This window comes from Oncorhynchus gorbuscha, linkage group LG09, assembly GCF_021184085.1.
Source record: "Oncorhynchus gorbuscha isolate QuinsamMale2020 ecotype Even-year linkage group LG09, OgorEven_v1.0, whole genome shotgun sequence".
NCBI classification, from domain to species: domain Eukaryota; kingdom Metazoa; phylum Chordata; class Actinopteri; order Salmoniformes; family Salmonidae; genus Oncorhynchus; species Oncorhynchus gorbuscha.
This window is the reverse complement of record NC_060181.1, coordinates 35,685,544-35,810,259: the sequence shown is the minus strand read 5'-3', so window position 1 is coordinate 35,810,259 and position 124,716 is coordinate 35,685,544. Positions and strand designations below refer to the sequence as shown.

At 43.0% G+C, this 124,716-nt stretch overlaps 2 protein-coding genes and 1 gene segment (V, D, J or C); 1 reads left to right on the top strand and 2 right to left on the bottom strand.

The window, feature by feature from the left end:
- Window positions 1–18,858: 18,858 nt before the first annotated feature.
- Window positions 18,859–25,143, bottom strand: LOC124043461 (protein S100-A13-like). Its single transcript, XM_046362074.1, has 3 exons — window positions 24,985–25,143; window positions 22,606–22,737; window positions 18,859–19,730 (listed from the first exon to the last, which is right to left on the bottom strand). Exons 1-3 carry the CDS (start codon window positions 24,994–24,996, stop codon window positions 19,563–19,565), a joined length of 312 nt encoding a protein of 103 aa, XP_046218030.1. The 5' UTR covers window positions 24,997–25,143; the 3' UTR covers window positions 18,859–19,562.
- A 17,923-nt stretch (window positions 25,144–43,066) lies between these two features.
- LOC124043460 lies at window positions 43,067–65,060 on the bottom strand. The segment is given in 10 exon segments: window positions 43,067–45,217; window positions 45,970–46,013; window positions 46,405–46,445; window positions 46,530–46,560; window positions 47,245–47,343; window positions 47,471–47,791; window positions 49,953–50,276; window positions 50,884–51,021; window positions 63,652–63,711; window positions 64,872–65,060. Coding segments are annotated over 8 exon segments (1,029 nt in total).
- Window positions 62,683–124,513, top strand: LOC124043459 (semaphorin-4A-like). Of its 6 annotated transcripts, XM_046362073.1 has the most exons (16): window positions 63,720–64,030; window positions 84,505–84,751; window positions 99,073–99,219; window positions 107,019–107,179; window positions 107,504–107,563; window positions 112,517–112,615; window positions 113,951–114,056; window positions 115,628–115,750; window positions 116,107–116,234; window positions 116,357–116,538; window positions 117,759–117,903; window positions 118,716–118,905; window positions 119,043–119,158; window positions 120,557–120,720; window positions 121,760–121,842; window positions 122,517–124,513. In XM_046362073.1, exons 4-16 carry the CDS (start codon window positions 107,168–107,170, stop codon window positions 123,344–123,346), a joined length of 2,238 nt encoding a protein of 745 aa, XP_046218029.1. In that variant the 5' UTR covers window positions 63,720–64,030; window positions 84,505–84,751; window positions 99,073–99,219; window positions 107,019–107,167; the 3' UTR covers window positions 123,347–124,513. The 6 variants fall into 6 exon arrangements, with proteins under 6 accessions (XP_046218025.1, XP_046218026.1, XP_046218024.1 ...); XM_046362069.1 differs by lacking the exons at window positions 63,720–64,030; window positions 99,073–99,219 and adding an exon at window positions 62,683–62,961; XM_046362070.1 differs by lacking the exon at window positions 99,073–99,219 and having other exon boundaries at window positions 63,719–63,999.
- Window positions 124,514–124,716: the final 203 nt, after the last annotated feature.

The following is a 124,716-nucleotide window of genomic DNA, read 5'->3' as shown; positions in this document are numbered from 1 at the left end:
CCGGAGATGCCCAACTCGGAGAGGGTGGAGAGGAGGATCTGATGGTTCACAGTATCGAAGGCAGCCGATAGATCTAGAAGGATGAGAGCAGAGGAGAGAGAGTTAGCTTTAGCAGTGCGGAGCGCCTCCGTGATACAGAGGAGAGCAGTCTCAGTTGAATGACTAGTCTTGAAACCTGACTGATTTGGATCAAGAAGGTCATTCAGAGAGAGATAGCGGGAGAGCTGGCCAAGGACGGCACGTTCAAGAGTTTTGGAGAGAAAAGAAAGAAGGGATACTGGTCTGTAATTGTTGACATCGGAGGGATCGAGTGTAGGTTTTTTCAGAAGGGGTGCAACTCTCGCTCTCTTGAAGACGGAAGGGACGTAGCCAGCGGTCAGTGATGAGTTGATGAGCGAGGTGAGGTAAGGGAGAAGGTCTCCGGAAATGGTGTGGAGAAGAGGGGAGGGGATAGGGTCAAGCGGGCAGGTTGTTGGGCGGCCGGCCGTCACAAGACGCGAGATTTCATCTGGAGAGAGAGGGGAGAAAGAGGTCAGAGCACAGGGTAGGGCAGTGTGAGCAGAACCAGCGGTGTCGTTTGATTTAGCAAACGAGGATCGGATGTCGTCGACCTTCTTTTCAAAATGGTTGACGAAGTCGTCTGCAGAGAGGGAGGAGGGGGGTGGAGGGGGAGGAGGATTCAGGAGGGAGGAGAAGGTGGCAAAGAGCTTCCTAGGGTTAGAGGCAGATGCTTGGAATTTAGCGTGGTAGAAAGTGGCTTTAGCAGCAGAGACAGAGGAGGAAAATGTAGAGAGGAGGGAGTGAAAGGATGCCAGGTCCGCAGGGAGGCGGTTTTCCTCCATTTCCGCTCGGCTGCCCGGAGGCCTGTTCTGTGAGCTCGCAATGAGTCATCGAGCCACGGAGCGGGAGGAGGACCGAGCCGGCCTGGAGGATAGGGGACATAGAGAGTCAAAGGATGCAGAGAGGGTGGAGAGGAGGGTTGAGGAGGCAGAATCAGGAGATAGGTTGGAGAAGGTTTGAGCGGAGGGAAGAGATGATAGGATGGAAGAGGAGAGAGTAGCGGAGGAGAGAGAGCGAAGGTTGGGACGGCGCGATACCATCCGAGTAGGGGCAGTGTGGGAGGTGTTGGATGAGAGCGAGAGGGAAAAGGATACAAGGTAGTGGTCGGAGACTTGGAGGGGAGTTGCAATGAGGTTAGTGGAAGAACAGCATCTAGTAAAGATGAGGTTGAGCGTATTGCCTGCCTTGTGAGTAGGGGGGGAAGGTGAGAGGGTGAGGTCAAAAGAGGAGAGGAGTGGAAAGAAGGAGGCAGAGAGGAATGAGTCAAAGGTAGACGTGGGGAGGTTAAAGTCGCCCAGAACTGTGAGAGGTGAGCCGTCCTCAGGAAAGGAGCTTATCAAGGCATCAAGCTCATTGATGAACTCTCCGAGGGAACCTGGAGGGCAATAAATGATAAGGATGTTAAGCTTGAAAGGGCTGGTAACTGTGACAGCATGGAATTCAAAGGAGGCGATAGACAGATGGGTAAGGGGAGAAAGAGAGAATGACCACTTGGGAGAGATGAGGATCCCGGTGCCACCACCCCGCTGACCAGAAGCTCTCGGGGTGTGCGAGAACACGTGGGCGGACGAAGAGAGAGCAGAAGGAGTAGCAGTTTTGTCTGTGGTGATCCATGTTTCCGTTAGTGCCAAGAAGTCGAGGGACTGGAGGGAGGCATAGGCTGAGATGAACTCTGCCTTGTTGACCGCAGATCGGCAGTTCCAGAGGCTACCGGAGACCTGGAACTCCACGTGGGTTGTGCGCGCTGGGACCACCAGATTAGGGTGGCCGCGGCCACGCGGTGTGGAGCGTTTGTATGGTCTGTGCAGAGAGGAGAGAACAGGGATAAACAGACACATAGTTGACAGGCTACAGAAGAGGCTACGCTAATGCAAAGGAGATTGGAATGACAAGTGGACTACACGTCTCGAATGTTCAGAAAGTTAAGCTACGTAACAAGAATCTTATTGACTAAAATGATTAAAATGATACAGTACTGCTGAAGTAGGCTAGCTGGCAGTGGGTGCGTGGTTGACACTACACTAATCAAGTCGTTCCGTTGAGTGTAATAGTTTCTACAGTGCTGCTGTTCGGGGGCTAGCTGGCTAGCTAGTAGTGTTGTTTACGTTACGTTGCGTTAAAAGAACGACAATAGCTGGCTAGCTAACCTAGAAAATCGCTCTAGACTACACAATTATCTTTGATACAAAGACGGCTATGTAGCTAGCTAAGTAGCTAGCTACGATCAAACAAATCAAACCGTTGTACTGTAATGAAATGAAATTGTGATACAACCTGTGAATGTGACCGGGTTGTTGAGTTCTATTCAGAAGACGTTGGCTAGCGTTGGCTAGCTGTTGGCTAGCTAGCAGAGTCTCCTACGTTAAGGACGACAAATAGCTGGCTAGCTAACCTCGGTAAATTAAGATAATCACTCTAAGACTACACACTCTAAACCTAAACAACACAATTATCTTGGAACGAAGATACGAAGACAGCAAAGACAGCTGTGTAGCTAGCTAACACTACACTAATCAAGTCGTTCAGTTGAGTGTAATAGTTTTCCCAGTGCAGCTAATCAGTGGACGTTAGCTAGCTGGCTAGTGAAGACTACGTTAGGACGGCGAAATACGATAGTTACGCAATTATCTTTGATACAAAGATGGCTATGTAGCTAGCTGAGAAGAAATTGCTAGGATTAGACAAATCAAACCGTTGTGCTATAATGAAATATAATGAAATGTAAAAAGTTATACTACCTGCGGGAGCGAAGCGCCGATGCGACCACTCGCTCCAAACCGGAACCCTTTCCCAACAGTGTAGACTTTACAGTGAAATGCTTACTTACAAGCCCTTCCCCAACAGTGTAGACTTTACAGTGAAATGCTTACTTACAAGCCCTTTCCCAAAAGTGTAGACTTTACAGTGAAATGCTGACTTACAAGCCCTTTCCCAACAGTGTAGACTTTACAGTGAAATGCTTTACTTACAAGCCCTTTCCCAACAGTGTAGACTTTACAGTGAAATGCTGAATACAACAAGTGTAGACTTTACAGTGAAATGCTTTACTAACAAGCCCTTTCCCAACAGTGTAGACTTTACAGTGACATGCTGAATACAAGCCCTTTCCCAACAGTGTAGACTTTACAGTGACATGCTGAATACAAGCCCTTTCCCAACAGTGTAGACTTTACAGTGACATGCTGAATACAAGCCCTTTCCCAACAGTGTAGACTTTACAGTGAAATGCTTATTTACAAGCCCTTTCCCAACAGTGTAGACTTTACAGTGAAATGCTTACTTACAAGCCCTTTCCCAACAGTGTAGACTTTACAGTGAAATGCTTACTTACAAGCCCTTAACCAACAGTGTAGACTTTACAGTGAAATGCTTACTTACAAGCCCTTTCCCAACAGTGTAGACTTTACAGTGAAATGCTTACTTACAAGCCCTTTCCCAACAGTGTAGACTTTACAGTGAAATGCTTACTTACAAGCCCTTTCCCAACAGTGTAGACTTTACAGTGAAATGCTGACTTACAAGCCCTTTCCCAACAGTGTAGACTTTACAGTGAAATGCTGACTTACAAGCCCTTTCCCAACAGTGTAGACTTTACAGTGAAATGCTTACTTACAAGCCCTTTCCCAACAGTGTAGACTTTACAGTGAAATGCTTACTTACAAGCCCTTTCCCAACAGTGTAGACTTTACAGTGAAATGCTTACTTACAAGCCCTTTCCCAACAGTGTAGACTTTACAGTGAAATGCTTATTTACAAGCCCTTAACCAACAGTGTAGACTTTACAGTGAAATGCTTATTTACAAGCCCTTAACCAACAGTGTAGACTTTACAGTGAAATGCTTATTTACAAGCCCTTAACCAACAGTGTAGACTTTACAGTGAAATGCTTACTTACAAGCCCTTTCCCAACAGTGTAGACTTTACAGTGAAATGCTTACTTACAAGCCCTTTCCCAACAGTGTAGACTTTACAGTGAAATGCTGACTTACAAGCCCTTAACCAACAGTGTAGACTTTACAGTGAAATGCTTACTTACAAGCCCTTTCCCAACAGTGTAGACTTTACAGTGAAATGCTTACTTACAAGCCCTTTCCCAACAGTGTAGACTTTACAGTGAAATGCTTACTTACAAGCCCTTTCCCAACAGTGTAGACTTTACAGTGAAATGCTGACTTACAAGCCCTTTCCCAACAGTGTAGACTTTACAGTGAAATGCTTACTTTACAAGCCCTTTCCCAACAGTGTAGACTTTACAGTGAAATGCTTACTTACAAGCCCTTTCCCAACAGTGTAGACTTTACAGTGAAATGCTTACTTACAAGCCCTTTCCCAACAGTGTAGACTTTACAGTGAAATGCTTACTTACAAGCCCTTTCCCAACAGTGTAGACTTTACAGTGAAATGCTTACTTACAAGCCCTTTCCCAACAGTGTAGACTTTACAGTGAAATGCTTACTTACAAGCCCTTTCCCAACAGTGTAGACTTTACAGTGAAATGCTTACTTACAAGCCCTTTCCCAACAAAGCATTTAAAAAATAAGAAAATTAGCATAAAGATCAAAAGAAAATAGTTAAACAGTAAAATAACAATAACAAGGCTATATACAAGAATTTCTGGTTAAGGTTAGGGGAAGGGTTATTTCTGGTTTGGTTAAGTAATTGATTGAAGTACTTTGTACATGTAGGTTAAAAGTAGAATGTCCAGGTAGCCATTTTATTAAATGTTCAGCAGTCTTATGGCTTTGGGGTAGAAGCTGTTCAGAAGACTTTTGGTCCCAGACTTGGCGCTCCGGTACCGCATGCCGTGCTGTAGCAGAGAGAACAGTCTATGACTTGGTGACTAGAGTCTTTGACAATTTTTTGGGCCTTCCTCTGACACCGCCTGGTATATAGGTCCTGGATGTCAGGAAGCTTGGTCCCAGTGATGATCTGGGCCGTACGCACTACCCTCTGTAGCGCCATAAGGTCAGATGCCGAAGGTAATGGATAAGGGTGTAATGGTTCAACAAACCCATGGTTCGGTACCTATTGAGGTTTTGGGGTCACGGTTCGGTTTCACTACAGCGGGAAAATGAAATGCCAACAGTTACTGTAGTTCATTTTTGTGTATTTAAGAAAATACAAAGTGTTGGTATTTCTGATTCCATATAGGATCATGAATCATATAATGCCTGATGAGAGCTCAATCAGGAATTCCAAGACTTTGTATTTTCTCAGACATTGTGTCGGCCTATGCTTTAATGTTTTCTTACAGAGAAAAATATGCTCACTTGTGTAACTCTCATAAAGGTGAGGTGTCTATAGCACTCTACTTTTTCTGGCTTTTCCCTCTTCCTCCGGTGGTAGGAATACTAGGCTGATGTATCCGTTAATGTGTCAACATGTTTGAGGCATCAGGTAGCTGCGTAGGTTGTTCTGGTTGAGCAGTGCCAACATACTGTTCACCGCCATTGTAATCTACTGCAAAGTCAAACATTTCCCAAATTTGAGATTTAAATGATGGAGAATCCTTCTGGTTAATCCACCCCACCACTCACCATTGTACAGAACTTGTTCCCGACAGCGCCTCACAAAAGGACAGCTTGAAATGTGGCAATTAAGATTATAATTTTGATTGCAACGTGGGCATAGTAGAGGTGTTGACGGTTTCAACAGACGCGAAATTCCGAGATCCGACCCAGGACTCGAGCAGGTCCGACGTCCTAAATTCAGACTTTGGCTCGGACTCGGGTCGGGTCTGATATAACTGTAACGGGTCTCGGGTATGTGCAATTAAAATGTATTTACCGACTGGACCAATTGCAACTCGATAAAACGTATATAGCTTATGTCCAGCTGAAACTGGTTCTGGCTGCTCGCCTGCTGCTGAGGAGAGAGAGAGTGAGAGAGAGAGAGAGAGCGAGCGAGAGAGAGATAGTGAGAGAGAGAGCGAGAGAGTAAAAAGAGTATTGGCCTAGGCTACTTTTGATTGCGAAGACGTTTTTCCTTGAAATAAAATGAAAGTTAGAGGAGAAAGAGTATAGTGAAAAGAAGCCGACAAGGGGATTTTTTTTATATTGCTACTGCAGGCCTATGAAGGCATTGTGCACCGGCACTCCAAACGAATCTGATAGTTGAACTTGAGGTGAGGAAGAATGTTTTAGGCCTACCAGAGTTACTCCTTTAATCAAAAGATACAATGCTTAACTTTATATATAAATATTCTGATCGAAAATTCATGAATAAGTCTTCTGTAAGCCTATATCTGTATATTTCCACTAGATGTTGGAACATTGCTACGGGGACTTGCTTCCATTCAGCCACAAGAGCTGAATGGGGGCAAACTACCTGCCCTCCAGGACACCTACACCACCCGTTGTTACAGGAAGGCCATAAAGATCATCAAGGACATCAACCACCCAAACCACTGCCTGTTCACCCCGCTATCATCCAGAAGGCGAGGTCAGTACAGGTGCATCAAAGCTGGGACCGAGAGACTGAAAAACAGCTTCTATCTCAAGGCCATCAGACTGTTAAACAGCCACCACTAACACTGAGTGGCTGCTGCCAACACACTGCCATTGACACTGACCCAACTCCAGCCATTTTAATAATGGGAATTGATGGGAAATGATGTAAATATATCACTAGCCACTTTAAACAATGCTACCTTATATAATGTTACTTACCCTACATTATTCATCTCATATGCATATGTATATACTGTACTCTACATCATCGACTGCATCCTTATGTAACACATGTATCACTAGCCACTTTAACTATGCCACTTTGTTTACTTTGTCTACACACTCATCTCATATGTATATACTGTACTCGATACCATCTACTGTATGCTGCTCTGTACCATCACTCATTCATATATCCTTATGTACATGTTCCTTATCCTCTTACACTGTGTATAAGACAGTAGTTTTGGAATTGTTAGTTAGATTACTTGTTGGTTATCACTGCATTGTCGGAACTAGAAGCACAAGCATTTCGCTACACTCGCATTAACATCTGCTAACCATGTGTATGTGACAAATAAAATTTGATTTGATTTGATTTGATTTGAAGAGCATTAGTGAGGTCGGGCACTGATGTTGGTCGACTAGGCCTATATGCATTTAGCACTCAAATCTCAGCTGAACCGTGAGGTAAACAATTATTGTTTTAGTAAAGTAAAAACCAATGAAACAGTAGATTATACAATTTTGAATATGCTACACATCAAAACAACTAAAGGTAGATTTTATATAATTTGTTATAGACAGTTTTTAAGGACACGTAACTGTGGATCATTTGGCCAATATTGCTTGTTTATTGATGGCACTGGCAGTGCCGTCAGTGAATCTGAACGGGTCTCTCGGATCCCGACCAGCACGGGTCTGTTTGGGTCTGTTTTCCACGGTCCTTTTCGGAACTGGTCTGAAGGTGATTGGGTCCATTCGGAACGGGTCTCAGTGAAATATGTATCTATTTATGCATAATTGGGACAGCTGGGAAAGCCATGGATCCATTTAGAAACGAGTGTCAGTGTCACGACTCCTACCGAAGGTGGCTCCCCTTCCTGTTCGGGTGGCGCTCGGCGATCGCCGTCACCGGCCTACTAGCTGCCACTGATCCTTTTTTCCCCCTTGTCTGTTTATTAGTTACACCTGTGTTTAGTTAGGTTTATTGGTGGTGCTTTATTATCCAGCCGGCCCGCCTACTGGGTGTGCGGGATTATTCTTTGTGTACATTTGTGCACGACTGTAGGTCACGGTTGTCCGTGTATGTGGTTATTTTCTGGACTGTTTAGTTCCCCGTGTTTTGGAGCATTTGTTTGGTTTGGTGTCGGTTTCACCTGTGTGGTGAATTAAAAGTATCGCTACCCTGAACTCCCTGTTTCCTGCGCCGGACTTCTTCCTCCACTACACCCCGGGCATTACAGTCAGGGAGTGTACGGGAGGCGAAGTCAGGGGCAGGAGAGCAGAGTATAGTTAACAGGCGCACTTTTATTCTTGTTCCAAAAACAAGAGCACTACATAAATCAAACACGCTCAAAACACAGAACTTTACAAAAGTAAAGTGCATAATAAAACACCACATAACATGAAACAATTACACACAAAGACATGATGGGAAACAGAGGGCTAAATACATGTAGATTGATTGGGGAATGAAAACCAGGTGTGTATGGAACAAAACAAAACAAAATGGATATATGAAAAATGGAGCGGCGATGGCTAGAAAGCCGGTGACGTCGATCGCCAAACGCCACCCAAACAAGGAGAGGAGCTGACTTCGACGGAAGTCGTGACAGTACCCCTCCTTGACGCGCGGTTCAAGCGGCGCGCCAACACCGGCCTCGGGGACAACCCGGAGACGGTGAACTCCCGCAGCAGTTCAGGATCCAAAACATCCGCAACCGGAACCCAGCACCTTTCCTCCGGACCGTACCCCTCCCACTCCACGAGGTACTGAAGGCCCCCCACCCGACACCTCGAATCCAGGATAGAACGAATAATGTATGCCGGGGCCCCCTCGATGTTCAAAGGAGGTGGAGGGACCTCCCGCACCTCAGATTCCTGGAGTGGACCAGCCACCACTGTCCTGAGGAGAGAAACATGGAACGAGGGGTTAATACGATAATCAGATGGAAGCTGTAATCTATAACATACCTCGTTCACCCTCCTCAGGACTTTGAAGGGCCCCACAAACCGTGGACCCAGCTTCTGGCAAGGCAAGCGGAGGGGCAGTTACGGGTTGAGACCTAGACCCAGTCACCGTGGTCTCACTGCGGTGACGGTCAAATCCCCCCAAAAAATCGAAATCAAATAACATTTTATTTGTCACATACACATGGTTAGCAGATGTTAATGCGAGTGTAGCGAAATGGTCCGCGCTGGTTTTCTGGCAACGCGCAGCTCGCTGGAGGTGTACACGGGCCCACACCCTGGTTGACTCCCTCTACCTGTCTGTTACTCTCTGGGTGAAAACCTGAGGTAAGGCTGATCGAGAACCCCAGACGTTCCATGAACGCCTTCCAAACTTTCAACGTGACCTGGGGACCCCGATCAGACACTATATCCTCAGGCAACCCGTAGTGCCGGAAGACGTGAGTAAACAGGCCTTTTCCGCAGTCTGTAGTGCAGTAGGAAGACCGGGCAGGGAGGAGATGACAGGACTTAGAAAAAAGATCCACAACGACCTTAATCGTAGTGTTTCCCTGTGAAAGAGGAAGATCTGTTAGCAAATCCACTGACAGATGTGACCAAGGTCGTTGTGGAATGGGTAAGGGATATAACTTACCTCTGGGCAGGTGTCTCTGAGCCTTACACTGGGCACACACCGAGCAGGAGGAAACATAAACCCTCACGTTCTTTGCCAAGGTGGGCCACCAGTACTTCCCAGTCAGACAGCGCACCGTCCGACCGATCCCCGGATGACCAGAGGAGGGAGACGTGTGGTCCCAATAGATCAACTGGTCACAGACAGCAGACTGAACGTACATACGCCCAATGGTACACTGGAGGGCAGCTCTGTATGCAATGCCTGCTGAATGTCCTCATCCAGCTCCCACACGACCGGTGCTACCAGGCAAGAAGCCGGGAGTATGGAAGTCTGATCCATAAACACAAAATGGGTAAAGAACATGGCCCACCTTGCCTGATGAGGATTCAGTCTCCTCGCTGCCCGGATGTACTCCAGGTTGCCGTGGTCAGTCCAGATGAGGAAAGGGTGTTTAGCCCCCTCAAGCCAATGTCTCCACACCTTCAACGCTTTAACCACAGCCAACAACTCCCGGTCCCCCACATCATAGTTACGCTCCGCCGGGCTGAGCTTCTTCGAGAAGAAAGCAGAGTGGCGGAGTTTCGGTGGCGTACCCGAGCGCTGTGAGAGCACGGCTCCTAGCCTCGGACGTGTCCACCTCCACTATGAATGCCAAAGAGGGATCCGGATGGGCCAGCAGTGTGTCCTGTGCGGCCGGCAGTGTGTCCTGTGCGGCCACAGATGGTGCACGTGATGGCTCCTCCTCCAGTCTACCTCCAGTCTACCAACGCGCAGCCACTCTCAACTCCATGGGCACCAGAGCGGGGGGAGCTGGAGGATGGCACTGACAGAGCCCCCTCTGGATGTCCGCGGGTGACCAGCAGGTTATCCAACCGGATGGACAAATCCAACAGTTGGTCGAAAGAGATGGTGGCATTCCTGCAGGCCAGCTCTCGTCGGACGTCCTCTCGCAGGCTGCACCAATATTGGTTGATGAGGGCCCTGTCGCTCAAGCCTGCTCCAGCGGCCAGGGTCTGGAATTCTAGGGCAAATTCCTGGCTGCTCCTTGTCCCCTGCCTCAAATGGGAGAGCCGTTCTCCCGCCACTCTCCCTTCAGGCGGATGGTCAAAAACGGCCCGGAAGTGACGGGTGAACTTCTCAAAGTGGTCCAACACCGCGTCATCTTCTCCCAATATGGTTGTTTTCCCACTCCAGAGCTCTCCCTGAGAGGCATGAGACGAGGGCTGACACTCTCTCCCTTTCCGAGGGAGCTGGGTGCACAGTGGCCAGGTAAAGGTCCAGTTGTAATAAGAATCCCTGCTACTGTGTGGCCGTCCCATCATACTCCCTGGGAAGGGAGAGATGTATCCCAGTAGGACTGGCTCCAGATGGGACGAGTAGAGGCAACCCCGGTTGCGCTGGTCGAGGCACTGGAGAGACTGCCTGTCTCTCCCAGTGGTCCATATTCTGGACAACACTATCCATCATGGTACCAAGATGATGTATCATAGCCGAATGTTTCTGGACGTACTCCATGACTCCTTTAACCGGGGTACCTGCTCCTGCTGAGTCCATAGTGGGTGTGTAATTCAGTCAGGGAGTGTACGGGAAGCGAAGTCAGGTGAAGGAGAGCACTGACAAAGACAAAACAAATGGATATATGAAAAATGGAGCGGCGATGGCTAGAATGCCGGTGATGTTGATCACCGAACGCCGCCCAAACAAGGAGAGGAGCCGACTTCGGCAGAAGTTGTGACAACGAGTCCAAACTTTTGGACCTGTAAAGACCTCTATCACATAGGCTCTAGTGGGATTAATGAAATAGCCTGAAACGTTTTTTTTTTAAGCTTAGATTTATTCAAGAAACATACATTACATTACATTACATTTAAGTCATTTAGCAGACACTCTTACATACAACGCAGTGTAGGCCTAGAGTTTTAATATTTTTTATGTCTTCATTTGGCGTTTACAGTGTGGACTAAACAGAGGTCCCCATATGGAATGGTTTAGTATGAATAAGTGTACCATTACACTCCTAGTAATGGGCTAAAGGCTATACCCTCTCAAGCAATGATGTGAATTGGCCATAAAAAAAAAAGAATGACATGCCAATTGGCTATAAAAAGTGACAGAAGATGCAAACTTTGAAAGCTCACGCCCTTCACCCCATTTTAGCTAATGTCCTGAAATTCGGTACATACTGTAGGTCCTTTGCCTCACAAGAAACCTATTTGCCTCAAGGACCCATAAGTTCCACCATTATGTTTTTTTTTATTTTGAAATTTGTGAAAAACACTTTCATGGGTAGTGCAGTTAACTGTGCTTTCCTGTTTTTTGTATGATATTTCAACACACTGAGGTCGAAACAACACTCAAAAAGGATGATAATGCCCTTTTTGTATAAGACCTATTTGGGAAAAAAACATGCCACTTAATGTCACCTGCAAATCTGATTATAATAGACCAATTAATGTTAATTGTTTATTTACATATTCCCTCCTAGTTTTGGTGCTGGTCCCGCCCAAAAGCAAGTGTGAGTGTGCAATATGGCTGCCTTTGCACTGTATAGCCGAACAATTGCTTAGTCTAATTTGGCTTAGATTTATTTTTCATAATCTTTTTTATTATTTAAATTTTTAATTTGTTAATTTTACCCCTTTTTCTCCCCAATTTCGTGGTATCCAATTGTTTAGTAGCTACTATCTTGTCTCGTCGCTACAACTCCCATACGGGCTCGGGAGAGACGAAGGTTGAGAGTCATGCATCCTCTGATACACAATCCAACCAAGTCGCACTGCTTCTTAAAACAGTGCCATCCAACCCGGAAGCCAGCTGCACCAATGTGTCGGAGGAAACACCGTGCACCTGGCAACCTTGGTTAGCACGCACTGCGCCTGGCCCGCCACAGGATTCGCTGGTGCGCGATGAGACAGGGATTTCCCTACCAGCCAAACCCTCCCTAACCCGGACGACACTAGGCCAATTGTGCGTCGCCCCAAGGACCTCCCGGTCGTGGCCGGTTACGACAGAGCCTGGGCGCTAACCCAGGGTCTCTGGTGGCACAGCTGGCGCTGCAGTACAGTGACCTTAACCACTGCGCCACCCGGGAGGCCTATTTTTCACTTTGCAACGGACTACATTGTAAATCAGGCAAGCTATACAGTGTATTTGGAAAGTATTCAGACCCCTTCACTTTTTCCCAAATGTTTTTACGTTACAGCCTTATTCTTTAAATGGACCAAATAAAAAACTTTCTGAATGCACTGTACATGCGGATTTCTCAACGTTGTACCGAATGTACCGAATAAAAATCTAAAGTTCAATGTGTTTCTATCACATTTTCAACTCTACCAATAGTTTTGTCACAAAAACTTTTGCGTTAAATTGCTAATGCATGTATTTTATGTAAGCGTACCTAACATAGTAAACGCAAATCCGGGTCACTGAAATTAGTATGATTTGTTACGTTTGATATGGTTACATAAGACAGATGGATACTTAAGGCAAAAAAGAAAGTAGAGTGGATGGGTGGGCGTATAACGTCTAGCAACCCAAAGGATGCGGGTTCGAATCTCATCACGGACAACTTTAGATAATTACCAACTTTTCAACTACTGACTACTTTTTAGCTTCCTTTAGCTTCCTCTACTTAGCATGTTAGCTAACCGAACATTAACCCTAACCTTAAACCCTTTTTGCCAACCCTTCCCCTAACTCCAACCTTAACTCTTTTAGCTAACCATTCCCCTAAACCTTTAACCCTTTAACCTACCTCCTAAACTTAACTCTAACCCCTAACCCTAACCCTGGCTTAAGTAACGTTAGCCAGCTAGCTAACATTAGCCACCTTGCTAGAATTATTTATCAAATTTGTAACATATTGTATATATATTTTTTCATTTGTAACAATGTACGTTTTGCAAATGATACAAATTGTAATTCATAACATAACATACCAAATGGGTGATGGACATCCACAATTTAATACATACCATATGAAACTTAACATATCATACTAAACGGAGTGTCTAGATTTAAGTACAGAATAATATGAAATGCTCTGAGACTAGGTTCATACCAGGTTCATACCCCTTGACTTATTCCACATTTTGTTGTGTTACTGTCATGCCCTGGCCTTAGTTAACTTTGTTTTCTTTATTATTTTGGTTAGGTCAGGATGTGACATGGGGGATTTATGTGTTTTGTCTGGTCTAGGGGTTTTGTATGTTTATGGGGCTATTTCCTTTCTAGGTAGTTTGTATGTCTATGGTTGCCTAGATTGGTTCTCAATTAGAGACAGCTGTCTATCGTTGTCTCTGATTGGGAACCATATTTAGGCAGCCATATTCTGTGGGTACTTTGTGGGTGGTTGTCTTCTGTCTTTGTGTCAATGCACCAGATAGGACTGTTTCGTTTTTTTTTCACATTTGTTCTTTTGTATTTTGTAGTGTTCACATTTATTGTCCTTATTAAACATGTCTGTCGAGCTGCTTTGCTTTATCTTGGCCAGGTCGCAATTGTAAATGAGAACTTGTTCTCAACTGGCCTAAAGGTGAAATAAATCAAATAAAATGTTGAACACTAACCACGCTGCATTTTGGTCCTCCTCTCCTTCAACGGAAGAAGACCGTTACAGTTACAGACTGAATTCCAAAAGGATTAAATATAATTTCACACACATTTACACACAATACCCCATAATGACAAAGTGAAAACATTTTCAGAATTTCAATTTCTCAGAAGCCCTGAGTCAATACATGCTGGAACCACATTTGGCAGCAATTACAGCTGTGATTCTCTAAGAGCTTTGCACACCTGGATTTGTACAATATTTGTAAATTATTCTTTAAAAAAATATTCAAGCTCTGTCAAGTTGGTTGTTCATTGCAATACAGCCATTTTCAAGTCTTGCCATAGAAACTGTAACAAGGCCACTCAGGAACATTCAATGTCATCTCAGTGTATATTTAGTCTTTGGTTTTTGGTTATTGTCCTGCTGAAAGGTGAATTTGTCTTCCAGCGTCTGTTGGAAAGCAGACTGAACCAGGTTTTCAGTATTTAGCATGTGCTTAGATCTATTCTATTTCTTTTTATCCTAAAAAAAATCCCAAGTCCTTCACTGTCAAACACTCCCTAAAATAGAATATTCCCCGTGATATGCAACTTTCCAGGGAAGTCAGGAAACAATACACGCAGTCAGCAAAGGCTAGCTTTTTCAAACAGAAATCTGCATCCTGTAGCTCTAACTCCAAAAAGTTTTGGGACACTGTAAAATCCATGGAGAACAAGAACACCTCCTCCCAGCTGCCCATTGCACTGAGGCTAGGTAACACTGTCACCACTGATAAATCCACGATTATCGAGAATTTCAATAAGCCTTTCTCTACGGCTGGCCATGCTTTCCTTATCCACCGCCATTGTTGCAACCCCTATTACCAGTCTGTTCAACCTCTCTTTCGTATCGTCCGAGATCCCAAAAAATTGGAATGCTGCCACGGTTATCCCCCTCTTCAAAGGGGGTGACACTCTAGACCCAAACTGTTATAGACCTATATCTATCCTGCCCTGCTTTCTAAAGTTTTCGAAAGCCACGTTAATAAACAGATCACGGACCATTTCCCATTGATAAAAGATTGTACTGTTCATCGACCTGGCCAAGGATTTCGACTCTGTTAATCACCGTAATCTTATCGGCAGTCTAATGACTGCCTCACCTGGTTCACCAACTACTTCTCAGACAGAGTACAGTGTGTCAAATCGGAGGGCCTGTTGTCCGGACCTGGCAGTCTCTATGGGGGTACCACAGGGTTCAATTCTCGGGCCGACTCTTTTCTCTGTATATATCAACGATGTTGCTCTTGCTGCTGGAGATTCCCTGATCCACCTCTACGCAGATGACACCAAATTGTATACATCTAGCCCTTCTTTGGACACTGTGTTAACAAACCTCCAAACAAGCTTCAATGCCATACAACACTCCTTCCATGGACTCCAAATGCTCTTAAATGCTTTTCAACCGTTCGCTGCCCGCACCCGCCCGCCCAACATAGCCTCCTTCACTCACGCCGCCAAACATACCCGAGTAAAACTGACTATCCTACCTCAACTTTGGCGATGTCATTTACAAAATAGCCTCCAACACTCTACTCAGCAAACTGGATGCAGTCTATCACAGTGCCATCCGTTTTGTCACCAAAGCCCCATATACCACCCACCACTGCGACCTGTATGCTCTAGTCGGCTGTCCCTCGCTACATATTCATCGCCAGACCCACTGGCTCCAGGTCATCTTTAAGTCTATGCTAGGTAATGCTCCGCCTTATCTCAGCTCACTAGTCTCGATAACAACACCCACCCGTAGCACGCGCTTCAGCAGGTATATCTCACTGGTCATCCCCAAAGCCAACACCTATTTTGGCCGCCTTTCCCAGTTCTCTGCTGCCAATGACTGGAACGAATTGCAAAAATCGCTGAAGCTGGAATTTTATAATTCCCTCACTAACTTTAAACACCAGCTATCTGAGTAGCTAACCGATCGCTGCTGTTGTACATAACCCATCTGTATATAGCCCATCCAATCTAACTACCTCATCCCCATATTGTTTTTATTTACTTTTCTGCTCTTTTGCTCACCAGTATTTCTACTTGCACATCATCATCTGCACATCTATCACTCCAGTGTTAATTAGCTAAATTATTATTATGCCTATTTATTGCCTTACCTCCTCACGCCATTGGCACACACTGTATATAGACATTCTTTTTTTTCTATTGTGTTATTGACTGTACTCTTATTTATTCCATGTGTAACTCTGGGTTGTTGTTTGTGTCGCACTACTTTGCTTTGTCTTGGCCAGGTCGCAGTTGTAAAGGAGAACTTGTTCTCAACTGGCCTAAAGGTGAAATAAATCAAATAAAATGTTGAACACTAACCACGCTGCATTTTGGTCCTCCTCTCCTTCAACGGAAGAAGACCGTTACAGTTACAGACTGAATTCCAAAAGGATTAAATAGAATTTCACACACATTTACACACAATACCCCATAATGACAAAGTGAAAACATTTTCAGAATTTCAATTTCTCAGAAGCCCTGAGTCAATACATGCTTGTTCTCAACTGGCCTACCTGGTTAAATAAAGGTGAAATATATATATTTTTTTTTATTTAAAAAATAACATGATGGAGCAACCACTGCTCTTGGCTTGTGCCAAGTGGTGGCTCCAAACAACATTTTAAACCAGTATTGGTTTAGTCACTCATTTAATTTTGCTGCACACTATTTGAATTTTGTACAGAACACACATTATCAAAGCAAAAATAATGAATACATCCCATATTTAATGTATCTCATCTAGTTGAAGTGCTGCAATGTGAAAGTAACTCTTTGTGCAAGTCCTCGTTGGTCATTGCCTGCCTCATCTGCTTGATCCTGATCTTCCATTGGAGATCGTTTCATTTCAAGCATCACTGCTCAACTGATAATTGTATGAGAGATTAGATAGTCATTCAAAAAACCATGCAACTTATTATGTGACTTGTTAAGCAAATGTTTACTGCTGAACTTATTTATGCTTGCAATGACAAAGGGATTGAATAATTATTGAACCAGTACATTTCAGCCTGACATTTTTTATTAATAAAAAAACAATAATCTCAGAACATAATTCCACTTTGATATTATGGGTTATTGCATGTAGGCCAGTGACACAAAATCGAAATGTAATTCATTTAAAATTCAGGCTGTAACACAACACAATGTGGAAAAAGTCAAGGGGTGTGAATACTTTTACTTTCTGAAGGCAGTGTTTATGGACTGAATGGATTCCGCTAGTGCAGTGGTATTCAAACATTTTCAGCCGGGACCACATTGAGAATTTCTCACCACCCCACCTCAAATCCAATGACACAACCTTAAAATCGATACATTTACATTTTTACATCAACAAATAATCTTCAATTCATCACATTTTCATCTCTTATCAAAATGAAAAGGAACGAATGAATACATTCAAATTATCTTCCTCAAAAACTTTTGCATATTGTCCCATACAATAATCTGTACTACCAACATTAAAAAAATAAAAAAATAAAAACTTGAAGTGTACAAACATGATGAACACCTGCTCTTTTCATGGCATAGACTGACCAGGTGAAAGCTTTGATCACTTATTGAAGTCACCTGTTAAATCCACTTCAATCAGTGTAGGAGACAAGTCACAGAAGGATTTGTAAGCCTTGAGACAATTGAGATGTTCCATTCAGAGGGTGAATGAGCAATGAGCCTTTGAACGGGGTATGGTAGTAAATGCCAGACATGCCGGTTTGTTGTCAAGAACTGCAACGCTGTTGTTTTTTTCACGCTCAACAGTTTCCCATGTGTATCAAGAATGGTCCACCACCCAAGGAACATCCAGTCAACTTGGCACAACAACTCTAGGAAGCATTGGAGTCAACATGGGCCAGCATCCCAGTGGAACGCTTTCGACACCTTGTAGAGGCCATGCCCTGACAAATTGAGGCTGTTCTGGGGGCAAAGGGGGTAGGTGCAACTTAATATTAAGGTGTTCTTAATGTTTTGTACACTCTCATAAAGAGTATAATCTCATAAAACATTTTTTTTAAAGTCTTAGTGTCGTTATCCTCACAAGGGTGATGGAGTACTGAAAATAGGGGTGTCAAAATAAATGTATATTACCAATTTAACAAAATCTCTTTCTTTGAGCAAGTGTATTAGTATAAAATAATAATAATAATAATATATATAAAAAATTGAGAATGCAATATAGCTCAGTATTTTTAATATTTTATGCAGTCTCTTTTGGTCTTTACTTTTTTGGCGGGGTGGGGGGTGGGAGTGGACCATCCTTGGGTGGTGGACCATCCCTTTTGTCCTGATTCAACAGACACTTACCTCTGGGTGAGTCATGTAAAGTTTCTCCTCATTTCCTCTTGCTTGCTCTAGTTGTCGCTCACTCAATCTCACACGTGTGCAGTTGCAGAGAAGAGGAAGAGATTAGCCAATTACACTCATTTCTAATAACAGCATGTCTTACCTTTTTTCTGTATGCCGGACAGTGCCTGATTTGACCTTGTCTGATTTTCAATGCAGTATTACACTTGGCTCTAACAACGTTTGAATGCTGAAGGTGCCGCTCAGATGTATGAATATTAGATTCTGACTTGTAGATCATGTATTATCAGACTTGGAGATAGATCATTTACATGTTTCAATTCAGTCACAAAATATTACAGGTATTTCCGGAAGGCGGAGAGATAAACATCATAGAACTGGCGCTGTGCAACGTTTGGGTGTATATTTAGTGGTTTTGCACATCTTTCGTGACTTCTGAACACACTGACATTTTTTATTTGAGAATTTGTGAATGTGTTTGCTATTGTTATGGAGGACAGTATTACTGTATTTGCATTCTGTATTCTGAGTTCTGTTCTTATGCATCATGGGACGAAGGTGAAGGCCTTGAGGGGAGCTGCCAGAAGCAAACGTTGAACCAAAATAACTGCTTGGCTGGGAAAAAACACATTATAATAAATGATATGATTTTAGGAGTTAAGTCCTTTATTGTTATTGTAATTCATTCCTTTCTGTCATGTTTCTTTTTATTGTATTTTTACTAATAGTATGTCAATAGGTTTCAGTTACCACAGGACCAGTTGTTCACCAAAAAGTTCCACAGGACCATATAGATCCCATAAAAAAACCTTATGGTACAGCTAGGATCACGATTACCACATAAACCTGAATTCCTGTGGTATACAGCTACCACACAATTTACCATTACAACAACAATTACCATACCATGTGGTTACACCAAATAACCACAAACAAAAAACATTGAATTACTACATAAAAACAAAACAAAATTACCATACAAAACCACAGGATTTGTACCCCACCTATATGCAGTAAAAATGTTCCAAAATACCACACAATGTCTGGATACCACAGGTCAGGTACCACAGGAATAGCCCAGAGTTCCACCCCAATGGGCAAAATCAACATTGTTTCCACGTCATGTCAACCCCAAAAACAAATGTGATGATGTTAAATCAAGGAGATGAGCACTGCTGGCACTACCTAGCATGGGGAATAAAATGCCTGTAGTGGGAGGGGTGAGTACTATGTGAGTGTCCAGGGTTGGATGGGAGCAGTGCGGTGAGAAGGGGTACTGACACTGGGTGGGATACTATGAGGCTGTCTGGATCTCCCCTGGCTCACACCACCGTCAGAAGGCATGGACCTTACAGGAGCACACAGCTGCTCTTGGACACTTTCTTACTAATGAGGTCATGCTGCGTGGTGGCCAGCGACTGGATCAAGCCCCAGAAGTGCTTGAAGGTGATTCCCTCACCGTCCGACACACCCATCTGTTTCATCATCTTGCCCAGACCCTGCTCTGAGCCTCCAGTCTGGGGGAGGGAGGGAGCACAAAAACAACTCTTTATAATATAGGCATGGTATTTAACACTTAATAAGCACTTATGGACCACATGTATAGACATGTGTAAGCAGGAAGTTAGCAATTAGTCTTTTACACTTTTGAGAGTATAACATTGTTGCCTTCATTACTCGGTAGGCTATATTCACAACAGTACTACTGATATCCTCAGCGTAGTAATTATGTTTGACTTCATAATCCAATATTGTTCACTCTTCAACTGTACTGTATGCAGCTGTATCAACCTGGACTCAGGGGTAGACGTAACATAGTAAATGTAAATCTGTATCCCTCCATTTAGTATGTGCATATGGCGGAGGCGTCGGTGAACGCTCAAATGGAGGGGCAAGGGGAATGGAGTGATTTGGTACTCAGCCAAAGTGTGAACTTTGTCAACTGTGTCATATGTTTCAGGCTTTGTTACCTTCTAGTGGTTATAGATCGATCCATGGCTCTTTTTCTAGGAATCACCACCATATTTTACAATAGGTATGGGGTTATTTTCTGCAGTGGTGTAAAGTACTTAAGTAAAAACACTTTAAAGTAATACTTAAGTATTTTTTTTGGGGGTATCTGTACTGTACTTCACTACATTCCTAAAGATAATAATGTACTTTTTACTCCATACATTTTTCCTGACACCCAAAGTACACATTACATTTCGACAGGTAAATGGTCCAATTCACACACTTGTCACGAGAACATTCCTAGTCATCCCTACTGACCCTTATCTAAACACTAACACCTACTGACCGACTAAACACAAATGCTTTGTTTGTAAATGAATGTCTGTGTTGGAGTGTGCCCCTGGCTATCCGTAAATAAAATAAAAACAAGAAAATGGTGCCATCTGGTTTGCTTAATATAGGTAGTTTGAAATGATGTATACTTTTACTTTTACTCTTGTATACTGAAGTATATTTTTGCAATTACATTTACTTTTGATACTAAAGTAATGTGTAAAACCAAATACTTTTAGACTTTTACTCAAGTATTATTTTACTGGGCGACTTTCACTTTTACTTGAGTCATTTTCTATTAAGGTATCTTAAACTTTACTCAAGTATGACAATTGAGTACTTTTTCCAACACTGATTTTCTGCTTTTACATCCTGTCGGCGCCAAACCCACCACTGCTGTGCGTGGCCAAAGAGCTCTATTATGATGTCATCTGAACATGGCACTGGTTCAAATCCAAGTGCCAATACTGTTTAGCAAACTCCAGTCGTTTACATTTGTTGGATGACATGAAAATAGAGGCCACTTAGGCCACTCGACCTGAATGCACTGTATGTCCTAGCTGTTGTGGCTAACTATTGTGTAGCAGAAATACTCTACTTGATTGTCAAGTGGTGGATGAAGTTGCCTTGGTGCAAGGAGTCATATTACAATTAGGCCTACAGTTGTTCTGTTCTGTTCATAAGGAAAACTGTTATTTACTTCTCTGTCAGAACATTTAATCCCCCTCCAGATGAGTGAACAACCTTAAACCTTCATCACTTGTTTATATATTGGAACGGACCTTTTCCTGTTTTTCAGAAGCATAGCTATCTTTGTCAACCACTGGCAGATTCAGACTAGTCCTGGAAAACTGCCTTGGGCCTCAGACAACTAAGCAGCGAGTTCCAAAATGAAGATACTTTAGACTTTTTAATGTTTCAAATAAAGCATGTGTCAGATTCAGTTCCTAGCGAGACGTTTAACTTTAAAGGGCCAGTGACCTTGTTTTATATACACTGAGAACACCTGTCTAATATTGAGTTGCACCCCCCCCCTCTTTTGCTCTCAGAACCGCCTCAATTCGTCGGGGCATCTATAAGGTGTCGAAAGTGTTCCACTGTGATGCTGGCCTATGTTGACTCCAGTGCTTCCCAAAGTTGTGTGAAGTTGGCTGGATTCCTTTGGGTAGAGGACCATTCTTGATATATATGGGAAACTGTTGAGTGTGAAAAACCCAGCAGCATTGCAGTTCTTGACACAATGAGGATGCCCATGGCACACATACACAATACATGTCTCAATTTTCTCACGACTTAAAAATCCTTCTTTAGCCTGTCTCCTCACCTTCATCTGCACTGATTGAAGTGGATTTAACAAGTTACACCAATAAGGGATCATAGGTTTCACCTGGATTCGACTGATGAGTCTATGTCATGGAAAGAGCAAGTGTTCATGTTTTGTACACTCAGTGTATATTTACACACTATGAGGTTGGAATAATACTGTGAAATTGGGAAGAGCTGTTTATAAAGACTGGCTGAAATTTCTGCCTGTTTTGGTGGGATGGAGTTTTGGCCTGTCTGGTGTTATCACCAGGCGGTATAAGGTAATAGACGAATAACAAAGAGTTTTAAACCTCTCTGCCAATAGAATCTAGTTTTCAGGTTATATATCCCTCTCATTAGGCTTGTCCAATTAGGCCCCTCACTCAGACCACTCCCAGACAGTCCTAATTCATTTATTTGTGTGTCTTTTTGCCCATTTTAATTAAAAAAATATGACTGCATTGGGCCTTTAAACCATGGACATCCAGATAGTTTACAATCCAGCGTAGGTGCTCATGATATGTGCTAACATGTTTAAAACCCAATTGGTTACTGAGTGCCAAGTAGATTACAGCCATGTTTATTTTGCATCCAGCCTGGCAACCAACGCCTACAGGCCTTTCATGAGTGTTTGTTTGGGAGTCATAGGATGAGGCGTGTACTGTATGTGTGTGGTTGAGTGGGGGGGGGGGGGGGGGTAGTAAGAGTCAGAGTCAGAGTCACGCCCTACTGGTAGAATCAATGGCAGGTGTGGCCGGGGGAGGGCGAGGGCAATGTAGCCGACAGTTGCTGCTTATGTACCTTGACTAAGTTGGGCAGCTGGGAGGAGAGGAGGTCTTTGAACTCTTTGGTTTGGAGCGTGGGACCTTTATTGGCCGCAGCGGCATGGAACTTTGTGACCAAAGTGTTGATGGCCTTTTCCAGGTCGGAGTGCTGCGCCAGAGGAGGAGAAATAAACGTGTTAGGGTGGGGGGATCAAATAATATAACAATAACAAAAGCATTAATTATCTGACAGTACTTTGAAGTTCATTATGTGACGTTTATTATTATAATAGATCATTAAGAAAGAAAGTTAATATATTCATCAGACAGACTCCCCAGGTGAGTGCCGAAGTGTACCGACCTCCACTCAATTTAGTCCCAAATACCAAAACAATCAGACACACTCACATCCGCCCTCAAGTGCATATCCAGCATGCCTCCATGCGTCGGACGTTTACGCAAAAACGACACTCCGATGTTTAACCCTGTCCTTGAGTGACTGTTCGAACAACACTGCAGCCTTCTTCTCCGCACAAATCATGCACTAACCAACTCTGTGTCGTTTTTGTCAATGTTGAATAGTTAGTATTGTGCTATAAAACTAATAAGCCACAAAACAACTAACAGTATGCTCATGGGTGACATAGGATGACAGAGTTTTAAAGAAAAAATTGTGAGAAATAATATGCCGAGTGAAAAGTACAGTTATACAGTTAGTTATACTTCTAGGTTACAAATGACCTGTTTGAAAAGTAGACCTTGTGTTTGGCAGTGGAATATGAAACTGTGTCACACAGACTTGTTATGTTGATCATTGTGAAGGACATCATTCCATACTCTCTTTAAACCAAGAACCAAACACCCAATCTATTGTAACTGTTGGGTTTTTTGTTCATACTACTTTTTATTTATATCCTAAATCACTAACATTAAATAACTGTTCAGGGACTTTGCTATGTCACTCACCCCTATTCAAATAGATATTTGAATATGCTATTGAAATGTGAGCATCTGTGGGTGGGTCGGGAGGAGAAGCTTCAGTAACGAGAGACTTTTGGAAGGCAAATTGAGACAACTTGTCTACATGTAGAAGGTACTTGAAATACCTGCAGGTTGGGGTAGCTACAGTATGACAGCTCAACCCCTGACTGTTTATTTTCAGGGTGTGCCAGGAGTGGAGTGGCCATCTGGAATTTCAGGCAGATGCCAGATGGGCTGTTACATTTTTTACCCATTGGGCCTGTCTAACTTATAATGGGGGCCTCGAGGAAAAAACTGGGGCGTTGTGTCAGTCCGTCCATCTGTCAGTCTGTTCGTCTAGCTGTCATCCCTCACTAATCTCCAAAGAAGGTCTCTGTGGCATAAGCCATGGGGACGGAATAAGAAACCAAACAGGGGATTGCCTCCCCGTGCTTTCCATTTCCACAAATGGTCTGTCTATAGACACAATTGAGAATTGCTCCTTGCTCCCTCAACAGCATATGGCCTAGATTCATTTGTTATTGTCCACATTCTTTGCTGCTGTCCAGCATGCACACTGATCAGTGCATTGGAATGATTCGTGGTAAACTCACGTTAAGCTGGCAAGAGTGCATGCAAAGTTGGCTATATGCAAACACCTATAGGACTTAATACGATCTCATGGACTGTGACATGATGTAAATTGGATGTCATAATATGTCAATGGAATTTTGGTTAAACTACATCTTGTGCCACTTCCAGGGGTAATCAGAACGATGCGTAGAAGTTGGGGGAAGTTATCACTAAAAGAATGCAACAACTCCATTCCTTGCTTCTAGGATGTGAAGCCACCATCTCTTCAACTGCAACGTTTTGACAAGTGCTAACGAATGAAGATGAATCAATGACATTTTATTTGAATGTCAAATCACCAGTTGGCAACCCATCCCTAATGGGATTAATTGACACATAAACAAACATTACAATAATTTACTGTGAAACGGTAATTCTTCTTCCGGTGTTCTCTACATTGCACATCGCATCAAGAGTGAAAAAAATGTATGGTAAAAATCAATACATAGTAGTAAATAAGGTTATCCAAACAATAATTATATCCCTAGAGCAGTAAAAGGACATACATACATACATACATACATACATACATACATACATACATACATACATACATACATACATACATACATACATACATACATACATACATACATACATACATACATACATACATACATACATACATACATACATACATACATACATACATACATACATACATACATACATACATACATACATACATACATACATACATACATACATACATACATACATACATACATACATACATACATACATACATACTGTACACACATAGATAAATAAATACAGAAAAAGACACCAAAGGCCTGATTGTAAAATGGTATATTAGGCCTACCTGTTCAGCCATTTGGATCGTTTTGTGCTGTCCTCTTTCAAAGTCAAGTTTTCTCTCTGCGATGTTCAGCAATTGCTACTTTTCTCGCTCAGCGTTCAATTGCTTCTGTCACATATTGGCAAGATTCCTAAATGGTCCCACTCAAGAAAAGAAAAAAAAATGCAACTTGATTCCACCTTCCGTGTCAGTCAGAGAAAGCTATGGGAAAGTACAGTGCACTCAGTGTAACCCGATGCATTGGGACTGTAAACTTCACGAGGCAGACATGCAGTCATATAGGCCTACCACCCTTATTTTATTGCAAAGTTCTCTTTAATTTAGAGGTTTTGCAGAGAGTAGCCTACACAGTTGTGCATTTAAAACATATAGGCTATTCAAGAGGAGCGTGGGAGTGCTTCCCTCAACATCTGGAAACATTTAGCAAAAGTTGAAACAGTCTGCAGGTTTACACTGGAATTCTTCATCTTTATTGTTGCATTTTTTGAACCCCTCGTATAAGCCTACCTATTTCATGCAGTGTCTGTAAAGCTTTGAATATCCTCCCAAAATAATATTTTTCTCAATAGGCCTATTGTAAGAAACTTTTATGAACCATGCATACATGGACGGTCCTTATGGGTAGGCTTTTTGTCCGAGGTTGTTTATAATTGAAGTTGTTTGTCATTGTCCATTCCAATTGCCATTTGGCCTGCATTCATTTTGACAAAGTTATCAGAGGTTGATAAGGACGTGCTGGCGAACTAAAAAGTGATGTGTGCGCAATGAACAGGCACGACAATATTCTTGTAAGTATTAACAGAGTGGTGGGGAGACATGGGACTTGATAAAACTGTTTCTGTCCATAAATTGTCATAGGCCTATTGGGGTGTTTACATGAAAACCAGTCAACCAGATCCTTTATTATGCTACCACAAAGAAATGGGCTGTTGCAGCCTGGTCTCATTGACTATACGTAACATAGTTAAAGCAAATCCGGGACACACAAATTACCATGATATGTTACGTTTGGTATCGTTACATAAGACACAAGGTTACTTAACGCAAAAACAAAATTGTAAGTCGTAACATATCATCCAGGAATTAATATATACCATGCGAAACATAACATACTGTATCATCCTAAATTATTTGTCTTGGATTTACATACAGAATAATATGAAATGTTATGAGACCAGATTGGCTGTTTTGACAGGCCTAAGTCTAGCCTAGATACGGGATCTGCACAGTCGGGTCCAAACCCATTGCTTCGCACTACCACCCACCTCTGTTAAACATACAGTATATCACAAAAGTGAGTACACCCCTCACATTTTTGTAAATATTTGAGTATATCTTTTCATGTGACAACACTGAAGAAATGACACTTTGCTACAATGTAAAGTAGTGAGTGTACAGCTTGTATAACAGTGTAAATTTGCTGTCCCCTCAAAATAACTCAACACACAGCCATTAATGTCTAAAGCGCTGGCTACAAAGTGAGTACACTCCTGGGTGAAAATGTCCAAATTGGGCCCAATTAGCCATTTCCCCTCCCCGGTGTCATGTGACTCGTTAGTGTTACAAGGTCACAGGTGTGAATGGGAGCAGTTGTGTTAAATTTGGTGTCATCGCTCTCACACTCAACATAGCACCTCATGGCAAAGAACTCTCTGAGGATCTGAAAAAAAAGAATTGTTGCTCTACATAAAGATGGCCTGGGCTATAAGAATATTGCCAAGACCCTGAAACTGAGCTGCAGCACGGTGGCCAAGACCATACAGAGGTTTAACTGGACAGGTTCCACTCAAAACAGGCCTCGTCATGGTCGACCAAAGAAGTTGAGTGCACGTGCTCAGCGTCATATCCAGAGGTTGTCTTTGGGAAATAGACATATGCATGCTGCCAGCATTGCTGCAGAGGTTGAAGGGGTGGGGGGTCAGCCTGTCAGTGCTCAGACCATACGCCGTACACTGCATCAAATTGGTCTGCATAGCTGTCGTCCCAGAAGGAAGCCTCTTCTAAAGATGATGCACAAGAAAGCCCACAAACAGTTTGCTGAAGACAAGCAGACTAAGGACATGGATTACTGGAACCATGTTCTGTGGTCTGATGAGACCAAGATAAATGTATTTGGTTCAGATGGTGTCAAGCGTGTGTGGCGGCAACCAGGTGAGGAGTACAAAGACACGTGTGTCTTGCCTACAGTCAAGCATGGTGGTGGGAGTGTCATGGTCTTGGGCTGCATGAGTGCTGCCGGCACTGGGGAGCTACAGTTCATTGAGGGAACCATGAATGCCAACATGTACTGTGAAAAACTGAAGCAGAGCATGATCCTCTCCATTCGGAGACTGGGCCGCAGGGCAGTATTCCAACATGATAACGACCCCAAGCACACCTCCAAGACGACCACTGCCTTGCTAAAGAAGCTGAGGGTAAAGGTGATGGACTGGCCAAGCATGTCTCCAGACCTAAACCCTATTGAGCATCTGTGGAGCATCCTCAAACGGCAGGTGGAGGAGTGCAAGGTCTCTAACATCCACCAGTTCTGTGATGTCGTCACAGAGGAGTGGGAGAGGACTCCAGTGGCAACCTGTCATGCTCTAGTGAACTCCATGCCCAAGAGGGTTAAGGCAGTGCTGGAAAATGATGGTGGCCACACAAAATATTGACACTTTGGGCCCAATTTGGACATTTTCACCCAGGAGTGTACTCACTTTTGTAGCCAGCGCTTTAGACATTAATGGCTGTGTGTTGAGTTATTTTGAGGGGACAGCAAATTTATACTGTTATACAAGCTGTACACTCACTACTTTACATTGTAGCAAAGTTTAATTTCTTCAGTGTTGTCACATGAAAAGATATACTCAAATATTTACAAAAATGTGAGGGGTGTACTCACTTTTGTGATATACTGTATGCTTGTAAAAAAACAAATTCATGTCATAATCGAAGACCACAGTAAAACGCTTAATGTGTCACTAGAATGCGCAGCTGTTTGGTTTCACATGCGGGCTCAGTAGCGACTGGTTTCCCAGGGGAGAAGGGTGTGTCCTGCCTTCAGAGCTTTCGATGTCCTGCTCTCTCGCCACTCCTCCTAGCTGTCTTCCAGAAAAACAGACACCACGCCCAAATTTGTAAAGCCACAGGATCAAGTGTGTTTGACAGGGCTGGCAAGCCCTAACTGAGGTATCTGTCAATGTCTCTGGTACGATGTCTCATTGCTGAGACGTTTAGGCCTATGTTGAAATGGCACTGTTCAGGAGACTAAGGGGTGGCCTCCACGCTACAATGTACCTACTATTTTAAATAATAGACAAATTAGGCATTAATGATCAAATTATCTTTCATGATTTTAAGATGAAAAACTCTCCATGAATGAACGAGAGTACAGCATGAGTAAATAACTTATAGAAGCTTCTTCATAAAAGACAAACAAACACAATTACTCATATCCATATATGTTTTTGTAACAATGGCGCCGGAGAAGAAGGCTGACGTTTTACGTGTCCCCAACCTATTGTCTTTGTTTATTTGCGTTGTTTGCGTGTACTTATTTTACACATAATGTTGCCGCTACCATCTCTTATAACCGAAAAGAACTTCTGGACATCAGGACTGCGATTACTCACCACGGACTGGCAGAACATTTTATTTTTCCTTTAATGAGTCTGTTGAGCATGACGCAAATGAGATACTGCTTTCTCGGGAACAGGCCCAGATCCCCGTGATTTGTGTGGGGATGAGGTGGAGAAAAAGGGACCAGATGTTGCCTTCTAAGACTTTGTAGGCGATCGAATAAACCCCCACTTCCCTCCATTCTGCTAGCAAATGTGAAATCTTTGGAGAATAAAATCGATGACCTACACAGAATATTAAACTACCAACGGGACATTCAAACTGTAACATCTTATGCTTCAGGGAGTTGTGGCTGAACAACGACACTATCAACATGCAGCTGGCTGGTTATACGCTGTACCGGCAGGATAGAACAGCGGCATCTGGTAAGACAAGGGGCGGTGGACTATGTATTTTTTAAATAACAGCTGGTGCATGATATCTAAGGAAGTTTCGAGCTATTGCTTGCCTGAGGTAGAGTATCACATGATATGCTGTAGACCACAGTATCTACCAAGAGAGTTTTCATCTGTACTTTTCATTGCTGTTTACGTACCACCACAAACTGAGGCTGGCACTAATAAGACAGCATTGAATGAGCTGTATTCCGCCATAAGCAAACAAGAAAATGCTCACCCAGAGACGGCACTCCTTGGAGCCAGGGACGACGTTCCTAGTAGCCAGGGACTTTAATGCAGGGAAACTTAAATCCAAATGTTTTACCAAATGTCTATCAACATGTTAAATGTGCAACCAGAGGGGAAAAAAACTCTGGACCACCTTTACTCAACACGCAAATAATGCTCTCCCTCGCCCTCCATTTGGCAAATCTGACCATAATTCAACTTCCTGATTCCTGCTTACAAGCAAAAATTAAAGTAGGAAGCACCAGTGACTAGATCAATAAAAAAGTGGTCAGATGAAGCAGATGCTAAGCTAGAGGATTGTTTTGCTGGCACAGACTGGAATAAGTTCCAGGATTCCTCCGATGGCATTGAGGAGTACACCACATCAGTCATTGGCTTCATCAATAAGTGCATTGATGATGTCATTCCCACAGTGATGGTACGTACATACCCCAACCAGAAGCCATGGATTACAGGCAACATCCACACTGAGCTAAAGGCTAGAGCTGCCGCTTTCAAGGAGCGGGACTCTAACCCGGAAGCTTATAAGAAATCTCCCTATGCCCCCCGATGAACCATCAAACAGGCAAAGCATCAATACAGGACTAAGATCGAATCATACTACACCGGCTCTGACGCTTGTCGGATGTGGCAGGGCTTGCAAACCATTACAGACTACAAGGGGAAGCACAGCAGTGACACGAGCCTACCAGATGAGCTAAACTACTTCTATGCTCGCTTTGAGGCAAGTAACACTGAAATATGCATGAGAGAACCAGCTGTTCCGGAAGACTGTGTGATCACGCTCTCCGCAGGAGATGTGAGTAAGACCTTTAAACAGGTCAACATTCCCAAAGCTGCAGGGCCATACGGATTACCAGGACGGGTACTGCAAGCATGCGCTGACCAACTGGCAAGTGTCATCACTGACATTTTCAACCTCTCCCTGTCTGAATCTGTAATACCACCAGGTTTTAAGCAGACCACCATAGTGCCTGTGCCCGAGAATACTAAGGTACCCTGCCTAAATTACTACCGACCCGTAGCACTCCTGTCTGTAGCCATGAAGTGCTTTGAAAGGCTGGTCAAATCTGACATCAACGTATTATCCCAGAAACCCTAGACCCACTCCAATTTGCATACCGACTCAACAGATCAACAGATGATGCAATCTCTATTGCACTCCACACTGCCATTTCCCACCTTGACAAAAGGAACACCTATGTGAGAATGCTATTCATTGACTACAGCTCAGCGTTCAACACCATAGTGCCCTCAAATCTCATCAAAAAGATAAGGACCCTGGGACTAAACACCTCCCTCTTCAACTGGATCCTGGACTTCCTGATGGGCCACCGCCAGGTGTCATGGGTCCTCAGATCTACAAAAGGTTCTACAGCTGCGCCATTCACAACATAGGGTAGTGTGAACGGCCCAGCCAAGCTTCCTGCCATCCAGGAAGGCCCTAAAAATTGTCAAAGACTCCAGCCACCCTAGTCATAGACTGTTCTCTTGGCTACTGCACAGCAAGTGGTACCGGAGCGCCAAGTCTAGGTCCAAGAGGCTTCTAAACAGCTTCTGCCCCCCTCCCCCTCTTCACCTCTTTTACACCGCTGCTACCCTCTGTTGTTAGCATCTATGCATAGTCATTTGAATTCCTCTACCTACATGTACATATTACATCAACTAACCGGTGCCCTTGCAGATTGACTCTGTACCGGTACCCCCCGTATATAGTCTTGCTATTGTTATTTTAATTACTTGTTACTTTTATTTTTTATTCTTATCCGTATTTTAAAAAACTGCATTGGGCTCATAAGTAAGCATTTCACTCTCTGTTATAACGGCGCATGTGACTAATACAATACAACAATTTTTATCTTTGATTTGATTTGATTTTGGGAAGGAAACACTGGCACAGGCAATTCAGTGCATTCTTACAGTCTTCCACATAATTCACTTTCAGACAGTCCTGCCATTTGCATTGTAATAGTGTCATTATGTGATGTCTCATTCCAATGTCTCTGCATGCATTGGTCTGTCTGTCTGTCTGTCTGTCTGTCTGTCTGTCTGTCTGTCTGTCTGTCTGTCTGTCTGTCTGTCTGTCTGTCTGTCTGTCTGTCTGTCTGTCTGTCTGTCTGTCTGTCTGTCTGTCTGTCTGTCTGTCTGTCTGTCTGTCTGTCTGTCTGTCTGTCCGTCCGTCCGTCCGTCCGTCCGTCCGTCCGTCCGTCCGTCCGTCCGTCCGTCCGTCCGTCCGTCCGTCCGTCCGTCCGTCCGTCCGTCCGTCCGTCCGTCTTCCAGGAGGACATCATATCACTTATATTTTAAATCAGAATTATGTTTCACTATGAAAGAGAGAGAGATACTGTTAGATTTTTTTCAAGTGAACCCAAAAAACAACCAGCTAAACAACTTTTCCTCTCCCTTCAGTCACCTCATTATTACAGAATGCCAGAACCTGTTAAAACTTGCAGCACAGTGAATTCACTATGTTCCGGTCTTGTTTGCATACTTGGCCATAGATATCGCTGCAACTTATGTGTGGCTCAACACCCTGTCATGAGGTGAGGCGCTGATACAGCTGATGAGAACCTGGCAGGATCACGTTTCCCAGGAATGTCAAATCGATGAGTACAGTGCAAGGGTGCCTCTCAATAGTCTATAGGGTCTTCCTCTCATTGTCTCCTCTCTTTCATCTGCACTGGTCTGAAAACACAGGATAAGTGAAAGCAATATGGTGGATGCCGACCGGAAGTATAATTTGACCTATCCAGTTCTTTTCTCATCAGTTCAAATAAAGGAAAGGAGGCGTGGAGAGAAGGGTGCTTTAAATGATTGAGATTCACTCAGATTTCCTGCTAGCCTCATCCTCTAGACCGGGAATTTCCAAACTGAGGTACGCGTACCCCAAAGGTACGCACAAATCTGTTTTTTTCTTCACATTTTCAAACAGTCCATTTATATTTTCCCACGGGGCTATACATTTGCGTGATGTTTCAGTGTTCAGCGAAATAACAACACAATGTCAAATACAGGTAGCCTAGTCAAAAAATGATCATCCAATCACATTAACCTTTACTCTCTCGTGGGAAATCCACTAACGGTCCGTATGTAGCCAAACATAGCTGCTGCTCATTCCGTTTGCTCGAAAAAATTATAAATGGTTAACAAAAGTAAGGCCCGTGTGTGTCCATAGAGACACATACCAGCTCTACTAGTAGTACTGCTACTACCAGCAGTACTACACCTGCACCTGTCGACGACACAAGTTGTTCTGCTTCCACGAGCACATCCAATGCTAGCATCAGTAATTCTACATTTGTTGTTAGCCCAGATAGCATGGACACTGACAGTTGTGAATCTGATGCAGCCGAAGAGCTACTGCCCCCTTACCCGGAAAGCACCGAACAACAGCCAGGGACGTTGGGCCATCGAAGAAGTGCAAATATGATGAGAACTACATTGATTTGGGGTTCACTTATAATGGGAGTAGTGCCTTTCCTCAGCCACAGTGTGTTATATGGGAGTAGTGCCTTTCCTCAGCCACAGTGTGTTATATGTGCAAAAAGTACTATCTCACAACTCGATGAAGCCTTCACTCTTGCACAGACATTTAGAAACAAAACATGGCCATTTATAAAATAATCCACAGGAGTTTTATGAGCGAGAATTAAGATGACTTTGGAGTAGTAAGACATGCATTCGATTTGATTTAATAATAAGGGGCTAGAAGCGTCTTATATGGTGAGCTACCGAGTGGTTAGGACAGGCAAGCCCCATACTATTGTGGAGGACTTAATTCTTCCTGCTGCCGCAGATATGGCTGGGACAATGCTGGGGGAAAGGCCAAAAAAACCTATACAGCCAATGACTTCATCAAACACTGTTTCACGATGCATCAGTGACATGGCAGGAGATGTTTTGAAACAATTACTGCTTCGCATACAAGCCAGTGAATTCTATGCGTTACAGCTGGATGAGTCGACAGATGTGGTGGGTCTGGCACAGCTCCTGGTATATGTCCGTTACGTTTATGGGGGGTCAATTAAGGAAGACATCCTCTTCTGCAAACGACTGGAAACCAGGACAACAGGAGAGAATATTTTTAAAGTACTGGACAGCTTTGTGACATCAAATGGACTTTGGTGGTCAAGATGTGTTTGCATCTGTACTGATGACGCAAAAGCCATGACAGGGAGACATAGTGGAGTGGTAACGAGCATACAAGCAGTTGCTCTCGAAGCCACTTGGGTACACTGTAACATCCACTGAGAGGCTCTTTCTGCCAAGGGAATGCCTGAAAGCTTGAAAGACGTTTTGGACACTTCAGTGAAAATGGTTAACTTTGTTAAAGCAATTGAATTGAATCAGAAGCCACTCCCAGATTTCTGGATTAGGCTGCACTCAGAGTATCCTGCCTTGGCAAATCACGCTGTTAAGACACTGATGCCCTCTGCAACCACGTACCTATGTGCGAGTGGATTCTCAGCCCTCACAGGCATGAAAACTGAATACAGGCACATACTGTGTGTGGGAAATGATTTAAGACTGAGAATCTCTCCAATACAACCCAACATTGCAGAGTTATGTGCATCCTTTCAAGCATACACTTGTCATTAACATGTGGTGAGTTATTCACAATCTTCGATGAACAAATGAGGTTTAATATGTGAGATGCCGAAATAAAGAGCAAAATGATTGATTATTATTATTTGTGCTCTTTGTCACTTCCCACTAGCCGGGTTGTGACAAAAACTGACACTCATTCTTATATTTAGTAAATGTATGGTATAGTGTGTGTGTGGCAGGCTTACAATGATGGCAAAACACAACATTTGAGGGTGAACTGACCCTGGTGCTGGAGGGAGTACCAGCTGGAAGTTGAATGTTTGAAGGAATATGGCACTATTAAAAAGTTTGGGAACAACTGCTGTAGACCTCTACCCTTGAAGAAACATCACGCACCCTACAGGGCATAGTAGGTAGTACAACTTAAATGTGAAACCAGCAGCATTATCACCGTAATTGTCACGATCGTCGTAAGGAACGGACCAAAATGCAGCGTGGTATGTGTTCATGATGAAGTTTTTAATTAAAGAAAGCACTGAACACTGAATACAAAACTCATAACGACCGTGACGCTATAATGAGAACTGTGCTGACACAAGCAACTAACATAGACTATCGCCCACAAACAAACAGTGAAACCCAGGCTACCTAAGTATGATTCTCAATCAGAGACAACTAATGACACCTGCCTCTGATTGAGAACCATACTAGGCCGAAACATAGAAATCACAAAATCATAGAAAAACAAACATAGACTGCCCACCCCAACTCACACCCTGACCATACTAAATAACGACAAAACAAAGGAAATAAAGGTCAGAACGTGACAGTAATCTAAATGTGATCAACTGCAATCCCCAGGGGCTGCAATCCTGCCGTTTTTCATTTTCCCCTTGCAATTCATTGATTCATGTCATTCATTGCCCAGAGACGGATTCAAAGAAATTAACAAAATCTGTCAGACACTTACAATTGCATTTTCAACGCAGTAAATATTATTAACAAATTGGTGAATTACTGTAGATCTGCAAAAGAGTCATTATTTAGTTGAATATACTAACATTCCACATTGACCACACATCAAGAACTAGCTCTTCTGCTATACATGTAACGATCAGCTACATTTCCAAGAACAGAGCTGTCAATTATTAGTAGTTGTAACTGCTGCTCTGTACCATCACTCATTCATATATCCTTATGTACATATTCTTTATCCCCTTACACTGTGTATAAGACAGTAGTTTTGGAATTGTTAGTTAGATTCTCAACTAACATCAAGGCGGTGGCCCGTTCCTGTAGGTTCATGCTCTACAACATCCGCAGAGTACGACCCTGCCTCACACAGGAAGCGGCGCAGGTCCTAATCCAGGCACTTGTCATCTCCCGTCTGGATTACTGCAACTCGCTGTTGGCTGGGCTCCCTGCCTGTGCCATTAAACCCCTACAACTCATCCAGAACGCCGCAGCCCGTCTGGTGTTCAACCTTCCCAAGTTCTCTCACGTCACCCCACTCCTCCGCTCTCTCCACTGGCTTCCAGTTGAAGCTCGCATCCGCTACAAGACCATGGTGCTTGCCTACGGAGCTGTGAGGGGAACGGCACCTCAGTACCTCCAGGCTCTGATCAGGCCCTACACCCAAACAAGGGCACTGCGTTCATCCACCTCTGGCCTGCTCGCCTCCCTACCACTGAGGAAGTACAGTTCCCGCTCAGCCCAGTCAAAACTGTTCGCTGCTCTGGCCCCCCAATGGTGGACAAACTCCCTCACGATGCCAGGACAGCGGAGTCAATCACCACCTTCCGGAGACACCTGAAACCCCACCTATTTAAGGAATACCTAGGATAGGATAAAGTAATCCTTCTCACCCCCCCCCCCCTTTAAGATTTAGATGCACTATTGTAAAGTGACTGTTCCACTGGATGTCATAAGGTGAATGCACCAATTTGTAAGTCGCTCTGGATAAGAGCGTCTGCTAAATGACTTAAATGTAAATGTAAATGTAGATTACTTGTTGGTTATTACTGCATTGTCGGAACTAGAAGCACAAGCATTTCGCTACACTCGCATTAACATCTGCTAACCATGTGTATGTGACAAATAAAATTTGATTTGATTTGTAATTAAGTGATGCAATGGTTCTGTTGAGGTATTTATTTATGTTGTAATAGTCAAACAGACGAGTGGACAGGAAACGCAGGCCTTTGCAGAGGGCTGAGCAGTGTTTTTGAAATGAGGTTGTGTGGTTAGAAGTGGAGAGGGACTGAGTCTGTTCTCACAAACACTATGAGGCCCTCAATAGACAAGTGACAAAGTAATGAGGTATACACTACCAAACACCAGGCAAGTCAACATTGAACCGCCTTTAAGAAAGAGTACCAGTAGTCATTCTTGATGGCATAGAGGCAATCATCAGTCCTGTTCAGACCAGGAACTGCTGAAGAGTTAATTCATCATAATATGACATGTGAAAAGTACAGTAACATTTTACTGTATATGTCATCCACAAACAGGAGGGCAACCATTACCTACTGAACATGCAGACAAATGTAAATCACTGAAATACCCGTTTACCCCAGTACCATAGTTTAATTAGGCAAGTGTTGAGGATTATCTACCATGACTAATGCAAACACTTTGGACTCTCTGTCAAAATATTCCCAACGATTGGACTAGTCTTGCCCTAAAAGGGTTCTAAAATAAAGAATAGGAAGAATGCTAAAATATTTCAAAATAAATCTTGTGATCCTGTATGTTCTATGTACATTTTTAGCCTTGGTGTAAAGTTCACTCTCTTGTCTTGTCAATAACTCTTGAGGATCTAAAATGTTAAAAAAACATTTCCGGGACACCTAGACCATAGATTAGCTGTAGATGCACTGTTGAAAAGCTTTTATTCCGTTTATTCTCTGACGTGTCAAGAAGCGTGCTTGTCTTTTGCTAATCATCCAACTCTTGATGAGTTGAATCGGATGTGATAATTGTACTGGTGTAAGGGATTCCCTCCTCTTCTTCCAAAGAGGAGAGGCGAAAAGGATCAGAGGACCAATATGCGGCGTGGTAAGTGTCCATGGTTCTTTTAATAATAAATAGTACACATGAACAACTGAATACAAAAACAATAAACGTGGAATGAACGAAACCCAAAACAGTACCGTGTGGTGAAAAACACAGACACGGAAACAAACACCCACAAACACACAGTGAAACCCAGGCTACCTACGTATGATTCTCAATCAGAGACAACTAATGACACCTGCCTCTGATTGAGAACCATACTAGGCCGAAACATAGAAATCCCCAAATCATAGAAAAACAAACATAGACTGCCCACCCCAACTCACACCCTGACCATACTAAATAATGACAAAACAAAGGAAACAAAGGTCAGAACGTGGCAGCTGGGACAGAACCAAAATGTGCACAGAGAGCAATGTTAGAGAGCAATGGACTTAGAAGCACTGCAGCACTACAAATAAAAGCAAACATGCATAGTGGTTGTTTATGGCAGTTGGATATACATACGTTAATTGTTCAGCCCAATAGGATATACAGTACAATACACGAAAATAATGCAATTTCCTGTAGTTGGCATAACTCCAAAATGATTCAAATGCTCAACATTCAACATCATACACCCCTAAAGGACACAGCAAGGCATTACAATTCAAAAAAGGAACGTAAAAGTACAGTATACACATTAATCAAAACATGTTTATTAATGGATATTTTGGTAATCATCACATATTTTTGATTGTGTTTGTAAAACCATATGGCCGTATACTGAGGAGCTCACAGTGTTAGCACAGAGTCTCTCTCCACCTCTAACCACACGACGACTCATCAAAAACAAGGCTGTGTTCTCTGCATGGGCCTGTGTTTCCTGTCCACTTGTCTGTTTAAAGCAGGGTGAACATGGACTATAAAAACACAAGGAAACCCCTCGGTAGAATCACTGCAACTCACATTTCAGCTACAACTAGCTACTATTAAACGACAGCTCGTGTCTTGTTTTAGTTGCTCACAATGTATTACAGAAAAGCGGGTCGAAGTAAGACTGGTAAATATGAGAAAATATTGACAACAAAAAAATGAACGTACAAGAATTGTACAAAACATCAAGAACCCCCCCGCCCTCTTTAGCCCTCAGTACAACCTCAATTCGTCGGGGCATTGACTCTACAAGGTATTGAAAGCGTTCCACGGGGATGCTGGCCCATGTTGACTCCAATGCTTCTCACAGTTGTGTCAAGTTGGCTGGGCGTTCTTTTGGTGTTGGACCATTATTTATACACGCGGGAAACTGTTGAGCGTGAAAAACCCAGCGGCGTTGCAGTTCTTGACACAGCGAGGATGCCCAGGCACCTACTACCATACCCTGTTCAAAGGCACTTCAATCTTTTGTCTTGCTCATCCACCCACTGAATGGCACGCACACACACAATCCATGTCTCAATTGTCTCAAGGCTTGAAAATCCTTCTTTAATCTGTCTCCTCCCCTTCATTTACACTGATTTAAAGTGGATTTAACAAGTGACATCAATAATTTATCATAGCTTTCACCTGGACTCATCTGATCAGCGCATGTCATGGAAAGATGTCCTTAATGTTTTGTACACTCAGATTATGCCAATGAAGATACATTACATGCAACCAGTTTCCAAATGAGGAGTAAATAAAACATAAAGGCTAATTTAAGTGGAGTAAAAACATTTTCTTATGGAAAAGTAGAAAGATAAGTAAACATTTACAATGTGTTACTCCTACTGTCATTACTGAAAAGAATGTGAGATCTGTAGCTGAGTATGTGAGACTCAGTAGCAGAGTAGTCCTAAATGTGGTTTGCGTTCTATTTATAATTGTGCCAGAGCAGTGGACAGGAAGTGACACCTATCAAGTCAGGAGGTACAGCAGCTACTTTGTGTCCTCTTTGCACTGGTTTAAAGTACTTAGGTAAAAACACTTTAAAGTACTACTTAAGTAGTTTTTGGGGGTATCTGTACTTTACTATTAATATTTTTGACATTACCTTCCTAAAGAAGATTATGTACTTTTTACTCCATACATTTTCCCTGGCACCCAAAAGTACAAGTTACAATTTGAACGCTTAGCAGTACATGAAAAAGGTCCAATTCACACACTCAAGAGAACCTCCCTGGTCATCCTTACTGCCTCGGATCTGGTGGACTCACTAAACATAAATGCTTCTTTTGTAAATTATTTCTGAGTGTTGGAGTGTGCCCCTTGCTGTCCAAAAAAAGTTATAAAAAGGAAATTGTGCAGCCTAGTTTGCTGAATATAATGAATTTGATGTATAGTATTTACTTTTACTTTTACTTTTACTCAAGTATGACAATTGAGGACTTTTTCCACCTCTGCGTCTTTGTCGTGTGGTTTGAAGAGGCGGCACCAACTGCGGTGGGCTTTCAAGGTAATGCTCATAGGTTGACTTCTGAAGAATCCGTGCACTCATGACAAAAAACTCCCCATGGCAACTGTTGTGACCTTCTGTGTCTTTCTGAATAATTTGTCAATAACAGTGTTTTATAAACCTTTTATTAAATATGACATACTGTCATACTGATCATCATACATCATCATCACCATTTGTGTAAATTATATTCCAATTCAATAAAACAAATGTAACTTTGCCTGCTGCGCTGACTCTCATTGAAACATAACGGAGACCACTATCTCGTGTAACTACTTCCTCTCTCTAAAAGATGGTCATTTGTCTGAGGTTGCTAAACAGAATGGTAGCATCAATTGTCTGCCGTCTATTTTTCCTCTCTGACATGGCCTCACAACCTTAACCAGGTCAAAGACAAGACCACCATATTGCACATTTAGGTTGGAAAGCATTTCAGTCTGTGTCCAAGTTTGATTCAACCCTTGCTGATATGCCAAATGAATAAAGCTACTTTTGAATTAGCTTAAAGAAGAGTGGCTTGCATAAAATGTAATGATGTGCCTTGTAGAGATAAACTGATGTGAACAGACCATATATAACTTATAATTACTTGGACTGAAAAATGGACTGACATGCCTCAAAATATAACATTCTCCTGAATCTGCTATGGACTGCATCGAGAGAAAACTATCACTTTAACCTCATATCAATCTATGCAAAGCATTTGGTTAATTACCATGTTTCTATATTCTGTTGCAGGGCCCATCATGTTGGAGGACTCAACAGTGACCCAGTTTCGACCTTTTGTTGAATTGACGTGGTCGGCGGCAACATCACCATGAACTGCGTTCTGGAGGGGTTGACATCTTACTGTTATACCGTTGCCTGCATGAGATTGCCCACACAACCCGGCGTGCTGCGAGTCCCCAAGAACACCATTATCAACATCAGGTCTCAGTATGACATCTCATAGAAGATGTGCCCTGTGTTCATCTACACCGCAGCTGTCACCGTCTCTGGGATTTACTACTGTGCTGTCATATACAGGCCCCGTCATTCGGGAATTACTCAGACCCTTTGACTTTTTCCCCATTTTGTTACAGCCTTATTCTAAAATTCATTAAACTGTTTTTTCCCCGTTATCAATCTACACACAATACCCCATAATGACAAAGCAAAAACAGTTGTTTTTTCTATATTTCACAAATTTGCAAAATAATATCCCCCCCAGAAATATCACATTTACATAAGTATTCAGACCCTTTACTCAGTACTTTGTTGAAGCACCTTTGGCAGTGATTACAGCGTCAAGTGTTCTTGGGTATGACGCTACAATCTTGGCACACCTGTATCTGGGGAGTTCCTCCCATTCTTCTCTGCAGATCCTCTCGAGCTCTGTCAGGTTGAATAGGGAGCTTCGTTGCACAGCTATTTTCAGGTCTCTCTTAGAGATGTTCGACCGGGTTCAAGTCCGGGCTCTGGCTAAGCCACTCAAGGAATTTCAGAGACTTGTCCCGAAGCCACTCCTCGGTCTTCTTGGCTATGTGCTTAGGGTCGTTGTCCTGCTGGAAGGTACAGTTTCGCACCAGTCTACGGTCCTGAGCGCTCTGGAGAAGGTTTTCATCAAGGATCTCTCTGTACTTTGATCAGTTCATCTTTCCCTCGATCCTGACTAGTCTCCCAGTCCCTGCCGCTGAAAAACATCCCCACAGCATGATGCTGCCACCACCATGCTTCACCGTAGGGATGGTGCCAGGTTTCCTCCAGACGTGACACTTGGCAGTCAGGCCAAAAAGTTCCCATCTACGTTTCATCAGATCAGAAAGTTTCTCATGGCCAGAGACCTTTTAGTGCCTTTTGGCAAACTCCACGCGGGCTGTCATGTGCCTTTTACTGACAGGTGTGTGCCATTCCAAATCATGTCCAATCAATTGAATTTACCACAGGTTGACTCAAATCAGATTGTAGAAACATCTCAAGGATGATCAATAGAAAACAGGATGCACCTGAGCTCAATTTCGAGTCTCATAGCAAAGGGTCTGAATACTTATGTAACGGTATGACTTTTTTGTCATTAAGGGGTATTGTGTGTAGATTGATGAGAATTTGTACTTTATCCATTTTAGAATAAGGCTGTAATGTAACAAAATGTCTAAAAAGGGAAGGGGTCCCAATACTTTCTGAATGCACTGTATAGCCAAGTTTTACTTTGACTTCTATTCAGTAATAGTCACAGGCATGTATTTGTAAAACAATAAATAATAATAATTAGAAATCAGTTTCCAAATCATCTAATAGCATTTTAATTTCCTTCACCAAAACCCTGCAACAAAAATGGGAACTCCTCTTCCCTTAATATCATAGTTTGTACTACTGTAATAAAATTGACAGTATGTTAATGTAGTAAGTAGTCGTGTTAATTTGACAATAAATTCAGTGAATATGAAGATATTGAAAAACGTTTTGTATTAAACTGTACCGTTCCATTTGATGAGATGTTATTGTGTCCTGTCAGACTTCTCCACAGTGTTACACTATAGTCAGTCTCTACAGGGTGCTGGGAATTGTCTCCTCTCTTCTTCTCATTACACTGACTGCATGGGCACAACTATCAGTCGAGAGCAACAATTCAGGTAAGATGTATTTCTGTATGATATTGTATACACTGAACAAAAATCTAAACGCAACATGTAAAGTGTTGGTCCCATGTTTCATGAGTTGAAATAAAAGATCTCAGAAATGTTCCAAATGCACAAAAAGCTTAATTTCTCTCAAATGTTTTGCACACATTTGTTTACATCCCTCATAGTGAGCATTTCTCCTTTGCCACGATAATTCATCCACCTGACAGGTGTGGGATATCAATAAGCTGATTAAACAGCATGATCATTACACAGGTGCACTTTGTGCTGGCCACTCTAAAATGTGCAGTTTTGTCACACAACACAATGCCACAGATGTCTCAAGTTTTGAGGGAGAGTGCATTTTGTCATGCTGACTGCCAGAGAATTGAATGTTAATTTGTATACCATAAGCCACCTCCAACGTCATTTTAAAGAATTTGGCAGTACTTTCAAATGGCCTGACAACTGCAGACCAAGTGAAACCACGCCAGCCCAGGACCTCCACATCTGAAACCAGCCACCCAGACAGCTGATGAAACTGTGGGTTTGCACAACTGAAGAATTTCTGCACAAACTGAGAGAAACCGTCTCAGGGAAGCTCATCTGCATGATTGTCGTCCTCACCAGGGTCACCAGGGTCTTGACCTGACTGCTCACCTTCAATGGCCACTTGCATGATGGAGAAGTATGCTCTTCAAAGATGAATCCCGGTTTCAACTGTACCGAGCAGATGGCGTCGTGTGGGTGAGCGGTTTGTTGATGACAACACTTTGAACAGAATGACCCATGGTGGCAGTGAGGTTATGGTATGGGCATGCATAAGCCAATATCCAGCAACTTCGCACAACCATTGAAGAGGAGTGGGACGACATTCTACAGATCAACTCTATGTGGAGGAAATGTGTCACGCTGCATGAAGCAAATGGTGGTCACACCGGATACTGACTGGTTTTCTGATCCACAACGGATCTGTAAGCAACAGATACATATCTGTATTTCCAGTCATGTAAAAACCATAGGTTAGGGCCGAATGAATTTATTTCAATTGAATGATTTCTTGACACATATGAAGTGTAACTCAGTAAAATCTTTGAAATTGTTGCATGTTGCGTTTCTATTTCTGTTCAATATAGTCACGTATGTTGCCTGAATCATAGTCAAAAGTTTTAAAAAAGAAAGAAAAATGTCAAACAAAAAAAGCAGACTAACTGAAAGTGTCTGTGTTCATTCGTTCTTTATTCAGGCTAACTGAAAGTGTCTGTGTTCATTCGTTCTTTATTCAGGCTAACTTGAGAAAAGTAACAGAAAATCCCCAAACTAAAGAAAGGAGGAGGGCTTTCATTGTGAAAACTGCAGTAAACCAACATTCAGAATAAAAGTGCTTTGAGAGATTCGGAGTGCTTCATACCTACTAGGAAGATGTTAAATGCAAAATGCATAAAACATGTGTTAGAGGAGCCTAGTGCTTCCATAAAGTGCTATCTATCCTTCAAGTACTGTCATGATGAAATGCTCTTCTTTCTCATCCTGTGTCACTGTCTCCAAACATCCAGTAGATGTGAGTGTTTACTTCAAATCTACCTGTCCTGTCACTCAGTCTGTAGTTTTTCTCCTTCCTATTCTAACATCAGGTAGGCTGGAGTTAACTATACAAACACATTAGGTAGGAAACTTCGTTAACCAAGTTATCTGTATCAACATTAAAAGTAGAACGGGCCTATATTGCCTCATGTTGTATCATACTGTAGAAGTGTATAATTGTGGGGGGTTTTCAGTTCACCTAAAGTCATAACTTTTTACTTACCAAAAACGACTACTGTCCTTTGTATTAAGAGTACGTTAACATTTCATTGTAACACTTTTATTATGTCTTGCCATTACTTACTTGATTTCATCATGACTGAATCCAGCTACACTTAATTGAAAACTACTAAATCTTATATTAAATCATGTGTGAATTGGATGGAATGCAGATCCTTGTCACTCATCGGCCAGACTGCTTTATTTCCCATTCAGAACTAAGTGGGAGCATAACTATTTTCAAATCCTTTAAAATACTGTTGTTGTAGAAAATGAACTGTTACAATAATAACAGCACATTCCATCTATTGCCTGAGTTTCATTCATTTCGTGAAGGCTGCTGAGGTTAGGTGATCGGATGGGAGCTGATAATCTTTTTACTTTCATGGTATGCTATCTAGTATATTGCACTATTGGGTGAAAAAGTCTGAATATAGAATCTGCTAGTGGTTTGTTATAAGCAAAGCGGTGTCTGTCCAAAAGCATATCATGCTCAGAAAAACCACTCCTCGCAGAGAAAGAGAGCGGGAGAGATATGCAGCTAAAGCTTAAACTACGGTGGTCAGCTTCTGTTCCGAAGGCTACAGTCCTACACATGTTACCTGTGACACTTTCTCATGTTACACAATCTGCAGTCTGTGCAGGAGCCTTCTCATTTTGGTCAGAGAAATTAAGACGTACACTTTGTCAAAGTGCGCTTGAGATTGAGAATTTTAACATTTTTTTGTTGTTGCATTCAAGCAAAGATTTTAAACATATGTTTTAGATATCTGTTCAAAAACAGAGGCATTTTTGGCCCTAAGGGTTCCAGGGAAATGGTAAATTAGAAAATAGGTGATAAAATGAAATTGAAAAAAAAAGACATTCATTTACAAGCCATATTGATTGATTGATTTGATTTTGGATAATACAATTCTTACAGTTGTAAAAATATAAAGAATCCCAGAGGATGACACACAATAGTGTAAGAACACTTATTTCCAATGTGGTCTTCTGTGTAGGACAAAAACAGGACACAACACAAGAAGATCCATGGAAATACATGGGCCAGTGGAGGCTGCTGAGGGGAGAACGGCTGATAATAATGTGTGGAACAAAGCAAATGGATTGGCATCAATCCATGTGTTTGATGGATTTCATACTATTCCACTCCAGCCATCCTCCCCAATTAAGGTGCCACCAACCTCCTGTGACATGGGCCTATGATAAGTCCCTAACTAGCCTACACCATAATAAATACACAATCCATACAAAATTCAAGAATATTCAGTAATTTTCCTATTTAGACCTGTGCACTTTTTCTGACGGAAGGGATCTAACCTGACCTCTGAAAGCCTTTCTGGACTGGGACATCTTAATGACTAATTGGAGACTACTCCACAGTTGAATTCCAATATAAAAGAAAGTACTTTGCAATTGCGGACACCGGCTCTTACTTTATACACAAATACATAAATAATCATCTGAAATGTTTTCAGTGGCAGTTCATAAGCATCTACATCATGACAAAATACAAGGAATTTCTATGCAATTTCTTTGTCAAAATCTGATTGGAGAACTGTATTTGTGCGTCTCCCAAAATTGATATGGTCCAAAGTCGCATACTGGACCTCCTGTGGAACGATCAACACCAGGGAGTTAATTCTCAAAGGTTCAGAAATAGGTACAGTATAGTTGTTTCTTTATATTCAAGTATACAAAACTGCTTTAAAACTTTATGTGGACTGAATTGGGGCAGCAATGATGCAAATGTAAACCAGGCTCTCATATGTCAGGATTCATACCATAGAAGTGATATTACGTCAGTCAATCAATACATTCACAATTGAGATAACTGAGTAATCTAAAACAATCACTCTAGGGGTGAAAGTAGGTTTAGCCACAATTCATTTGAGTTTGTTTACAAATATAATCCATGTACAAATGTCAATGTGTATTTACACAACCAGGTATATCACCTATAAGTACTGTATTTTCACTATACTTAACAAGTAATACACCAGTACGAGACATTTCAGAGCAGTATGTTCGGATCATAACATTCGTGTTTTTTCAACATGAATACACTATGGGGCCTTTCCTGAAAAAAATATTAAAATATGAACTAAAAACCATGTTCAATGGAAAATGTCAATATAACATGTTTATTTTTAGTCAAGGGCTATTGGCTTGATCTATTCCCAGTAAACCGTCCCCAAGAGTTAAATTGGGCCGAAATGGAGATAAAAAAAATGAGGTCCACCACCTTTACTATGTGAGAAAATCTGATAGCATGGCATTGGATTATAAAATCATGCAACATTAAAAAACAAACATTTAGCACGACCAAAAATCATAGTTTAACCCAAATACAATAGCTACTTACCGAGAACGATGATCTAACTGGCCTTCTTGCTTCTCCCCGTCTCCCTGCAAACGTCAGAACTCAGAACATAAACACCAATGCAGCCATGACATCCACCGACAAACTACTTCAAAAAGACCTGGAATCCTTCAATCAACCGGCCCTGCATACGCCATCAAGAGACGCTGTGGAAACTAAGGGTGTCTAAGTGCTACAATGGTACACAATGTGTTTCTCTACGACTTATTTTGAGCAATTTGGCAAACAAATAATATTGAATTAAAGCGCATTCAATCTATTTCAACTGAATAGTTAAAAAGATAATGAAAACGCTAAAACATTTCCGCCACTAAATACCTCCAAGTTGATAAAAGCCATCTTGAAACCCTTCTAAAGTAGTCGGCTGTTGAATTGTATTAATCCTAAAATGTAAAAAGAAATTAAGATAATAATTACCAGATTGATCCCGTTTGTTCTCAGTGCCTATGCCTCTTTGTCTGAAATTAAAACAGAGGATTTCACACTCTAGCAATCACAGGCTTCTCTATAATCCAATTTTGGAATGAATGTCCGCCTCAAACCTTGTATCTGCATCAATAACCACAGGATGCCCTATAGGAATAAACAATCAAAATAACACATTTAATATCCAGGTTGAAGAAAGCATCATGATTCAGTGATAATGTTTGTTGTCCATGGCCATTTGTTAACATTGACTCTCTGATCTCAAAAGCAGGTGGAGTAGACTGCTGTCTAAAATTAGCAGACACTTGCCATAAAGGTCACTGCTACCACTACAGAGAGCCTGACTTGTGTGAAAGAGGGGAAAGAGGAACAAAGTCAAGAATTATCAACAGATTTTAATTCTCAACATTCCTGTGCAAGAGAAAATACAGGCCTACGAAATCCGATTTTATTCCATTTCCTCAGAAAATGACCTAATGGAATAAAATATTTTTGCCCATATTTAGCCACCTATTCTATGGTGTAACAAAACAAAAGAACTTGACCCATATAGGTCTGACCACTGAACTGGTTTACCTACATGACTACCCATAACCATAGGCATCACAACGTGCACTTTAGTGTTTTGAGTGGATACTAGTAAGTTATTAAAAAAAGACTACATCTTGTAAATGTATATCCTGCAAATGTACCAATTGATGGGGCATGTTTCCCCTAAATTACAATGGTCATAACATCCTTTTCTGAGTACTATGGTATAAATTGTCTTGCACAAGATCATTTGGCGTTTGTTATACAGTATTGGCCCATTATCCATTGATTTGATCTTACCACGGTGCAGACACACAGCAATAGTGACAGCAACTATTATGGTGAGGAGAGCAGCTGCAGAGGCCCCATACATCAACATTGTGCACATGGCATTGGAATCTATGGTGAAAATAAAGACAAAGTCTAAATAAAGATAGTTTCAAGTTATATCATTGTTTTCAGTGTTAAATCCCTTACTGAAAGAACAGGTGCAAAAGCTTAGTAAATCTGGGTCTAATGCATTTACCATTTTGCTGCAGCAGTGTTTTGGTGATAGTTTTCCCCTCAAACTCCACCACACATGTAAACTCTGCTCGTCTGTCCCACTCCTGTGCCTGGACAAGAATCTGGTTCCTAGTGAACTCTGTGGCTGAATCACTGTTGTCTGTCCAGGTGGAGTCAGTGAGTCCACTCTCTTCTCTCCCGTCTATGAGCCAGAACACACGGACCTGAGACGGGACCACTTCCAACACCAAACACAGCAGAGGGATGAAGATGCGGTCAACCTCTGGCGAAGAGACGATTTGGATGGTTGGGGCTTTAGTGCTGTTCTCTACCCTTTCTCTCTCTAAGGACAAAATGGTCATCATTTAACAATTACATTCTTTAGAATTACCAACTTGGTTTTCCTCCCGGTAAACTGGTTGTTTAAAATAAAACAATGACTGGATTTATGATCAAAGAACATACAGCACACTACAGTTCAAACGTTTGGGGTCACTTAGAAATGTCCTTGTTTTTTAAAGAAAAGCACATGTTTTGTCCATTAAAAGAACATCAAATTGATCAGAAATACAGTGTAGACATTGTTAATGTTGTAAATGACTATCGTAGCTGGAAATTGCAGATTTGTTTATGGAATATCTACATAGGCTTACAGGGGCCCATTATCAGCAACCATCACTCATGTGTTCCAATGGCACGTTGTGTTAGCTAATGAAAGTTTCTCATTTTAAAAAGGGTAATTGATCATTAGAAAACTGTTGAAAACTGTTGTGCTGTTTAAAGAAGCAATAAAATTGGCCTTCTTTAGATTAGTTGAGTATCTAGAGCATCAGCATTTGTGGGTTCGATTACAGGCTCAAAATGCTCAGAAACAAAGTACTTTCTTCTGAAACTTGTCAGTCTATTCTTGTTCTGAGAAATGAAGGCTATTCCATGCGAGAAATTGCCAAGAAACTGAAGATTTCGTACAACGCTGTGTATTAGTCACTTCACAGAACAGCGCAAACTGGAGCTAACCAGAATAGAAAGAGGAATGGGAAGCTTGTGGAAAGCTACCCGAAATGTTTGACCCAAGTTAAACAATTTAAAGGCAATGCTACCAAATACTAACTGAGTGTATGTAAACATCTGACCCACTGGGAATGTGATGAAAGAAAAAAGCTGAAATAAAATCACTCAACTATTATTCTGACATTTCACATTCTTAAAATAAAGTGGTGATCCTAACCATTTTTTTCCCTACATCGTATAATAATAGTGAAGAAATCAAAACCATGAAATAAAACATATGGAATCAAGTAGTAAAAAAAAGTGTTAAACAAATCAAAATATATTTTATATTTGAAATTCTTTAAAGTAGCCACCTTTTGCCCTGATGACAGCTTCGTACACTCTTGACATTCTCTCAACTAGTTTCATGAGGAATGCTTCTCCAACAGTCTTGAAGGAGTTCCCACACATGCTGAGCACTTATTGGATGATTTTCTTTTACTGCAGTCCAACTCATCCCAAACCAGCTCAAATGGGTTGAGGTCAGGAGATTATGGAGGCCAGGTCATCTGATGCAACACCATCCCTCTCCTTCTTGGTCAAATAGCACTTACACAGCCTGGAGGTGTGTTGGGTCATTGTCCTTTGAAAAACAAATGGCGCTAACCAGACGGGATGGCGTATCGCTGATTCACGCAGTCTCCTCTGAACAATTGATGTTGAGATGGGTCTGTTCCTTGAACTCTGCAAAGCATTTATTTGGGCTGCAATCTAAGGTGCAGTAAACTCTAATGAACTTATCCTCTGCAGCAGAGGTAACTCTGGGTCTTCCTTTCCTGTGGCGGTCCTCACGACAGCCAGTTTCATCATAGAGCTCGATGGTTTTTGTGACTGCACTTGAAGAAACTTTCAAAGTTCTTCATGTCTTAAAGTAATGATGGAGTATTGTTTCTGTTTGCTTATTTTAACTGTTCTTGCCATAATATGGACTTGGTCTTTTACCAAATAGGGCTATCTTCTGTATACCACCCCTACTTTGTCACAAGACAACTGATTGGCTCAAATCCATTAAGGAATGAAATTCCACAAATAAACTTTTAACAAGGCACACCTGTTAATTGAAGTGCATTCCAGGTGACTACCTCAGTAAGCTGGCTGAGAGAATGCCAAGAGTGTGCAAAGCTGTCATCAAGGCAATGGGTGGCTACTTTGAAGAATCTCAGATATATATTTTGATTTGTTTAATAACACTTTTTTGGTTAATACATGATTCCATATGTGTTACTTCATAATTTTGATATCTTCACAAAATAAAGAAAAACCCTGGAAAGAGTAAGTGTCTAAACTTTTATCTGGTACTATATATATTGTTTAATTTAGATGTAACATTCCGTTTTGTGTTTATTTTTGAAAGGTTTATATCATTATATACATTTTAGTTGTTTAGCAAAATATATTTTTTCTAGGTTAGTAAACTTTGTAAATAAATATGAACATACAAGACATTCAATTACCTGTCAAAATAATAACCTTAGAACCATTGCCAGAGTACACCGTTTTGGAGTGAACAGCCAAACAGTAGTACATGCCAGAGTCGCTCACATTTGCATTGGTGATTGTAACGGAACATAGGTTGTCCTGTTCCTGGTCCGTTGAAATGTTATCAACCGTTAAGAGTGTACTCTTGCTGTGTGTTCCAGTCCTGGGGTCCACTTTTATCCAACTCACAGAGAAGCAGTAGGTGGTAATCTCACTCAAATGGCATTTCAAGGTCACTGTATCACCAGCTTTCACCATCACCACTCCAGGTGTCTGGGTTATAACTGATGCGTGTGTAGCTAAAAACATAAGTTGGAAGAACAAGAATATAACATATATTTAATCTAATTACTGTTTAGCATGTTTGGTGCGTTTTCATAACAGTCAACTTTTTTTCATGAATATACCAAGCATGGATGCCGAACAGAAAAAAAAGCTTAAATCACTGTCCACTTGTAAACAATTTGTCGAAATTGAATCTTATAGGCCTGCTTTGTCTAACCTAAGATGTTAATTATCTTGAAATTGCTTGATTATAACATGAACAAAACGACATTATAAAACAGGTTATAGAGTTAATGACGTACTGTATTTCAGATCACTGTTTTTACATTTACATTTAAGTCATTTAGCAGACGCTCTTATCCAGAGCGACTTACAACTTACGACTTACTGTTTCATCTCACATACAGGTAAGCAAGTTCATGAAAAAGTTATAACGTAGGCAGACTAGAATACTGTGGATATTTCTTGAAATAAATGAATGTAGGCCTATTTAGAGTAATGACGAAACAGTCTAAAGCCCTCACTGTCATCATGAGTTAGCGTTAGCCTAGCTGAATGTACCTTTTCTACATTAATTATCGACACATTGTCAACGTGTGCAGAATATAGTGTCATACTTGCCTTTCAAGACATAGCTCCAGCACAGCAGAAGTAGCAGGGGGCCTGGCATTTTAGTTTCACTCAATTTGAAGGGCATCATCACTTTGAGTCCGTTGAGCAACCTTTACGAGATGAAGATGTCTTGCCCATAGGCCGAGCCTACATCTCAAAAAGCGAGACCGCCGGTGACAACATTTCACCGGAAATAAACACATGAAAAGTCCTGCGTTATAACTCAAACTGTGAGCAAAAGAAGATAGGTCAGATTCCAGCAAAGACAACAACAAAACATGTTTTTCGAATGAATGCGAGAAGATTGAGAAGATTGCACCGACCTACCTTTTTTTCTCACTCTAAGAACATATTATTATAGGCCTAGTTTTCTGTGAAGTAGTACAGGCCGAAACTACCTTTTGTGAATTGTATTTGACATGGTCTTAATTCAATATTAATATTAGGCTATTTCATCATTATTATATTTGATCTTATCAATATTCCTCGTTTTTAAACAATGCATCGCTAAAAACGTTAGGTCAGAGGCCTGTATGACTATATAGTATTGGTACATAATAATAATATAGTTATTATAATTGTTAACATTGCCTAATTATCTGAACTTAATATAATTTACTTTATTCATGGCTCTGTATGCAACTAATGATGATTCCAAGCCAAATCCAATTTACAAATTTGCATTATATATTGTTTTATTTCCAGAAGGGAATAAAGAAAAAAGTAGAACAAAACAAGTTTAAGAGAAACATTACATGGCCTACATTCAAATACAGACAGTTACGTGCTTCATAATGCTTATTGTTGTCTTATATAACAAAACAACAGTTGCAATGTTTAATTTGAACACACTAAATTGGCTATAGTTCATATTCAAGTGGGGAAAAACAACATTGTATTGAATAGGCCTTGCCTATCATTGAAAAAAACGAAGAGCTACATACAGATCAAATGGCCAGAGTAACAATATATTCAGCCGTGTTTGTGCTTATGTTCCTGCCATTTATTTCTAACGTTGCTTGCCTTGATCTAACCACAAAGGGCGCAAGCGACGTTGCAACCCAGCGAGGAAAAATTGCTTGTCTCGGCGTCTACACAAACTACCTGTTTACCATTGTGGTTTCTAGACCACCAAGCCCATGGAAACTCTTTGAGATTGTCATGCACACTATGGTGTCATTGCTGAACATGTCAGTCGGAACATATGTCCGGAAATCGCCAAAGGAGTTTGACGAAATTACAATAAAATGTTGTAGGCTAAAACACAAGAGATGAATGGAAATTGCCGAAGTAAAACTGAAAATATGTCTAACGGAGAATTTTGTCTTCACGGTAAAGGCAAAGGCGGCATGGCGATGGAGCTAAATGCGTTGATGCTGCAGTCATGCGTAAAAATAAACGTTCGCAGTCTTGGTGAAAAATGTCAACATTTACAACACAACTATGCTATGAGTTTGTGGCTTTCAAGAGTTAATATTTTGCATCAAGTCTTTAATGCAGTGTTTGACGGATGAATTAATGATCAAGAGTACCACAATGGAAATAAGTCCCAGACTGTGTTATCCTCGTGCTTGTTTTTTTTTTTAATGGTCGAATGAATAAATTAAACTAAACCTGATGCTGAACTGTGAACTCCAATAATTTCCCCATAACATTCACGAAGATTCTTCTAGTTGTTAGGAATTCGATTAAAATAAGAAACATTTGGATTTACAATGATTAGGGGTGAACTTGAAGATATTTCAATCTATTTAAAAAAAAACAAGTGTTTTACCTTTATTTAACTAGGCAAGTCAGTTAAGAACGAATTCTTATTTACAATTACGCTGGGCCAATTGTGCGCTGCCATATGGTACTCCAAATCACAGCTGGTTGTGATACAGCCTGGTGTATGGATCAAATGCATTATAGACCCACACTTGGCACAAACAAGCGCGTTCAAATGCCAATGCCCGCGCGCCCTCTTTTGCTAAACATTTACGCACGGTGGTTAGGCCACCATTTATTTACCTTGTCTATCGAGTCGCAGACAGTCAGAGGACACTACCATGGCTTATATCCTATCAAAGACAAATTATAAACGTATAAATCAACAGCCTACTTAGCTACATTAATAACAGGGTATTTACTTTTAGATTGTAACAATTGTTTGGGTTTGCAAGCCTATTGAATAATGTGTTATGGCAACATGTACAGTTTATTTACCATGTCAGATAAAGTGTAGACTATGGACCAATATCTGAAGGAGCTGTCAATACACGTACCCCTCGATTTTGCATATTTGGAAATGGTGCAAAGACCTGCAAAAGTTTGTAACATTGCCATGCACACAAAGGGCTGTTCCGAGGTAGCTGCTGAGCCTAAAATCTGATTTTCCCACCTGTATTTGGGGAGTTTATCCCATGATTCTCCACAGATCCTCTCAAGCTCTGTCAGGTTGGATGGGGAGTGTTGCTGCAGAGCTATTTTCAGGTCTCTTCAGAGATGTTCAAGTCCGGGCTCTGGCTGGGCCACAAGGACATTCAGAGATTTGTCCCGAAACCACTCCTGCATTGTCTTGGCTGTTGTCCTGTTGGAAGGTGAACCTTCGCCCCAGTCGGGGCGCTCTGGAGCAGGTTTTCATCAAGGATCTCTCTGTACTTTGCTCTGTTCCTCTATCCCTCGATCCTGACTAGTCTCCCAGTCCCTGCTGCTGAAAAACATCCCCACAGCATGATGCTGCCACCACCATGCTTCACTGTAGGGATGGTGCCAGGTTTCCTCCAGACGTGACGCTTGTCATTCAGGCCAAAGATTTGTTTTCATCAGATCCGAGAATCTTGTTTCTCATGGTCTGAGAGTCTTTAGGTGCCTTTTGGCAAACTCCAAGCGTGCTGTCGTGTGCCTTTTACTGAGGAGTGACTTCCGTCTGGCCACTCTACCATAAAGGCCTGATTGGTGGAGTGTTGCAGAGATGGTTGTCCTTCTGGAAGGTTTTTCCCATCTCCACAGAGTGTCAGGGTTTGGCCAGGGTTGTTCCGGTTTTTGGCCTCTAGATGCCCCCATTGTGCCTTTTGACATTTTGTTTTCCCTTGATCCCCATTATTATTTGCACCTGTGCCTCGTTTCCCCTGATTGTATTTCAACCCTTTGTTTTCCTCAGTTCTTTGCTCTGTGTTTGTATGTTAGCACCCAGCCCTAGTACTCTGTGAACTCTTGTTGATCCCGGTGGACTCTCTTGTGGAATTCTGTTTTTTGTTCTTGTTTGTTTGTTTTTGAGTATCTTTTGAGGCTTTTTGTGCTTTACCTTCCACCTTGTGGATTTACCTTTTTTGTCTTGGAGGATTACCTTTGTTCTTGTGGAATTCCTTTTGAGGTTGTGGAGTTACATGTTTTCCTGAAGAACTTCACTTTTTACTTCATTAAATACACCGTCTCAAGTACTGCTGTGTCTGCCTCATCTTCTGGGTTCTGCCGACTATTTGTGGCTCAGTTGGTTAAGTGACTATTTCTCACTCCGGAGACCCGGGTTCGTAACCGGGTCCTGACAGAAACACAGAGCCAATAATGAACCCAGAGGCAGCCAGTTCCCAGGACCTTGTTGCCATGCTGTCCCACCACCAGGAGACTGTCCAACGCCATGAAGCCGCCCTGGTTCAGCAAGAGGCCTTAATGGCTAGACATTCTCATCTTCTGTCGGAGATGCTGACTTCCATAAAGCAGATATCTGATCGACTTACCCCGGCAACAGTTCCCGTCCCAGTACCTCAGATTCACGTACCCATGGCAGTTAACCCTCTGGCTGAACCTCGTCTTCCACCTCCCCAACGGTTCTCAGGTGATCCAAGTGCTTGTAAAGGGTTTCTCACCCAATGTTCTCTCTCCTTCGAGCTGCAACCCTTGTCGTTCCCCACCGACCGGTCTAAGATCGCATATATCATCACCCTGCTGTCGGAAAAAGCCCTGGCCTGGGCTACTGCTGTGTGGGATGCCCATAGTTCCTGCTGTGCCAGCTACTCTGCCTTTGCTGAGGAATTCAAACGAGTGTTTCAAGGCCCAACCAGTGGTCCTGACTCAGCCAAACAGCTCCTGACTCTCCTCCAAGGTCGGCGCAGCGTGACGGACTATGCCATCCAGTCCCGCACGGTGGCAGCAGCGAGTGGCTGGAACAACGAGGCGCTCACGGTGTGCTTTCTGAAAGGCCTTTCCGACACTATCCAAGATGAACTGGCCACTCGGGAACCACCAGACAATCTCGAGTCCCTGATCAAGTTGGCCTCACGCATTGACCAGCGTCTGAGAGAGAGAGAACTCAACCGTAGACCTCTAGCCCCTATCAGTCCCAGCTCCGAGTCCCCACCTTTATCCTCGCTGGCTCCACCGGAACCCATGCAGATTGGACGCATCTCCCAGGCTGAGAGAGACCGCCGGATGAGGGAGCGACGCTGTCTATATTGCGGCAAACCAGGCCATTTCCGTTCCACGTGTCCCGGGCTCCAGGGAAACGCTCTGTCCCGTACAGACCGGGGGGAACTGTAACGGGAAACATAACCTCCTCCCATCCGTCCAACTCCCGTCTGCTCATTCCAGTCACCCTTTCCTGGGACAACCACAAGCTTCACCTTCAAGCCTTGGTAGACTCTGGAGCCGCAGGTAACTTCATGGATGGTGTCTCGGCGAAGGAGAATGGCGTTCCCTCTGAACCTCTAAGTGACCCCATGAGGGTTACTACATTGGCTGGAAGCCCTTTGGGATCTGGACTTGTCACTCATGTCACTACCTCCTTGCGACTTTCAGTTTCACAACACCAGGAATTGATGAACTTTCATTTGATCTCCTGTTCCGAGTTCCCTCTCGTCCTTGGATACCCCTGGCTTCACAGCCATTACCCTCACATCGACTGGTCTGTGGGCACTATCAAGCAGTGGGGTCCTACGTGCCAAGCTACTTGTATTTTCCCGAATTCCCCGAGTTCTACTCCCGAGTCTTTAGAATCCATCGACCTGACCCGAGTTCCCGAGTGTTACCATGACCTCAAACTGGTATTTAGCAAACAGAGGGCCACCATGCTACCACCCCATAGACCTTATGATTGCCCCATCGAACTGTTTCCGGGCACTTGCCCCCCCAGGGGTCGGATCTTTTCCCTATCTCCACCCGAACGAGCTGCTATGGATACCTACATCAAGGACGCTCTGGAAGCAGGCCTCATGCGTCCATCGACCTCCCTTGCGGGAGCAGGGTTTTTCTTTGTGGCCAAGAAAGAGGGTGGATTACGTCCTTGCATCGACTACCGGGGACTCAATGCCATAACCGTCCGTAACCGTTACCCGCTACCCCTTATGGCCACAGCCTTCGAGCTGCTCCAGGAAGCAGTTGTTTTCACTAAGCTTGACCTGTGGAACGCATACCATCTTGTGCGGATCAGACCTGGTGACGAGTGGAAGACCGCTTTCAACATGCCTACTGGTCACTATGAATACTTGGTGATGCCCTTCGGCCTGACCAACGCCCCAGCGGTGTTCCAAGCGCTCATAAACGATGTGCTTAGGGATATGCTTAACATATTTGTGTTCGTTTACTTGGATGACATCCTCATCTTTTCGAGCTCTCTTCAAGAACACACTAAGCATGTCAGACAAGTACTCAAACGCCTCCTAGACAGCCATCTGTACGTTAAGCCGGAAAAATGTGAATTCCATTCATCCTGAGTACAATTCCTGGGATTTGTAGTGGAACCCGGTCGAGTCCAAATGGACCCCAGGAAGGTAGGGGCGGTAGCGGATTGGCCCACCCCCAAATCCGTTAAGGAAGTTCAGCATTTCCTGGGCTTCACTAACTTTTACCGCAAGTTCATCAAGAACTTCAGCTTGGTGGCAGCCCCTCTCTCAGCTTTAACCAAGGGTGGCAATGCAAAGTTTTTGTGGGGAAGAGAAGCTGAGACGGCCTTCCAAGGACTCAAGCAGCGCGTCCTCTCTGCTCCCATCCTGATACTACCGACTACGGATGAACCGTTTGTGGTGGAGGTAGACGCCTCAGAGGTTGGTGTTGGAGCTGTCCTGTCTCAGAGGGGTGAAGACAAGAAGCTTCATCTGTGCGCTTTCTTCTCACACCGGCTTACCCCGGCTGAGAGGAACTACGATGTGGGGGATCGTGAACTCCTAGCGGTTAAGATGGCATTGAAGGAATGGAGACACTGGCTCGAGGGGGCTTCTCACCCGTTTCAAGTGCTTACGGACCACAAAAATCTAGAGTATATCCAGCAGGCGAAGCGGTTGAACTCTAGACAAGCTAGATGGTCTCTTTTCTTCAATCGATTCCAGTTTATCCTCACCTATCGGCCCGGGTCGAAGAATCTCAAACCGGATGCCCTGTCCCGAGTCTACACTCCTGCCATTCGAGATGACACGGACATGCCTGTCCTTCCTGCTGCTAAGATCGTGGCTCCGATCTCGTGGCAAGTTGAGGATACCGTGAGACGAGCTCAAGCTATTGAACCGGACCCGAAAGGAGGTCCTGCCAATCAGTTGTTTGTCCCCAAGGCAATGAGGACTCAGGTCCTTCTGTGGGGGCACTCCTCTCGCCTCACCGGTCACCCGGGCGTAGGTCGCACCTTGGAGTTCATCCAGCGTAAGTTCTGGTGGCCTACCATAAGAGAAGACTTTGCCACTTTCGTCAATGCCTGCCCCGTGTGCTGCCAGGGCAAATCTTCTCACCTCCGCCCGCAAGGACTCCTTCACCCTTTACCTGTTCCCCACAGACCCTGGTCCCATATCTCGTTGGACTTCATTACTGGCCTTCCTCCATCCCATGGCAATACTACTATCCTAGTCATTATCGACAGGTTTTCAAAGGCGGCCAGGTTCGTCCCTCTGACTAAGTTACCTTCTGCCAAGGAAATGGCTGAGTTGGTAATTAATCATGCGTTCCGAGTCTTCGGCATTCCTCAAGATATGGTTTCTGACAGAGGTCCCCAGTTCGCCTCTAGGTTTTGGAAGGCCTTCTGCCAACTCATGGGGGCTTCTGCCAGTCTATCTTCAGGGTACCATCCGGAGTCCAACGGCCAAACTGAGAGGATGAATCAAGAGATGGAAACCACCCTCCGATGTATGACTCGTAACAACCCGTCCACATGGTCGTCCTTCATTGTTTGGGCCGAATACGCGCACAACACCTTGCGCTCCTCCTCCACTGGTATGTCCCCGCACGAGTGTCAGTTTGGCTATGCCCCTCCATTGTTCCCGGACCAGGAGGCAGAAGTCAGAGTGCCTTCAGCCTTGAAGTTCGTCAGACGCTGTCGGCTTATGTGGAGGAAGACCCGTCTTAATCTTATGCGTTCCTCACAGAGGTACCAACAACAAGCCAACAGACGTCGCCGTCCCGGGCCTACCCTGCGCCCCGGCCAGAGAGTCTGGCTCTCCACAAGAGACTTACCACTACGGGTGGAGTCTTGCAAGCTGTCCCAAAAATACATCGGTCCCTTTAAGGTTGCCAGGAGAGTTAACCCAGTTTCGTATCGCCTACACTTACCCAGATCCCTTAAGATTAATCCCACGTTTCACATTTCCTTATTAAAACCTGTTGTTTTTTCTCCCCTTGTCCGGGCAGACAGACCTCCCCCTCCACCTCGTGTCATTGGAGGCCAGCCGGCTTATACCATCCATCGGATACTGGATTCCCGCCGGGTGCAGCGGTCCTGGCAGTATCTGGTGGACTGGGAAGGCTACGGTCCCGAGGAGCGCTCCTGGGTTCCTGCCAAAGACATACTGGACCCTGACCTCATTTGTCAGTTCAGGGCCCTCCACCCTGAGAGAGCTGGTAGGAACGTCAGGAGCCGTTCCTAGGGGGGGGAATTCTGTCAGGATTTGGCCAGGGTTGTTCCGGTTTTTGGTCACTAGATGCCCCCATTGTGCCTTTTGACCTTTTGTTTTCCCTTGATCCCCATTATTATTTGCACCTGTGCCTCGTTTCCCCTGATTGTATTTAAACCCTTTGTTTTCCTCAGTTCTTTGCTCTGTGTTTGTATGTTAGCACCCAGCCCTAGTACTCTGTGAACTCTTGTTGATCCCGGTGGACTCTTGTGGAATTCTGTTTTTTGTTCTTGTTTGTTTGTTTTTGAGTATCTTTTGAGGCTTTTTGTGCTTTACCTTCCACCTTGTGGATTTACCTTTTTTGTCTTGGAGGATTACCTTTGTTCTTGTGGAATTCCTTTTGAGGTTGTGGAGTTACATGTTTTCCTGAAGAACTTCACTTTTTACTTCATTAAATACACCGTCTCAAGTACTGCTGTGTCTGCCTCATCTTCTGGGTTCTGCCGACTATTCGTGGCTCAGTTGGTTAAGTGACTGTTTCTCACTCCGGAGACCCGGGTTCGTAACCGGGTCCTGACACAGAGGAACTCTGGAGCCCTGTCAGGGTGACCATTGGGTTCTTGGTTACCTCGCTCACCAAAGCCCTTCTCCCCCAATTGCTCGGTTTGGCCGGGCGGCAAACTCTAGTAAGTCTTGGTGGTCCAAACTTCTTCCAATTTAGAATGATGGAGGCCACTGTACCTTGGGGACCTTCAATGCTGCAGACTTTTTTTGCTACCCTTCCCCAAATCTCGGAGCTTTACGGACAATTCCTTCGACCTCATGACTTGTTTTTTGCTCTGACACGCACTGTCAACAGAAGGACCTTTTATAGACAGCTGTGTGCCTTTCCAAATAATTTCCAACCAATTGAATTTACTACAGGTGGATTCCAATCAAGTTGTAGAAACATCTCAAGGATGATCAATGGAAACAAGATGCACCTGAGCTCAATTTCGAGTCTCATAGAAAAGGGTCTGGATACCTATGTACTGTAAATAAGATTTCTGTTTTTTATTTATGAAAGAAAAATAAATGTGCAAAAAATTCTAAAAAACTTTTTGCTTTGTCATTATGAGGTAATATATGTAGATTGAAAAACACATTTGATTAATTTTAGAATAAGGCTATAATGTAACACAATACGGAAGAAATTAAGCAGTATGAATACTTTCCGAATGCACCGTATATTGGAAATTCTGTGACTATTCAGTCAATAGCTTTTGAACCAAGCATGCCATGAATATGGTATATTCTGAATCAGGGGTGGATGGAGAACAATCCACACCTTAAAAATAAATACTCATCCTAATAATAATAGATTTCCGAATGCACTGTATGTTAAAAAGTCTGTGACTATTCAGTCAATAGCTCTTACACAAAACATGCCATGATTAGGACAATGATATTCTTGCTCCTACCTGACACGCAGGCGTCCCATCTAGACATCTGGAAATGCAAATGCGCTACGCTAAATGCTAATAGTACTAGTTAAAACTCAAACGTTCATTAAAATACACATGCAGGGTATTGAATTAAAGCTACACTCGTTGTGAATCCAGGCAACAAGTCAGATTTTTAAAATGCTTTTCGGCGAAAGCATGAGAAGTTATTATCTGATAGCACGTAACACCCCAAAAGACCCACAGGGGACGTAAACAAAATAATTAGCATAGTCGGCGCTACACAAAACGCACAAATAAAATATAAAACATTCATTACCTTTGACCATCTTCTTTGTTGGCACTCCTATATGTCCCATAATCACTATTGGGTCTTTTTTTCCGATTAAATCAGTCCATATATAGCCTAGATATCGATCTATGAAGACTGTGTGATCAACGGGAAAAAAAAGCGTTTTATAACGTAACGTCATTTTTTAAAATTAAAAAAGTTGACGATAAACTTTCACAAAACACTTCGAAATACTTTTTAATGCAACTTTAGGTATTAGTAAACGTTAATAAGCGATCAAATTGATCACGAGGCGATGTATATTCTATAGCTGTACGTCTGGAAATAATGTCCGGGTAAATCTCAACCAAAATATCCGGTCGGAGACCTGAAGAAATTGGCTGTCTCTTCTTCGTTTGACCAAGAAACAAAGCCTAGGCAAATGACAAGACTGTTGACATCGTGTGGAAGCTGTAGGAATTGCAATCTCGGCTCCAGGTCATTTGCTTTCCCATAGACAATACATGCAAGTGGCGCATTGATATATTTTCCAATTTTCAGTGATCAGATTGTCCTGCACTTTTCGATGAAACGCACGTTCTGTTATAGTCACAGCCGTGATTTAACCAGTTTTATAAACGTCTGAGTGTTTTCTATCCACACATACTAATCATATGCATATACTATATTCCTGGCATGAGTAGCAGGGCGCTGAAATGTTGCGCGATTTTTAACAGAATGTTCGAAAAAGTAGAGGGTCGACTTAAGAGGATATATTCTGAATCAGGGGAAGTTAAAAAAATCAGGGGAAGTAAAAAAAATTACCCCCCCTCAAAGAAAAATGCAATGAAAAATGTTATTGAACAACAACAAAAACATTCTCCATCCTCCCCTGATTCAGAATATATAACTATCATAGTCATGGCATGCTTTGTGTAAGAGCTATTGAGAGAGAACCAAATATCCACCGAATGCCCAATATAAAACACATTTTACCTGGGTCCAGCAATTATGCATGTGTTGTATCCTATACATAACTATGGCTAAAACTGGACCCCTCAAGCTAATAAAGCCTAAATGCCAGGATCAATACTTTAGATGACAATAAATAGACTGGTTTAAGAAGGAGCCAATAATGGACAGTCTAAACAAGCGGTGCAAGCGTTGTGTCAATAATATAGTACTAGGGGGTAACCCCCCCCCCCCCTGTAATTCACATTAAGACCACAAGATATTACCAAATAATTTACCCAACACTTTCTCTGGCTGACACTCATCTTGCTCAACCAAAAATGGCCTGTGTCATCACAACTTTTGGAGATATTTCAACAAAACGTGTGTGGTAAGTTGATCTAATTTATTTCAATTTAGAAAAAGTTGTAGATATATTCCACTGAAGTTTGATCTATAATTGTTTAAAAAATATATATATATAAAAGTAGGAAAGCCTTAAGATAAATAATATTTTTTTTTAGAGAGAACATTCTTGATATATTTTTACTAAAGTAATAATATGTTGGATGAGTGTGTTGAGGGCAACTCAAGGGTAACTGGCCCCTTTTTGGTTATGAATGGGTTTCTACCTGTCATTTAGACAATGACTAGGCCAGTTAGTGCTAGTTTATGCTAACTTGAATTGTGCTCCAATTTTACTTGGGATAGCTGTATTTGTTACCTATGTACAAGTTAGAATTGTTAAATAGCAGAGCATAAGAGAGTTGCCACATCAATGTTACGCTGAATTGATTAGTTAAGTTATTGTTATTAAATGTTATATTTCATTCCAATAGTATATTCAAATGAATATTGTTTTGAATTAATAAAAAATTATTGAAAACCTTTTGCTCCTGAATGTAATTTTAAAGACTACTTGGATCTAAGAACTTGCATTATTCAAATACTATTTAGTGCAAGTGTACTAATGGTGACATGTGCAACACCCCCCCCCATATTTTATTTAAATAATAAAATAAGACAACTCGACTTAGCTTTTACGTAGTACTTACTAAAGAAAAAAAGGGGTGGGGGGTGAGAGTATTTTTTTTTATACGCCCCTTTTCTAAAAACAACATTTAATGAAATAACTAAAACAATGTAGGCATTTATTTACATGACCTTTATCCGCATACCAATTTTTCTCCAAACGTTGCTTTTTTGTGTCAGCAATCAGAAATTGTTCTTAGTGTGGGCTAGTTACCCCCTATTACCCTAACCGTTTCGTCCTCACGATTATCCCTTGAGAAATACTTCATTGTGGATTTCCTCAGCATTGATAGGGCGAGATATGTTTTAGCAGTCGTTAAACTGCCTAGTTCAAAATTGCCGCCGGTATAGGCATGTAACGCCCATCTGACTATCCAAGATAGCGGCTGCGGTGGCAAATTTGTTTAAATTACATGAGAAAAAAAATATGGTCTGTTATAATAAGCGTTTCTCTTGTCTTTACCTTTAAAGACCTTCTGTAAAACCGTCCCAACAAGAAGGCTGAATGAAGGGCTTTCTATAATTTTCACCAGAGAATTGACCAGAGAGAGATTGACTGAAGATAAATTCTGTGGAGGGTGCAAGATCAAGTCATGACCAGGTAAAACTGATTTCTTTATCTACAGTACATGTCTGCACCTGTCATGAGCTCTGAGGCGCAGGGTTGCAGGCAGATGTTTGGTTGTTTATGCATCCTGTGCTGTGTAGGTTAAGTTGTGTTTTATACCCAGAAAGCGGGTCCACTCCAGCATATCAAGCAAATGAATGGCTTAACAATATGTAACTTTTTCCCAGGTAATTTATTTGCACGTTATAGGCTACACTCTGAGGTGGTTTCGCCTGCAAGGTATGTGTGCATAGCCTACCCAATGGTTTGATTTGTAATTAAAAGCTTAGGCTATGAGATGCTTTTCTGTCATTTTGTAGATATCAAGTGGCCATCACAGTTTCAGGTTTTGATCAATTCAATTTAGCTAGGCCTACCTAGTCAAATATATCCTACCGTAGACCTATTACAATCGGAATTGTTTTGTTTCCAAAAACGGATAGTCAAGTAATATGTCTGCCAGAATGCTCTGCTGAAGTTGATTTAGTCGTGGTTGATGCCAGTAAAAGCCAGACTGAGCTTTAAATTGACAACGGCATTGAAAAAAGTGTCAACGTGAATTGTAATGAAGGGAAAAGAAAATGTAATGATGTGACCTCAAGCCACATGCTGGATTTGATCGTATAGCCTACAATATTGTGTTTAAAAGCAGCAGAGGATAAAATACATGTTGGTTAGTCTTACCGGTTTTCCTCCTGTAGATGGCGCCTGTTGATCACCAGAGATCAGTCTACTAACAGCAATCTGTTGATCAACGGTGTGTGTTCACTTCGCTGAACAGGGGCAATACAATTGTATGGGATAATGCAGGCCAGTCAGACAGGCGTTTTTCATCTGGGAGCGCCTTGAGCAAATGTTTACGGTCAGAGTTTTCCTCTTGTGGGCACGATTTATTTCGTTCGTAGCGAGAAGAGAGCTTGCTACCTTAGTGGCGTAGGTAGGCTTCTACAACAATCAGACCGTCTACCTGAACGCAGGGGCGCTCTGGTTAGATCAACGGGAGGGATATAAACGCACAAACACTCGGTGAAGGTACACAAATCTTCTGCAGTTTGAGATGTGGGTAAGAACGCTGTGTCGAGTATGGCATTTTAGTAGCTTTTGTTCAATTCGTTTGCACAACACGTTAAATATAGGCTCTATAGCTAGTTAGCTACTTTAAATGAGCACATTTCAACCAGCACAACGAGAATGTCGTTAGCCTGCTAACGTTTGCTAGCTCACACTTTTTTTCAGTGAGTGTTTTGATTGCAAACAGCCCATGTTATAGCCAGCATATGGCAGCCTGCACATGCTTCTGTCATTTGCGTCGAAACGGAACAAAACATCCGATGCACATGTGTGATAATGCACGGTTGTTGTATTTTGCAAATGAGTCCGAATGACTTTTGCGCGCTGTGTACGTAGAGAACGCAACAGTTCTGGGCTGAATATGGGAAAACACGTGCTTCTCTCTCTCTGCCTGTGGCGGAGTCGCGCTGTGGAATGTATTGACTGTTTTCCCCTTGCACTTGGTTGTTATTGTAACGTTATGCAACCTGCTTTCAGCGTTGCCTCTGGAATTCAACGTTTGTGGGTGTTGGGTAATATCAGCAATAGTCTCTGGCGCACAACCTTTGCCCTGTCTGTTTTCCCGGCAACGTTTCCAACCATACTCATAACATGGCGAAACGTGTTACGATTGTCTACACTCGGTCTCAAACGCGAGTCTTACCCCCTGATTCCACTGCTGCACAGAGATGGAGAATAGGCTACATCTGTGTAACAAAGTGATTTGAATGCCTTTTTGTAATCCTGTGATAGACCTAATGCCAAGGGAAAGCCATGCTTGGCTGCAAATAAAGGCAAGGAAGTCATAATTGACTGACTATTGTCTTTATGGAGAGGGAGGGTCTTGCTCTTACCTATTGAGGTGGAAAATTAGATAATGGTTGAAGTGTGCGTCAAAGGGGCACAAACTATTGCTTCTGCCCTTTGAGGAGGAATTCCACAGCTCTTGAAACCAAAGCTTGCACAACAAAATCATCTTGTATGAACTCTGCTTCAGCCTCAGGACATGCTTGCTGGTGCTTTATAACCCGGCAGGTAGTCGTTGTCCAACCCTTTTATCTGACAGTATTGTTCATAAATGGGGGATTTTCCCTCAGATCTTTGTAGCATGCCTCAATGAGTAATGTTTGATAGCAGGTAAAGGGGTGTGGTGGGCAGAAGTGCTGGTTTGTCTATTTAAGAGAGGCTTTGTATGCTTCATTCTCATTCTCACACGTCTCCAGGCAGTCGTCTGTCAGCTGTGTACAGTCTTGTATCATTAACCTTTTTTTAATTGACTATAGTATTTGTTTATTAAAGTGGAACTGACATAATGCCATCAGGTTGTAAATCACAGCTGGCCCGGTACATTGTTTGCTGCCTCAAGCCAATCGGGATACACTGTTTCAGTTTTAATACTTTGGACAAAAGAGGTTGAATGTAACGAAGGCTGGGAATGTCAATACAATCATACTAGCATAGGCAATGATGACAAGTCAGTCATAATGTGGCTAATAGGATAGCTTATCTATTTATCTATTGATTTATTTAGCAAGATAAAAACACAGAGCCTAATGTTAGCTATAAAGGCAACATGTAAAGTGTCGGTCCTGCGTTTCATGAGCTGAAATAAAATAACCCAGAAATGTTCCATACTCACAAAAAGCACATTTCTCATGTTTTGTACAGAAATTTGTTTACATCCCTGTTAGTGAGCATTTCTCATTTGCCAAGATAATCCATCCCCCTGACAGGTGTGGCATATCAAGAAGCTGATTAAACAGCATGATCATTACACAGGTGCACCTTATGCTGGGGTTAATAAAACGCTACTCTAAAAGGTGCAGTTTTGTCACACAATACAATGCCAAAGATGTTTTGTGGGAGCATGCAATTGTCATTTGGCAGAATGTCCAACTGGCCTCGCAACCACAGACCACGTGTATGGCGTTGTGTCTGTGAGTGGTTTACTGATGTCAAAGTTGTGAACAGAGTGCCCAATGGTGGCGGTGGGAATAAGCTATGGACAACCAGTATAATTGCATTTTATCGATGGCAATTTGAATGCACAGAAATACCGTGTGATCCTGAGGCCCCTTTTTTTAAGGAATCTGTGACCAACAGATGCATTTCTGTATTCCCAGTCATGTGATATCCATAGCTTAGGGCCTAATTAATTTATTTCAATTGTCTGATTTCCTCATGAATCTTTGAAATTGTAGCATTTTTATTCAGTATAGCTAGCTGCTGGGAGGATGATGTCATTGAGTGAGTGGGCAACTCCCCCCCCCCCCCCCCCCCCCCCCCCCCCCCCATATCATTTTTTTGGTGTCTACAGCTAGAGATGCCAGTGTCATTTGGTTAGCTAGCAAAACATGTGTATCACTTTGCTAGATAGCTATGCTGAACTTGAACGACTGTTATCCACTGTTATCCACAGTTAGTCTATCTCCTAGTTGTCAATCAAATGTATTTGGCGTCCATCAAATGGGAGGCAAGGCAGGTTCCGACTCCGTTGTCAAAATGTGGTTTGGGACAAGCATGAATTGGCAGGCAAACTGCAGAAAGGCAAGCAGGCTACTCTTCTCCATGGACAAGCTGAAAAGGTTTTGAGATTGTTTATCTACTGTTCACTCGTTAGATTTGAGCTCCTATCTCACTCTTGCTAATATTAGTTGATCTTGTTGTTGATGTGCATAGGCAACTGAGTGAGAGAGCCTACCTCATTGTTTGATCAATAAGACTGTAAAGTTCCCAAAATCTAAGAGGACTCCTTGGAATTTTCATATTTGCAGAAATCCATTCAGGTGTGTTTTGTGGCTTTTGGCGAATGCTTTTTTTAATTATGTGAAGTCGCTCTGTTACTGCTGCCTGTAAACACGCAGCCCAGTTTAAAGTGAATGATGGCAGGTCTGTGTGGAAAACGTCTTATTTTCATAGAGGCCTACTGTAGCTCTGATTGGCTATTGTTGTGTAATTAAATCAAATAAACTTTTATTTGTCACATACACATGGTTAGCAGATGTTAATGCGAGTTTTGCGAAATGCTTGTGCGTCTAGTTCCGACAATGCAGTAATAACCAACGAGTAATCTAACCTAACAATTTCACAACTACCTTATACACACACACAAGTGTAAATGAATGAAATAATATGTACCTAAACATATATGAATGAGTGATGGTACAGAACAGCATAGGCAAGATGCAGTAGATGAGATGAGTAATGTAGGGTGTGTAAAAATAAAAGTGGCATAGTTTAAAGTGGCTAGTGATCACCACCCTGGATGGTTCCGACCTTGAATATGTGGACATCTATAAGTACCTAGGTGTCTGGCTAGACTGCAAACTCTCCTTCCAGACCCACATCAAACATCTCCAATCGAAAATCAAATCAAGAGTCGGCTTTCTATTCCGCAACAAAGCCTCCTTCACTCACGCTGCCAAGCTTACCCTAGTTAAACTGACTAACCTACCTATCCTCGACTTCGGCGATGTCATCTACAAAATGGCTTCCAACACTCTACTCAGCAAACTGGATGCAGTCTATCACAGTGCCATCCGTTTTGTCACTAAAGCACCTTATACCACCCACCACTGCGACTTGTATGCTCTAGTCGGCTGGCCCTCACTACATATTCGTCGTCAGACCCACTGGCTCCAGGTCATCTACAAGTCCATGCTAGGTAAAGCTCCGCCTTATCTCAGTTCACTGGTCACGATGGCAACACCCATCCGTAGCACGCGCTCCAGCAGGTGTATCTCACTGATCATCCCTAAAGCCAACACATCATTTGGCCGCCTTTCGTTCCAGTACTCTGCTGCCTGTGACTGGAACGAATTGCAAAAATCGCTGAAGTTGGAGACTTTTATCTCCCTCACCAACTTCAAACATCTGCTATCCGAGCAGCTAACCGATCGCTGCAGCTGTACATAGTCTATAGGAAAATAGCCCACCCATTTTCACCTACCTCATTCCCATACTGTTTTTTATACTGTTTTTATTTATTTATTTTTCTGCTCTTTTGCACACCAATATCTCTACCTGTACATGACCTGATCATTTATCACTCCAGTGTTAATCTGCAAAACTGTATTATTCGCCTACCTCCTCATGCCTTTTGCACACATTGTATATAGACTGCCCATTTTTCTACTGTGTTATTGACTTGTTAATTGTTTATTCCATGTGTAACTCTGTGTTGTCTGTTCACACTGCTATGCTTTATCTTGGCCAAGTCGCAGTTGCAAATGAGAACTTGTTCTCAACTAGCCTACCTGGTTAAATAAAGGTGAAATAAAAAAAAAAAATGTATTACATAAAGATGGCAAGATGCAGTAGATGGTATCGAGTACAGTATATACATATGAGATGAGTAATGTAGGGTATGTAAACAATATATGAAGTGGCATTGTTTAAAGTGGCGAGTGATTTGTATTTTTTTACATCAATTTTTACATTATTAAAGTGGCTGGAGTTGAGTCAGTATGTTTGCAGCAGCCACTCAATGTTAGTGGTGGCTTTTTAACAGTCTGATGGCCTTGAGATAGAAACTGTTTTTCAGTCTCTCGGCCCCTGCTTTGATGCACCTCTTGAGTTGGAGGCGTGCATGGCCACGCAGTCGTGGGTGAACGGAGTACAGAATGCACTCAGAACGCACCCTTGTGGGGCCCCAGTGTTGAGGATCAGTGGGGTGGAGATGTTGTCACCTACCCTCACCACCTAGGGGCGGCCCGTCAGGAAGTCCAGTACCCAGTTGCAAAGGGTGGGGTCGAGACCCAGGGTCTTGAGCTTGATGACGAGTTTGGAGGGTACTATGGTGTTAAATACTGAGCTGTAGTCGATGAACAGCATTCTCACATAGGTATTCCTCTTGTCCATATGGGTTAGGGCAGTGTGATTGCGCCGTCTGTGGGCCTATTGGGGCGGTAAGCAAATTGCAGTGGGTCTAGGGTGTCAGGTAGGGTGGAGGTGATATGGTACTTGACTAGTCTCTCAAAGCACTTCATGATGACGGAAGTGAGTTCTACGGGGCGGTAGTCGTTTAGCTCAGTTACCCTAGCTTTCTTTGGAAAAGGAACAATGGGGGCCCTCTTGAAGCATGTGGGAACAGCAGACTGGGATAAGGATTGATTGAATATGTCCGTAAACACACCAGCCTGCTGGTCTGCGCATGCTCTGAGAACGTGGCTGGGGATGCCTTCCGGGCCTGCAGCCTTGCGAGGGTTAACACATTTAAATGTTTTACTCACGTCGGCTGCAGTGAAGGAGAGTCCGCAGGTTTTGGTAGCAGACCGTGTCAGTGGCACTGTGTAGAGTCCGGTCCTGGACAAGATGGATGTTTTTATTATGGTTTATTTAGTGCAATGTCTATTAATTGTCCAAACACGCAGCCGCTTTATAACTCTATATTATTATAGAATTTTCACAAATGCCTTACTATTTAATATAATGTTTGGGATTGAAGTAGACTATGAAAACTGCCCTATGTTTTTTATCTAACTTGGCAAGTCAGTTAAGAACACATTCTTATTTACAATGACAGCCGACACCGGCCAAACCCGGACGAAGCTGGGTCATAGTGCGCCACCCTATGGGACTCCCATTCACGGCCGGTTGTGATACAGCCTGGATTTGAACCAGGGTGTCTTTTTTTATTTTTTTTTACTTGTAATAATGACAAGTACAACAATACTGAATGAACACTTATTTTAACATAATATAATCAATACAAATACATTTAGCCTCAAATAAATAATTCAACATGTTCAATTTGGTTTAAATAATGCAAAAACAAAGTTTTGGAGAAGAAAGTAAAAGTGCAATATGTGCCATGTAAAAAAAATAAAAAAATCTAACGTTTAAGTTCCTTGCTCAGAACATGAGAACATATGAAAGCTGGTGGTTCCTTTTAACATGAGTCTTCAATATTCCCAGGTAAGAAGTTTTAGGTTGTAGTTATTATAGTACTATTTCTCTCTAAACCATTTGTATTTCATATACCTTTGACTATTGGATGTTCTTATAGGCACTTTAGTATTGCCAGTGTAACAGTATAGCTTCCGTCCCTCTCCTCGCTCCTCCCTGGGCTCGAACCAGGAACACATCGACAACAGCCACCCTCGAAGCATCGTTACCCACCGCTCCACAAAAGCTACGGCCCTTGCAGTGGGGAACAACTACTCCAAGTCTCAGAGCGAGTGCCGTTTGAAACGCTATTAGTGTGCAACCTGCTAACTAGCTAGCCATTTCACATCGTTTACACCAGCCTATTCTCGGGAGTTGATAGGCTTGAAGTAATAAACAGCTCAATGCTTGAAGCACAGCATGCTGCTGGCAAAACGCACTAAAGTGCTGTTTGAATGAATGCTTACGAGCCCGCTGGTGTCTACCACCGCTCAGTCAGACTGCTATATCAAATCATAGACTTAATTATAACATAATAAAACAGAAATACGAGCCTTTGGCTATTAATATGGTCGAATCCGGAAACTATCATTTATTATTTCAGTGAAATACAGAACCGTTCCGTATTTTATCTAACGGGTGGCATCCCTAAGTCTATATATTGCTGTTACATTGTACAACCTTAAATGTTATGTCATAATTACGTAACATTCTGGCAAATTGGTTCGCAACGAGCCAGGCGGCCCAAACTGTTGCATATACCCTGACTGCGTGCAATGAACGCAAGAGAAGTGACACAATTTCACCTGGTTAATATTGCCTGCTAACCTGGATTTCTTTTAGCTGAATATGAAGGTTTAAAAATATATACTTCTGTGTATTGATTTTAAGAAAGGTATTGGTGTTTATGGTTAGTTACAGTCGTGCAACGATTGTGCTTTTTTTCGCAAATGCACTTTTGTTAAATCATCCCCCGTTTGGCAAAGTTGGCTGTCTTTGTTAGGAAGAAATAGTCTTCACACAGTTCGCAACGAGCCAGGCGGCCCAAACTGCTGCATATACCCTGACTCTGTTGCAAGGGAAGTGACACAAAGATATTCATGTTAGCAGGCAATGTTAACTACTAAATATGCAGGTTTAAAAATATATACTTGTGTATTGATTTTAAGAAAGGCATTGATGTTTATGGTTCGGTACACGTTGGCGCAACAACAGTCCTTTTTCGCGAATGCGCACAGCATCGATTATGTGCAACGCAGGACACGCTAGATAAATTAGTAATATCATCAACCTTATGTAGTTATAACTAGTGATTATGATTGATTGATTTTCATAAGATAAGTTTAATGCTAGCTAGCAACTTGCTTTGGCTTCTTGCTGCATTTGCGTAACAGGCAGTCTCCTCGTGGAGTGCAATGAGAGGCAGGTGGTTAGAGTGTTGGACTAGTTAACCCTAAGGTTGCAAGATTGAATCCCCGAGCTGACGAGGTAAAAATCTGTCGTTCTGCCCCTGAACAAGGCAGTTAACCCACTGTTCCTAGGCCGTCGTTGAAAATAAGAATGTGTTCTTAACTGACTTGCCTAGTTAAATAAAGATGGAATAGAGGTGTAAAAAAAACAAAAAATCGTCCGAATCGGTGACCAAAAATATAGATTTCCGATTGTTATGAAAACTTGAAATCGTAATTAATCGGTCGACCTCTAATATGAACAGATTTTTATATACGATTTCATGTTGCTATAATGCTATCAGTTCCACTTTAAGTCTGACTTTGTTAGTATTATGAGTAATTAAGCAATGTCAAGTTACAAGTTAATTGACATGAGAACTTGAGAAATAGCAACTCTACAGAGCGCCAATGGCTAAATTACTTCCGGACATGAACGGTTTGTAGAGTTCTTCCTCCTTCTCACCTTTCTATGCTCTGGGCTGGTCAGATCTGCTGTAGTCATGGCAACTCCACAGGGGCCTAGGGGATCAAAGCCTTCACCGAGCCATTCCAGGAGATTGCTTTCATGTTCTCTCTCTGTCCCGCTCTCTCGATGCCATATATATATACAAAGACAAGTCTTCTCTTTCTTGCCTTCTCTCTCTTTGCAGCTGGGGTTACCCCTACCTAGGGCTATAGAGGTCATGAAATTTTGTCATGTGAAAGACTGCCTTTCTCAAGGGTAATTGACAGTTAATGAACATAAACATCAACACATACAAGCTGCTGATGCGTGCCTTTAGAACATCTACATTTATAATATAATGAATCAATATAATTATAATATAGTATAATGTATCAATTGAATATATACCATAGTAAATCCATTGTTTGTTTCAGGTAGGTCTAAAGAAACATGATATGAAGAAAATTTATTTCAGATGAACAGAATATGGGTTGGCCTATCTATTGTAAGTCATCTGGCTATGCCACAGGCTTGTTCATTTAGCAGACAAGATATGTCATTATTTTTTAAAAATATAAATAATAATATAATTGAACTTAGCTGCATAAAATGTAAAGGATATTTTTCCCATTCCGTAGCGAGTGCTCATATGAAGGAGATGTTGAGTGTAAAAGGGATGATTTGAAACAGGTTTTATAGGTTTTAAAGTTGCCAAATAACTCCTCAGAACCAACTATATTAATTTGGGGACAGGTCGAAAAGTATTACACATTTATGGCAATAGCTAGCTAGCTTGCTGTTGCTAACTAATTTGTCCTGGGATATAAACATTGGGTTGTTATTTTACCTGAAATGCACAAGGTCCTCTACTCCGACAATTAATCCACAGATAAGAGGGTAACGTTAAACCAAGTTTTGTTTCTTGTAATCTCTCTTCAGGATTCTTCTTCTCCTTTGGACTTCACACGGCGGTTTAACTTTAACCTCTACAGGATCAGTGTTTCCCCCTGCGTGACGGTTGAGTAATGTAGGCTAATGTGATTAGCATGAGGTTGTAAGTAACAAGAACATTTCCCAGGAGATAGACCTATCTGATATGGGCAGGAAGATTAACAAGAATTTAATCTAACTTTACTGTCCAATTTACAGTAGTTATTACAGTGAAATAACACCATGCTATTGTTTGAGGGGAGTGCACAGTTATGAACTTGAAAATATATTAGTAAACCAATTATGAACATTTGGGCAGTCGTGATGCAACATTTTGGGGAAAATGCAATGGTTCAATGGATCAATCTAAAACTTTGCACATACACTGCTGCCACCTATTGGCCAAAATTAAAATTTAATCTAGATTCCTAAGTCATGTTGGAATTTCTCTTGCATTTCAAAAATGATGATTAAAAAAAAAAGAAAATGTATTATCTTTTACCAGATCTTATGTGTTATATTCTCCTACATTCCGTTCACATTTCCACAAACGTCAAAGCGTTTCCTTTCAAATGGTATCAAGAATATGCATATCCTTGCTTCAGGTCCTGAGCTGCAGGCAGTTAGATTTGGTATGTTATTTTAGGCGAAGATTGAAGAAAGTGTCCGATCCTTTTTAAGGTGCATTACTACAACCAAGTGGGCTGGAGTGTGGACCTCAGTTCATCTTTCAATCACCCACGTGGGTATATGCTTCTAAAAACCAATAACGAGATGGCACGTGGGTATATGCTCCTGAAACCCAACGAGGAGATGGAAGAGGCGGGACTTACAGCGCATCAAATGACACAAATAGAACCAAGTTCTATTTTAGCACTTGGCCAAGCAGACGCTTGCGAGCAGTGTGGGTTCAATGATTAAACAACATATATGCGAGTGGTGTGGTCACCATGTTAGAATGTCTTTAGAAATCAAAACATACAGTGCCTTCGGAAAGTATTCAGACTCCTTAGTATTCGATTTACTAGAATTTGTTTTAATTGTTCCAGCCTATATTCCAAAATTAAAGACATCTCAAATAAAAACCTTTTTTTAAGCGGTTTTCTGCTGTGCGTAATTTGCTGTAAGCTATGTATTGTATAACGAACGGCACAATCATTATTTTATTTCAGGTTTTTCTGGCTTGATGTCAGTGGTTAGAAGGACAATAGATCAATGAGTACCAGGGCATTAGTGAGTTAGACAACCAACGCATCCTGAATGCATAGGAGGAGATGACCTTTTTTGGAATTCTACTGTGGTCATGACTCATGACTGCCGGTGTGGGGGTAATACAGTTTTCTCAACAGCCCTACCCCAATGAGTCATAGTGACATTTTAATTTAACCCTAGTCCCCAATTTTGTCTCAGATTATACCCTGACCAGAATTTGGTGGTTTTAGCACCGACATTACGGTATAAACATCTGAACTATTGTCGCTGTTAATATGAAGCAGTTTTCTTTGCTTATTCACTTAATCCCCTTGTTGTTTTGGTGGCTCTGTTTTGCACGGCTTTTTTTTACAGATTTGGGGAAGCTGCATCCAAAATGTTTTTTATTTCAAGAGAAAGTTCTGTTTAGCCCCAATTCAGAGTCTCACACCGAAGTGAACTTGTAATTTAGAATGGTACTGTGAAACTTAAGTATTTGTCCGTGGAGAGATGATTTGTCCACTTTGCTGCTTTATTAAAATAAAGATTCACCTATTTTGAAAGTTATTGTTTTTGTGAATCTCTGAGCGATGTTCAATCAATTCCCGGGGGCCTTTTCATGTTTTCATGTGTCTCTGCACTATTGTCTTTCAAGCAAGCTGAAATTTGGCCGGGGTGACATAGCATCATGATAAAGCCGCTGTCACTACACTGGAAGTCAATAGGAACACAACTTTTAGACCATGAAAATGTCTATCATACATGTCAGATGTAAATACTGGCTGATGTCATAACACGCGAGCTTGTCTTCTCTCGAATGAGCCATTGATCATATGTTTGCGACATTCCTACTTAGAGAAATTTATAATTTAAGAGGTTGCTCCACATTTCTCCTATTTGTCTGCCTCATCAGTCCAAGAGTGCATTCATAGAGACACTGAACAAAAATATAAACGCAACATGTAAATAGTAGCCATCTTTCATGAGCTGAAAGAAGATCCCAATAATGATCCATACCCACAAAAAGCTTATTTCTCTAAAATGTTGTGCACATTTGTTTACATCCCTGTTAGTGAGCATTAAGTCGCTTTGGATAAACGCGTCTGCTAAATGGCATTTATTATTATTATTATTATTATTATTACTATGCCAAGATAATCCATCCACCTGACATGTGTGGAATATCAAGAAGCTGATTAAACAGCATGATCATAACACAGGTGCACCTTGTGCTGGGGACATAAAATGCCACTCTAAAATGTGCAGTACATCAACAAATACGTCTATGAAGCAGTTTTATAGAGTTAGTATTAAACAACAGAAGAGACATGTCTCAGTTAAACAATTTTCTTTACAGATAACAAACATTTAGTATTTATTGCTGAATTGTAAAGACAGCCACTAGCAAGTTAGCTTATTGGCCAAAGAGCAAGCTAACTTGCTAGCGAGCATGAAGGAGAACTCTATGGGAGTGTTAGCCATGCTGTTGGTAGCGGTAATCATGTTGTATCCTTAGCTGGCGGGAGCGTGCAATTGGCATGCTGACTGCAGGAATGTCCACCAGAGCTGTTGCCAGATAATTTAATGTTAATTTCTCTACCATAAGCCACCTCAACGTCATTCTAGAGAATTTGGCAGTATGTCCAACAGGCCTCACAACCACAGACCACGTGTAACCAAGCCAGTCCAGGATCTCCAAGCAGCTTCTTAACCTGCGGGATCGACTGAGACCAGCCACCTGGACAGCTGATGAAACTGTGGGTTTTCACAACCAAATCATTTTTGCACAAACTGTCAGAAACCGTTTTCAGGGAAGCTCATCTGTGTGCTCTTCGTCCTCACCAGGGTCTTGACCTGACTGCAGTTTGGGGTCGTAACCAACTTCAGTGGGTTAATGCTCACCTTTTGATAGCCACTGACATACCATTTATTACAGAGAATCTGTATCCTCTTGCCTATAGGCGACTTAGCTTATTCAAGCCTATCTCAAAATACAACACGGCACCTTTAAGAACAAAAGAAAACTCTTCACGTGACTCGCTTTTCAAAGATGTCTAGAAATGTACTCGTTTTGTGCCCTTGTAGGAAGCAATCACTCTCCTATTGCTGACTACAAATGATCTATAACTGGGCTAATAACTCACTAACGAGCAAAGGATATAAACAAAGTGTGCACACGTGGTTACATGCAGTTCTCGCTTTGATCTCAAAACAAGCGTATCTACTCACGGCCGTTCATGATGTAAACACATTCCAGTTCAAAAGTAAATGGCACAGATCCATATGGCAATGGTCTATTTAAGCAATAAGGCATGAGAGGGGGGGTAAGGTATATGACCAATATACCATGGCTAAGGGATGTTCTTATGCACAACGCAGTGCAGAGTGCCTGGATACAGCCCGTAGCCGTGGTATATTGGCCACATACCACAAACCCCTGAGGTTCCTTATTGCTATTATGAACTGGTTACCAATGTAAAAATAATTGTTTTGTCATACCTGTGGTATACGGTCAAAATCTCTTTGAATAGTTTGTTTTGATATTTTCCATTGAAAGTGGCTGTTATTGCGTGGATTCTATCACATTTGCCACAGTAAAAGCAAAGGTTGATGGTGTTAACAGGGAAATCTCTAGAACAGTCAAGATCACGGAGTCAAAATACAAGCCGATATCTATCTACGGTCAGATTTTTGTTTTGCTTAACTTGCCATGCCAAAGCATTGTTTGGGACATTGCTCACTCATACTTTAAAAAATAATTTGCTTTTTATTTTACTATGCTGATGGCGCCTGCATCTGTTGGTCATTCTCAGCAGAGGGAGAAAGCAGCAGACTGAGGGTTCGCCTCTCAACATCCCTCCACTCTCCCTTTACTCTACTAACCAAAAAGGTACAAAGTCCTCCAGCTGCTAGTGAAACTCGAGGCGCACCGCATCATGCACAAATTCATGTTGTTACTCCTATGAACAGAGAAAGTGAAATATTCATCTATATTAAAGAAGACCCAAGCCGCTAATAATAACAATGCAAGCCTATAGATGCACCTTCCTACTGAGTAAGAAATTTAAACATGAACTTTCATGAACATACGGAATCTCTTTGTCATATGTGTTGACAGTTAGCTCTTGTCATGATTTTAAACATTTTGAAATCTCACAGTATCAACTTTTCTGTAGCTTTCTTTTATGCCTGCTACGTTGCTGCAGACACTATTCTGAGCCGTCCGATTGGCCAGCAGTAGGCCTATAGTGCTCCTGATTTCCTCTTTGGGCCCGCCGGGAAGACAGATTTTCTACCCTCAGGTACATGAAATGGTTCAAAATGGCATCTGTTTTCCTACCCAGCGTGCAGTGCAGAAACTAGGAATGACCCAGAGATCCTTGAGCTATGTGGGTTATAGTGACAGCAGGGCTCCTCTCGTTTACATTTACATTACATTTAAGTCATTTAGCAGACGCTCTTATCCAGAGCGACTTACAAATTGGTGCATTCACCTTATGACATCCAGTGGAACAGCCATTTTACAATAGTGCATCTAAATCTTTTAAGGGGGGTGAGAAGGATTACTTTATCCTATCCTAGGTATTCCTTAAAGAGGTGGGGTTTCAGGTGTCTCCGGAAGGTGGTGATTGACTCCGCTGTCCTGGCGTCGTGAGGGAGTTTGTTCCACCATTGGGGAGCCAGAGCAGCGAACAGTTTTGACTGGGCTGAGCGGGAACTGTACTTCCTCAGTGGTAGGGAGGCGAGCAGGCCAGAGGTGGATGAACGCAGTGCCCTTATTTGGGTGTAGGGCCTGATCAGAGCCTGGAGGTACTGAGGTGCCGTTCCCCTCACAGCTCCGTAGGCAAGCACCATGGTCTTGTAGCGGATGCGAGCTTCAACTGGAAGCCAGTGGAGAGAGCGGAGGAGCGGGGTGACGTGAGAGAACTTGGGAAGGTTGAACACTAGACGGGCTGCGGCGTTCTGGATGAGTTGTAGGGGTTTAATGGCACAGGCAGGGAGCCCAGCCAACAGCGAGTTGCAGTAATCCAGACGGGAGATGACAAGTGCCTGGATTAGGACCTGCGCCGCTTCCTGTGTGAGGCAGGGTCGTACTCTGCGGATGTTGTAGAGCATGAACCTACAGGAACGGGCCACCGCCTTGATGTTAGTTGAGAACGACAGTTTGTTGTCTAGGATCACGCCAAGGTTCTTAGCGCTCTGGGAGGAGGACACAATGGAGTTGTCAACCGTGATGGCGAGATCATGGAACGGGCAGTCCTTCCCCGGGAGGAAGAGCAGCTCCGTCTTGCCGAAGTTCAGCTTGAGGTGGTGATCCGTCATCCACACTGATATGTCTGCCAGACATGCAGAGATGCGATTCGCCACCTGGTCATCAGAAGGGGGAAAGGAGAAGATTAATTGTGTGTCGTCTGCATAGCAATGATAGGAGAGACCATGTGAGGTTATGACAGAGCCAAGTGACTTGGTGTATAGCGAGAATAGGAGAGGGCCTAGAACAGAGCCCTGGGGGACACCAGTGGTGAGAGCGCGTGGTGAGGAGACAGATTCTCGCCACGCCACCTGGTAGGAGCGACCTGTCAGGTAGGACGCAATCCAAGCGTGGGCCGCGCCGGAGATGCCCAACTCGGAGAGGGTGGAGAGGAGGATCTGATGGTTCACAGTATCGAAGGCAGCCGATAGGTCTAGAAGGATGAGAGCAGAGGAGAGAGAGTTAGCTTTAGCGGTGCGGAGCGCCTCTGTGATACAGAGAAGAGCAGTCTCAGTTGAATGACTAGTCTTGAAACCTGACTGATTTGGATCAAGAAGGTCATTCTGAGAGAGATAGCGGGAGAGCTGACCAAGGACGGCACGTTCAATAGTTTTGGAGAGAAAAGAAAGAATGGATACTGGTCTGTAGTTGTTGACATCGGAGGGATCGAGTGTAGGTTTTTTCAGAAGGGGTGCAACTCTCGCTCTCTTGAAGACGGAAGGGACGTAGCCAGCGGTCAGGGATAAGTTGATGAGCGAGGTGAGGTAAGGGAGAAGGTCTCCGGAAATGGTCTGGAGAAGAGAGGAGGGGATAGGGTCGAGCGGGTTGTTGGGCGGCCGGCCGTCACAAGATGCGAGATTTCATCTGGAGAGAGAGGGGAGAAAGAGGTCAGAGCACAGGGTAGGGCAGTGTGAGCAGAACCAGCGGTGTCGTTTGACTTAGCAAACGAGGATCGGATGTCGTCGACCTTCTTTTCAAAATGGTTGACGAAGTCATCTGCAGAGAGGGAGGAGGGGGATTCAGGAGGGAGGAGAAGGTGGCAAAGAGCTTCCTAGGGTTAGAGGCAGATGCTTGGAATTTAGAGTGGTAGAAAGTGGCTTTAGCAGCAGAGACAGAGGAGGAAAATGTAGAGAGGAGGGAGTGAAAGGATGCCAGGTCCGCAGGGAGGCGAGTTTTCCTCCATTTCCGCTCGGCTGCCCGGAGCCCTGTTCTGTGAGCTCGCAATGAGTCGTCAAGCCACGGAGCGGGAGGGGAGGACCGAGCCGGCCTGGAAGATAGGGGACATAGAGAGTCAAAGGATGCAGAAAGGGAGGAGAGGAGGGTTGAGGAGGCAGAATCAGGAGATAGGTTGGAGAAGGTTTGAGCAGAGGGAAGAGATGATAGGATGGAAGAGGAGAGAGTAGCGGGGGAGAGAGAGCGAAGGTTGGGACGGCGCGATACCATCCGAGTAGGGGCAGTGTGGGAAGTGTTGGATGAGAGCGAGAGGGAAAAGGATACAAGGTAGTGGTCGGAGACTTGGAGGGGAGTTGCAATGAGGTTAGTGGAAGAACAGCATCTAGTAAAGATGAGGTCGAGCGTATTGCCTGCCTTGTGAGTAGGGGGGGGGGAGGTGAGAGGGTGAGGTCAAAAGAGGAGAGGAGTGGAAAGAAGGAGGCAGAGAGGAATGAGTCAAAGGTAGACGTGGGGAGGTTAAAGTCGCCCAGAACTGTGAGAGGTGAGCCGTCCTCAGGAAAGGAGCTTATCAAGGCATCAAGCTCATTGATGAACTCTCCGAGGGAACCTGGAGGGCGATAAATGATAAGGATGTTAAGCTTGAAAGGGCTGGTAACTGTGACAGCATGAAATTCAAAGGAGGCGATAGACAGATGGGTAAGGGGAGAAAGAGAGAATGACCACTTGGGAGAGATGAGGATCCCGGTGCCACCGCCCCGCTGACCAGAAGCTCTCGGGGTGTGCGAGAACACGTGGGCGGACGAAGAGAGAGCAGTAGGAGTAGCAGTGTTATCTGTGGTGATCCATGTTTCTGTCAGTGCCAAGAAGTCGAGGGACTGGAGGGAGGCATAGGCTGAGATGAACTCTGCATTGTTGGCCGCAGATCGGCAGTTCCAGAGGCTACCGGAGACCTGGAACTCCACGTGGGTCGTGCGCGCTGGGACCACCAGATTAGGGTGGCTGCGGCCACGCGGTGTGGAGCGTTTGTATGGTCTGTGCAGAGAGGAGAGAACAGGGATAGACAGACACATAATTGACAGGCTACAGAAGAGGCTACGCTAATGCAAGGAGATTGGAATGACAAGTGGACTACACGTCTCGAATGTTCAGAAAGTTAAGCTTACGTAGCAAGAATCTTATTGACTAAAATGATTAAAATGATACAGTACTGCTGAAGTAGGCTAGCTGGCAGTGGCTGCGTTGTTGACTTTGTAGGCTAGCTGGCAGTGGCTGCGTTGTTGACACTACACTAATCAAGTCGTTCCGTTGAGTGTAATAGTTTCTACAGTGCTGCTATTCGGGGCCTAGCTGGCTAGCTAGCAGTGTTGATTACGTTACGTTGCGTTAAAAGAACGACAATAGCTGGCTAGCTAACCTAGAAAATCGCTCTAGACTACACAATTATCTTTGATACACAGACGGCTATGTAGCTAGCTATGTAGCTAGCTACGATCAAACAAATCAAACCGTTGTGCTGTAATGAAATGAAATGAAAAATGTGATACTACCTGTGGAGCGAAGCGGAATGCGACCGGGTTGTTGAGTGCGGAAGTTCTATTCAGTAGACGTTGGCTAGCTGTTGGCTAGCTAGCAGTGTCTCCTACGTTAAGGACGACAAATAGCTGGCTAGCTAACCTCGGTAAATTAAGATAATCACTCTAAGACTACACGCTCTAAACTACACAATTATCTTGGATACGAAGACAGCAAAGACAACTATGTAGCTAGCTAACACTACACTAATCAAGTCGTTCAGTTGAGTGTAATAGTTTCTACAGTGCTGCTATTCGGTAGACGGTGGACGTTTGCTAGCTGACTAGCTGCTGGGCAGATAGCAGTGTAGACTACGTTAGGACGACGAAATACGAAGTTGCAATAGAAGTGCTGACTGTTTCACTTTGTTGTCCTCTTTCTTTTCCTTTTTTCCTCCTCTCGTCACATGTTTGTCACGCTGAAGGTGTCACGTGGACACGCTGGTGTCCATAATCCTTCTTATTCTGATGGTCATGGACTAGTAGTCTTAATGATTCCAGTGAGTTTTTCTACTTTATCACTCAAGTATAATAACTCGATGCATGTACATTGAGTTAACGCTCAAATGTCATCAATGTGTGCATATCCCAGACCAGTGGTTCCCAGCCAGGGGTACGAGGACCCTTGGGGGTATGTGGTCTAGCCACAGGGGGCATTTGAGAAGACTCATTAGACCTTAGACTTACTGGTAAAATGCACAATAGTGGGTACTCCAGACAGAGTCAAATTCAGTTGGTGGTACATTTGCATTTACATTTAAGTCATTTAGCAGACGCTCTTATCCAGAGCGACTTACAAATTTACATGAAATGAAAACTGTTGGGAACCAATGACCCAGAGTACAGGCTCAATCTAGGTGATGGAAAAAACAGCCAGATTTTCCAGTGATGTAACCTGGTCTACCAAGCCTGAAAAAACGGTTCTGCAAAAGCTGGTCCCTGATAATTGTAAGATCCCCCACACAACGCTCTGTTTTCTATTAGTGCCCTGCAGGAATGCAGCATCACCAGCGTATATCTCGCCCTACGAGATAAGAGCATCCTTCACTATACTGCCCAGAAAGGTATAAACAGGGTGAGGGAGAGAGAAACTGAAAGAGAGATTGACACTGCGAGAGAAACCAAGGTGGAGACAATTGGTGGAGACAATTGGAGAAGCCTAGAGAGGCAAAGACTGACCACCAAGGAGATCTCAAACAGGCTCTGCAATCTGAACTTTTAACCCCTTGGTGAATGAATGTTTGAGATGTGTTTTTTGTTTTGTTGGAATAGGGAGATTAGTAGCTACTGAATTGGATGTTTTCATTCTACAGAAGGAAACTTTGAAACCCCCAGAAGATGGGTCACCCTGACATAGGTGAATGTACTTTATATAAAGGTGAAATTTAAAAAAAGACAAACTAACCAAGGACACACCTGCTGTGGATTGTGTACGTGTGCATGTTCCAAGAGTAGGCTAATTAGGCTATGCTTGTTCACATTTTCGACAAATTGCTGTTGTAGTAGATGTCGTGAAAATATTGTACATTTTATATTAGACCTATTCGAGTTAGATAAGACATTCTCCAAAAGGGTTGTGGCAAGACAGATGAAGGGATGAATGGCAGGTACATTTATAGTTCCAGTAGATTGTCTTGGAACGATTACTCAGATTAATGATGAGATCTGTTGGCGAGGTGCTTCCGTCTAGACAGCCTGAGACATCAACCTGTCCTCATTGCCACAGGTAAAGTTTGACATATCTGTGCTAATCCTCATGCCTACAGCATCTGGGTAATCCTGTTATGCCACTCTGACAGGGGTGGACTCTGTTCTTGATTGGCCTTTTGACCCAACACAGAGTTGGCACCGTCTATGGAGTTATGGGGGCTCCTCGCCGTGTAGAGCTTACTTAAGTAGGGCCCTATAAAATCCTGGATGTCGAACGCGGAATCCAGACATTGAAACAGAATTCATCAATATTCGAAATGTATAGAATTTAGAAGAAAATATATTCTAAAATGATTATGACCAAGAATATCATAAGACATGAACATATTGCGTAAATTGCATTTGCCTTCAACCTTCTGAAGCACAGTGTTAGATAACACTGACAACAATATTTTTTGTGATTTGATTAGTTTTCTTATTTTTACATTATAAGGTTGGTAGCAACATGGAAAATCATTGTGGAGATCTGTTGCAGATATTGTCTACTATAAAATCCACAATGGAATGCTCTATGGGATGGCTGGCTAGCTAGCTAAGTCGCTAGCTAGCAAACGTAGCTGCACACAATATCAGCATGTAGCGTAGCTAGTTAATGCACTTTATTTAGGTGATTTTACAGCTATCCATTTAGGACTCTACAATCTCACCATGTTCAATCTGCAGATAGTTGTGCCTCAGAGTAGTCAACATTCGCAAGGGCAGATATACTTTTGAGGATTGAAATGTTGCGATGGGATCATTGGGGATCATTCAAAATTCCCTTTTGTTCAGTGAAATCATCCCATGTGAAGAGTCAACTCATTTAATTAAATTTCTATTTCAAATTTCAGCTACGTCATACCTTCCGGATTTCTACCTGCTTGAACGCCGATCACTTGAAAACATGAAATGCTTTTAAGAGCAAAAACCTGAATAAACAGGAACAATCTTTAACCTGGAAAAACTAAACAAAGAAAAAGTAATTTTGGGAAAAATTGAATTAGACTAATTTAAATAGATTTGACATGGCCATTAATTACCTTGCACAGTAGATATCAATGAACATATTGGTAATGCATTTCACAAGATCATTTTATTTTAAAAGGATCATATTGTTATGAGCAGCAGTCATTTCAACCTAGTGTAGAGTAGGTCTTATCTGTATTCCTCACTGAACCCCCGTGTTGTTCTGTATGTCAAACGGAATTTCAAAGTGATTAAGTCCCAAATCAGTTTGTCAGGCATTTCTCTAGTTATAACCGAAATGACTGAATGTTGTACCGTATGAATCATTTAATTTAATTTAGGATATTCCATGAGGTTTCTAGTAATGTTTTCCACTAAAGAGCCTGTACTCATCTGAAGTAATTTATTCCTCTTAATGCAGACTGGTGACGATTGATTGTGGATATGTTTTTCTGAACTTATTAGATAATTTTAACTTTGTCACATGACAGAACTAAAGAACCGTCAGGTTGATGGTGCCTTATGATGCTAAGTTATGATCTATAATGCTCAAACACACTAGTGGTTTTTCTTCGTAGTGTAGAGCATCGTTTCCCAAACTCGGTCCTCTGGACCCCAATGGGGCCACGTTTCGGCTTTTGCATAACTCTACACAGCTGATTCAAATGATCAAGCTTGATGATTAGTGGGTTATTTGAATCAGCTGTGTGGTGCTAGGACATATATCAAAATGTGCACCTCGTTGGGTCCCTGGGACAGTCTGGGGAAACTCTGTGTTAGAGGAAGTGGCCTCTCCCCCTCTTCTCGTGAGAAATGAGTCATTCCCTTGCATGCAGGCTCTCTATCCACCCACAACTCCACTTTGCTAAGGGAGTACTGCTCTTCTCTCTGACCCTCCCTCCATCTCTCTCTCTCTCTTTCTCTCTCCCTCAGATGCGATGACGGCTGGCTCCAGAGACCAGAGGAAGTGGCTTTTGCATCGGTGCTGCCCCCACAGACCCAGTGTTTGACATCTCAGACAAGCACCAGCCACTTTTCGCCTGACGCTAGCTCCCTAGCCCTGATTTAGCTCTTTGGGTCATCATGGAACACCAAGGCCTACTCTCTATCATCGTGGTCATTCTATGGGTTATGGCTGTGTGTTTGGCCAGGCTTACCCCCCGGGTCTCCTTTCCGATGGGTAAGTCGAACACACATTTTATGATCTTGTTAGCTCCTCGATTGTGAATATGAACTTTGAAATGGAGTGATAGATTTCAATGCTTTCATTTAGTCTCACTGTCTTGAAATGAAGTGACAGTCGCTTAAAGCAAAGTACTTTGCAGCTGTGATACGCTCCAGTGACTGTCTAGTTATGGATTTGTGTTTTTTGACTTAAGAACAGATCAGAAAGACACTCTTTGTGAGAATGCTTGCCTGTCATGCCCTGCTTGGGCTGAAGACACCCACCCAGTCCACAGACATTTACAAGTCCAATTTAACAGTGCTCCCGTACTTGTGTCATGATATGAAAGTGGTAAGGACTTGCAATGGCTGGGTAAGTATTGATCTCTGTTATGGTGGTCACTAAAAGAGCTCTGGTATTAACTGCATCCCTGACATGACAAGATGGAGGTTCAACAGGACCAACGAAAGGTCAGAAGTGCAACAGCGCAAACAGGGTGGACATGCGATCGTGACTGACGAGCGAGGCGAATCATTTCTCTTGGTGAGGGAGTTTCAGCTTTAAGTCGTGTTCGTTCAGTCCGTTTTCAAGAATGAATCAAAATCCAAATCTTTGTCGTCTGTGTATGGTGGTGCTGTGTTTGTGCACATTGTATTGCTAGGTCCAAAGTTGTCCCACGTGAGCCTATTACAGGTCTGTTGCCATACATCATTTGTGGATATTCTGGAGAGGGGAATGAAAGTTGAGCTGGACCAATGCTCCGTTGTCTCTCGTACAAAGCACTGCTCTGAGGTCTTAAGAAAAGCTCACGAGTTTTGTCCCAACTAACGATCTACTAATGGGACAAGCATTATGGTTAACGAGGCAGCCAGCAGATGACATCACAATGGTTGAACTGTTTGGTTGCATCGTCTTCAAAGCTTGTATTCATTACTATCGTTAAGGGCCTGGGTAAAAATATATTTTTCTGTGATATGGTTTTTAAACTGTTTCAGTTGTTTGCTCCAGTTTTGAGTATTGGAAGTTGTAACATAAAGTAAATAGCATCCACTGTTGGCCATTTGTTTGTATAACAATACTGTTCCTGCCTTAGTTTGTACTGAAAATGCCATTTCTAACCAAATATCTCGTTATGCACGGTATCACACACAAATATTTACCTTTTATCTTTCCAGGTTATGGCTTGTGGTTAATTTAAAAGCTGTGTTGTCTGTTGTGACCGAGGCCCTAATGGATTTATACTTAACATCGGAAGTGTTGTGCGACTCTAAATATTGAGTTGCCGAGAACTACTCAGTAAAACAAGGAAATAGTCTGCCGTGTCATGAAGGGAATCGAACAGGTCCTTGGCTTGCAAATATTACGGGACAAGATGTGGACACTGGCACAATTTGGAAAACAATTTCAAGTCCTATAATGTCATAGGGCCCTACACATTTATATATATATATATATATTTCTTATGTTTTTAAAGGTTTCTGTAAAACGTTTGTTTTTCGTTCTGAAAATCACATGTGTTTTAAGGGAACATCCAATGTACCTTTTTGAATCCACAACGATGCTTGAACCTACTTTTGAGGTCTGGTGGAAATAGAAGAAATTTAGATTTTTGGGTGTAGTTACCCTTTAATGCAAGTGCACACCAGAAAGAGGCCGTTGTTTGGTTAGCAATGTTTCTGTAGCGCTCATGTGATTGCCTAGTTTGCAAAACAAATGGCCACTGGATTGATGCAAACAATCGTAACTACAAAGTAGCCTAACGGTTAAGGTATTTGGGAAAGCCTTTCCATATCTGCTAGAAGGTTATCATTAGCAGTATCGCTAACAGCTAAACAGTGTAGACACGCGCACGCACGCACACACAGGCATTCCTGTGCCGTTTCAGAAAGTTGAAGGAAAATACTAGTCACTGATGCATTTTGTTCATGTCTTATGATTTACAATGAATGACTCTTCTAATAGGTTCAATACATTTTAGTTGATTTACTGCTAAGTTCAGTATGTTGTTTGAATCCCATTTGAATGTCTGGACTCCGTGATTCCGTTTTTCTTTTATAGGGCCTTAAGTTCACATTAAGAGGACCCGCTGCATAACACAAACGGAAGCCCAAATGGGGTCCGACTACAAGAAAAGGAAGCGAAGATGACCTGATTGAGGAGACAAATGAATGTGAGAGTTGATATATTCGTTGATGTAGGTGAAGCCTTTTGTTTTCTTTGTGGCCTGGAATGAATAGCTCCGTTGTTTGGGCACAGTATCAGATAAGGTTGTGTGTGTGTATGTGTTACACAGGAATAGTACAAGTAGGGTCACTCGTACCCTTTTCACAGTATTGTGCCCACCCAAACCGTTCTTTGCTGGCTTGGAAGCATCTTCTCACATTGTCCTTTTCAGAATGGTTCCAACAACAGGCGATGCAGTATAGCTCAGTAGTGTGAAAAGGGTAAGCTTTCAGTTTTCGCGGGAAGCCTGAATTGAACTCCTGGAAAAATGCCCATTCTCATAGACAATTGCCAACACCCCATTCAAGACCCATTTTCCCACACTCAATGATACAGCACAAATGCTAAGTTAGAGTTGACAACACTTCCTCCATCTAGGGACACAATATCAGCATCTCCACCAATGCTGAATGTGTAGGGCCTGGGATTAGGGTCTGGGGTGCTGATCTTTGATCATTTCCTGAGAGGTGAATGTAGACACAGCTGCTTCAGTGTCTTTTCTCCTTTCAGAGATCACTTGAGGGTTACATTTACATTACATTTAAGTCATTTAGCAGACGCTCTTATCCAGAGCGACTTACAAATTGGTTGGCGGCAGGCAGGGGTTTAGGGAACTTAATAGAAACCTGTGACGTCCCCCTCCTCCCATGCAACTCGTAAAGGTGATTAGCTCTGCTACCTGTGGCTGAGATGCCCAAGACAGCCTGGCAGGCTGATGCCTTAAGACCTGCCTGCTGCTTTAGTTTGGTTGTAGTTAGGAATGCATTTTATATTCGGACTATATTAGCTAAAAATGCCGGCATCGGTCCGATGTCTAGTTTAACGCTGATGTGCAAAACCGATGTCAAAGCTGACGTGCGTACCTAATATAACATAGTTAGATGACGTCATGACACCACGAAGAATACAGGTCTACACGTGCAACTCAGCATTCCTAACCTAGCCCACAATGTCTGCTGTGTGGATTGAGCAGTCAACAAGTCGAGCAGGCATTTGAAAGAGTAAGAGCATTTCAGCAAGACAACTCAAAGGCGAAATCCATTAACGCCAAGATAATGAAATTCATTGCACTTCAAGGACTGGTACACACTACCAAGTAGGTGCTATTTTTCAGATGAGGCCCTACTGGAGTTGCACAGTATTGTTGAACTCACATCCAACCCAACTGACATTTGGACCAGCAATATCAGCCCCATGAGCATTAGGAGTCTGACAGCTAGGGTTGCACATTTTGGGCAATTAACGGGAATATATGGGAATTAATGGAAATATATGCAAATTAGTGTTTTGCATTGGATATATTTACCATATATGGAGACAGAAACATGAACATTTTACCTTATCACAAGTAGACATCATTGCAAATGATTACACCTTTCCAATATATGTATATTTTTTAAATGTTATGAATTGAACTTTAAATGCGTTGACTCTTCACATGGGATGATTTCACTGAACAACAAAGGGAATATTGAATGATCCCCAATGATCCATCGCATCTCCCAAAAAACGTTTTCAACATACATCTGTAAAATGATAGTCTAGAAACTAAAGCTTTGGTTGTCTTCCTCTCAGGCTTCCATGTCTTCTCCCTTCACCTCCTCAATGTCCACCTCTGAGGCCTCATCTTCACTGTAACTTTCCAACCTTGTTTCAGGATGGCTCGTTGTCAGGCTCAAAAAGCCTAAAATTTGCCCGGATGGCTACCAATTTTTCAATTCTTCTATTGGTCAGCCAGTTGCGTGCTTTGGTGTGTGTTCCCAAACAAGGACCAGTTGCGCTCTAAGGTGGCTGATGTTGGTGGGATTTGGGGGATGATTGAGGCAACAGGGGAAAGAGCCTCAGATCCACAAAGTCCCTTCCACCGGGTGGCTGATGAGATACGTTGGCACGACTACCATATTGCATCTCCATCCTAAAGCCCTTGCTTGGAAGTGTACTTCGCCAGACTGCCAAGAACCTTGCCCTCATACAGGCCAAGGTGGCGAGACTGTAGTGATGACACCATAGGCCTTGTTAATCTCTGCACCAGACAGGATGCTCTTGCCAGCATACTTGGGGTCCAACATGTACGCAGCGGCGTGTATGGGCTTCAGGCAGAAGCCTTCACGCTTTGATGTACACTGCTCAAAAAAATAAAGGGAACACTTAAACAACACAATGTAACTCCAAGTCAATCACACTTCTGTGAAATCAAACTGTCCACTTAGGAAGCAACACTGATTGACAATGCATTTCGCATGCTGTTGTGCAAATGGAATAGACAACAGGTGGAAATTATAGGCAATTAGCAAGACACCCCAAATAAAGGAGTGGTTCTGCAGGTGGTGACCACAGACCACTTCTCAGTTCCTATGCTTCCTGATGTTTTGGTCACTTTTGAATGCTGGCGGTGCTTTCACTCTAGTGGTAGCATGAGATGGAGTCTACAACCCACACAAGTGGCTCAGGTAGTGCAGCTCATCCAGGATGGCACATCAATGCGAGCTGTGGCAAGAAGGTTTGCTGTTTCTGTCAGCGTAGTGTCCAGAGCATGGAGGCGCTACCAGGAGACAGGCCAGTACATCAGGAGACGTGGAGGAAGCCGTAGGAAGGCAACATCCTCCAGCATGACCGGTTTGGCGGTGGGTCAGTCGTGGGGTGGAATTTCTTTGTGAGGCCGCACAGCCCTCCATGTGCTCGCCAGAGGTAGCCTGACTGCCATTAGGTACCGAGATGAGATCCTCAGACCCCTTGTGAGACCATATGCTGGTGCGGTTGGCCCTGGGTTCCTCCTAATGCAAGACAATGCTAGACCTCATGTGGCTGGAGTGTGTCAGCAGTTCCTGCAAGAGGAAGGCATTGATGCTATGGACTGGCCCACCCGTTCCCCAGACCTGAATCCAATTGAGCACATCTGGGACCTCATGTCTCTCTCCATCCACCAACGCCACGTTGCACCACAGACTGTCCAGGAGTTGGCGGATGCTTTAGTCCAGGTCTGGGAGGAGATCCCTCAGGAGACCATCCGCCACCTCATCAGGAGCATGCCCAGGCGTTGTAGGGAGGTCATACAGGCACGTGGAGGCCACACACAATACTGAGCCTCATTTTGACTTGTTTTAAGGACATTACATCAAAGTTGGATTAGCCTGTAGTGTGGTTTTCACTTTAAGTTTGAGTGTGACTCCAAATCCAGACCTCCATGGGTTGATACATTTGATTTCCATTGATAATTTTTGTGATTTTGTTGTCAGCATATTCAACTATGTAAAGGAAAAACATATTTAAGAAGAATATTTAATTCATTCAGATTCTAGAATGTGTTATTTTAGTGTTCCCTTTTATTTTTTTGAGCAGTGTATTTCAGAACTGCAGTTTCCTCTGTTTGGAGCAACAGTGTAGTGGGCAGGGCAGTACGCATTTCTTATCTTACATCTGCAAGCAGAGTCTGAACATCAGACAGGATGGCATTGTCTCCCTCAATCCGTGCAATGGCTGCTGCTATAGGTTTCAGTCCGCTTACCACTCTCTCCCAATATGCATCATCTAGGAGGATCCTCTTGATGGGGCTGTCCATTTCGGCAGACTGTGATTTGGCCATTTCTTGGAGAGACTCCTTCCCCTCCATGTTTGAAAGGTTCCTGATGACACCCCCCCCCCCCCCCCCCAACGGGTGTTGCTGTGCAGATTCAATGTGGTGCTCTTATTCTTCTCACTTTGCTTGGTGAGGTAGATTGCGGCTTTAACTTGATGACCCTTCACACACCTAACCATTTCCTTAGACTCTACAAGAGAGCCATCATTTTTTGTCAGTGCCATGATGTCCTTGAGGAGCAGATTCTCAATGCATGAGCAGCACAGCCAATGGGTGTGATGTGAGGGTAGGACTCCTCCGCTTTAGACCAAGCAGCCTTCATGTTCGCAGCATTGTCTGGCACCAGTGCAAATACATTCTCTGGTCCAAGGTCATTGATGACTGCCTTCAGCTCATCTGCAATGTAGAGACTGGTGTGTCTGTGCTCTTGTAGAATACTGGTTGAGGGGTGGAGATGATGTAGTTAATTATTCCTTGCCCACGAACATTCGACCACCCATCAGAGATTATTGCAATACAGTCTGCTTTCTCTATGATTTGCTTGAACTTCACTTGAACTCTGTTGAACTCTGCATCCAGCAAATGAGTAGATCTGGTTGGAGGGGTGTATGCTGGGTGAAGAACATTCAGAAATCTCTTCCAATACACATTGCCTGTGAGCATCAGTGAACCAGTTGCATACGCAGCTCGCAAGACATTCATTAGCATTTCTCTGACCACATTCCTCCATTGAGTAGAAAAAAACTTCTGATTCCAGGAGGACCATGAGCTGTTGCCCTAGATAAGGTGTCTGATTCATCATTTTCACTTTTCACCTCAAAAGAAATACAGGGACTTTTGTCAGAGGTTGCTTGTTGTGAGTGCTGAGGAAACTTTATGCACTTGGCCAGATGATTCTTCATCGGTGTTGCTTTCTTCACACATGATTTGGCACAGAATTCACTATATTTGCTGCAGTGAAATGTCTCCACACATCAAATAAAAAATACAATTCCATGTACAGATAAATAGTTAGATTAAACAACTCCTTTGTAAGATATGTTTTTAAATGAAACGTGTATAGGAACAGGTGAATTAACACTCAGTTAGCTGGCTCAAGCAAGCTAAAAACCCACATGATAGCAAAAACTAACTAGCCGATATTGTTTACTAGTTCACAAAAAATCATGTCATATAAAATATATTTACCCCACCCAGTATTGTGGGGCGGCAGGTAGCCTAGTGGTTAGAGCGTTGGGCCAGTAACCGAAAGGTCAGGGATTCGATCCAGCAACAAGGTAAAGATCTGTCATTCTGGCCCTGAACAAGGCAGTTAACCCACTGTTCCCCGGTAGGCCGTCATTGTAAATAAGCATTTGTTCTTATCTGACTTGCCTAGTTAAATACACATATACTGTATATATTTATTTTTTCGTAATTGTAATTTAAATTTACCCGAAGGCATGTAGTCCTTGGCTGACAGTGTAGTAGTGTGGGCTCAATAGCATCTCATTACTATGCAAGATCTTGAAGAATCAGCTGTAGATGTGATGGAAGAATGCACTGTGCATGCAGAGGGTTGCAATTCTATTGAATTGGGGATAGGTTAACCAACGTATGCCACAAGACCTAGAATTGCCTTATGTGTATCCCACAAAAATGGTTCACTTATAAGCTAACTGTTTTGATGAATTTAAGCAAAATTCTCAATTCCAGGGCTTGACTTCACATGGAAAGTTTCCAGCCCTTTGCAACTACCACTGACAGGACAATTTCAATGGCATTTGAGAGCACGTTTTAAACTTGGAAACATGAACAATCCAAGTCCCATTCGAAAAACTGACTTGAGAAATAGGCTCAACTGTGTCTGCAGCAGACGTGATACCCTGTCATGGCATTGAAACGCCTGCTCAACATAACTGCCAACACAGACCATCGGGTTAACTTGGAAAAGTACTCTACTAGAGGCTGTGAACAAGCAATTCGGTTGCATTCTCTCTGAGCCTCTACTGTGTGGCCACCATGCTCGATGCTAGGTACAAGGACCGCTACTTCGATGCAGACCAGAAACAGGGTTTACGTGAAATGTTAGACACAGCTGAACAAGATGGAAAAGGACACAGTGACAGTGCGCACTGGGGAAGAGAGGCCAGGGGTAGACAGAGCTGAAACTTCACTGCTTGACATGTATGATGAAATCCTGGTTGAGACTGAACCAATGAAACAGCACAGCAAGTAAGTGACGGGGACATACTTAAATACTTCCAAAATAACGTTTTGGTCAGTTAGTGTGTGGTGTGTGTGTGTTCAACTATTTTAACTGTACTAGAATGCTTTTAAAGGCTGTAAAAAATATATATATATATAATATCGGTATCGGGTATTTTTGGAAAGGAAAATATTGGCTATTGGTATCGGCCAACAATGTCATATCGGTGTATCACTAGTTGTAGTCCTATTTTCTCACAATAACATTGCGTTATTGGAGTTTGTGTACAGGAATCGCCTAACTTACAAAGCGGTTTGTCTTACAGTATGTTAGACCTGTGGTCAAATCAGTATAATAAGTAGTTTATGCTTTTCTCCCAGTTTGCCAGGCATAGCGTATTAACCCCAATATCTGGTCTACCTCTGCTGTAGTTAAATTGCTCACTCTCTGTTAGCTAAATGAGTACAAACACATTTTTAATGGTGTGAGAGCCAAGAGACATGGTTGAGATAGACAACCACGTTTACAAGCTAAACTCCTTGTGACCCGAGACTCTGTGCTGTTTAGAATTCCACAGAATAGTGTTTGAGTTGGCCGTCGGCGAAGACCTGACTATCACTTTACAGAACTCACTCATTTTTGTTGTTGACATGAGGATTTTTGGAGTTCCTCGTCTCGTTGGTCTTGAGGAAATGCCCTCGGGTAGTACATTTCTGCTGCTTGCAAACTCGCACATCTCCATTTCCATCAGGCTTTACTTAACCACTCGGCCTCAGACAGTGGGGCCTCAGTCGGCTGGAGCCAGCCACCAATGTAGTAGCCATCGCGCAACATGTGGAACAGGAGTTGTGTACACATGCGTGCGCTTACACCCGCACACATTTTATAGACAAGTTTTAGTGAATGACGTTTTATTGGAGTGTGACACAAGGAATCACACAAGTGTTGAGGTCATTACAAATGGATGTCCATCACGGTATTTATTCAGATTCAAAATGGCATCAAAATGCCAAGAGAAACATGAGTCCTGTATCCACAATTGTGTTCAGTGTGAGATTGAAAATATTCTCTTAGGATTAGTTTCCACTGAGATCTCTTCATTTCCTCACTGAGGCGAGCCTTGAACCCCTGTGTGTGTGTGTCCAGATAGCTGAGGGATGATGATGCGCGCTGACAGGTAATGGAAAGGATCCCTCCCAATCCCCAGGATGATAGGTCTTATCTGCAGTGTTGCGCAACCCCCCCCCCCCCCCCCCACTTCAGGCTCTTTCTAAATGGGTGACTGCTCACACAGTAGCCCAGCCGTTGCTCATTCATGAGTAACCAACCCATGAGACATGACCCATAGTGCAACACCGTAGTCAGGAAATACAGTATTCACTCCCTCTGTCAAATGTCTCGCATGGCAAATTCTACAATGTGATGTTACGTTTGTATTCACAGGTAAGGAGCTCACAGATGTTTTGGACTTCTAGATACGAAAGTTTATTTTGCTATTTTAATTGAAGTCAGTGTGACTCTAAATTTAAACTCAACTCTAGCCGATATCCTGCCCCATTTTCCACTCTAGCTGTGTTGCGTTAAAATACCTGTCTGAAGGCACGTGAAACAGCAAAATCAACTGTTGCTTGTTTGTCTGGGCAAGGCCTCCTCCACACGGCCTTACTCAGGACCCCTGTGAATCCCTTGCTAAGCTTGGATGGGTTGTGGACAACATTTCACTTGAACCTTTGCCAAGGACAGTTTGCTTTACTCCCCAGGCCTCATGAGACTTGATCTGTGTGAAGTCATGCTCTGCGGAGAGTTTACGTCTCAGCGCGTGCCTGCAAGGGTGTGGAGTCTGTGCTTCATCTGGCCATGCATGGGTGTGAGGGTGCAAGTGTGTGGCGTGTTTGTGGGGGTCATTAGCCAACGGACATCATTCATACCCACCCCAGTCAGACTGAGAAAGACCTGTGTATTTTTGTGAACTTTCGTTCTGAGTGTAGAAGAACTTTGAGGTTGTGGGAGAATCTTCCAGTGTGCTTTTTGCACACCCCGGGGAGAGGGAGATGTGCCCAGTAATGATGAGTGTGGCTATACACATGAATGAGTGTGAGAGGATGTGAAAGAAAATGTCTGGGGGGAGAGGAAAAAAGTGAGAGACAAAGAGAGCAAATGTGAGTGAGAGAAAAACAACATGAGAAAGAAACACTGAAACAGTTGGCTTAAAGGAATAATCCACTCAAACTTTCTTTTGGTGTTTATCCTCCCATTAGTCCACTGTTCATGCAGTCCCAAAATGTTGTGCATCTCCACAATCAAGTTTTCAATATATAGGACTTTCAAAAACCGAATTGTAATGATGTGGCAAGTGACAAATAGCTTTTTTGACAGTCCTATAGCTCAACTTGATTGCTATTTGTGACTGCATCAACAGTGGACTAATGAAGAAAATACCAAAATTATAGTTTGAGTGTATATTCCTTTAAGTGAAAATGATCAACAGCACGTGAGTAAAACCTGATGTTGCGTTTTTCCATAATACAGTACCTCTTGGCCCAGCCTGAGCCTACAGCTGCTGGGTGGAGTTAGGGTGGGGTAGGGTGAGGATCTATGTCCTTGCTTGAGGATGAGGGGGTGGGGAAGGATCTATGGCAGTGTTGGTTCTTTATACAGGGGTTACGTCTGTAACCTCCGGTTGCCACTAGCATTTTTTTATTTTTCTAACAAATTCGGCGATATCTTTGACAAAATAATTGTCTATCAACAATGACAAGCAACTGGGGTCTGACAATCTGGATGAAGAATTACTGAGGATAATAGCGGACAATATTACCACTACTATTTGCCACATCTTCAATTTAAGCCTACTAGAAAGTGTGTGCCCTCAGGCCTAGAGGGAAGCTAAAGTCATTCCGCTACCAACGAATAGTAAAGCCCCGCCTTTGCTGGCTCAAATAGCCGACCAATCAGCCTGTTACCAATCCTTAGTAAACCTCTGGAACAAATTGTGTTTGACAAGATACAATGCTATTTCACAGTAACAAATTGACAACAGCCTTTCAGCACGCACATAGGGAAGGACACTCAACAAGCACAGCACTTACACAAATGACTGAGGATTAGCTGAGAGAAATTGATGTTAAAATTACTTTGGGGGCTGTCTTGTTAGACTTCAGTGCAGCTTTTGACATGATCGATCAGTCTGCTGCTGGGAAAACTTGTGTTATGGCTTTACACCACCTGCTAAAACATAATCCAGGTAGAAGCAGGAATTCCCCAGGGTAGCTGTTTTAGGTCCCTTGCTTTTTTTTCGATCTTTACCAACGACATGCCACTGGCTTTGAGTAAGAACAGTGTGTCTATGTATGCAGATGACTCAACACTATACATGTCAGCTACTACAGCAACTGAAATGACTGCAACACCTAACTTCTTGACGTTAACGGGATAATTGTCATCAACAACCGCTGAATTGCAGAGCGCCACATTCAAATAATATTACAAAAAATATTTATATTCATGAAATCACAAGTGCATTATAGCAAAACACCGCTTAGCTTTTTGTTAATCCACCTGTTGTCAGATTTTGAAAATATGCTTTACAGCGATACTTTACAGCTTTAATCCTCATGCGTTTGTGTACGTTTATCGATCACTAGACAAAACATTATGAACACCTAGCAAAGTAGCTTGGTCACGAAAATCAGAAAAGCAATCAAATGAATCGCTTACCTTCTGATGATCTTCGGATGTTTTCACTCATGAGACTCCCAGTTACACAATAAATGTTCCTTTTGTTCCATAAAGATAATTTTTATATCCAAAATACCTCCGTTTATTTGGCGCGTTATGTTCACAAATGCATAGGTTCGAGCGGTCCTGACAATGCAGATGAAAATTGCAAATAGTATCTGTAATGTCCACAGAAACATGTCAAACGTTTTTTTATAATCAATCCTCAGGTTGTTTTTAAAATATATAATCGATAATATATCAACCGGCACTGTCTCCTTTTCAGTAGGAGAGGGAGAGACTATGGCTGCCCCACTCATGCGAAAACTCATGCGAACACCCGTCTATCTATCCACTACTCCATGTTATCTTTCTCGCTCATTTTTCTAAATAAAAGCCTGAAACTATGTCTAAAGACTGACACCTTGAGGAAGCGATAGGAAAATGAATCTGGTTGATATCCCTTTAAATGGAGCGAAGGCAGGCTATGGAACATGGAGCTTTCAAAATAGAAGCCACTTCCTGGTTTAATTTTCCTCAGGTTTTCGCCTGCAATATCAGTTATGTTATACTCACAGACAATATTTTGACAATTTTGGATACTTTAGTGTTTTCTATCCTTATATGTCAATTATATGCATATTCTAGTATATGGGCCTGAAATAGGCCGTTGACTTTCGAAACGTTATTTTTCCAAACATAAAAATACTGCCCCCTAGCTGAAACAGGTTAACAAAGAGCTGCAGTTAGTTTCAGAATGGGTAGCAATGAATAAGTTAGTCCTAAATATTTCCAAAACTAAGAGCATTGTATTTGGGACATATCATTCACTAAACGTAATGAATAATGTTGAAAATGAGCAAGTTGAGGTGACTAAACTCCTGAGAGTAACCCTGGATTGTAAAACTGTAATGGTCAAAACATTGATACAACAATAGCTAAGATGGGGAAAAGTCTGTCCATAATAAAGCTCTGCTCTGCCTAAACACTATCAGCAAGGCAGGTCCGACAGGCCCTGGTTTTGTTGCACCTGGACTACTGTTCAGTCGTGTGGTCAGGTGCCACAGAGGGACTTGGGAAAATTGCAGTTGACTCAGAACAGGGCAGCACGGCTGGCCCTTGGATGGACACCGAGAGTTAACTTTAATGACATGCATGTCAATCTCTCATGGCTCAAAGTGAAAGAGATTGACTTCCTCATTACTTGTTTTTGTAAGAGGTGTTGACAAGCTGTCACTGAGCTGTCTGTTTTAAAATACTAGCCCACAGCTCGGACACCCATGCATACCCCACAAGACATGCCACCAGAGGTCTCTGCACAGTCCCCAAGTCCAGAACAGACTATGGGAAACGCACAGTACCACATAGAGCCATGACTACATGGAACTCTTTTCCACATCAGGTGCACATAGTAGATTCAGATTTTTTTTAAACAGGTAAAAATATACCTTATGGAACAGCGGAACTGGCACAGACCCATGCATACACACACCATAACATACGCACTATACACACACACACACACACACACTTGGATTTTGCATTGTAGATATGTGGTAGTGGAGTAGGGGCCCGAGGGGGCACACTTAGTGTGTTATGAATTCTGTAATGTTAAAATTGTATAACTGCCTTAATTTTGCCTGACCTCAGGAAGAGTAGCTGCTGCTGTAGTGTAGCTACATACTGAAGAAAATCATACACCATTATTGCCTGATGATCTTCTGAACTTCCCAATACCTTTGATGCATTTCAGTCACTTCAAACCATACTTCCTTCAGATTGAAATACTTTCAAAATTACTGTCAGACTGATTTGTAATAGGCCCAATTAAAGAAGTTAACATTGGCCATTGACTACCTAACAATTTTGATATGAAAATGGGGTCCCGGCCATAAACGTTTGGGAACCCCTGTCTATGGCTTTGCCTGGGAGGCTGAGAAGAGGCGTATTTAGTCAAAACCAACAATCTAACATGATTGGTGCTGATCAAATGTTCACTGTCGAACCTCGAGTCTGGCCCTCGTTTGTGTACACAGCACTGAGATCTGGAACACACATGGCTTGGCCTGAGTCCAGTTCTTCCTGGATTAACCAAAACTGAGCATCCGAGAGAGAGAGAGACGACCCATATCAGACCCTGAGGTGAGGGGGTGGTGCCTTTCAGACAAGTATTTTAACGCAACTCAGCTGGAGTGGAAAATGGGGCAGGATATCGGCTAAAGAGATGAGTTTAAATTTAGAGTCACACTGACTTCACTTGAAATAGTAAAATATCAAACTTTCATGTCTAGGAGTTCTAAAAAAAAATGTGTTAGTCCACTGTTGATGCAGTCACAAAATAGCAATCAAGTTTTCAAGATATAGTACTGTCAAAAAGCTATTTGTAACTTGCCACATCATTACAGTCCGGTTTTTGAAAGCCCTATATCTTGAAAACTTGATTGCTGACATCACAACATTTTAGGACTGCATCAACAGTGAACTAATGGAAGAAAAAAAATACCAAAAGAAAGTTAGAGTGGATTTTCTGGCTTCTCTCTCTCCCCTAGAAAATCCCTGTATAATGTAATTAATTAATTAATTAATGTGTATTGCCATCCTCTCATTTCCTGGCGCAACCACTTCTGTGAGGGAGAATCCCAGTGGAGAAGCACATCCCCGTTGAAGCATAGACCACACTCATCATTACTACGCACATCTCTCTCTCCCTGGGGTGGGCAAACGGCACACTGGAAGTTTCTCCCACCACCTCAGTACCTCTACGCTCAGATGGGCTGGGTATGAATCTTGCACTCTCTCACACACACACACACACACACACACACACACACACACACACACACACACACACACACACACACACACACACACACACACACACACACACACACACACACACACACACACACACACACACACACACACACACACACACACACACACACACACACACACACACACACACACACACACACACACACCCATGCATGGCCAGATTAATCATCACAGATTCCACACCCTTGCAGGCACGCGTTGAGACGTAAACTCTCTGCAGAACATGACTTCACACAGATCCAAGTCTCCTGAGGCCCGAGGAGTAAAGCAAACAGTCCTTGGCAACCGTTCAAGTGAAATGTTGTCCGCAACTCCAGCAACCTTGGCAAGGGATTCACAGGGGTCCTGAGTAAGGCCGTGTGGAGGAGGCCTTGCCCAGACAAACAAGCAACAGTCGATTTTTGCTGTTTCACATTCTCCACTAACTCCTAAGCTGAAGCGGTTTTCTCATGACCTCCACAACAAAGGAGCACTGTGTGCCCAGGGCCTGGAAAGAGCCACTTCATAGGTGGGGTGGGCGTGGAGGACAAACAATTACCTTGATCGCTGAGCTGGTGTTTTTGCGAGACGTCTCCTGCTAGCTTGGAGAAGGACGGGGTGGTGACAGGTGACCTTGCACACAATGAAACCAGTGTTCAACTAGAGAGGGGTGGCAAAAGCAACCTTGACCGGGGCCTAATGACAAGTGTTGACTACATTTACACCAACTTTTTCAACTGGAATCACACATTTTTCATGTAGGGTTGTAGTCTGTTCAAAAGATACACTGCTCAAAAAAATTAAGGGAACACTTAAACAACACAATGTAACTCCAAGTCAATCACACTTCTGTGAAATCAAACTGTCCACTTAGGAAGCAGCACTGATTGACAATAAATTTCACATGCTGTTGTGCAAATGGAATATACAACAGGTGGAAATTATAGGCATTTAGCAAAACACCCCCAATAAAGTAGTGGTTCTGCAGGTGGAGACCACAGACCACTTCTCAGTTCCTATGCTTCCTGGCTGATGTTTTGGTCACTTTTGAATGCTGGCGGTGCTTTCACTCTAGTGGTAGCATGAGACGGAGTCTACAACCCACACAAGTGGCTCAGGTAGTGCAGCTCATCCAGGATGGGACATCAATGCGAGCTGTGGCAAGAAGGTTTGCTGTGTCTGTCAGCGTAGTGTCCAGAGCATGGAGGCGCTACCAGGAGACAGGCCAGTACATCAGGAGACGTGGAGGAGGCCGTAGGAGGGCAACAACCCAGCAGCAAGACCGCTACCTCCGACTCTGTGCAAGGAGGAGCAGGAGGTGCACTGCCAGAGCCCTGCAAAATGACCTCCAGCAGGCCAGAAATGTGCATGTGTCTGCTCAAACGGTCAGAAACTGACTCCATGAGGGTGGTATGAGGGCCCGACGTCCACAGGTGGGGGTTGTTCTTACAGCCCAACACCGTGCAAGACGTTTGGCATTTGCAAGAGAACACCAAGATTGGCAAATTCGCCACTGGCACCCTGTGCTCTTCACAGATTACAGCAGGTTTACACTGAGCACATGTGACCGTCTGGAGATGCCGTGGAGAACGTTCTGCTGCCTGCAACATCCTCCAGCATGACCGGTTTGGCGGTGGGTCAGTCATGGTGTGGGGTGGCATTTCTTTGGGGGGCCGCACAGCCCTCCATGTGCTCTCCAGAGGTAGCCTGACTGCCATTAGGTACCGAGATGAGATCCTCAGACCCTTTGTGAGACCATATTCTGGTGCGGTTGGCCCTGGGTTCCTCCTAATGCAAGACAATGCTAGACCTCATGTGGCTGGAGTGTGTCAGCAGTTCCTGCAAGAGGAAGGCATTGATGCTATGGACTGGCCCGCCCGTTCCCCAGACCTGAATCCAATTGAGCACATCTGGCACATCATGTCTCGCTCCATCCACTAACGCCACGTTGCACCACAGACTGTCCAGGAGTTGGCGGATGCTTTTAGTCCAGGTCTGGGAGGAGATCCCTCAGGAGACCATACACCACCTCATCAGGAGCATGCCCAGGTGTTGTGGGAGGTCATATAGGCACGTGGAGGCCACACACACTACTGAGCCTCATTTTGACTTGTTTTAAGGACATTACATCAAAGTTGGATCAGCCTGTAGTGTGATTTTCCACTTTTAATTTTGAGTGTATCCAAATCCAGACATCCATGGGTTGATAAATTTGATTTCCATTGATAATTTTTGTGTGATTTTGTTGTCAGCACTTTCAACCATGTAAAGAAAAAAGTATTTAATAAGAAAATGTCATTAATTCAGATCTAGGATGTTATTTTAGAGTTCCCTTTTATTTTTTTGAGCAGTGTATTTATTGGTTGAATACATGACTAATTTGAGGACGTTACTGCATAAAATATTCAGATTGCTTAACCTTTGTGAACCCAGAGGTAGAACTTGCTTTCAATGCAAGGAAATTAAGACTTGAAGAGAATACTTCTCAAAAGCATAATTTTTAACGTCTTTATGATTCAGTCATATGATCGTTGCATTGATTCTAGGGTGCTGAGTATAGTGGTCGATGTAAATGGTTCCCAAGCTCTCTGCTACAATGACACAAACCAGTCAAACCACCCCGCTGTCTTCACTGCAGCTCATACAGAGTAAACCCATATTTCACCAAACTTTGTACTGTTGCAAAAACTACCCTTCAGAGTTCACGCGGAACTAGTCCTGTCCACCAGCCGTGTGTCTGACAGCTGTGAACCCAGGCAAGCCATGCGAAAGCAGAACGAATGCCTTCACAAGTCTTCAAAAAAAAAAAATGTTTCTGTGAAATAGGCCTAATCAATGTAATCCATTTGACTGTTGACTGGTTTTGAGGAATTGCCTAAAGCTGTTTTCTGGGTTCACTCACAGCACTTACTGTTCAAGTCTCATTAATGTTGTCAATGTTTTGTGGTCTGTAACACCCATGACGCTCTAGTATTAGCTTCTGAAGCCCCAGGCTTACGCGTTCTCTCTTGACAGGAGGTATTGTAACAGATCATAACAGTTTTCTGGGTGGCAGTGCCTCTGTTCAGTAAGCAGAAGTGTTAGAACAATTCAGAACACTGATGTACTTGTCAGGCATCCACACGTATGGATCACTATACACGCATGCATTTGTGCTGTGTTTAAATCGAGGCCTGCGTGTGAAATTTAAGGGTTGTGTGCGTGGGTGCGTGTATTTTGAACACCTCTGGCCGTGTTTGAGTCAGGACTGTGTGTTTCTGTGAATGCATTCAATAGCTGGCCGTATGGTTGAGCAGTGGTATATGTATGTTTCCGCTGTTGTGTTAGCACATCACTCCAAATCTCTTATCTCTTATAAAACCGAGATCTCATCTCACCAGAAATACTGCCCTAAGCAGGAAGTGGCTTTGTGCATTGTTCGTCAGCTCAATGTCACACATACACTGGCATCTTTCGCAATCACTCAACACAAAGCTGTCATAGTGAAGCTCTGTGCCGATTTCAAAAATAAATCATGTATACACATACAGTTGATGTCGGAAGTTTACATAGTTAGGTTGGAGTCATTAAAACCAGTTTTTCAACCACTCCACACATTTCTTGTTAACAAACTATAGGTTTAGCAAGTCAGTTAGGACGGTCCTTCTGTAGCTCAGTTGGTAGAGCATGGCGCTTGTAACGCCAGGGTAGTGGGTTCGATTCCCGGGACCACCCATACGTAGAATGTATGCACACATGACTGTAAGTCGCTTTGGATAAAAGCGTCTGCTAAATGGCATTTATTATTATTATATTATTTATATTATCTACTTTGACAAGTAATTTTTCCAACAATTGTTTACAGACAGATTATTTCACTTATAATTCACTGTATCACAATTGCAGTGGGTCAGAAGTTTACATACACTAAGTTGACTGTGCCTTTAAACAGCTTGGAAAATTCCCGAAAATGATGTCATGGCTTTAGAAGCTTCTGATAGGCCAATTGACATAATTTGAGAGGTGTACCTGTGGATTTATTTCAAGGCCTACCTTCAAACTCAGTGCATCTTTGCTTAGGAAAATCAAAATAAATCAGCCAAGACCTCCAAATTGTAGACCTCCACAAGTCTGGTTCATCCTTGGGAGCAATTTCCAACTGCCTGAAGGTAACACGTTCATCTATACAAACAATAGTACACAAGTATAAACACCATGTGACCACGCAGCCGTCATACCGCTCAGGAAGGAGGCGTTCTGTCTCCTAGAGATGAACGTACTTTGGTGTGAAAAGTGCAAATCAATCACAGCAAAGGACCTTGTGAAGATGCTGGAGGAAACGGGTACAAAAGTATCTATATTCACAGTAAAACGAGTCCAATATCGACATAACCTGAAAGGCCGCTCAGCAAGGAAGAATCCACTGCTCCAAAACCGCCAGACTATGGTTTGCAACTGCACATTTTTTTATATATATATTTTTTAACCTTTTATTTAACCAGGCAAGTCAGTTAAGAACACATTCTTATATTCAATGACGGCCTGGGAACAGTGGGTTAACTGCCTGTTCAGGGGCAGAACGACAGATGTGACCTTGTCAGCTCGGGGGTTTGAACTCGCAACCTTCCGGTTACTAGTCCAACGCTCTAACCACTAGGCTACGCTGCCGCCCCATGGGGACAAAGATTGTACTTTTTGGAGAAATGTCCTCTGGTCTGATGAAACAAAAATATAACTTTTTGGCCATAATGACCATTGTTATGTTTAGAGGAAAAAGGGGATGTTTGCAAGCCGAAGAACCTCATCCCAACCCTGAAGCACGGGGGTGGCAGCATAATGTTGTGGTGGTGCTTTGCTGCAGGAGGGATTGGTGCACTTCACAAAATAGATGGCATCATGATGATAGAAGATGTTGCTTCAATATATCCACACCATCTCAGGAGTTTCTTAGTTGCAAATGGGTCTTCCAAATGGACAATGACCCCAAGCGTACTTCCAATGTTGTGGCAAAATGGCTTAAGGACAACAAAGTCAAGGTATTGGAGTGGCCATCACAATTCCCTGACCTCAATCCTATAGAACATTTGTGGGCAGAACTGAAAAAGTGTGTGCGAGCAAGGAGGCCTATAAACCTGACTCAGTTACACCAGCTCTGTCAGGAGGAATGGGTCAAAATTCACCCAACATCGACAACAGCCACCCTCGAAGCAGCGTTACCCATGCAGAGCAAGGGGAATAACTACTCCTAGTCTCAGAGAGTGACGTTTGAAACGCTATTAGCATGCACCCGCTAACTAGCTAGCTATTTGACATTGGTTACACCAGCCTAATCTCGGGAGTTGATAGGCTTGAAGTCATAAACAGCTCAGTGCTTGAAGCATTGCGAAGAGCTGCTGATAAAAAAACGCACAAAATTGCTGTTTGAATGAATGCTTACGAGCCTGCTGCTGCCTACCATCGCTCAGTCAGACTGCTCTATTAAATCATAGACTTAATTATAACATAACACACAGAAATACGAGCTTTTGGTCATTTAATATGGTCGAATCCGGAAACTATCATCTCGAAAACAAGACGTTTATCTTTCAGTGAAATACGGAACCGTTCCGTATTTTATCTAACGGGTGGCATCCCTAAGTCTAAATATTCCTGTTACATTGCACAACCTTCAGTATTATGTCATCATTACTTAACATTCTGGCAAATTAGTTTGCAACGAGCCATGCGGCCCAAACTGTTACATATACTCTGACTCTGCGGGCAATGAACACAAGAGAAGTGACAATTTCACCTGGTTAATATTGCCTGCTATCCTGGATTTCTTTTAGTTAAATATGCATGTTTAAAAATATGTACTTCTGTGTATTGATTTTAAGAAAGGCATTAATGTTTATGGTTAGGGACAGTCGTGCAGCAAATGTGCTTTTTTTCCGCAAATACGCTTTTGTTAAATCACCCCCCGTTTGGCGAAGTTGGCTGTCCTTGCTAGGAAGAAATAGTCTTCACACAGTTCGCAACGAGCCAGGTGGCCCAAACTGCTGCATATACCCTGACTCTGTTGCAAGAGAAGTGACAAAGATATTCATGTTAGCAGGCAATATTATTGTGTATTGATTTTAGGAAAGGCATTGATGTTTATGGTTAGTTACACGCAAGGACAGTCCTTTTTCGCGAATACGCACCGCATCGATTATATGCAACGCAGGACACACTAGATAAACTAGTAATATCATCAACCATGTGTAGTTAACTAGTGATTATGATTGTTTTTTATAAGATACGTTTAATGCTAGCTAGCAACTTACCTTGGCTTCTTACAGCATTTGCGTAACAGCCAGGCTCCTCGTGGAGTGCAATGAGAGGCAGGTGGTTAGAGCGTTGGACTAGTTAACCCTAAGGTTGCAAGATTGAATCCCCGAGCTGACGAGGTAAAAATCTGTCATTCTGCCCCTGAACACGGCAGTTAACCCACCATTCCTAGGCCATCATTGAAAGTAAGAATGTGTTCTTAACTGACCTGCCTAGTTAAATAAAGGTGTAAAACAAATTGGCCAAATCGGTGTCCAAAACTACTGATTTCCTATTGTTATGAAAACTTGAAATCGGCCCTAATTAATGGGTCGACCTCTAGTCCAAGCACACCAAGCCAGTCGTGAAGAAGGCATGACAAAACCTATTCCCCCTCAGGAGACTGAAAAGACTTGGCATGGGTCCTCAGATCCTCAAAAAGTTCTACAGCTGCACCATCGGGAGCATCCTGACTGTTTGCATCACTGCCTGGTATGGCAACTGCTCGGCCTCCGACCGCAAGCCTCTACAGAGGGTATTGAGTACGGCCCAGTACATCACTGGGACCAAGATTCCTGCCATTTAGGACCTCAATAACAGGTGGTGTCAGAGGAAGGCCCTAAAAGTCATAGACTGTACTCTCTGCTATCGCACAGCAAGCGGTCTAGACCCCCTTCCCCCCTGCTACTTTCTGTTTATTATCTATGCATAGTCACTTTACCTACCTACATGTATATATTCCCTCAACTCACCTGTACCCCCGCACATTGACTCTGTACCAGTACCCCCTGTATATCGCCTCTCTACTGTTGTTTTACTGCTGTTCTTGAATTCTTTAAAAATATATATACATATATACACAGCTCACAAAATAAAGGGAACACTAAAATAACACATCCTAGATCTGAATGAATGTGCTGACAACAAAATCACACAAATTATCAATTGAAATCCAATATCTAGTCACACTCAGAATTAAAGTGGAAACCACACTACAGGCTGATCCAACTTTGATGTAATGTCCTTAAAACAAGTCCAAATGAGGCTCAGTAGTGTGTGTGGCCTCCACGTGCCTGTATGACCTCCCTACAACACCTGGGTATGCTCCTGATGAGGTGGCGGATGGCCAGTCCATAGCATCAATGCCTTATTTTTCTTAACTGCATTGTTGGTTAAGGGCTTGTAAGTAAGCATTTTCACTGTACGTATGTATTCCGCGAATGTGACAAATAACATTTGATTTGACGTTTCTGCTGCTGAAAATGTAGGCCTAAGCCAATATTCTTTTAGACCATTTACTAGCTACTCGAATCCAACATGGATAGCATATGCGGGATTTGAACCCACGACCTCTGTGGGGCTGACACCATGTTCCAACTGTCTGAGCCGTATGACACTCCTTGATTTATATGAAGGTCCAGGTGTACCTGTATGCTCTTTCTTTTGAATGTGAAAGGGAAGCCTAATGCCTGTCACTTTAATCTATTGGTTAACAGGTTCACCCGGGAGGTGTCTCAGCCACTTCGACAGCTCGGACGTCGGCAACACCACGACACTGTTGCTAAGCGATGACGGCGACACACTGTTTGTGGGAGCGCGGAACGCAGTTCTCTCATTGGATGTCAGCCAGGAGGATGCCATTGTGATGAGGAGCAAGGTGCGGGGTTGACATTTACACCCATGTTATTAACGTTGTATTATGAGCTCTATGAGACTTCATGAAGCTTTATAGACCCCATAAGCGTTAAAGCTCATGCATAAGACCACCAGATTTTGTGGGAAATACTTCAGCCTTACAGTTCATGCAGGCTATATCGGATCAGCAGTTTTCTATTGGTAAATATTGAACACTGCCTGGAGCTCGTCTATGCTGCAGAAAATGTCCCCCTCCGGTGGTTTAGTTCAGCGGTTGTTATGTGAAACACAAACACAGCTGGTTCAAGTCTGAACACTGACCTCTCTCCCTTCCTCCTTCTCTCAGCTGGACTGGTCCCCCTCAGAGAAGGACCTGGACGAATGCTCCATGAAGGGCAAGAAAAAGGCAAGTTAACCCTGGCTCATACAATCCACCCACTTAGTGTTATTAATGCCACATGCGGACGGTGTTTTCCCCCTAGATTTGGTCTTGGACAGGCAATGAATATGGCAAGGTTTTTCAATCGCACTTAATTTGAACTTTAGAGCTTAAATAATAACTTAATAGGTTAGAATTATAAATGACAAAGCAAGTAGGTGGGGCGATATAAGGCTGGGCAAGCGGGTCTGTCTTAGGGAGGATAAACATGACTCACCGGAGGCACAGCTGTCGCTGCATTCCACTACCATCCACCCCAGCAAGACTGTAATTCCCTAATGGAACTTTGTTTGCTATTTGATTGATTGGATAACTTACACCGGCTTCCTGGCCGTCAATGTGTTTGCAATACGAACGGAGGAAGTTGATACAAGATGGTCTTAGCCAATAGGGATTAGCAGATTTATGGACCTGTAGGTAAAGTGTTCTTGTTAACTCAGAAATCTCCATTTATCACAGAAGATGAAATGTCTTGCTGCATTTTGTAAACACAGATCTAAAATGCTTATTGTAATTTCTGTTCAGCTTCAGACTAACTTTGGGCTTCAGTTGCACTTCTCCACTTGGATGAGAATTCACAAACAGGCATTAGTTTAGCAAACAGCACTGTGACTGAAGTGTCGCTACTTTTGTCTGGTACTTTTCTGTGTATCCTACCCTCTCCGGTAAAATGCCATATTAACTTCAAGCGAAACATTAGTAAATGTAAATGGCTACTTTCTTTTGATCAACTTTAGAAATATGATGGCCATGCGTAGTTTTAGCAAAAAAAGACCTTGCTTTTCAATTGTGAACGCGTTTACTTGTGTAGCTGCTAGCCAAATAGCTTTGCACTTCTGTTGTCATCTGATGAAGCTATTTTCTGCCGAATGTATTGTACTAATGTATTTACTGTGAAGACAAACTATAGTTGCACGCCCCTGATCACTCTATTGAAGACAAAAAAACTGTTGACATTCAAAATAAAACGCAGGTGAAAATTGTTTAAAACCCAGATTTTTTTGGGATGGTCTGTGTTTTGAAAATGCAGATTTATGAACTCTCAACGCGAACCCTGACGTTGCGTCACATGCAATGGGCTTAGCTACATTTGATACATCTTCCTCTGACCGGTCAAACAAAGACATTCTATACACAGCCATAGTATAAATCAGATGAGAGATGACCATAATGGCCATGCATACAAAGAAAGACCAATTCCATTATATAATATAGACTTGATCCTCTTCAAAGGTTATGCGAGAGCTTATACACGAAGGTACCTTTTACACAGCTTTATGCACAAAGGTAAATGTGTCATAATTACCAACATGCCCCATATCCCATGATTTAGGATTGAGAAAGGAGTTAGGATAAGTTATATCTTACAAAGGGATTAAGAAATGATGCGACGCAAGCTGGTCTGGTCGCAATAAAAACTTCCCAATTGATCTTAATTCAAGTTAAAAACACGACGTTTCGGCCACCAATGGCCTTCATCAGAATGACCGCTGTTGGGGCAGAAACAAGGAACTGCCATGGCTTATTGTAATGCAAGTCTTCCATGAAGTAAGCCTCCACATGTGGCTCCATTAAACGAAGTAATAGGATCAGGGTTACCAGCGCTCACGGTGCTTCCTCCCCCTTACCTGCTATCTCTAGGCAGACTAATCTAGAGGCGAAAGAAATGCACACCTATTTAGGCGAGGTGCTGGCTGGCGGAGTGGAACACTTAAAAGGGCCACCCGTATGGCGCAGGGGTCTTGGGTACTGCATCGCAGTGCTAGCTGTGCCACCAGAGACTCTGGGTTCGCGTTCAGGCACTGTCGCAGCCGGCCGCAACCAGGATGTCCGTGGGGCGACGCACAATTGGCCTAGCGGGTAAGGGAGGGTTTGGCCGGTAGGGATATCCTTGTCTCATCGCGCACTAGTGATTCCTGTGGCGGGCCGGGCGCAGTGCACGCTAACCAGGTCGCCAGGTGCACAGTGTTTCCTCCGACACCTCGGTGCGGCTGGCTTCCGGGTTGGATGCGCGCTGTGTTAAGTAGCAGTGCGGTTGGGTTGTGTTTCGGAGGACGCATGGCTTTCGACCTTCGTCTCTCCCGAGCCCGTACAGGAGTTGTAGGGACGAGACAAGATAGTAACTACTAACAGTTGGATACCACGAAATTGGGGAGAAAATTGGGTAAAATAAAATTAAAATAAAGGAGAGCCACACACTCTAGGAGCTCAGATGCAAAAATATTTTTGTCCAACGTTTCGACAGACAAGCGGTCTTCATCAGGGTTTAACGTCTCTACGTTATATTGGCATCGGACATGTCACCCAACTTAGGAGAGGGGGTGACCTCGACAATTTATCGTTGAAAGGAGAGGCTGCTTGGATCTTTAATTTAAAGACCCTTGGTCCCTTCGTACTCAACGTAGACTTTGATCTGAAGCCATTCTTGTGATTTTGATATTGTAAATGTTTGTAGGCTTATGTAGCCAAATTGTATCTATGATCGTACGCTATCCATTTATGATTTTGGATGCTATTTTAATATGAGAATTAACCAATGATATCAGGCCACACCCGGCCATGACTGGACACCTGTGTGTCTTTTGACACTATATAAATGAGTCATCCTGCAGTGTTTGTCACTATACCCTAATGAAGACCGCTTGTCTGTCGAAACGTTGGACATAAATATTTTTGCATCTGAGCTAGAGTGTGTGGCTCTCCTTTATCTTTAGACAGACTGACATTAGCTTTGTTGCAGGGTCACCTGGTTCTGGATGTTCATTGTGTTTTGGAGGTTTATTTATTTTTATCACCTACAGTTGAAGTCAGAAGTTTACATACACCATAGTCATACATTGAAACTCAGTTTTTCACAACTCCTGACATTTAATCCTAGTAAAACATTACTGACATTCCCAGTGGGTCAGAGGTTTACATACACTCAGTTAGTATTTGGTAGCATTGCCTTTAAATTGTTTAATAACTTCAGTCAAATGCTTTGGGCAGCCTCCCACAATAAGTTGGGTGAATTTTGACCCATTCCTCCTGACAGAGCTGGTGTACATGAGTCAGATTTGTATGCCTCCTTGCTCGCACACGCCTTTTCACACGCCTTTTCAGATCTGCCCACAAATGTTCTATAGGATTAAGGTCAGGGCTTTGATGGCCACTCCAATAACTTGACCTTGTTTTCCTTAAGCTATTTTGCCACAACTTTGGATGAATGCTTGGGTCATTGTTCATTTGGAAGACCCATTTGCGACCAAGTTTTAACTTCCTGACTGATGTCTTGAGATGTTGCTTCAATATATCCTCATAATTTTCCTACCTTATGAAGCCATCTATTTTGTGAAATGCACCAGTCCCTCCTGCAGCAAAGCACCCCACCAACATGATACTGCCATCCCTGTGCTTCACAGTTGGGATGGTGTTCTTCAGCTTGCAAGCCTCCCCCTTTTTCCTCGAAACATAACGATGGTCATTATGGCCAAACAGTTCTATTTTTGTTTCATCAGACCAGAGGACATTTCTCCATAAAGTACGATCTTTGTCCCCATGTGTAGTTGCAAACCATAGTCTGGCTTTTTATGGCGGTTTGGAGCAGTGGTTTCTTCCTTGCTGAGCGGCCTTTCAGGTCATGCCGATATAGGACTCGTTTTACTGTGGATATAGATACTTTTGTACCTATTTTCTCCAGCATCTTCACAAGGTCCTTTGCTGTTGTTCTGGGATTGATGTGCACTTTTCGCACCAAAGTATGTTCACCTCTAGGAGACAGAACGCCTCCTTCCTGAGCGGTATTACATTTACATTTACATTTAAGTCATTTAGCAGACGCTCTTATCCAGAGCGACTTACAAATTGGTGCATTCACCTTATGACATCCAGTGGAACAGCCACTTTACAATAGTGCATCTAAATATTTTAAGGGGGGGGGGGTGAGAAGGATTACTTTATCCTATCCTAAGTATTCCTTAAAGAGGTGGGGTTTCAGGTGTCTCCGGAAGGTGGTGATTGACTCCGCTGTCCTGGCGTCGTGAGGGAGTTTGTTCCACCATTGGGGAGCCAGAGCAGCGAACAGTTTTGACTGGGCTGAGCGGGAACTGTACTTCCTCAGTGGTAGAGTGGTATGAGAGCTGCGTGGTCACATGGTGTTTATACTTGCGTACTATTGTTTGTTTCGATGAACATTGTACCTTCTGGCATTTGGAAATTGCTCCCAAGGATGAACTAGGCTTGTAGAGGTATACAATTTTTTTTCTGAGGTCTTGGCTTATTTCTTTTGATTTTTCTATTATGCCAAGCAAAGAGGCACTGAGTTTGAAGGTAGGCCTTGAAATACATCCGCAGGTACACCTCCAATTGTCTCAAATTATGTCAATTAGCCTATCAGAAGCTTCTAAAGCCATGACATAATTTTCTGGAATTTTCCAAACTGTTTAAAGGCACAGTCAATTTAGTGTATGGAAACTTCTGACCTACTGGAATTGTGATACAGTGAATTATAAGTGAAATAATCTGCCTGTAAATAATTGTTGGGAAAATGACTTGTCATTCACAAAGTAGATGTCCTAACCGACTTGCCAAAACTATAGTTTGTTCACAAGAAATTTGTGTGAGTGGTTGAAAAACGAGTTTCAATGACCCCAACCTAACTGTATGTAAACTTCCTGCTTCAACTGTATCAAACTTTTAAGTTTACATTTTACAATTCCTAGAACAAGAGTATTGTGTAGACTGGAGTGACAGACAGTAGCACACAGTGTACCTCAAGGACCAGGATTAGGAAACCATTTTCCAACATTAACCTGCCTTTGTTTTCTCAATCTCTTCCCGCACTCTCGTTTCTAGGAGCTGTACCTAGTTATTTGCACCGTTTAATTTATTATTCTCTATTTTTTTTTTATGTTATCCGTCTCCATCTTGTCCCCCCTTCAGATGGACTGTCCCAACTTCATCCGGGTGCTGCAGTTCCTCAACTCCACGCACATGTACGCCTGTGGAACCTTCGCCTTTAGCCCACGCTGCGCTTACGTCGTAAGATTCTCTTCTTTTCTCCGTCTTTCTTTGACTCCAATCTCTCACTGCCGCGACATACATTTGTACAGTATATTGTAACCCACACCTACATAGATTATTTTCTTGAAATAATTTTCTCAACCTCCAGACTCAAATGAGAACAAGCTTTATCGTCACCAAATGTATGATGCAGTGTACTCAAGGGCCAATAGTGATGAGGCCAAGAACTTAACAGGTTTTAGTATTCATCCCACACAGTCTTGCATTTATCACTGTCTCAAGCTTATTTTATTGGTTGTTTATCCCTATTTGTTCTCTCCTTCCGTCACTGCCTCCCTCACCATCTCCCTATTTGTTTTTTGCTCCGTCTATCACCTCCTCTCTCCCACCCACTGAGCATCTTCTCCAACTCTCTTAAGAGGGTAATGGTGCTTGGTCATAGGCTGTACAGTAAACCCATATTAGATATTCAATGGCAACGACATTAGTGCCAAGCACATCACGGCTGTAGGTCATTTTTTTGCTCAGAAACGTGCGTGCCGGTGCTTCACATGAAGTGGATCATTTCTTCATCCGGTTGTGTGTGTGTGTGGTACTGAGCTCAACAACCAGTCCCGGCTGGTTCGCCCCCTGAGTGTGATGCCCAGGGGCTGAGACTGTGTGTGTGTGTGTGCGCGCGTGCATTTTTGTGTGATAATGTTTAAGAGGCTGGATCCTCGTGTGACCACCAGTCCAGCCTGTTAACTCGGGTCATGTTGATGCTGGCAGCTTTGCTCGACTACACTCGCATAGCCAATGCTTGCCAGGTCCCTCAGACAGGACATCCCTCACATATAATGATTCCCAAGACTGGGCTACACGTGTCTCTATCTCTATCTAGATAAAGACAATTTGGTTGCTCCTTCATATACTTAGCTAGAATTAAGCATCCTTTAGCGTTAAAGAAGCACGTGTTTCTTTAGTAGTCATTTTTACATTTTAGCCAGGTTTTACATGAGGTTACGGTCTCTAGTAGTCTTAACACTTGTAGGTTTTTAGCAGCTACACTGGCAGCTCAAGCCACTTAATCAGGTATTTATCCTCATGAGCCGATCTTCAATTGGCAGAAAATAGGCTCCAAGCCTAATGTCACGCTTTAAAAGGACGCTTCGCTCATACAGCCATTGAAGCAGGATTAATTAACTGCGGGGGAGGGTGTTACTCTTGGCATATGCTCAGCAGAAAATGAAGTGTCCAGTGTAGCAGGTCTAACTATTATGGTCTTAGATAAAACTGCGCTAAACACAGATTAACGTAGGCTTCCTCATGAGTCATGACCTTTGGAGTGACCCTGCTCTGCTCTTTTCCTTACAGAACTCCGAGACTTTCTCCCTGGTGACGAGCCCCAGCGGAAAGCCAGAGGAGGGCAGAGGTCGCTGCCCCTACGACCCCTACCAACGTAACTCTGCCATCACCGTCGGTAAGAGATGACTCACAGGAAGTGGAAGTGTAATTTGACAAAGGGCGATGATGACGACATACACATTCTTCAGGAAGTGTTCCGTTGCGGTCGGAGCTCCAGTCAATGTAATCACTCAACCCAATGGCTTTCAATGCACTGAACGGAACCAACAATATCATGCACGCCGTGGTATACTGGTGTCTACTCCTGACATCTGAAAGGATTTGACAGGTCTGAGTTATATTGCAAACAAAATTAACCCAACCAATGAGAAGGCAACATGAAGCAATTAACATATTGCTTGAACCAATCCAATCCTTTCAGATCTACAGGAGTGCCTAGGGGGATAGGGATCCATGTGAACTTCTTTGTCTCTTCGATGTCATCATATTTGTCCCGTCTCATTGTAGGGTTAAGAATAGTGTGCGTGAAGGTGGTGGAGATTGCCATGATAATGTGGTGTTGTTTTAATCTGTGATTGTGTGAGCGGGAGGAAGAGCAAGACGCAGATAATCCTCTTGTCAATACATCCTTGGCCTGATGTCTTTATCATTATGTGGGCAACATGTGACTGCTAGCCAGCGTTACAGGAGGGTGGGCAGCAGTTTTGCATATGTATCCTGATCAGGCCTATAAATCTGCCAATGGCCATAATTAACATTTTATGTTTTCAAGATTGTGATTTCACTTGCCGTTTTTAATTTTGACTGATTGTGAGAATCTGTCCCCAGCAGAATCTGTCTCCAACATTGCAAACATCTGGGCCTCCTTGGTGGCGCCACCAAGGAGGCCCAGATGTTTGCAATGTTGGAGACAGTTTCTGCTGGGGACAGATTCTCACAATCAGTCAAAAGGTACTGCAGCGCCAGCTGCGCCACCAGAGACTCTGGGTTCGCGCCCAGCCTCTGTCACAGCCGGCCGTGACCGGGAGGTCCGTGGGGCAACTCACAATTGGCCTAGCGTCGTCCGGGTTAGGGAGGGTTTGGCTGGCAGGGAAATCCTTGTCTCATCGCGCACCAGCGACTCCTGTGGCGGGCCGGGCGCAGTGCGCGCTAACCAAGGTTGCCAGGTGCACGGTGTTTCCTCCGACACATTGGTCTGGCTTCCGGGTTGGATGCGCGCTGTGTTAAGAAGCAGTACGGCTTGGTTGGGTTGTGTATCGGAGGACGCATGACTTTCAACCTTCGTCTCTCCCGAGCCCGTATGGGAGTTGTAGCGATGAGACAAGATAGTAGCTACTAAAAACAATTGGATACCACGTAATTGGGGAGAAAAAAGGGGTAAAATGTATTTAAAAACAAAAAATCAACATCTTGTATTCCTCGCAATATATATCAAGTCTTGACAGAACCTGTCTTGATGTGGAAGGCCATCAGTACATAATGATTACATGCACTGACTGAACAACAATCATTTTTCTTTCCTCTTACCATGACCTTGTTGTCATCCAAAGCCAGTACAACTATCATTGCACTCTTGAACTTGTTGGCTGTTATGTCATTCTCCTGTATGTTTACTCAGATTCCCGTGTTTGAGGCACACAGAGGCTTGTACTGGATGACGCTCACTGTGTGTGTGTGTGTGTTTAGATGGAGAGCTGTACACTGGAACAGTAGCGGACTACATGGGAAACCGGCCGGTCATCTCCCGCCACCTCAGCGAGGGCGGCCATGTTGATCTGAAGCTGGACGACACTTTGGGCTGGCTGGAGGGTACGTGTCTTCAACAATCTACTCATGATGTATTACACACACCCCCAAGACTCTTACATATATAGGATATTTAGCAATACGTGACAGAGGGAGAAATACCTACAAGTAACTTTTTCCACAGAAATCCAACTAAAAGGATATGTACATTTTGACTTCTGTATTTAAACTGGTATTTTAAAGCATTCAATTTTTTTAGGCAAGCGTTGAATGATAAGTCATTTGGTGGTGTTAAGCCTCCTTAACAATACGTCTGGAATACTTTCCAATGATTCCTTCATTAATACATTTTCCTCACCTGCTTTCAGTAACACACTCATCTCAATTAGTCTAGCCAATTGTTCAATCTTTTTCTCCAGATCCCACTTTCATCAGCTCCAACTTCGTCCCCAGCGAAGAGAAGATCTATTTCTTCTTCAGCGAGGTGGGCCGGGAGTACGACTTCATTGACAAGTTCACTGTATCTCGCATCGCCCAAGTCTGCACGGTAAAGACCCTAAGAGATGCATTATTGTGTGTTTGCAAATCATCGATAGTGTGGTTGTACGCCTGCGTGTGTGCGGATGCGTGTTAATGGTAATCCTCTCAACCATTTCCTGTCTGTCCCAGAGTGACGTCGGGGGCCAGCGTACCCTGCAACGACGCTGGACCACCTTCGCCAAAGCCCAGCTCCTGTGCCAGTCTGACAACGAGCTGCCCTACAACGTCATCCAGGACATCGTCACCCTCCCGCCACCTGAGGGCGCCCCAGTGGACGACACCCTCTTCTTCGGCATCTTCAGCTCTCAGTGGTCAGTAGTTTGCACATTTTCTATATTTTCTGAATGGGATGAAGTCATTAGTTGACAGTCTCCCGTAGGAATGGCAACTGTTTCTTGTTAGCAGGTCCTAATGATATGTACAGGTCTGTCACCAGCTCTCAACCCAATTGAACACTTATGGGAACCAGTAGTGGTGTGTAGGTAAAATCACTGGTGAAGCCCAAAAAAAGATGACAACCTATGTATTAGATTACAACCTATGTATTGTGATAATTGCGTTGTTTGCTCTATAACCTGTTAGTTCATATACCTTAAGTAAATTCAACCACATCTTCGTTTCGTCACAAAACCGGAGAGCAACATCTGTTTGGTGGAGTCCACATAGCATATTACATGTAACAAACAGTTACATGACCTACAGTATGGTCAAGCAAGTTAATGTTTCTGACATTTTCAGACTGTACGGAGAGAATTAAATGAAACCACATCCATGGCGATTTAGGATAGGGACAATTTTAGCTAGCTAGATAAACACTGAAGAAGAACAACACAATGAGATGCAACAAATTAAGTTGTTTTTGTAAATGAGGTATGCTCTCAATGCGATTTGATAGGAGTGACGCCATATCCAAACTGGACCCCCCCCTTTAAAAAATATATATATATTCAGCCTCTTGCAAATTGAAGGAAATGATGAAACGTAGAGAGACTAAATACATTATTTTATGTTTTTCTTAATACTTTTTTGGGGGAAGCGTGGCTACAATTGGCATTCATGAATGCACGCCACTGATGGGAACACTTTCTGGAGTGGCACCTGATAGCGTTTTCCTCCACCGTAAAAAAAACCCCACCAAATGATGGAATTTCTTGTGGAAGAATGGTGTCGCATCCCTCCAATAGAGTTCCAGAAACTAGTAGAATCTTTGCCAAGGTGCGTTGAAGATGTTCTGCCTCGTGGTGCCCCAACGCCCTATTAAGACACTTATGTTGGTGTTTCCTTTATTTTGGCAGTTACCTGTACCTGGCTAGTTCAGTATTGAACTCTACATTTGATTTGAATCCCTCCCTGAAAAACATTTGTCAAATAAGACCACTTTTTTAAAAAAAGAAGAAAGACTGGTTGGTATGTAGAGGGTTTTTGAAACGTGTGCATTTCAGAAGGGTGTTCAAGTTTTTACAAATTTAGCTGCTACCACATTGTAGCGTGGTTGTGACCGCAAGTGTCTTTGATGTTTGTGCACTACTAGGTCGGTGAACTCAGGGCAGTCGGCAGTGTGTGCGTTCCGCCTTGGCGATATCAAAGCGGTTTTCGCAGGCAACTACAAGGTTCTGAATCGGGACACGCTTCGATGGAGCATGCGGGTTCAGGAGAAGGTCGCCAACCCGGGAGAGGTAAGCTGTGTCCCCGTCTCGAATGACAGAGATCCCCAGAGGGTTAGCAGAAATAAATTGGCTTGTTAGCTAATTTGACCTTCTAAGAAGTTGGATGAAAGGAAAATATACATAAGAAGTTAAAACAACTTCTCTAGACAAAACAATGCTGGGAGAATGCCTTGTTTATCCTTGCCTAGGTAAATGTTTCTGATTTGTCTTGGATGCCTTGACATATTGTGTTGTATTGAGGATTAAATCAGCCATGCCTTACATCAGTGGTAAAACATTTACCAGAGTACAGATTATTGTATGGGAGTGCATTTCAGAAAGGTGTTCAAGTTTTTACAAAATTAGCTGCTACCAGATTGTAGTTATCTTAACCTTTTTGAGACAGATAATTTGAAAGATAGAATTTTACTGAGTAAATGTATTTATTGGTTTCTTTTCATTTTGTTGAAGAGATGAAGATGCAATTATTTGAAGGTTATTTGTTGTTCTAAAAATCTAAATTGACCGAATTTAAAGTAGTCATTAGATTTGAATGGGGGGGGGGGGTGGAGTCTCCAGAAATCTTGGTGTAAAAAATGGTGCCTTATATCATACGTATGGCCTGGTTTGATGTTCAGTAAGAATAGACTTCCACACATTGGAATAATAAATGTGATATTGTAGTTAAGACTTTGAAGTCTTTTTTATGCAAATGTTTTCCTTTTCTTCAAACTCCTTAACATAATTGTTGTGGATGACTCCCATACCAGCCAATTGGCACACAGCTGGATGTATCTCAATAGCTGTGCCTGGCTCAATCCCATTTCTCTTCCTCGTCTCAGTGTGGCCTGCACAATGCCTCAGACAACACCCTTCGCTTTGTCAAAGAAAACTTCCTCGCAGACGACAGCGTACACCCTGTGGGGCGGAGCCTGACCATGGTGTCACCTGACCAGCGCTACAGCCATGTGGTCTCCCAGAGAGTACAGGCCGCCAACGGCAAGGACTTCACTGTTCTCTTCCTGCTCACAGGTACTGGACATGTATTTAACTCTGTGTGGCAGGCAATTGAACTGGAATCGGCCTAAATATGACTGTATTACTCAGTACATGTATGCATGTGCAGACCATTACTGTGTTAGTCATTTCTTTCAAACGCTTGCTTTCAGAATCGGGCTACCTCCACAAAGCAGTGTTGCTGGAGAAGGGTGCCCACATCATTGAGGAGATCCAGGTCTTCGAGCAGCCTCAGGCAGTGAAGAACCTCTTGCTTTCCAAATCAAAGGTACCGTTCTAGTCATTAGGTATTCTCCATCTCAAGTTAGGTACTCATTCCACTTTACCCTTGCCTCGCTGTCACATACAATTTTAATTCAGAACCGACTGGCACTTAACTTTAGTGCTTCAATCATGCATGATGCAAACTGTGAATCCCCCTGTCGCCAAAGCTCTCACGAGGTTGTTTAGATGAACTGCCCCTGTCATCTCTTCCCTCAACCTTCCCCACAACCAAACATCTGGTCACCTCATGCGTGACGGCCTTGTCGGTTCCTTTTACAGCGAGGCAAGAAATTGCTCGCCCCTGAGGAACAGATCACATTAAAGTGTAACACAGTGAACCACGCGACAGTGGAGCGAGTTTCACGCTCGTTCTTCGCGTGATGCATATGGTGGGGCAGGCAGGCCCTAGTGAGGGGTCAGTGTATGTGTGTGTATGCGTGCGTGCGCTGGGTTCATCTGCTCTCTAACCTCACCAGCATGCCCAGAGGTCTCAACCAATCATGTCACATCTGCTGGTGACTGACAGATGGACATGGCCTGTGGAGTCCGTGTCACTTGCTGGCTTCATTCCGTCTGTGAAGTGCGAGGTGGTTGGTTAGCACGAAATAGACACAGTCAATTGCACATGCAGAAACTCTGTGAAACGTTTGTATTACCACTGCATATAATATTTCAAAGTTTATCTAACAGCCTTCACACATAATGAAATACAGATGACGAATACAAATTGTTGAATTTTTGGGACCGTTGAACTATTAAGTGTACACTGAAAACCACAGTGTAGGCTAAAGTAACAGAAACTGGTAAGGTTTTGCAGGACTGTGTCCGAGGCAGCATGACAGTAGAGAAGGCCATGGTTTTAACCCCGATAAGCCCCCTCTCTCAGACCTACTGCACGAGAGCGAGCGAGCAAGATAAATATGCTGGCAAGCTGTCTGTATGGGGGTGTGTATTTCACAACGCAGCTTTCCAGTGTGACAAATGTATTCAAGGTGTGCACAGTTTTAGTTCCGGTTCAGTATGGCTGGCTGTAGAACTCAAGTTATTTCGGACATCATGTCAAGTAAAGGTCACACCATGTCGCAGAGAATCTTTGTTCTCTGACTGAAGTAAAATATGGTCATTTAGCGGACACTTTTATCCAAAGCAACTATCAGTTGAAGGGGTTACATTCAGTACGTGACCCCTAACCCCATACCCACAACCCCAGTGTTGAGAGCGCCTTGGTTTAACCAAGATGGTCAAGATTAGTTTCAATTAATTATTCTCGTAATTACTACCCAATCATCAGTTTGTGCCATTGGTCATTAAGTGTATACTAATGCTAACATGCTTCTCGCCTTATCTCCCATGTACACTAATATTAGCGAATTAGCACTAATGCTATCCTTCAACCCCACAGGGTGTGTTGTTTGTGGGCTCATCAGAAGGTGTGGTGAGGGTCCCGTCCTCCAACTGCTCCTACTACTGGAGCTGTGCCGAGTGTGTGCTGTCCCGGGATCCCTTCTGTGGCTGGGACCCCTCTGTCAAAGTCTGCACCCACGCCACCAGCATCCAGGACAACGCGTGAGTGTCACACCCCATCATGTTACATTACAACCACTCCACCCAGCAGGCACAAAACCAATAGAATGGATTTATAGAATGTGCCATGGCAAGTAGAATATGATACTTAGAGCTGGGTGTTTAAAAATGACATTTGGATAAAGGCTGTTGCATTTGATTTTGTGGAATTCATTTATTTCCTTCAGGGCTGTATTCCCTGTACAGATGAGACTATTCCTCAACTAAAAAGCACTTTTAAATTGATAATCTCCATTGAACATGCTTCTTAGTGCAGGAGAAGGCTTAATGTGGACTTTAAACTGGCCCATAATATTTAAGAATGAACAGAATAACATTTAATGGGTGTAGGTAGAGTAGATCCCTTTTATTGGATCATAAAAAAAATATATATATATATATATATATATTAACATTATAGGGTTATAGAGCCCATTGCACTCTCCCAGAAGTGTAGTTGCTGCTTAAAACCTGTGAATTCAAAAAAGCAAAAAAGTGATGTGTCCAAGATGATGCATAAAACTTACTTCATTTAAAAAATATATATATATAAAACATAATAATATTCACTGCATCAGGGATGGTCTACACAGAAGTTTCGGCTTTGCAGCCTTCAGTGTGTAGGTACAAATCTTTTCCATTCAAAAAAGATTTACACTGCATCACAGTGTTGCCTTGTCACTGCAGCCTGGGGTTCGATCCCGGAGGATGCAAGACTCGACATTCACCTCTCCCGAGCCCGTTGGGGTGTTGCAGCGATGAGACAAGATCGTAATCCCAATCTAAAAAATAATACAATAATTAGTACCTACACAGTGAAGAAGGCTGCAATGCCAAAACATCTGTGTACGCTACGCTATCCCTGATACAGTGAATTTTATATATATATATATTTTTAAAGTACATTTATTCATCATTATAGAGTTAACCAGAATGTAAACAGGAACTTTGCATGGACCGACACACAGAATAAATCACAAAACTCACACGTAAACAAATACACCCACACATAAACTGACGGTGTTTATCTCGTCTTCTACAGAGGCCAGGATGTGGAAGGAGGGAATGTGCAGGAGGCGTGTGTTTCGCCCAGATCCAGATTTGGACTGCACAAAGGAAAAGCAGGTGAGAATCACACATCTTCATACTTATCTTTATCCTGTCAGACTAGTATAGCTAGATAGTGTTCATAGGTTGCACCAACATAGTGGTGCCCTAAAGTGGTGCTAAGCCCAGCCATTCTGGATGGAGGCTAACTACTATTTTGTCTAAATTATCCTGTAGTGCCTGAAAATATGATGACATTTGCCAGCGTTATCATGTCATCAAATGTACTTTAGTCAGATGGCAATGTTGTCATTGGCTAGCAAAGTGTGTCAAAAATAGCTAGCAATGCTAACATTAGCTAGGTAAAATCCGGTGTCCTCGATCCCCTCGATCTTAGCTAGCTAACTAGTGCTATACTGCATCTAAAGTCAATCTGGTGACGACAAAAGGTTTTCCTACTAATTATTTGCCTCCTTTTGAATGTCATTGTATTTCCAAGCCACCGTAATGCTCTTTTGATAATCTTAATCAGCGCTCATTGATGATGCATTGAGTAGAATCCAGAATGAACGTTCAGAACAATATTGTGACGAAACATGCAACCTATGAAAACATAGATACACACTGCAGTGTGTGTGTGTGCTCAAGCCTTTGCTTGTGGGCTAGCCGCTAGCTTAGCCGCCAACTGCCATAACTAGCATCTGGCTCAGTCTAAGCTTGGGCCTCAGTCAGTGACTCCTGATTTCTGTTAGACTCCTTTCCCCTAGGCGAGCTGGTGTCAGTGTCCCTGAATGAGGTGGTGCGACTGCAGTGCCCAGAGGCCTCGAGCCTGGCCCACCGCCACTGGGAGCGACCCAACAGCCGCCTCTCCCCAGACCTCTACCTGCAGCTGGAGGATGGAAGCCTGCACTTCCTGGCCACGCCCGCCACCCTGGGCCACTACCTGTGTCTCTCCACAGAGAACGGCTTCCAGCAGAACCTGGCCATCTACCAGGTAAAGCAGAAGAGCAGCCCCACCCCTCAGGCCACTGCCATGACGACCACACGCCCCCAGAGCCCAGCGCTCCCCCCAACCACCCAGGCTGGTTCAGGAGGATGGCTCACTCCGCACTTGACTGGGCCCAAGCAGACCAAGCCGGAGCCCACCCCGCCAGCAAGGGAGACTCCAGTCACCACGAGGCAAACCAGCAGGAACTTTACTTTCTGGGTGGAGCAGTCGGGGGAGACTGAGGCGGAGGCGGAGTGGTGGGGAGGGGAGAAGCTGCTCCTGGGGCAAACCTACCTGAAGGAGTTGGTGGTGGTGTCTGTACTGTTAGCGTGCTGCGTTAGTATTCTGCTAACTATGACGCTGTATAGCGTGAGGCAGCGCTACCGCAGCAGGACGGCGCCCCAGGCCAACGCCCCAGGGAGGGACTCGGAGAGGGGTGGCCCTCAGGAGCGGGAGGCCCTTCGTGGGGGTCAGTCGCCATGCAGCAATGGCATGCGGAATGGGCAGATGGCACACAACGGCCAAGCCAACGGGGTCGTGTGCAACGTCACGCCGAGGGGCTCCAATGGGCATCTTCCCAACACCCCTATCTGAGCACAGTCAACCACATCTCACCCTAACTATTGACATACCATATCCACTCTACCTAAGAACAATGTAGCCTTTACATGGTCACACTTGAGCCATGGAGTTTTACATGAACACGGCTAACTGCAGCACTGTGTGTGGACTGTCATGACAGCGAGTAAGACTGTATGTATGGCCTGATGTGGTAACTCAACTAAAAGGACACTGTTTTCTTCTGGTACGATACCAGCCTGTGTGAATCAAAGTGCAGACTGATTAACATGACTCACTGCTCTTATATAATAATCTTTATTATACTGTGCTGTATGTGGTTTGGAGACGAGGTTCCATTGACTAGGCTGTTATGTGTATTTAATGAAATAGCCAAGAAAGCCGATTTTATCGAATGTACATGAACTGCATCACTACACTGCCACAACCACTGCTGCCACAGTGCCACAAAAAAAAGAAAAATGGCTCCTGACTAACTATTAAGGAACATGTCCACTCAAATCACAGGCAGGATCACAAACAGCCTTTTTTGTTCTAACAGTATTTTTGTAGCATCAGGTCTACATTGCTAAACCACTGTCTTTGTATGCAGCACTATTGTGAAAGTTAGCTGAGCACGTTGTATGGTACAATGTTCTATTGTTATTTATTTTGCTGTTGTTTTTTTTTTGTCGTTCTGTTGAATGTGCTACCAATTTACTCTTCTCTTTTCTCTTTCACCCAAAATGCACATTTTGTAAAAATCCTGCGGTCTGTGAAGCCATGAGAACATGATGTTGATTTGACACTGTAGGGCTTATCTCTTCCAGAACAAGATTATGCTGGTGTTTAGAGACCTTTTTAGTTTTTATAACTGATGTGTTGTCAGCATATTAACTGGACAGAAATCCTCAAATCACTTAGAAAACTGTGATATTGCCAAAATTGCATTTTGAATGAAAACATGTTTTTTTACTAGACAGCTATTCAGAAACTGAAAGCAGATTGTGAGAATTGGTTCATTTTAAGCTGCTTTAGATGACGATGAGAGAAACGAATAGTTATTAAACAAATATATGGTACTCCTCTTCTTCGGTACAGATCACAAACCACTTTTTGTTAAATAAGTTGTCTTTATTTTTATACAATCGTATCTTACTGTTTCAATGTTGCAAATAAACTGTTCATTTTGTGCAAAAATCACATCTGTAATTTGTGTTGAATTAAGGCCTACTGTGATTTTCTACAGTATTTTAAAGCTGCACAGTAATATGTTATTAATGTAAGCTTAGTTGAGTAGGATTTAACAGAGGAAATGGCCCCAGGCTAATCTCCAATATAATTTGGCCATTGTGCTGTGTTGTGAAACTGTTTTTCACAAAGATGTGATTCTCTGTCCCATAAAT

Excerpts from the sequence above, each read along its gene's own strand:
- LOC124043461 (XM_046362074.1), bottom strand. Across the intron at positions 19,731-22,605 it reads AGCTGCCCAACTTAGTCAAG|ACTGGAGGCTCAGAGCAGGG; the intron begins GTACATAAGCAG and ends TCCCTCCCCCAG.
- LOC124043459 (XM_046362069.1), top strand. The coding sequence starts at position 84,655 with ATGGAACACCAAGGCCTACTCTCTATCATCGTGGTCATTCTATGGGTT. Across the intron at positions 115,751-116,106 it reads CACTTTGGGCTGGCTGGAGG|ATCCCACTTTCATCAGCTCC; the intron begins GTACGTGTCTTC and ends CTTTTTCTCCAG. Across the intron at positions 116,539-117,758 it reads GGCATCTTCAGCTCTCAGTG|GTCGGTGAACTCAGGGCAGT; the intron begins GTCAGTAGTTTG and ends GTGCACTACTAG.